General features: G+C 49.2%; 11 protein-coding genes and 5 long non-coding RNA genes across 29 annotated transcripts in view; 5 read left to right on the top strand and 11 right to left on the bottom strand.

The window, feature by feature from the left end:
* Positions 1-15,312: 15,312 nt before the first annotated feature.
* LOC123606605 lies at positions 15,313-37,216 on the bottom strand. Its single transcript, XR_006716374.1, has 3 exons — positions 36,719-37,216; positions 34,786-34,827; positions 15,313-15,588 (listed from the first exon to the last, which is right to left on the bottom strand). It is a non-coding gene; the product is annotated as an uncharacterized LOC123606605 (long non-coding RNA).
* A 5,181-nt stretch (positions 37,217-42,397) lies between these two features.
* HOXA1 (homeobox A1) lies at positions 42,398-45,067 on the bottom strand. 2 transcript variants are annotated; one of them, XM_045495154.1, is made up of 3 exons: positions 44,702-45,067; positions 44,404-44,498; positions 43,820-43,930 (listed from the first exon to the last, which is right to left on the bottom strand). In XM_045495154.1, exons 1-2 carry the CDS (start codon positions 45,059-45,061, stop codon positions 44,439-44,441), a joined length of 420 nt encoding a protein of 139 aa, XP_045351110.1. In that variant the 5' UTR covers positions 45,062-45,067; the 3' UTR covers positions 43,820-43,930; positions 44,404-44,438. The 2 variants fall into 2 exon arrangements, with proteins under 2 accessions (XP_045351109.1, XP_045351110.1); XM_045495153.1 differs by having other exon boundaries at positions 42,398-43,930; positions 44,404-45,067.
* Positions 45,068-45,292: 225 nt separating this feature from the next.
* On the top strand, positions 45,293-49,028 carry LOC123606602. The gene is made up of 2 exons (XR_006716367.1): positions 45,293-45,528; positions 48,891-49,028. It is a non-coding gene; the product is annotated as an uncharacterized LOC123606602 (long non-coding RNA).
* A 332-nt stretch (positions 49,029-49,360) lies between these two features.
* Positions 49,361-51,755, bottom strand: HOXA2 (homeobox A2). Its single transcript, XM_045495148.1, has 2 exons — positions 51,226-51,755; positions 49,361-50,577 (listed from the first exon to the last, which is right to left on the bottom strand). Exons 1-2 carry the CDS (start codon positions 51,617-51,619, stop codon positions 49,838-49,840), a joined length of 1,134 nt encoding a protein of 377 aa, XP_045351104.1. The 5' UTR covers positions 51,620-51,755; the 3' UTR covers positions 49,361-49,837.
* A 4,487-nt stretch (positions 51,756-56,242) lies between these two features.
* HOXA3 (homeobox A3) lies at positions 56,243-71,366 on the bottom strand. 3 transcript variants are annotated; one of them, XM_045495144.1, is made up of 3 exons: positions 71,264-71,366; positions 59,378-60,023; positions 56,243-57,988 (listed from the first exon to the last, which is right to left on the bottom strand). In XM_045495144.1, exons 2-3 carry the CDS (start codon positions 59,901-59,903, stop codon positions 57,189-57,191), a joined length of 1,326 nt encoding a protein of 441 aa, XP_045351100.1. In that variant the 5' UTR covers positions 59,904-60,023; positions 71,264-71,366; the 3' UTR covers positions 56,243-57,188. The 3 variants fall into 3 exon arrangements, with proteins under 3 accessions (XP_045351100.1, XP_045351102.1, XP_045351101.1); XM_045495146.1 differs by lacking the exon at positions 71,264-71,366 and adding an exon at positions 67,243-70,639; XM_045495145.1 differs by lacking the exon at positions 71,264-71,366 and adding an exon at positions 62,865-62,987.
* Positions 63,110-71,586, top strand: LOC123606598. 3 transcript variants are annotated; one of them, XR_006716366.1, is made up of 3 exons: positions 63,110-63,252; positions 63,793-64,743; positions 70,618-71,586. XR_006716366.1 is itself a non-coding variant. In XM_045495157.1 (3 exons), exons 2-3 carry the CDS (start codon positions 63,843-63,845, stop codon positions 71,291-71,293), a joined length of 720 nt encoding a protein of 239 aa, XP_045351113.1. In that variant the 5' UTR covers positions 63,110-63,252; positions 63,793-63,842; the 3' UTR covers positions 71,294-71,586. The 3 variants fall into 3 exon arrangements, 2 of the variants coding, with proteins under 2 accessions (XP_045351113.1, XP_045351114.1); XM_045495157.1 differs by having other exon boundaries at positions 63,793-63,886; XM_045495158.1 differs by having other exon boundaries at positions 63,793-63,886; positions 70,621-71,586.
* On the bottom strand, positions 71,243-79,653 carry HOXA4 (homeobox A4). 2 transcript variants are annotated; one of them, XM_045495156.1, is made up of 3 exons: positions 78,903-79,653; positions 75,667-75,846; positions 71,243-71,346 (listed from the first exon to the last, which is right to left on the bottom strand). In XM_045495156.1, exons 1-2 carry the CDS (start codon positions 79,534-79,536, stop codon positions 75,668-75,670), a joined length of 813 nt encoding a protein of 270 aa, XP_045351112.1. In that variant the 5' UTR covers positions 79,537-79,653; the 3' UTR covers positions 71,243-71,346; position 75,667. The 2 variants fall into 2 exon arrangements, with proteins under 2 accessions (XP_045351112.1, XP_045351111.1); XM_045495155.1 differs by lacking the exons at positions 71,243-71,346; positions 75,667-75,846 and adding an exon at positions 77,308-78,350 and having other exon boundaries at positions 78,903-79,634.
* Positions 79,654-89,101: 9,448 nt separating this feature from the next.
* On the top strand, positions 89,102-103,847 carry LOC123606604. 2 transcript variants are annotated; one of them, XR_006716372.1, is made up of 5 exons: positions 89,102-89,440; positions 100,593-100,699; positions 100,849-101,078; positions 101,294-101,811; positions 102,661-103,847. It is a non-coding gene; the product is annotated as an uncharacterized LOC123606604 (long non-coding RNA). The 2 variants fall into 2 exon arrangements; XR_006716373.1 differs by lacking the exon at positions 100,849-101,078.
* On the bottom strand, positions 89,926-94,820 carry HOXA5 (homeobox A5). The gene is made up of 2 exons (XM_045495147.1): positions 91,972-94,820; positions 89,926-90,987 (listed from the first exon to the last, which is right to left on the bottom strand). Exons 1-2 carry the CDS (start codon positions 92,864-92,866, stop codon positions 90,737-90,739), a joined length of 1,146 nt encoding a protein of 381 aa, XP_045351103.1. The 5' UTR covers positions 92,867-94,820; the 3' UTR covers positions 89,926-90,736.
* On the bottom strand, positions 93,334-99,312 carry HOXA6 (homeobox A6). Its single transcript, XM_045495160.1, has 2 exons — positions 96,243-99,312; positions 93,334-94,820 (listed from the first exon to the last, which is right to left on the bottom strand). The coding sequence occupies exons 1-2, from the start codon at positions 96,682-96,684 to the stop codon at positions 94,561-94,563; spliced, it is 702 nt and encodes a 233-aa protein (XP_045351116.1). The 5' UTR covers positions 96,685-99,312; the 3' UTR covers positions 93,334-94,560.
* On the bottom strand, positions 102,686-105,771 carry HOXA7 (homeobox A7). Its single transcript, XM_045495159.1, has 2 exons — positions 105,198-105,771; positions 102,686-104,226 (listed from the first exon to the last, which is right to left on the bottom strand). The coding sequence occupies exons 1-2, from the start codon at positions 105,574-105,576 to the stop codon at positions 103,895-103,897; spliced, it is 711 nt and encodes a 236-aa protein (XP_045351115.1). The 5' UTR covers positions 105,577-105,771; the 3' UTR covers positions 102,686-103,894.
* A 5,760-nt stretch (positions 105,772-111,531) lies between these two features.
* Positions 111,532-117,602, bottom strand: HOXA9 (homeobox A9). The gene is made up of 2 exons (XM_045495162.1): positions 114,049-117,602; positions 111,532-112,956 (listed from the first exon to the last, which is right to left on the bottom strand). The coding sequence occupies exons 1-2, from the start codon at positions 114,626-114,628 to the stop codon at positions 112,718-112,720; spliced, it is 819 nt and encodes a 272-aa protein (XP_045351118.1). The 5' UTR covers positions 114,629-117,602; the 3' UTR covers positions 111,532-112,717.
* Positions 117,603-118,890: 1,288 nt separating this feature from the next.
* Positions 118,891-120,392, top strand: LOC123606608. 3 transcript variants are annotated; one of them, XR_006716380.1, is made up of 3 exons: positions 118,891-119,076; positions 119,669-119,802; positions 120,165-120,392. It is a non-coding gene; the product is annotated as an uncharacterized LOC123606608 (long non-coding RNA). The 3 variants fall into 3 exon arrangements; XR_006716379.1 differs by lacking the exon at positions 119,669-119,802; XR_006716378.1 differs by lacking the exon at positions 118,891-119,076 and having other exon boundaries at positions 119,130-119,802.
* Positions 119,932-129,572, bottom strand: HOXA10 (homeobox A10). Of its 3 annotated transcripts, XR_006716376.1 has the most exons (4): positions 129,231-129,572; positions 126,692-126,768; positions 124,406-124,665; positions 121,416-121,526 (listed from the first exon to the last, which is right to left on the bottom strand). XR_006716376.1 is itself a non-coding variant. In XM_045495161.1 (2 exons), exons 1-2 carry the CDS (start codon positions 123,690-123,692, stop codon positions 121,252-121,254), a joined length of 1,239 nt encoding a protein of 412 aa, XP_045351117.1. In that variant the 5' UTR covers positions 123,693-123,818; the 3' UTR covers positions 119,932-121,251. The 3 variants fall into 3 exon arrangements, 1 of the variants encoding a protein (XP_045351117.1); XR_006716375.1 differs by lacking the exon at positions 126,692-126,768; XM_045495161.1 differs by lacking the exons at positions 124,406-124,665; positions 126,692-126,768; positions 129,231-129,572 and adding an exon at positions 122,729-123,818 and having other exon boundaries at positions 119,932-121,526.
* A 1,522-nt stretch (positions 129,573-131,094) lies between these two features.
* On the bottom strand, positions 131,095-135,019 carry HOXA11 (homeobox A11). Its single transcript, XM_045495163.1, has 2 exons — positions 134,055-135,019; positions 131,095-132,595 (listed from the first exon to the last, which is right to left on the bottom strand). Exons 1-2 carry the CDS (start codon positions 134,797-134,799, stop codon positions 132,363-132,365), a joined length of 978 nt encoding a protein of 325 aa, XP_045351119.1. The 5' UTR covers positions 134,800-135,019; the 3' UTR covers positions 131,095-132,362.
* Positions 135,020-135,193: 174 nt separating this feature from the next.
* LOC123606610 overlaps positions 135,194-136,270 on the top strand; it is a 3,756-nt gene continuing 2,679 nt past the window's right edge. Inside the window, exons 1-2 of one of the 3 annotated variants that reach the window (XR_006716382.1) lie at positions 135,194-135,914; positions 136,051-136,270. The exon at positions 136,051-136,270 is cut by the window's right edge and continues 246 nt beyond it. This is a non-coding gene — a long non-coding RNA (uncharacterized LOC123606610). The other 2 variants (XR_006716383.1, XR_006716384.1) reach the window with 2 other exon arrangements.

Genomic DNA, 136,270 nt, shown 5'->3' on the forward strand with positions numbered 1-136,270 from the left:
GTGCAAATCAAAACCACAATGAAATATCACCTCGCACTTGTTAGAATGGCTAGTACCGAAAAGAAAAGAAATAACAAGTGTTGGTGAGGATGTGGAGGGAAAAGGGAACCCCTGTGCACTGTTGATGGGGGTGTAAGTTGATGCTGTCAATATAGAAAAAAAGTAGGAAGCTCCCTCAAAAAATTAAAAACGCTCATGATCATTCGTCATCAGGAAAATGCATATCAAAACTACAATGAGATATCACCTCATACCAGTCAGAATGGCTAAAATCAAAAACACAAGAAACAACAAGTATGGGTGAGGATGTGGGAGAAAAGGAACCCCGTGCACTGTTGGTGGGAATGCAGATTACTGCAGCCACTCTGGAAAACAGTATGGAGGTTCCTCAAAAAGTTAAAAATAAAAATTGTAGATCAATTTTTAAAAAAATTTTTTAATGTTTATTTCTGAGACAGAGAGAGACAGAGCATGAGTGGGGGAGGGGCAGAGAGAGAGGGAAACGCAGAATCCGAAGCAGGCTCCAGGTTCTGAGCTGTCAGCACAGAGCCCGACGCGGGGCTCGAACTCACAAACTGCGAGATCATGACCTGAGCGAAAGTCGGACGCCTAACCGACTGAGCCACCCAGGCGCCCCAAAAATCGTAGATCAATTTAAAAAAAAAGAATAGAAGACAAAAGAGGGGAAAGTCAAATTATGGACATCATTTTAATAACCACTAAGTAAAAGGAACTTCAGGTACTTATCTAGGAAGAAAGAGATTATCTCAGGAAAAATTAAAAGCTGTTTTGATCAAGACAAGTCATTGAGAGGTGCCTGGGTGGCTCAGTCGATTGAGTGTCTGACTCTTGATTTTGGCTCAGGCCATCATCTCATGGTGCGTAGGTTCAAGCCCCACATCAGGCTCTGTGGTGACAGTGCAGAGCCTGCTTGGAATTCTCTCTCTCTGCCCCTTCCTGCTCACACACTCACTCTCCCTCTCTAAAAAACAAAACAAAACAAAGCAAACAAAACAAACAAACTTCAAAAGACAAGCCACTGAAAGGGATGCCTGGCTGACTCATTCAGAAGAACATGTGACTCTTGGTCTTGGGGTCAGGAGTTTGAGCCCCACACTGGGTATAGACGACAAGCCATTAAAAATGGCGACTGCAGGGGCGCCTGGGTGGTTCACTTGGTTAAACGTCCGATTTTGGCTCAGGTCATGATCTCACGGTTTGTGGGTTCGAGCCCCACATCGGGCTCTGTGCTGACAGTTCAGAGCCTGGACCCTGCTTTGGATTCTGTGTCTCCCTCTCTCTCTCTGCTCCTCCCCCACTCACACTCTGTCTCTGTCTCTCTCTCTCAAAAATAAATAAACATTATTATTTTTTTTTTTAATGGCAACTGCAGGAGCGCCTGGGTGACTCAGACACTTGAGCATCCAATTCTTGATTTCAGCTCAGGTCATAATCCCAGGGTTATGGTATCGAACCCCATGTCAGGCTCTGTGCTGAGCACAGAGCCTCCTTAAGATTATCTCTCTCTCTCTGCCCCTCTCCCCTGCTCACACAATCTCTCTCTAAAATTAAAAAAATAAAAAATAAAAATAAATGGCAACTGCAGTTTTCAATAGCTGGTAAAATAATTATATTATCTTGCCCAAATACTGTGCATCTTTATGAAAAAAACTGAGTTAATATTTATCCCGAGTATCCCCAAAACTAAGAAATAATTTTCTGACTCCTCATTTGGAGTTGTAAGGAATATTAAAAACATCCAGTGTGTTTCAGCCATAGCCACTCAATCCACACCTGCTGGGTTCCCTGTCCTCTCTCACCCTTCCAGATGGTTCAAACTGACTTCAACCACATTCCACTCTCGTCCTCATCCCTTTCCCCTACTCTCCCACTCCTGTGCTCAATTCTGACCCTTGTCTCTACAATCAATCCTGACCTTAGACAATAATGATTTAATGAGTTTTAACTCAATGCTATAGAACCAAGTTCAATGTGCCCCTTTTGACTGGCCCAACTGGCTCAGTTTTTTGTCGTGTGCCCTTCGGCCTTATTCCATAGGGCCATGTCTATCCAGATCTCACTTCTGGCAAAAGGCCTTCTTGTCAGGCCCTCTCGGGGAAGAGGATCTTGCAGCACATCCTAAATCCTGAGGGAGGAGGTTTTGTTAAACCCACCTGACCATGCCAATTTTCAAATACCACAAGCTCCCGGATTCTCTGTACCTAAGCCTTGCAGTGGCTTGTTGAAGGACAATATCCCCACATGGGAATTTCAAGATACGTATAATTTTACTGTCAGGTCTTGGGCCTCATTTACCAGCCTGGACTTCCTCTCTAGACCCACCCAGAGTGTCACAACAATGACCATTTCAAAAACCTCAGTTTGATTAGTCTTATTCCTTCTCCTCCTGACATTTCTGCCCTAGGTGGCCTATTCGTGCCTGACTCTATTCTGAGTCATCACTGAGAATTTCTGTATTGCTTTTCTCTGTTCACAATTATACCTGAAGAATTAATTACATGATTCCAGCAGGTTATCAGTATGAAGCCAAGAAAGTTTAACAAAATAGTCTGTATTGCAAAATAGTTTCAGTATGCAACAGATTATTAGAATGTCTAGCTTTGTTTGAGTTTATGAATTTTCAATTTATATGGGTCCTTAGGAAATCCCCTAAACCTCAATGTAAAATCAAATTTTGAAAACAGTAAAACTTGTATTTCTATTATTGCAGTTATGTTTTTAAAAAATCATGGGGGCACCTGGGTGGCTCAGTCGGTTAAGCGTCTGACTTCAGCTCAGGTCATGATCTCAGAGTCTGTGAGTTCGAGCCCCGCATCACGCTCTGTGCTGACGGCTCGGAGCCTGGAGCCTGCTTCGGATTCTGTGTCTCCCTCTCTCTCTGTCCCTCCCCTGCTCATGCTCTGTCTCTCTCTGTCTCAAAAATAAATAAAAACATTTAAAAAAATTTTTTAAATCATGATGTGAGGGGCACATGGGTGGCTCAGTTGGTTAAGTGTCCAACTTCAGCTCAGGTCATGATCTCACGGTTCGTGGGTTCGAGCCCCGCATCAGGTTCTGTGCTGACAGCTCAAAGCCTGGAGTCTGCTTCAGATTCTGTCTTTCTATCTTTCTCTACCCCTCCCCTGCTCATTCTCTCTCTCTCTCTCTCTCTCTCTCTCTCTCTCTCTCTCTCTCTCTCTCTCTCCCTGTCTTAAAAATAAGTAAACATTTAAAAAAATTAATTTATGTAAATAAACAAACAAACAAATAAAATCATGGATGTGAGCAAAGCCAGAAAATCCACAAACATCAATGTACTTTGTACATGAGTGAGAGTAATGTAATGTGGTAATGTAATTACGGGGTTGTTTTCTTTTTAAAAATATATCCATTCTTGCATTTTGACACAGAAAAGGAAATTGTAGTATTTATTTATAACACTTTCCAAGTATGCTGAGATAAGTCAATGAAAAATACTGTAGTTATCAATGCTTCCTTTTTAATGAGCTCTTCCTCAATCAAATGTTGATTTAGCTGTGTATTTATTTAGAACACTCCCCCTTTCATACGCACATGTGTGTTTTTCCAGAGGCCCCAAAAGGTTAACAACTGTTATACATCATTATATACCAACAGTTTGGTCTAATGGATAAGGACTGAGTCAGCAATCTTAATATCTCCCTCTTAGCTCTATGACCCTGGAAAGCCACTTAACATCTATCACCTCATTTTCTCTTTCAAAATAAATAATAATAATTGTTGAACTAGGAAAATACCTATAAAATATATTAAGAGACTTTAGTGAAAAAATGAGAAATGAATGTAAACTAATATATTATAAAGACCCAGTTCAGCTAGCCCACTTTTCTAATATAATATGTGAAATTATAATTTGATAGAAATGTGTTCTTGGATTACAACTAAATTATTGGCCAGGGAATGTAGACTATTAGTATATTAAAACACTTTACTAAATATCAGAACATTTTGACATACATTTTCAATGAGGAACATAGCGTGGACATATAAAGACATGTAATTCTTTCTTTAGCCCCAAATTAGGATTTATACTTATAAAGAAAAAAATTGTTAATTGGTAAAACGACTCTGTCAATTTGTAAATGATAATCTCTAATTAAAATTTTTGAAGTTCCTTTAAAATGTACAGTAGTAATTCTATTGGTTCACCAATTGTAATGCTACTCTTAACAAAAATCGTGCTTGTTCAACAGTCATTGAAGAAATATTGCAGCAAAGATTAATTAGCATTCTACTGTCTAAAAAGTGTACCTTCAAGCTGTTAAATGAGTGAACAGAGATCTATTATGACTTTAACAAGAACGTTATTCTCCATGGGGATTACTGCTATTAACAGTAGGAAATGTATCATTTAAAGACATTAAAATTAAACGGAAATGTTTCACCCATTTAAATAAAACTCTTGTTCTTTACTTCACAATAAAACTTGCTTTTGCTAGCTTCCTTATTGTAGGAGTTTATGCAAAATTTCCCTGGTAGTGCCATCTCAGATTTATTTTCTATGGAGATAGTGGTAGAGAGGTATTAGTGTAATTTAACAATGTTTACAATCTGATACACGGGGACTCTCTCTATTCCAGCTACAAACATCATTGCTCCTAATGTAGCACTATTAGTCAGCTACTTACTTCACATTTCAACAAATTATTTACATTCAAGGATCTTAGATCCTAAATTTTTTAGCTTTCTTCCCCTGTGTACTAGATTCTATGTAGGGAATTTGACAAAACATAAAATGTATGTGCCAATATAAAAAGAACAAGTGGGGAGAAGAAAATAACCTCTATATTTTAAAATATTGGAAATGATGAAATACCATCTCCAAAAACAAATAGGAAAGTATTGTAATTTATTTTCATTCCCCATACTGGCCAGAGTGCAATGAAATGGACATTTATGTTCACTTCATTTTGGGAAATAAATTGGCCCTTTCTGGAAATCAATTTGGTTATATGAATCAAAAGCCTTATAAATCATCTCACTCTTTGACCCAGTATTAATACTTCTGGGAGTCCATCCTTATGAAGTAATGCAAAATGTTGACTATCCCCAAAGATGTGCCACAATTGCTTATAATAGCAAAATTCTGGAAACAATCTAAAAGCCGAACAAAAGGAATGCTTCCAACCAATTATGGTAATGGAAATAATGGGATATTTTACAGCTATTAAAAATTATGCATACAAATATTTTTAGATGAAAAGCCAAGTGCTTATGATGCAATGTTAAGTGAAAAGGGCAGGATACAAAATTGTACATGTTCTTTGATCTAAATGGGAATGGAAAGAGCAAAGTGGATTTAAAAAGACCAAAAGGAAATATGCCAAAATAACAATTATGGTAACTTCTAGGTTGGGGAGACCATAGGTAAATTTTTTTCTGGTTCTTACTCCTCCTTTTCAGTATTTTCAAAACATTTTGTAATGAGAATGTAGTATTTTCATAAACATAAATTAATGGCTTAGGAACTGAAAGCAAATAACTTTTACTTTTTAAAATGTTTATTTATTTATTTTTGAGAGAGAGGGGGAGGGAAGGGCAGAGAGAGGAGAGAGAGAATCCCAAGCAGGCTCCGTGCAGTCAGCACACAGCCTGAGGCAGGGCTCAAACTCACAAACCATGAGATCATGACTTGAGCCAAAATCAAGAGTGGGACACTTAACTGCCTAAGCCACCCAGGAACCCCAAATGCTACTTTTTTTTAAAAAATGGGGACATGGTCAAATTTTAAAAAGCAAATTACTTAAAAGTAGATATAGACTGATCCTATTTTTGTTTTGGTTTTTGTTTTTTAAGTGTATGAAGTAGTCAAGTTCATAGAAATAAAAAGTAGAATGGTAACTACAAGAGGCTGAGGGGCAGGAGAAATGAGTTGTTTAATGGGTATACAGAGTTTCTGTTTTGCAAGATGAAAATGTCTGGGGATCCTTCGCATAACAATGTGAATATACTTAATACAACTGAACTGTACACTTAAAAGTAGTTAAAATGGTAAGTTTTATGTTTTTTACAATTTAAAAATATATATAATTATATAAAAATGTGTATGTATGTGGGTGTACAGTAGAATAAAATACCATATTGTCAGCAAGAGTTTTCTTAGAAGTAGGGAAAAGGGATGGTCAGGAGGGGGCTTTTTTTACTTTAAATACTTCCATGTGGGGCACCTGGGTGGCTCAGTCGGTTATGTGTCCAACTTCGGTTCCGATCATGATCTCGCAGCTTGTGAGTCTGAGGCCCCCATCAGGCTCCGAGCTGACAGCTCAGAGCCTGGAGCCTGCTTTGGATTCTGTGTCTCCCTCTCTCTCTGCACCTCCCCACTCACACTCTGTCTCTGTCTCTCAAAAAGAAACATAAAACATTTTTAAATATTTCCATATAATTCAAATATTTTTAGTGAGCCAGTATTACTTTTATACCTTTTTTTTTTTTTTTAACTTTAGGGTAGGACCTAGATCCATTTATGGTTTCTTGATCCTAATTGCTAAAACTTTCAATGAAAGAGTAACAAGCTAAGTCACTTGTATCCAAGTCAGCAGTCAATAGAAGCAGGCAGCCTGCAGATCAAAGCAGGACTGAAAAACATTTAGACACATGTATCATTTCCCTAAGAAGTTACCTGAACTTCCACATCAACTTTTCAATGTCAATGTGTTAGGTAGTTCAAGAAAAGATTATTGTATTTAGAGGAAAGAATGTAATAGATGAAAAATATCAAACTGCTTACAAAGTTATTGATCAGTTCACATTCAAGTATAAGAATAAAAATGGAATTGGACAAATGCTAAGTACTTACCAAAATTACCTACATAATTTCAAAAATTCATAAAGTGAACTAATTAATCAATAGCGGAAATACAACCATTTGTAATCAAAATGTATATTTCCATTGAGTATGGCTGTTTTATTTACAGCACCAAGCAGCACATTAACAGATACAGAGAAGAATCCATGCATCGGGCTTGGTGACCATATCTCACCTGCTCAGAATTATGACAATCACTGTCTGAACTCTCTGGATATACTAACCAAGAATATTCATTCATTCATTCACTTGACAAAACTTTACTGAGCAGCTACCGCTGTGCCAGATACCATGTGAGTCTAAACAAGAGTATCAGTTTTAAAATATTTCACGAGGATGCCTGGCTGGCTTAGTCAGTAGACAGTGTGACTCTACATCTCGGGGTTGTAAGTTTGAGCCCCACGTTGGGTGTAGAGATTGCTTAAAAATAAAATCTTTGGGGCACCTGGGTGGCGCAGTCGATTAAGCGTCCGACTTCAGCCAGGTCACGATCTCGCGGTCCGTGAGTTCGAGCCCCGCGTCAGGCTCTGGGCTGATGGCTCAGAGCCTGGAGCCTGTTTCCGATTCTGTGTCTCCCTCTCTCTCTGCCCCTCCCCCGTTCATGCTCTGTCTCTCTCTGTCCCAAAAAATAAATAAACGTTGAAAAAAAAATTAAAAAAATAAAATAAAATAAAATAAAATCTTTAGGGGCGCCTGGGTGGCGCAGTCAGTTAAGTGTCTGACTTCAGCTCAGGTCATGATCTCGCGGTCTGCGGGTTCGAGCCCCGCGTCGGGCTCTGTGCTGACAGCTCAGAGTCTGGAGCCTGCTTCAGATTCTGTGTCTCTGTCTCTCTCTGCCCCTCCCATGTTCATGCTCTCTCTCTCTCTCTCAAAAATGAATAAACTTTAAAAAAGTAAAATAAAGTCTTTAAAAAAATAAAATATTTCCTGGGGGAAAAATACATTTCCTAGGTACCACCTATGTATTTAGCACTGTGCTAAGTATGTGGTGATTGTTATAAAGGAATGTAGACAGGTAATTATCATCTCTAAACAATCAGCATTTATTTTTTTAAGAGAACTTTCTTTCTTTCTTTCTTTCTTTCTTTATGTATGTATGTATTTATGTATTTATTTATAGAGAGAGAGCACAAGCAGAGAAGAGGGGCAGAGGGATCTCAAGCAGGCTCCATGCTCAGTTGTAGAGCCCTACACAGGACTTGATCCCACAACACCAGGATCATGACCTGAGCCAAAATAAAGAGTCAGACCCTCAACTGACTGAGCCACTCAGGTGCCCCTAAACAATCAGCAGTTAAAATAGAACTTTAGGGGCGCCTGGGTGGCTCAGTCAGTTAAGCGTCCAACTTCAGCTCAGGTCATGATCTCATAGTTCCTGAGTTTGAGTCCCACATCAGGCTCTAGCCTGATGAGCTAACAGCTCAGAGCCTGGAGCCTGCTTCAGATTCTGTGTCTCCCTCTCTCTGTGCCTCTCCCCTGCTTGTTCTCTGTCTCTCTCTCTCTCAAAAATAAACATTAAACAAAAATTTTTAAAAAGAACTTTAGAATTAGAAAGAATATTTTAGCAGTAATTTCTTACTTTTTTGGAGTGAATATTTTTTAATGAACTGATAATTTTATTAGACAGTATTCCAAGTATTCCTTACTTGGCGGGAAAAAAAAAAAAAAAAAAAAAAACATCTGCAACCACATATGAGTTTCCCGACTTTATTTTAAAATGTTAGAAGTTCATGAAATCCAGAAGTCTAGAAATCATTGTCCTAGAGGTCAGCTAGGAAAAAAGCATATTTTTAATCCCAAAAGCAATTGAATGTTCTCTAAGTAATAGAATGGTGAAATTGGGGCAATTTAACGGTGACAGATTAGAGGCTCATCATTTGTTGGCGTCTACTTGATAATTTTAGAAGTAATTTAATAAAATGTATAAAAATACACAAAAAGAAGAAACTATTACACAGAGTAATTTAACATAGAAACTATCAAATACAAATGGTCCAAACTATTTCCAAACACACACACATCCGTGCAACTCAGCAACAATAAGGTTAGTGTGTGTGTGCCAAACTGAGATATCAGGATCAACTTAACAAACATTATGCACATCTGTTTCCCTCTATTTTTCACGAAACTTAAGGAAAAGAGTAAGTTTGGAAGTGTTGCCTCTAATTTTTCCAAGCCATTAAGACGCATTATTATTTATTTAACATTTTTGTAAACGGAGTTAGTAGTACCTCAGTTTTAAATCTGGATCGTGACATTGGCCCAAGTATAATTTGTCACTGCCTTGGCTTTCTCAGAGTATACGATAAGAGAAAAAGTAAAGACTGATAAACCCTGTAATGTGTTCTGTGTATGTGTACCAAGAACAGTTCTACATACAAATCACGGGATGAATCACTGGATTGCAGGAGATGGCGTCTGCCAAGCATTTTTAAAGCCAGCATTTCTATAGCTCCCTTTGTTCCTCCCTTGCTGTAGGGCAGATGTCTCACACAGTTTAGAACATCAAATAGTAGCTAACCATCAGGACTCAATAATTTGACTGTCAAATTGATAGCTTCATTTTTATTTCTCTTCTGAAATATGTTTGTTACCTCTGATTTTCTTCTTGTATCATTTTTCTTCTGTGAAGCTGCTCTTTTAATTTTTTTTTCTTTATACAAGACTCATCAAGCTACCTGCTCTGGGCTTTGTGATTATCTCTTGAACACATTTCTTTGCAATATGAATTTCTGGACATGATATAAGTTATATGATCCCAGCCTTGATCTTCAAGGAAACTTTCCAGTGAGCTGTACTTGTGGTTTCTTGAGGGAACCTGCCTGGAAAGTACTGACATCTGCCCATTAGAATCAAGCCTTTGTCCTCACCAGTAGTTCAGAACCTAGATGACATTGGAATCGTCTTCTTCCTTTTCTTCTTTAATGTTTATTTATTTTGAGAGAGAGAGAACAAGCAGGGGAGGGGAAGAGAGAGGAGAAAGAGAGAATCCCAAGCAGGCTTCGTGTTGTCAGCGCAGAGCCTAATTCAGGGCTGGATCCTACAAGCCACGAGATCATGACCTGAGCAGAAGTTGAACACTTAACTGACTGAACCACCCAGGCACCCTTAGAATCACCTTCTTAATCAGCTTCTTAAACACATGGAAGTCCAATCTCAGCCCAGTTCATTAAAATCAGAAATGTGGGGGATGGCACCCAAGTATTTCCTAACTTTCTCTGCTTTGCAGCCAGGTCTGCAAACCACTTATAGGAGGTGGAAATCAACTATTTCTTGGTGACCTGTCTTTATTTCTTTATATGTCTGTCTCCGCTAATAGACTATGAACTCCTTGAAGATAGCATCTGGCAAACCAGGTTTTCAATAATTTCATTAAAAGTGAAAATCCACATTCCTTTCCATGTTTTTCATGGCCTGGTATAATCTTTTCCCTGCCTGTCCACCTCACATCTCCTCTTGCTCCCAAGTTTCTTGCAAACATGTCAAATTTATTACTACCTACAGGCCTTTGCATTCACTGTGCCCTTGACTAGAAACACTCTTCTCCCAGTCCTTTATTCCTCTGGCTCTTTGTCATCACAGAAATATCTTCTCTGTTCTTAGAAAGTTCTTTCCAGCAGCGCCTGGGGGCTCAATCGGTTAAACGTCCAACTTCAGCTCATATCATAACCTCGCAGTTCGTGAGTTGAAGCCCCGCGTGAGGCTATGTGCTGACCACTCAGAACCTGAAACCTGCTTCGGATTCTGTGTCTCCCTCTCTCTCTACCCTCCTCTGCCCACACACACACAAACATACTCTCTTTCTCTCTCTCTCTCTCTCTCAAATAAACATTTAAAAAATTTTTTTTAAAGAAAGTTATTCTCAGCCTATATAAAATGACTACTCCCTCTGCAGTTTCCATCACCTCCCACTGTCTTACTTCCTTCATGGAACTTACCTCTATCAAAAGTTAACTTTCTAATTTATTATGTACTTATATATCATCTGTTTCCACCCAGCCATTCCCCACACCCTCACACCAGGTTGAAAATTCTAAGGAGTCAGAATGTTAACTTTGCCATTACATTGCTAGGGCTTACTTATTATGCCTTATATTTTGGAATGAACATTGAATAAGCATATGAATGAATGAAAGCATCACCCCAGCAGACTGTTCAAAAGCTCAAGACCTCTTGGCCTATAATTTAGTAACATCTTTTTGATGTGACTTTCTTATCACTAGATCTCCCTTTAAGTAAGTGTCAATAAATGCACCGTCCCATTTTTAAAGTTATTTAATGTTGCTTTTAATTCATTGCACTGGCGGGGCGCCTGGGTGGCGCAGTCGGTTAAGTGTCCGACTTCAGCCAGGTCACGATCTCGCGGTCCGGGAGTTCGAGCCCCGCGTCAGGCTCTGGGCTGATGGCTCGGAGCCTGGAGTCTGTTTCCGACTCTGTGTCTACCTCTCTCTCTGCCCCTCCCCCGTTCATGCTCTGTCTCTCTCTGTCCCAAAAATAAATAAACGTTGAAAAAAAAAATTTTTTTAATTCATTGCACTGGCTTTTTTTTCTATAACTTACAACTTCTTTTGCCCAGACCAACTGGTATTTCCTTATGTCAACAATTTTTAAAAGTACCAAGAAACATGGACACCTGAGTGGCTCAGTTGGTTAAGCATCCGTCTGACTTTGGCCCAGATCATGATCTCACGGTCATGAGTTCAAGCTCCCTGATTCGGATCCTCTCTCTCCTCTCTCTCTGCCCCTCACCCGCATTCTCTCTCTCTCTCTCTCTCTCTCTCTCTCTCTCTCTCTCTTTCTCTCTCTCTCAAAAATGAACATTTAAAAAAAGTACCAAGAGGGGCGTCTGGGTGCCGCAGTCGATTGGGCATCTGACTTCAGCTCAGGTCACGATCTCACGGTTTGTGAGTTCGAGCCCCGGGTCGGGCTCTGTGCTGACAGCTCAGAGCCTGGAGCCTGCTTCAGATTCTGTGTCTCCCTCTCTCTGTGCCCCTCCCCCACTCACACTCTGTCTCTCTCTCTCTCTCTCTCAAAAATAAAGATTAAAAAAAAATTTTTTTTAAAGTACCAAGAAACAGAATATGAAAATCATACACCACCCTGCTATAGCTTATTAAGATTTGGAGGCTGATAAATTATGATTATCCAGTGTTGTATTATATCCAAGCAAGTCATTAGCATCTTTCTAGAATGGCCTTTAGTTCATTGTCTTAAAACTAGAAAATATCCTACCTCTTGTAAATTTATGTATTAAATATATATCATATATAACTATACATTTATAATTTACATAACTTATACATAAATATATGTAACATATTTACTATATAAAATAATATACATTTAAAATACATCAAAATAAATCAGTTTTTATATATTAAAACTTGAATTGGGGCACCTGGTTGGCTTAGTCAGTTAAGTATCCGACTTTGGCTTAGGTCATGTTCTCACAGTTCCTGAGTTTGAGCCTCACATGGGGCTCTGCACTCACAGCTCAGAGCCTGGAGCCTGCCTCAGCTTCTGTGTCTCCCTCTCTCTCTGGCCCTCCCCCACTTGTGCTGTCTCTCTGTCTCTCTCTTTCTCTCTTTCTGTCTCTTTCTCCCCCCTCCCAAAAATAAATAAACATTTTTTTAAATAAGTAAACATTTGTTTTTTACTTGAATTAAGTTCTATTTTCAGGGTGCCTGGGTGTTTCAGTCAGTTGAGCGACCGACTCTTGATGTTGGCTCAGGTCATGATCCCAGGGTCGTGGGATCGAGCTCCAAGTTGAGCCTTGCGTCAACCCCTGCATCAAGCCCTGCATTGTGCTCCATGTGGAGCGTGGAGCCTGGTTGAGATTCTCTCTCTCTCTCTCTCTCTCTCTCTCTCTCTCTCTCTCCCTCTGCCCCTCTCCCCTGCTCAAGTGCATGCTCTCTGTCTCTGTCTCTGTCTAAAATTTTTTTTTAAGAATTTTTAAAAAGTTAATATATTTTCATTTCCTTTTAACATGTGTGAAGGTTTAAAATTTTTTTAATTTAAGGTCAATAGACTTTACAAAAGGATCAATTTCTAATTCTGTAAAGAAATTTAGTGTGGAAAAGAGTTAAAATTCAGAAATTAATTTTATAGAGAAAAGAATCTATTCCATAAAGTCAAGTTCAGCTAAATGGCTCATATAAGAATCAGGATAAGAAAAATACCAGGGGTGCCTAGATGGCTCAGTCAGTTGAGCATCCGACTTCAGCTTAGGTCATGATCTCACGGTCTGTGAGTGAGTTCGAGCCCCACATCAGGCTTGCTGCTGTCAGCAAAAAGATCGTCTTCAGATCCTGTCCCCTTCTCTGCCCCTGCCTCACTGGTGCACTCTCTCTCTCTCTCTCTCTCTCTCTCTCTCTCTCTCTCAAAAATAAATAAACATTAAAAAAAGAAAAAATACAAAGCAAGAGATAATCAAGATTAAATGTATTATATCATGTGATATCTACTACTGTTTACTACCCTGTAATCTAATATTCAACTTTTTTTTTCAAGTTGCTTATATTACATCTAGATACTCTTGGATCATACACATCATCCCTGATCAAATGATCATGGAGAGCCTTGCTTGATATAATGGAATTCAAATTTTACCTTAGGAGCAATGCAGTGCCACTGAAGGGTTCCTAAGCAAGAAGAAATACTATCATTTCTGTGGATTGGGAGCTGTGGAAATTTCATTCAGCAGGATGGAGACCAGAATTGAAAGGAAAAGAGCTAAAGGCAGGGAATCCTAAATGAGAACTATCAACCTGGAATTGGATAGTGAGCATGAGAAAGAAACAGATTCAAGAGACACCTAAGGAGGTAAAACAGAAAGTTATCATTGCTACCTATTATATGTTATCCCCTTTTATTTACACTTTTTGTGCCTTTTACATGTGGGGATTGGGTTCAGAATTTAGGAATTAAAGTTATTTCACATGAAAGGCTGATGGAGGCGATAGCTTGTTCCCTATTCTTCCCCAAATCCTAGAGGAGCTACAGAAGCAAAGCTACAACAGATTCACAGAACACTGGTAAGTATAGCATTAGAATATCTGACGAGTTTTTTCTCTTGTCCCTTCTACAATTCGTAATACATAACTTGTACACAAAAGTAATACATAAAATTGACAAACAGCAATACCGTCTGTTTGTCTGCACGCCTGAAGGACTATAGCAGCAGCCTCCTAAGGCTGTGCTGCAAAGGATACAATGATCTGGAATAGTCCGCGGAGCTGATTTTCTTTCCTAACTATGTCTGCATGTCCAAATTCAAAATATATTCCCCAGCTCCTTTCATCTGCCATCTCTCCATGCAGCTATCTCAGATCCCAGAATCGAAAAGAACAAATCTTTTCCTCTTCAGAACGCCCATATGCATTTTACGACACTTCACGTTCTACTTTGGGTAAAGGTCTTACCTCTACTCCAGTAGACTATAAGCTCCTTGTAACCAAGGTTCTTGTCATTTCTTCTTTAATTTACCCAAGTACTAGCATAGTGCCCAGCACATAACAGAAATTCCATAAATATCTGTCAAATAAATAAATCAATAGCTCTTTCCAGCTGCTCTTCCCACCCCTGCCTTGTTTCACCTGGATCAATAACAATGGCAATGCTGTCAGAGATCAAAGGCTCATGAGACTTTCTGAATTATAGGTTCAGGGAACAAGGTTCCCTGGAAACTTTGCAGAAACTAGACCAGATATTTTACTTAAACCACATATTTAAACTTTGACTTATAATCTCTCTGACAACAACCCCAACTGAATTTTTTCATGTAAAAATCCTAACCCCAAGTTTCTTCTAGAATTTGATTATCCCTGCATATCAAACTGTATACAAGAAAATGTCTCAAGCTAGCCAGATTGGGGTGCCTGTATTGAAACCCAAGACAGTATTAATAACATCAAAATAAATTTTGAGCTTCCTACTCATAAGTAGTTTTCTGGAGGGATCAATTTCCAGAAAAGAAAACAATCAGTTGAAATCTCAAAGGAGGAAATGTTAAGTCCCTTAAAAAAAAAAAAAAGACAACTGTTAAATATGATTCAAATCCACCCACCTGGCAGCCATGGTACCTTTCAAATGTCTGAACTGCTTCAGTAGGAAATCAGCCAAAGTTCTGTCCATGAAGGCATAGAATACACCTATCTTTTTAATTCCTTTCATATTGTTTGGAATGCTGCAATCTTTTCAGTATTGTGAATACTCAGTAGGCTTGGTACTGGGTCAGAGATGTATTTGGCTTCTGTGGTTTTAGGAGAAAGGAGTTGAAGCTCCTGATGCCCCAGAATGTTTGGATTTCTGGCTAAATCATGCCCAGTTGTAGTAAATAACAATGATAAAATAAGGCTACTTTAATTTTTTTTCATAATGAGAAATGTAGGGGTAAAATGGCATGATACCTGGGATATGCTTTAGAATATTTCAGCAAAGGGGGAAAAAGAGATGATGGATGAAGAAAATGACAAAATCAATATAGCAATTTAATTTGGGTAGTGAGTACATGGGGGGTTCGTTATACCATCTCGGTACATTTGGGTATGCTTGAGGGTTTTTTTTTTTTAAGTGTTACATTATTGCAAAAACAACTTCAGATTAAAAACCGCAATCCAGACAAATAGTGCCCAAAGTTCTGAATCGTTCTTGAAAACTGCAGGGTGTATTCCATCTTGGTCCATCCATCTCAGTTTAGCTCTAGACTCATGTCCTTAAAGTTGGCGTCTCAGTTTTTATTTCATCTGTTTAATGAAAACAAAAATGTTTTCAGAGAGTCAAATGGATCTGTGGCCCAGACACTGAAAAACAGCCAGAAATTTCAGGATGTCTCTTCATATCTGTTGAGTTTCTGGGGACACAGTATCTTCTTTGTACAGGTAGTTTGCCTTCTGCTTATGGTGGACTTAACGTTGCTTTTGCTATCTGACATCTACTCTGCTTCCTATGACAACAACTCCTCAATTCCCATTTAGGGATCTACTCCAGCCCCATTCCGAAGAAGCAGATTCTATCTCTGGATTTCAGGATAGAGTTTAAGCCCAAGACTAAATCGATCAGAGCATCCCGTTCCCCCAGCCACCGACTGGTTCCTAAATAGGCCCATGACCTAAATCAGGCCAATTCCGGCTAAGGAGGTTTAGGTCTTAGACTCCGGTTTGTGCTTTGGGAAAGTGAGCTCTCTTTGTCACTGGCTTTGTTACTGGGTTGATGTGTTCTTGCAGTTGCTTGAAGCCATCTTATATAGCTTGGCAATGAACTGAATACAGCAGAACGTAATCCATATATCCACTGGAGGGGAAAGGAAGACACGTTCTAATGATACCACGTGAGCCTGGACCAGCTGTCCTTGAAGACTGTCCCTGGCCTCTCAGGTGAGTCAAGAAGTTACCTGAAGAGCTCTAACACATAGCATAATCACTCTCGTTTGTAATTAAGCCACACTAGTATAGTCAGATGGCTTGACAGCATAGCACTTTGTAAAGTCTGCACTCCAAAGGAAGATGCATAAGCTTAGAGCATAATTCTTACCAAAATACCTGAATGAGTTCTGAGAATGTGGCATCAGGGTCACCGAATTCCATCATTATTCAACCAATATAGCACGCCTACTCTGTGACTGTGCTAGGTGCCAATTCCAGCAAGGTCAGGGCAGCTCAGCGATGGAAAATAAGCAGTCCCTGAATGTTTCTATTTACTCAGTGACATATCTAGCTCTGTTTGAGATTTGAAGTTTATTTATTTATTTTGAGAGAGAGAGAGAGAGAGAGAGAGAGAGAGCAGGGGAGGGGCAGAAAGAGAAAGAGAGAGAGAATCCCAAGCAGGCTCTGTGCTGCCAGCGCAGAGCCCAACACAGGGCTTGAAATCAGGAACTGTGAGATCATCCCCTGAGCGGAAATCAAGAGTGAGACGCTTAACCAACTGAGCCACCCATGCACGACTGTCTGAAATTTTTATAACAAATAAATTTAAGAACATTTCAGTAACATAACGGTTACTGGCCCAACTCCCTCCTGGATGATTGGGGGTCCAAATGACACACCTAGGCTGGGGTTAGAAGAACAGAGGTGAGTATTTGTTTAAGGCTTCCCCTAGCCCCTGAGCCTAGAACAAGGAAGATCCCAACAATAACTTCCAGTAAGAAAACTGAGTCCAAAAAACCCAATCCCACCTAAGCAATAATATGAGGGGAATGGGCACAGTGAGACAAAAGCAAGTGGGAGCCAATGGACAGTTCCGAAGCAACTGGCTGGAACACAAGATGGAAGAAGTTGAAGAATCTCTGAGACCCAGGTTAGTACACCTTCAATCCATACCTGAGAAAGGACTATAAAGTTGCCAATATATTTCAGACAAACAGTAGAAAAATATTGTAGAATCATCATTATTTTTCTTACTTTTCTGGAAGAAATTCATTTGTCTAAATGAAAACCAAAGGGCACCAGGAAGAGAAGGAGAACCCATGGATTTCCTATCCTGTTGCATGTTTTTGCTTATTTAGGCTATGAGATGGAAATGGTAAATTAGCAATCAACATCCCCTACAACTCCCCTTGGGGGTGCCTTCCAGTACTGCAGAGACTAGAAAGCTCACATTCCCTTGCAGCAAGAGTTCTGAAATCGGGATCCACCAAGAAGATGTAATCACATGAGATCTTGAGATCTGGAAGGTGGGAAAGAGGTGGGACCAATCACCCTGCTATTCTTTCTCTTGCTGCTAGCAGGTAGGGCTGGGGAGGAGACATATTGGATTTTTCCACAGCAAAATTCCAGCATCCAGTCACTAGTTTTGTTGAGGCTACTGTGGTGGGCTTTTGGATCCATAGTTCTATGGCAGCCTCCTGATTCCTGGCCTTCCTGATCAAGTAGCAGCTAACACTTCAGGCTAGTTCCGCAGTACTGTTCTGGGAGTCGCTCCTGCAGACTCTGAGAACACTGAGCTCATAACTCCAATTGCATAAAGACAAAATTCTCTGTATTTAAATCTCTTCTTACAAGAGGTAAAATGGAATGGTCTCTCCTTCCTGAAACTGAACCATGAAACATTCTACTTCCTAAAGCATTCAAGATTTGTGATGATACACAAGTCAAGCCAAAGATGAGTCCCACTTACAGGGAGGTATCATTTGGGCAAACAAGATAGTGCCTACAAAATAAAAAGCATTGGGGTGTAGGCAAATGAGCGGAGCAGCTGAACACACAAATTGCAGAAGCAGCTGATAGCAAGACTGTGTCTCACTATCTTTGTCCTCAGGTAGAAGGGTTTCCATGGGGCACACTTCCATAATGTCAACCCATCCGTTTACCAGTATTAGCCAAGTTAATGAAGTCACCAGTACTCACTTGTTGTCATTTCCCCATTGTAGGCACTTAGGCCCAATGTGAAACATTAATAAATTGAATAGGTCACCAAATACTGTGCTCTGGTCAAGATGGAGCTGTTTGTAAAAGGTTATGAATCAGATTAAAATCCTCATTTGTCACAGAGCCAGGGAAGTAATAGTCTTCTCTGAGTCCCAGAACCCTCCACACTTTCCACAAAACTATTATATAAACCCAGATTACAAGATTATTAGAAAGCGTTAACAATTAGAGTATGCACATCACTACCTGTTTCTCTCATTAAAAGGACAGCAAAGAACAATAACCATGAAATGCCATCCTGAGAAAAGCATGGGTTTGGGAGTGAATGTCGCAGTTGAATTTGGCATTCTGCAATGGCCCCGGAGGGGAGGTGATTCAGCTTAAGTGTGGTATTTGTGAAGATCTGATTCAAAACCTCTGCTATTTTTCAGCACTGCAGTTAGAAGGCAGCGGTTCTCCCTGCCCCCTCCCCACCCCCCCACCTCCCCCATGGAGTCAGGGTGGGAGCTCCAGCTCTACTGGGTTTAGCACAGCCTCAGGTCACAGACCCCACAAAGACCCTGCAGAACTTCCAAAGTGACTCTGGCAAATTCCAAATGCAAGATTGACTTGCAAGCTACAGTGTTCTTTGAAAAACTGAAAACCAGAGAAAGTTCAGAGAAAAACTGAAAGAACAGAGAAAGTTCTCTGTTCAGAGAAACAGAGTATTGCTATGATTGTTTATTGTTTGTGAATCATTTTTTTAAATGCATTTTGCACTTGGAGGAAACTGTATAGATACCATCCCAGTTGCATTTTCCCTGATTGATATATGAACATTTTAGTCATTACGCATATGCTAATAACACAAATACTGTAATTTGTATCTTTTGTTAAGGTGACTGTATCTACTTTTCATTCATGAGAATCCTAGGAAAAGAACTGTTACGAAAGAGAAACTCTCCACTTTAATCACTGAAAGCTAATGAGGTAGCCTGCATTCCTATTCCTTAGCTCCTCTGAATGTCTATCCCCTTATTAACATCTCTGCTTTATTACAATAACTGTTTCATATACCATTTCTGTAATAAGGGAGCACGGCAACTGAGCCTAAATGCGTATTCTGCAGCCCTGTATATGTGTTTCCCAAAAACCATAATTACTAACCAAGTTATAAAGATTTAAGCAAGAAATTTAAAATGTAAGCAAGACTTAGGAATAAAGAGCTACCAAAAACAAAACAAAGGGTACATTTTATCATAAAGTGCCATGGACGATTTGGAGCACTTTAGAATATATTGTTCCATTGCTATAAAATTAATTCTTGAGGAGTGTATGTGCAAAATGTGTGCCTGCATACAGTACCAATATTTGCAGATACAGTCAAATTAGAGTGTTTTAAACAATATAAAAACTTGGTGAGTGTACTTTTATGAATCTTAACAAGCTTACAAAGGAGGGAACAGCCTAATAAACACGAAACGTTCACAATTCTGTCTGTTTTGAAATTTAAAAAAAAAATAAAAAAGAGCATGGAGTTGACATCACTGTTTGTCACCTAATCTGTGTCAGACCTTGCAAGTGGTTCTGCAGTTGCCACACAGTGGGGGCCTCCAGGCCTGTTAGATATCCGATTCCTGCGCTCTGCAACATATCTAACTCCTGCACTCAGAGGGGCTCAGGGTCATTCTTAGGTCATGGTGGTTAAAGATGGCTGTCAATTCACTGCTTGGGCTAGGTTTCAAAACTCCTTTATCTCTGTTGTATTGATGATTCCTAGTGATAGCTTAGGAAATTAACCACACCATCCATATGCATCTTAATGGCGTGTTTTGTAGCACCAAAGTGACTGTATTAAAAGCTCAGTGTGCTGTATCTGAAACAGTCTGTCACCCTCTGAAAGCTAAGAACTGGAACAAATATACTTTTATCTGAATAAACAGTTATGGCTCTATGCTGCCTTGCAAATTTTAAAAAGGAGGGTTGTAATAAAACAAGTTTAAACTAGCTGAGCCTGCCTTTTCTCAGTGCAAAAGTAATTATTATTCAGTCAAAAAATATGCAGTGAAAAAGAGTAATTGCATAAGAAGATATTATAATCCTGAGACTATCCACCTGGTGTTTTTATTTTGATGAATACTCTTTTGGATCCCTATGACTGTGCAACTTAATGTTTGTCACAATTCTCTACGGCTAAGGAGAAAGACAAGCCTTAATTGTAAATTTGCACATGCTTTATTGCCAATGCAATGGCATGAACACATTTAACAGGACTGCCATTCCATTTAATTACTCTGATTTTGACATGGACCTACCACATATAAAATTGATGGCATGAATTACAAGCACCATAAAAAATCACTGCTTTCTCTTCAAGGGGTGAATGTTAAGGTATTCCTCCATATTCTCTACAGCTATCTGCATTAGGTGAAGAAAAAATAAAGCATGGTAATAGGATAGCCATCCTCAAATTGCTTCCTTCCAAGCTGAGTTATGCTTGTGACATGACAATGATGCATGGTCTTTTTTTTTTTTTTTTTTTTTTTTTTAGCTTACCTGGGTAAGATCTATGACATCTAAAGAAAAATAAATAAACAAATAGGCAAGCGGACAAAAATAGAGAAGAGCCTTCTGCCAAATTAATCCTGTGTTTCATCTCTATTATAGTTGCCATTTTCTTAGCTTTTTCTCGGCAATATTTGATGGTACTCGTTACACTTTTGCCTGAAACAGGTGAAAAAAAGCTCAGGAACTGGAACTGCTCAAGATCTGTGCGGACGGAAAAAAAAAAAAAAAAAAAAAAGGATCTGTGCAGACGGAGATGGGGTATGGCAGGGCGATGGTAACAGTCATTGCCAGAAATCTAAAACTGACAGTAAGAGGAAGTTGGCAGCTAATTCTATTCAAGGGAGAGAGTGGTGGTGTGGCACCTGGCATTCTGGCGTGTATAGCCAAAGGGAAAGCTGTCAGTTATTGGCTGGAGGGGCATATAAAGTGCTGGCTTTCTCTTCCATAAGTTGAGGGAAGAGCTTTAGTAGCACATCAATGTTTTATGTAGTCACTTTAAACTGTCTGCTACTTGAGTTCATTTTCTACATTCTTGTTTATGACTCACTAAAAAAAGAAGCTAGTGTCTTCTTAAAATGTTTCCATAAGCCTCCCGCCACTGCCCATGGGGGAAAAAAAATCTAAATTTCTAAATACATCTATAAATCGATTATCCACATAGATGATGAATCAAAGCATTTCCTTTTTTTTTTTTTTTTTTTTCATCTTTTAAACTTGAAACTGTCACTGAAAATAAGTTCATATTTATTTGGCTATTGATCAAGTAGAAATCTTCAATAAAAATATTCTGTGGTTTCATCCAAGCTTCCTTTGTCTTTCAATTAAGAAATGGTTTTATGCTACACAAATAGGGTGAGATAGTCCAGAGGATTAAATCAATAGACTATAAATTATGAGTAAAAGAAAACATCAGGTCACTGCCCTGACACAACAGATTTATTATTAAAGTAGGTAACTCCATGGCAATTCACTACATTAGTTTTTATAAAGTAAGAGACAGGGAGAGATCAATGATAACTTTGGCTTACTGTTGCTTTTAATGGTTCATTTATAATAGCTACTTATCTCCTATTATTTTAGCTTGCTATAATAATGTCAAGCCAAGAAAAAAAGATAATAACCATTATGGGAATATATATTTAATTCAAGTCTGACTGACTATTCTTTAATCTGATTCATGTATTTGTAGAGTGGCCAGAAATACTCTAAAATGCACAGTGATTCTTAGGTATACATAAAACTCCATTATACAGTCTACGTTAGGTGTAGAGTACAAAAAATCTCACAGTTTTTAGCTGTACTCTCAGAGGCATATTTTCAAATGAACAACTATATTGCAAGGCCCACCCATAGCCCACCAACTCAAACCTGCTTGGTGCTATTAACATCAAGAATAACAGCTGAGGGGCACCTGGGCGGCTCAGTCGGTTAAGCATCGGACTTTGGCTCAGGTCATGATCTCGTGGTTCATGAGTTCAAGCCCTGCATTGGGCTCTGTGTTGACAGTTCAGTGCCTGGAGCCCATTTCAAATTCTGTGTCTCCCTCTCTCTCTGCCCCTCCCCTGCTCATACTGTCTCTCTCTCCTTCAAAAATACATAAACATTAAAAATAATAAAATAAGAATAACAGCTGAATTCAATGAGGTGCCTGGGTGGCTCAGTTGTTTAAGCGTCCAATTTCAGCTCAGGTCATGATCCCATGGCTCATGGGTTGGAGCCCCACATCGGGCTCTTGTGCTGACAGCTTTGGAGCCTGCTTCAGATTCTGTGTCCTTGTCTTTCTGCCCCTCCCCTGCTCATTCTCTCTCTTTCTCTCTCTCAAAAATAAATAAAACATTAAAAATTAAAAAAAAAAAAAAGAATAACAGCTGAATTCTAAATGGACCCTTCAGCCTAACTATGTTTCCTGGAAACTACTATCTTTGCAAATATGAAGCATATTTTTGCTCCAGACACATACATGGACCCACACCCCATTCATGGATTCTCTGTAACCTCCTTGCCATTCTTGAATATTTATGACTCTGATTTCAGTGGAGGTTTGATACAGGCCTCCAAAGGCCATCTCAAATGAGGAGGAATAAAGTCACCTATTTCTTTTGATAAGGCCAAAATACGGAGGTCCTCACCAACCAATCCCCTAGATATTTCCTTCCAGGGAAACTAGAATTAAATAAATATTAAAGGGGAGGTGGAGTCATTGAATCAGGGAGGGAAGGCTCCGTACCACCACCACCACTATTTCTTAGTGATACAGATATGATAATTTTTTTTTTAATTTTTTTTTAACGTTTATTTATTTTTGAGACAGAGAGAGACAGAGCATGAACGGGGGAGGGGCAGAGAGAGGGAGACACAGAATCGGAAGCAGGCTCCAGGCTCTGAGCCATCAGCCCAGAGCCCAACGCGGGGCTCGAACCCACGGACCGTGAGATCGTGACCTGAGCCGAAGTCGGACGCGTAACCGACTGAGCCACCCAGGCGCCCCTATGATAAATTTTTTAAACTTGGGTCCTTTTGGTAACAAAAGGTGGCTCTACAACTGCTTGCCCCTGTTGGTTGTCTTGTCAGTTACCACTCTTGATTCTCCACACCTCCGAATTGCATTATTGGTACTGCACATGCAATTTCACCCTATTTAAAAGTAGTATTTACTAATATCCAGAATATAAAGAGAACTCCTAACACTCAACAACAAAAAAGCTAAATAGCCCAGTTTAAAAATGGGCAAAGGACTTGAAGAGATATACAAATGGCCGGACTTGAAGAGATATACAAATGGCCAATAAGCACATGGAAAGATGCTCAATAGCATTAATCATCAGGGAAATGCCAATCAAAACTACAATAAGATACCACCTCATACCCAACAAATGTTGATGGGATATGGAGAAATTGAACACTCGTGTGCTGTTGGTGGAATGTAAAATGGTACAGCCATCATGGAAAACAGTAGTGTGGTTCCTCAAAAAGTTAAAAATAGAATTATCATATGATCCAGCAAATCCACTTCTGAGTACATATACCCAAAAGAAATGAAAGTGGGGTCTCAAAGGGACAGTTGTCCACCCATATGCATAGCAGCATTACTGATAAAAACTAAAACATGGAAGGAATCCAAGTGTCTACTACTGAATGAGTGAATAAGCAAAATATGAATGTTATTTAGCCTGAAATAATATACAGTGGTTGCTATTTAGCTTTAAAAAGGAAAGAAATTCTGCAACTTTGCTACAACGTGACAGTTTTTAGAGGAACCCTGAGCACATTGGGCTAAATGAAAGAAGCCAGTCACAAAAAGATAAATACGGTATGATTCCACTTATATGAGGTACTTAGGGTAGTCAAATTCATAGAGACAGAAAGTAGAATGCTGGTTGCCAGGGGCTAGAATAAAGAGGGGAGTGGGGAGTTATTGTTTAATGGGTATAGAGTTTCAGTTTTATAAGAAGAATTCTAGAGATGGATGGTGGTGATGGTTGTACAACATTATGAATGTGTTTAATACCACTGAGCTGCACACTTAAAAATGGTTACAATAGTAAATTCTGTGTATGTATATCTTATCACAATTTTAAAAATGGGGAAAAAATAGTGGTAACTATTTAGAATTGTAGAACTCTCCAGAAAGGCTAAACTATGACTGGCAGTACCAAGCATTAAAAAGGCTGTGGGGTGGGGCGCCTGGGGAGCTCAGTCGGTTAAGCATCCGACTTCGGCTCAGGTCACGATCTCGTGGTCCGTGAGTTCGAGCCCTGCATCGGGCTCTGTGCTGACAGCTCAGAGCCTGGAGCCTGTTTCCGATTCTGTGTCTCCCTCTCTCTCTGCCCCTCCCCCGTTCATGCTGTCTCTCCCTGTCTCAAAAAATAAATATATATATATATATATTTATATAAATAATATATATATTTATATAAATAAATATATATATATATATATTTAAAAAGGCTGTGGGGTAACTGGAACTCTCGTACACTGACAGTGAGGATAAATTGGTATGACCACTTTAGAAAACTATTTGGCAGCGTGTACTAAAGCTAAACATACGCCTCGCCCATAATCCAGCAATTCCACTCTTAGGAATGTAAGAGATGGGAGTGCATGTTCTCAAAAGAATACTGTCAAAAGACATCAGCAAGGATGTTCACAACAGCTTCACTCAAAATAGCCAAATATTAGAAGCAACCCAAATGCTATCAGTAGAATGGATAAATGAAATGTGGTATATTTATACAATGGAATGCCATACAGTGATATTTATTTACTTATTAAAATGTTTATTTTTATTTATTTATTTTCACACAGTGATTTTTGAATAAACTATTATTACTAGCTAGGAGATGAATGAATCTTACAGATACTACATTTTTAAAAAGCCATACAGTGCCTACTGTATGATTCGATTTATCTGAAACACAAAATAGGTAAGACTAATATAATGGTAGAAATCAGAAAAGTGGGAGGAGGTTACTGACTGGAAAAGGACATGAGAGAACATTTCAGGTGCAGAAAAGTACTATATCTTGATCTAGATGGCCATTATATGGGTATGTAATGAATCTCAAAAAGATTATAGGAGCACCTGGGTGGCTCAGTCAGTTGAGCATCCAACTCTTGATTTTGGCTCAGGTCATGATCTCACCATTTGTCAGATTGAGCCCCATGTCAGGCTCAGTGCTGGGCATGAAGTCTGCTTAAGAAGCTCTCTTTCCCTCTCCCTCTGCTCCTCCCCTACTTGTGTGCACAAGAGGAAAAAAAATGATTATAGGGAAAAAGTCAGACATTACAGTCTACATATGGTATGATTTCATTTATGTGACACTTTGGTAAAGGCAAAGTTACAGGGATAGAAGACAGAGCAGTGGTTGCCAGGAGCTTGGGGTAAGAGGGGACTGACTGCACAGGCCACAAGGGACTTTTTTGGGATGATGGAAATCATTTACATCTTGACTTTGGTAGTGTTACATAACAGTATATAATTATCAAAACTCATCAAACCATACATTTAAAAAGGCTGAATCTTGGGGCACCTGAGTGACTCATTCAATTAAACATCCAACTCTTGATTTAGGCTCAGGTCATGATCTCATGGTTCGTGGGTTTGAGCCCTACATCAGCCTCTGCGCTGACAGCGTGGAGCCTGCGTGGGATTCTCTCTCTCTTCCTCTCTCTCTGCCCCTCCCTGACTCATGCTTTCTCTTTCTCTCTCCCTCTCAAAAATAAATAAACTTTAAAAATAATAAAATAAATAAAATGATAAAAAGGCTGAATTATTACAGCTAAATCACAACTCGATACCTCCTTTAAAGATATTCAGAAGGGGCGCCTGGGTGGCGCAGTCGGTTAAGCGTCCGACTTCAGCCAGGTCACGATCTCGCGGTCCGTGAGTTCGAGCCCCGCGTCGGGCTCTGGGCTGATGGCTCAGAGCCTGGAGCCTGTTTCCGATTCTGTGTCTCCCTCTCTCTCTGCCCCTCCCCCGTTCATGCTCTGTCTCTCTCTGTCCCAAAAATAAATAAACGTTGAAAAAAAAAAAAAAAGATATTCAGCAAACTGTACACTTAAGATTAGTCCACAGTGTGTATTTACCACACTTTATGTATGCTACACTTCAACAAAAAAAGCTTAAAAAGTAAAACAAAAGTAGAGGTTAAACGGGTTAAAAGACATGTGTTCCAAAACTCTGCTACTGGTTTGCTAAGTCAAATGCTCACTCTAGTTGTTGCAATGGAGTACTAACATGGAAAGCCTTAGGTCTGGAATGAGCCCTAAGGATTCATGGAGTCTCACCTCCACCAGAGAGAAGTGGTCTGTGATATGTTACATAGCTACTCGGGGTGAAGCCAAAACAAACCTAGGACACTGACTCTCAACTAATACTCTAGCTCAACTGCAGCTCAAGGAGGGGTAAAAAAAAAAAAAAAAAAAAAAAAAAAAAAAAAAAAAAAAAAGTCAAACTGATAATTTGGCATTGAATAAGCAGCAAATTTTAAACCAATTGTGTAGCACTGGGCCTCTGCACACATTTGCTCTCCACTTCCAAAGGTACTGAGAAAACTAACTGGAAGTTTGCAAAGTGCCTTGAGCTATTTAAGCAGCTCTATCTGTAAAACCTGAGGGATCACAGATCCTCTGATAACATAAAACACAGATTATAGCAGTCTCTTGATCCAGAGGCTCCACTCAAAATCAAATCTTGGCATAACTTCTACCCTTTCCTGTCCAGGCACATCTCCAATATCACCTAGTCAGCCATGCAAAGTACCCCAACTGTTCTACTACCACCAGCAGAGATATTTTAGGGTACAATCCAGGTTATAGGACCCTGAATTAACTCTTCTGAAAATGCAGTTCCTCTGCAACAAAGTCAACTATTTTTAGGTGCACACATGCACAACCACCTAAATCAAATCTGTGTGCGGGTAGTTCTCAACCTTGTTCTCACAAAATTGCAAACAGGAGCACAGTGGGCCTTACTTCTCTCCCTAAAACTGAGCTATTAAGGAAGTGCTAAATCAGTGGCCCCTGGTTCCCCTTTCTTCTGCTTCTACCTAGATGACCCTTTGACCTCCCATCCTCTTCCACCCCCACTAAGGCCCAAGCACCAACTTTTCTCTGACCTCCACCCCCTGTCAAGACAGAAAAGACTCTAAGTATCAGTTATTTACACTTTTTGATTGACTGACGGGTTACACTTCAGTTTCATTGAGTTTTAGTTGTATGTTAATTCAAACATTTACATTTAAACCATTTTACACCTCATTGCCTAATGAAAAGCCAATTTTCCATTAAAGAATTTTGAACTTCTGGGGCGCCTGGGTGGCGCAGTCGGTTAAGCGTCCGACTTCAGCCAGGTCACGATCTCGCGGTCCGTGAGTTCGAGCCCCGCGTCGGGCTCTGGGCTGATGGCTCGGAGCCTGGAGCCTGTTTCCGATTCTGTGTCTCCCTCTCTCTCTGCCCCTCCCCCGTTCATACTCTGTCTCTCTCTGTCCCAAAAATAAATAAATGTTGAAAAAAAAAATTTAAAAAAAAAAAGAATTTTGAACTTCAATTTAACTTCAGCAAGCAAGTAAAAAAAATTTTTTTTTGGAAACAAGGAAGAATTTGGAACCACACTTTGGGTTCCTAAGCCTCAGGAATAATGAGCACATTAGAATAGCTGAGAAGCTACAGACAGAACGCAAAGAATTGTTCCCTCATTCACTCATTCTCTCATTCATGCATTCCACAAACATTTATATTTATCAAGTGCCTACCATGTGCCAGGTATTGTACAAGGCAGAGAGAATCAATGACTAATAAGATATGGTGTCTATCCTGGAGAAGTTTACAAAGAAAAGGCACAAATGGAAGAATTTCAGCTCCAAAAGTAATAAGTACTCTGAAAAGTAGAAAATGCTAAGGGAGGACAGCAGACCAGGGATTCACTCTCCTTGGAGCACATTTCACAGAGGACAGACCCATGAGCTCAGCTGCAAGGAGTTTGATAGGGCAAAAGGCAGAGAGAGGGGTTGTTTCCTAACCTTCTGGCCAAATATAAGGTGAGGGTGGGTGGTTGGGGGGGGTTACTTTTTTTGTGCGGAGGGAATTTAAGGAAGGAGAGGCTAATAATGCCAAGCCCAGCGTCTCCTGCAACCGCAGACATGAAGACAACTTGGGCTGTGGCGACAAGTGGGCCACTTCCTTTCATCTCCCCCGATGCGTTGAGGCCAGCTGCTGATAAGCCTTGCCCACATGCCCTTAGCCCCTCAAAGGGGAGGGCAGGTGCAAACATTGTCATACAGCTCCATACTCTGCCTGTGCTCCTTAAAATGTTGGTTTTGCATCAGAATACATCGGTGGAAAATAAATTGTATCCACGCCTTTTAAATGGTTACTATTTGGTTTGGCTCTGTTTTGGAACTTAGAATTTCAAGGCCTTTGTTAGTGTGAAATTTAGGATAATGGAGAGAAAAAGTCAGTAGTCAAGTAATGTCTTTGCCTCAAAATAGCTCCCGTCTGGCAAGGGAAGGATTGGAGAGAAGCTAATCTTATTAGCTAAAGGCTTATTTCTGGAAGCTTGCCGAAGGCAGAGATTTTATATCCAAACTGTAACAAAACCAGGTGTGTAGTCAAAACATCCAGAGTTGCCCTGCACCTGCCTTGCTCAATTTCTTGATTTTTTAATCCTCCCTTGCCCCCCAAATTGCAGGTGAACAGGTTGAAGCACAGCGTATATTTGATGTTATCTTAGTGTCTAATATTTTTTTAAAACGTTTATTTATTTTTGAGACAGAGAGAGACAGAGCATGAACGGGGGAGGGGCAGAGAGAGAGGGAGACACAGAATCGGAAACAGGCTCCAGGCTCCGAGCCGTCAGCACAGAGCCCGACGCGGGGCTCGAACTCACGGACCGCGAGATCATGACCTGAGCCGAAGTTGGACGCTTAACCGACCAAGCCACCCAGGCGCCCAAGTGTCTAATATTTTTGTATCACATCCCTATTTTCTGGAGTTCTAAAACACACTCCTCAAACCCCTATGTTATTCCAACCTCTGATAATATATGAATGAATATTCAGGGGAGCCTGGGTGGCTCAGTCCGTTAAGTGACCAACTCTTGATTTGGGCCCTGGTCATGATCTCAGGGTTTGTGAGCTCAGAGCCCTGAGTTGGCTCTGAGCTGACAGCATGGAGGCTACTTAGGATTCTCTCTCTCTCTCCCACTCTCGACGCCCCTCTCCTGCTCATGCACTCTTTCTCTGTCTCTGTCTCTCTCAAAATAAATAAACTTAAAAAAAAAAAAAAAGAATATTCATTCTTTCAGCAAGCATTTATCCAACAATGGAACAGATGGTTAGTTAATCCCCAATTCTCATTCTCACCTTCTTCCTGTTTACTTTTTTCTCTAAAGTTTATTTACTTCTTTAAGGAATCTCTACAGCCAAGTGGGGCTCAAACTTATGACCACGACCCGAGATCAAGAGTTGCCAGCTCTTCTGACTGAGCCAGCCAGACACCCCTCCCTCTTCCATTTGAGATGGCTCGTGGCTACACCACCCAGAGACAGCATTTCCTAGTATTCTTTGCAGCTAGGTGTGGCCGTATGACTAAGTTTATCACAATAAAATGTGAGTGGAAGGGAGGTGAGCCACTTCCAAGTCACTTACTTTATAGGAAATTGCTTGCCCTCCACTTTCACTCTACCCCTGTTCCTACAAACAGAGTGGGAATGTGGAGGTGGCATGGATATACCATGTGGACAAGACCTAGGGACACTGGAGCAGCACAGTGGCAGAAACTCAGATTGTGAATGACCTCACGGTGCTAAGGCACCCCACCGATCTGGGCTCCTACCTTCCTCTGAAATTTTACACGTGAGAGAATTAAACTCCAGCCATGTTTAAGCCACTATATTTTTAGATTCCTTTGTTACAGCAGCCTAGTCAGACCCTTGTTAATATAAACATTCACCCAATGTCTATTTAGTAGTTACCAACAGGAACCTTACGTGGGGGAAAACACTATGCGTTTCAGGATTTAGGTTGCTTATGGTCAAGAAAGAAAGACAAAAAATATAAAACTACATTTGCGAACCGTGATAAAGTGTGTAAAGGAAACAGAGGGTACTAGGTTAAGGTCTCTCTGAGGAAGCATCATTTAGCTAAAGCCTCAAAGTCTCAGGCGAAAATGGGGGTGGGGGGGATTCATCCCAGGTTGCAAACTCCCTGGGGAAGAAAGAGTGTGGCTCTTTGGAGGGAATTCAAGAAGGCAGGTGAACAATGTGAGCGATGTGGCCTTAGGAGGAAAGGCTCTTCCTAAAGAGACAAATATGCATATACATGCATAATTGCACAGACACATTAAATTATGGGTAAGTTATCTTTGCTTTTACAGTTGTTCCTAACTCTGGTTTTCTTTCTTTCTTCTTTTTAATGTTTATTTTTGAGAGAGAGAGAGAGAAAGACAGAGCATGAGCAGGGGAGAGCAGAGAGAGAGGGAGATACAGAATCTGAAGCAGGCTCCAGGCTCTGAACTGTCAGCACAAAGCCCGATATGGGGCTCAAACTCATGAACCATGAGATCATGACCTGAGCCAAAGTCACATGCCTAACAGACCAAGCTACCCAGGCACCCCTGTTTTTCTTTTTTAAACGAAACCATAGTTGGGTTTGTTTCGTTTTTAATTTCTTCACCTCTCACATATTCCAGCACTGGATCTAGAAAAACAGATCACCTTGAAACCATAAAGGCTTTGTCTGACTTGGTAGTATCCTTAGATTCCATCTACAGAATTTTCCCAAAATGAGGTCTCCTTTATCCTAAACACACAATCTCCCCAGGGTCATTTCCATCTATCTTATCCTCCCTTTTCTTCCTTTCTGACTCACAAGTACTTGAAGAGCCCCAAGTTTCTATAATTCTTACTTTCTTCTCTTTCCATTCCCTTGTCTTTCACAGTCAATCTGGGGCATGTAGTTTATGTTAACATTTACCAGATACCTTGTCTTCTCCAGCAAATGTCATCATAAAACCTTAGCATTCAACCCAAATCACACGCTGATCACTGCCCCAACCAGAATTAGAGGTTTATTCTCAAGTTACACCTTTTGGAGAGAAAGGAGTGTCAACTCCAATTGTTCTGTAGGACTTGTTTTAATTAATTTATTTATTTATTTATTTATTTATTTATTTATTTATTTATTTCAAGTAATCTCTAACACCCTATGTGGGGCTCGAACTCATGACCCTGAGGTCAAGAGTCACGTGCCCTTCCTACTGAGCCAGCAGGTGCCCCCGTTCTATAGGCCTTTTATAATAAAATCCTAAAGCTTAAATGCCTAACTAAATTCTAATAAAAATATTAATAAATAACGTAACATCACATAAACTAGGTAGTAGATTATATGCTTCATAATGATTTATAAACCCCTTGAAAAAGGATGCTACCTTCTCTCTGTAAAATTTCACGTCACCTCTGAATAAGTGTTTTGATTAATGAAGGAGCAAAGTCAGGAGACAGGATTCAAATATAAGACAGCAAGAAAAACCAGAGCGAGGAGATGAGAACAGAAGTTGCAAGTGGGTGGGGAGGGACAGAGATAGTGGAGGTCAGGAAAAGGTGAGGTCAGAAGGAATTCCTAGGGCCAGAAGAGCAAACCGAACGGTGCTTCTCAAGGGCACCTGCAGCTGATAGATACCCAACCAGTCACCTCACACAATTACAGATGCTCAATTAGGGACTGAACTGGATGCTTTCATGTCATTCTCAATTAAGAAAGAAAAAAACAGGGGTGCCTGGGTGGCTCAGTCGGTTAGGCATCCGTCTGACTTCAGCTCAGGTCATGATCTCACAGTTCGTGGGTTCCAGCCCCGCGTCGGGCTCTGTGCTGACAGCTCAGAGCGTGGAGCCTGCTTCGGATTCTGCGTCTCCCTCTCTCTCTGCCCATCCCCTGCTCGTGCTCTGTTCTATCTCTCTCTCTCCAAAATAAAGTAACATTAAAAAAAAAATTAATAAAAAAAGAAAGAAAGAAAAAACTAGAGATAGAAAACGAGAAAGAAGAAGGGTAAGAAAAAAAAAGTTGGATCAGTCAAGCCACTTAGGGGGAAGAGAATATACAATGTTTTGAAGAATAACTGCTCAGGAGCCACAACGCTAAGAGTGAACTTTGCCATTTTCTATGTGGGTGACCTTTCCTCTTAATTTCCTCTTCTTTAAAATAGGGGTAATAACAGTACCTACCTACAGCTCATAGTTGAGAGGATTTAAATGAGCCAATCCATGTGAAGTGTTCCGCATAGTGCCTAGCACAATGTAAGCTATCAACAAGTATCAGCTACTGTTGTACATAAAGGGTCAGCTTCAGAAGAATAATTACTCAACGAGATAGGAAAACCATAAAATAAAATAGAAAATAAGCTATGTTCTACAACTCAATGAGATGCACTTATGCTTTCTTGGTGGGCACAGGTTCATCTTTAGCTTTTTAAGTATATTTATTTAGATTTAACAAGGCCAAATGGGTGTGCATTAGAAGAGTCCAGGGGCAACTGGCTGGCTTAGTCGAAGGAATATGCGACTCTTTCTCTGGGGGTTGTGAGTTCAAGCCCCACATTGGGTGTAGAGATTACTTAAATAAATAAAACTTAAAAAAGGAAAAGAGCCCAAAGGTAGGGAAAAAGAGAAAGTAGAATCTGAAGAAGCTGCCATCTGGCTCATATTATATAGATACTTTCTACATTATAGAGTCCAACTTCCCTCCCACAATTCCTAGCCACAGCCCACCGGTCTTAAAAAATTTCAAAGCACATTGGGGCACCTGGCTGGCTCTGTCAGTAGAGCATGCAACCCTTGATCTCAGGGTTGTGAATTTCACTTAAAAATAAAATCTTAAAAAAAAAAAATTTCAGGGGCGCCTGGGTGGCTCAGTCGGTTAAGCGGCCGACTTTGGCTCAGGTCATGATCTCACAGTCCGTGAGTTCGAGCCCCGCGTCAGGCTCTGTGCTGACAGCTCAGAGCCTGGAACCTGTTTCAGATTCTGTGTCTCCCTCTCGCTGACCCTCCCCTGTTCATGCTCTGTCTCTCTCTGTCTCAAAAATAAATAAAACGTTTTAAAAAAAAAATTTCAAAGCAGCATCATTTGGTATATCACATGGTACATGAATCAGGATTCTTAGTTGTAAGCAACAGAAACTGACTATTGGTGATTTAATCGGAAACGGAAGATACACGTAGCTCAGAAAATTGCCAGGGAGACTGAAAATCAAGTTAGATAAATGGAAAGCTTAGCAGCCGGAGCCAGTCTGATGAGACAACTGCCCCTGCCCCGAACCCTGATGCTAAACCACTAGACCTGGTACTGCCATCCCTAACACCTTCACTATGGCTGTGCAACCTTTTCTGACTCACAGTGACAAATTCCCTAACACCTAAAATACAAACATTTTAAAGCTAAAGTTAAATTTAAGGTTAGTCTTACATTATTCTCACATTCTTAAGAAGTCAGGCTTCGACATGTGAGGATTTAACCGTAACAGGCTGCAAATTTAACTTTACTAACCACTCATTATGTTCTGGTGAGAAACTTCTAAAACTTCAGTAAGCCTCAGTTTCTCCATCTGTCAATGGGGATAATAAAACCCACATCATAAGGCTATGGTGAAGAGTAATGTATATAAGGCTCTTAGCTCAGCATCAGATACAAAGAAAGCCTTCAATAAATGTTAACATAAAAAAAATAAGTTGTCACGGGGTGCCTGGGTGGCTCAGTCAGTTAAACATCCGACTTTGGCTCAGGTCATGATCTTGCAGTTTGCGAGTTTGAGCCCGCGTCAGGCTCTGTGCTAACAGCTCAGAGCCTGGAGCCTGCTTCAGATTGTGTCTCCCTCTCCCTCTGCCCCTCCCCTGCTCACGCTCTGACTCTCTCTGACTTTCAATAATAAATAAACATGAAAAAAAATAAGTTGTCACAACTTGCTAAAGTCTGGATGTCTCTAGTAGAGGGATTCATTTTCATGTAACATAATGAATTGCAAGTTTAGTCCTTGTGGTCCATGGGGAACACACCAGTGTTCCAGAACGCCCTCAAGTTCATGGTGCCTGAATCAAGCAGCAACAAGGAAGCTAACATGCTATCTGAGTGGGTTGGGCAAGACAGTTAAGAAGTTTGGCTTTCTTCTTGATGTTGTTCCCGTCTCATCTGTCAAACCATATAAAGAATTTCTGAAGTGGAAGAAATAAAATGGATCCTTCAGTTTCTCTTTACCCATGGGATAAGAGGGATCTCAACAGCCACCCTTTCTGTAGGATTCACAGAGGTAAGTAGGAAGAAAGAAACCCTTTGGCCATATATCTAGTTATCCAAATCCATCTATTCTTAATAACATTTAGATCTTCAATATTTACTAATTAGTGTAATTACTATAATTACTATATTTAATATAGTAATTAAGTACTGATGTTATTAAGATATCTATCCTGAGATTAATTTTGCCTGCCATTTTTAATGTCCACTTTAGTACATAGTAAAGATATAAGCAAATATTTTTTCTTACCACTATTGCTGCTAGCACCTTTCCGGGCTTCAGTTTCTTCACCTGTTAAATAGAAAGACCAGATTAGATGATCTGTGATTCTATAACGAAATAATATCAGTACTATTATAATGCTTGTAGTTATGCCAAGTCCTCGTTCACTTACAAAAGTTAGAAGAGTAGGAAGAAGCAAAGTATGTTCTTCTACATACAACTCTTAATCTGACTTTGTGTAAATTGAGTACTGGGCTTTTAAAAACTGGCTCTCTTTAGGCCTCATAATATATTTCTCCAAGTTCTTGTTCAGCCAAGTTCTGGTTATTCTTAATCAAGAGGTGCAAAGTTGGGGTTTCTTTTAAGTTTTATTTATTTAAGTTATCTCTACACCCAACATGAGGCTCGAACTCACTACCCTAAGATCAAGAGTCACATGATCCTCTGACTAAGGCAGTCAGGCACTAAGTTGTAAGTGCTAAGTTGTAAACTACGAAGACTAGTGCTTTCCAGTGAAGATAAATTCTTCTCTTCTTTTTCCTCAAATGTGAATTGTGACTGGATTTGCAGTGTATAAAATAACCAAATGAAAACTGGAAGATGGAATATTGTGCAAATGTTTCCAGTCGTACGGATGCTTACTTTCATGGAGACAAGACATCTGTATTTCATATTGAATATTCCCATTTGTGTCCACTTGTTAGGCGTGTGACAGACAGAACTTGTGCATATAAAGGGTATCTTTCTTCTCCCTGCAAATTATTCCCTTAATCAATTAGTGCCAGATTTGAAAAAAAGCCTCTTAGTATTAAATGACTTCTCTCATGGACTTTATTGTTAAATTTGATCTCTCTCTTTAGCTTTGTTTTCATGCAAGTATTTGTCATTTGCTTATTTTCCCAAGAATGTGTAGCTACAGTTTGCATATATGTCTGATATTAAAATCATTTTCTCCCACTAATTCTTTACCAATGAGCAATTACCCACTATAGTCCTTGAATTGAACGGAGATGGCCTGATAACTCTTTGTAGAGGGTTCATGTGATTGGCCCTGTGGAGAAGCACTACCATTCAGGGGATAAGAGTTTGGGCTCTGGATTCAATGGACAAGTTACTTAACATCTTGGACCCTTCCATTTCCTTTGCCGTAAAATCAAAATACACTAAAAATACCTCCTGCTTGAGGCTGAGTAAGGATTAAACGAGTTAATGTATGTGTAGTATTTGACATAGGGGTTGGCTCAGAGTCATCCAGGATACATATCAAAATTTCAGGATACTGAGAAGCCATATACATTTTAGAGAAATACTTAAAAGTCAACAAGAACAATCACCTTATTTTATAACTCAAGCTCCTACTGATGCTATAGAAACCGACCCTTCAGGTTACCAGAAGTCAAGGGCCCTGCCCTCAAGAAGCTTGAGATCCCCTTGGGGGAGCCAAGACTGACACAAATGGATCGTCTAGTTCACAGCCTCACGGTCACAGTTAAGTACTGTAGAACAAAGCTCCCCGTGTAAAAGGTGGCGTTTTGAGGAGGGGCTCAGCTGAAAGAGTGGGAAGTAGTACAGGAAACTTCTCTAGAAACTTTCTAGAAGTGAGACTTGAGGCAAGGCAGGGTTTGACTCTGCAACTGAAATGGGGGCGAGGACATTAGAGAAGCAAGAAGTTCCCCCGACTAGAAAAGCACTGGTCTAGTCTCTCTAGGAACATCCAATGTTCAGAAACTTCTACTCACCACTCCTGCAACCCCCACGTCTACCCTAGTTCACCTTAAGCTGAACTAGGAGGAGAATGAATATGTTACTCAATTAAATGTATTTTGGAAATAGCCGGGAGGCGGTAGCAAGCAGGGGGTAAAATCTCCCTCCCCCCTTCACATCTTAAAAGATGAACCCGGGGGGCTAGGCTTCTGCCCTGGGGTTGTGAGTTGAGGGTTTGGAAGCCCTGAGCCCTCACCAGGAAAAGGCAGGCTCCCTTCTGAGGCATTTGAGGCCGCAAGTCTCCGCTCCGGCCACTTCCTGGAGCACCTGGAAGCTAGGCGAGGCTGGCGGGGAAAGAAGGAGGGAACGCGGGGCCCAGCGGTCCCCGGAGACAAAGCGGGGCTCTTGGCAGCCGCCGGGGACGTGCCCCGACCCACGCTCGGTTCGCTGCCAGCCGGGGCCGGAAGGGCCGCGCCTCCCGCACACCCGCGAAGGGCCCGGAAGCTGCTTCCGCCCCGCTCCGCGCGGGGCCCGCGCGGGACGGGAAGGGAGAGGCGGCGTTTGCCGAAGAATCCGGAGAGAGAAGGCGGGGGGAAGCTAAGCACGAAAAGACGTCTTAATCTCGGTGGCGGGGCTCCCCGCCACCGCTGCGGGGCGCCGAGGACCCGGCGGCCTCTCCCCACCGCAGGAGGCCCCGCGGGCGGCCCCAAGGCCGGCGGCGCTGGCGGAGCGCGAGCTCGCGCGGCCGCCGCTGCCCCGCGAGCCGATGGCCCTAGCCGAGCGCTCCCCGGGCCTCGAGCAGCTGCCTCTGCGCGTCCTAAAGGAAGGACCTCATTTGTTCCTCCGAATGAGACTATTCCCGGAACAGTAGTACTGATGGGGGGAGGAGGGGTCTACTTGTTTAAATCCTTGCTTTCTGCATTCTCGCTATGGTTCTGTGGCGACTTTTCTTTTTAAAAGGAAGCAGGCTGAAATGTCCAGTGTGGCTAAAAAGTATCCCAGTTTAAAAAGGAAAAAAAAAAAAAATTCTGTAATTTTCCCCCTTTATTTTCAGTTGCAAGCCGTGGCGTCTTTTAACCCTAAAAGACCAAGCTTCAAATGAAAACGCAAAACAATCTTGATTTCTATCGATTAGGCTTGTGGCTGGACGCTTTCCACCACGTTTTCAAATAGGAAAACATTTAATGGGCTGTTTAAAAAATGGAGACACATATTTTAGTCGTGTCTGGAAATGTTGAGGAAAGGAAACGTCGGTCTTTTCATTTGTTTTCAATAAACCCAAAATGCAGTCTTTCCAGAATATTTTACAGGAAATAATTGGGGGGTGAGATTGGGCGGGGAGGGGGGCGGGGAGGCGGGGTGGTTCATAGACTAGCTTCCACCAGCAGAGTTGCTTGATTGGTATTTGCTTTTCAGTTCTGCAATCGAAGGTCAACTATATTTGATGGCTGGTGTTAGTAGAAATAAGGCTCCCAAGCGCTGAGGATTTCAGTTCAGATCATCAGACACTGACAGCCGTAGGTTTCCCCTTAGGCAGCGGGTTCTACTGAGACCAGTAGGACCCCACCAAGCAAGGATAACGTGGAAAGTTGTATTGCAAGGAAATTTTATGTTTAAGTTGTATGTGTGTTTGGTACATGAGTGAGTCGTTTAGAAAATTAAGAAATATAGACAGAACAGTGTTCAGGAGGCTATGCTGTGTCACAAACCAAACAGAAACAAACACAAAAAGATTCAGAGTTAAGACACCTCCTGGAATGTTCCTTGCTTTCCAAGCCCTTTCTAGCTGACACCTCTTGACAATTTAATGGCAGTTGAACTTGGGCACAGGCAACTCCTCTTTCATTTATTCTTCCCTAGTCTAGGTTCAAAAACAACAACAAAAATATGTGTGTGTTGAATTTTACCTGTTCTATTTTTATATTTTAAGACATATATCTTAAACATCAAGTAGCCCAACGTTGTATTGTTCAAACAAGATGGCAGAAACATTCAACTGGGAGGTTGTTTCAAAGATTCAAATAATTTTGGTGGCTTCAAAATCAAGGACTTGATTGAGTGGATGGCTAGTAAATCAGAAGTGGAAAAACATGAACTATCTCCAGCCTGAAATAAATCACATAGAATAAATGAGAAGGGGCAAAATCAAATCAGGAATTTAGAATCAAGAAATGCAGTGGCCTCAGATTCTAAGCTATCCTGGATTTTATTTAGGAAGATACTAAGTCAAACTAGTCCACCTCTGGGTGCCTTATCTTTCCAATGCATAAAACAAGAGGTTGGGTAAATGGGTCCCTTTCAGTTCTGGTCATCTACACACCAGAAGTCCTAAGGCAGGACTTTTGTGTGCTTTCAGAAATGCAGGCAAAAAGAGTAGGCTTACCCACAACAGAGAGTCACCAAAGCTAGCCATCTAGGGAGTAGCCTCTCTGATAAGGACATGCTAACTCGTGTCCTTGTATGTATTGACAAAATACATACAAGCATTTCTTTTTTTTTTTTTAAATTTTTTTTTTTTTCCAACGTTTTTTTATTTATTTTTGGGACAGAGAGAGACAGAGCATGAACGGGGGAGGGGCAGAGAGAGAGGGAGACACAGAATCGGAAACAGGCTCCAGGCTCTGAGCCATCAGCCCAGAGCCTGACGCGGGGCTCGAACTCACGGACCGCGAGATCGTGACCTGGCTGAAGTCGGACGCTTAACCGACTGCGCCACCCAGGTGCCCCCATACAAGCATTTCTAATACACTCTTAGCATTTCTAAGAGTGAGAGAGTTATTTTAGGGTCCCATCCAAAATAAAGAAAGTTGTTGTCCATGCATTGATTTCAAAATTTTAAAACAGAGGGGTAGCCTGTCATTCAAAACAGTAAATTAAAGACTCAGACTCCAAGAGCTTCTACTGCTTAGAATGATTATTCTTTGGGAAGAAACAGAAACAGCAGTGACCGTTTTGTTTTGTTTTGTTTTTTTCCCACAGACGTGCTCAGCCATCAGAAAAGCTTAATAAATCCCTATTTAGTATGCATTTATGCGGTGATTACATGAACTTTGACCTCTGAAGAGCTGTAGCAATTAGCTTCAGTGACCAGCACCTTCTCCTTCCATTCCCCACTGGCTTCCTTGCGTCTTCCTTTCTCATCTCAATAGTCTGTGCACTAGGAGAGCATAAAATTTTAAAGTTGACTTTCTACTTGAGATACTTGCTTTCGCACGAGTGAATTACCTCCTCCTCCCCTCACCTCCTGTCTAAAAAGTCATCTCAGATGGATATTGGGGCTCTGATTGTCGATATTACTCAAACGCAAATGGATTTCAATTCAATCTTGCCCTGTACTTTCGCAAAGGAGATAAGCTCTAACGGCCCAAAGAGCCTCATTTCAGAGCTCTTGGCATCTGAAATAAATTGGATCTTTTCTGTCAGGCTAATTTAACATTTTAAAAATATTCAGTGTAATTTATTTTAAGTCAAATGAAACCTAGTGGATTGGCAGAAAGCTGGAGGAGAAGAGAGAAGGGCAACTGGAAACTCCTCTCCCCACCTACCAAAAAAAAAAAAAAAAGCCAGGAAGGGAGAGGAAAGTGTTTTAAGTTTCTAGTAAACACTATTTAGCAAAAGAATAATAGGAAAGTTGCCCCTTTCCCAAAGAGGGATGGCACTATAATTGTTGCCTTTAGCGGAGAGCTCAGATAAACCGCTGGGACTCATTCTAAAGTGACCCATCGCTACATTCATCTCTTCTTGAACTTTCGGTGAACCTGAGATTAAACAGGGGTGAGCAGCTAAGCAGTTTGTTGTTAGCAGCCTTTTCAACAACCCTTTCAGACTGAGTAAATATTGATCGGTTTGAATCTGATTGCCCCAGAGGAAAACACCAAGGCATCTGAATAGCCTCCAAAAGTAAACTTTCAAAGGTGAAGCCGAGAGCAGACTTGAGAGCCAGATCTCAACTCAGCCTAGGTTGGGGACACCCTGAATTTCAGGAGGACTTTGAATGAGTGTGAAGGAAGTGAGGAGAACGCATTTGAAAACTGCAATTTTGTCTCGCAATTATCCCAAGTCCCTAATTGAGACTCTTGTCCTTTTTAAATTTATCAATAAAATGCTATGTTCTGTGTTCCCTCTTTTGTTGTTTCAGTCACCATTGCTGTCATTTTTCAAGGAGCTAACCATGCTCCTCAGAGACCAAGACAGAAAAAGAGAGACCTAGAAATAGGATGTGGTAAGCGCCTTTGATTTAATCGATTGGGACAACTAAAAAGATACAAATGTTTTCCTTGTTGAAAGGTATATTAATGTTTCCTAAATGCATTGCTTGTTAACTGATTTATTCCATGACCTGGAGAAGGCTTGGGATGTTTAGCCATAATTTATCGTTCTCCTCTCTCTCGGCTACATTAAAACCAGCACCTTCAAGATTGGAATCTCCAGGATTCCAGCGGGTCGGGCCCTGCTTTTAGATATTGAAATTACGGCAGTGGCATGCAAATGACACTTTAGCACATTAAAGAATTTGGAAACCAGCCATCTGTTTTGCTGTGTGGCCTTACACTAATAAACAAAAGATACTGTATAAGGCCAGGGTGGGAACTGAAAGAAAGAGTTGGCCGACTTTGAAGTGCTCCTTCATCCACTTGAGTCTTTTAGAGGCAAGCCCAGAGCCCAGGAGCCAAGAAGGGAGGGCAGCGGGTGCCCTTGATATGGCCGCAGCAACCGCGCCTGCAAAGTCCAGGCTTGCCCCTTTGACGGGGAAGTACAGGAAATCTCATGGGTGCTCTAGGAGGCCTGCAAATTCCAAGTTTTGTAGGATTTCTCCTCCCACCCTCAGCCCATCCTCTGTAAAACACCCTTTGGAGAGGAAGGAAGTCAGATGCCTGTATTTGTGATGCTGTAAAATTTCTGCTCTACTCTCGGGGCTAAATGAAAGCTTCTGAAAATGTGTGAAAGTGAAGGAAAAGTGGTAAGAGGTCTAGGAGGAGAGCCTTTGATTTGCTGGCTTCCTCTATTTGAGAGCAGACACCTGCCTCAGTTTGGAAGCAACTTGAATATCGGAAGACTTCATAGAGGCTTCCGCAAGTTCAACTGAAAGAAACTGCTGAGCCCAGAGAAGAAAATAACAACTTTTTTTTTTTCTGAGTTATGGGGTTAGAACTAGGTTATGGATTTAGAATTAGAGCAGACCCATTACAGCCACGATGGCTATGAAATCGAAGCTGAATCTAATGGGGATGAGATGTGTAACCCAGAGGGAGTGGGCAGGGGGACATGTAGAGAGTGGCAGGAAGGGATGGATATTGACAGGAGGGATGGGAGGAGAGACGCAAGGGTTTACTGAAAACAGACCACACTCGATTTAAGGGGCGAAATATATTGGAACACTGTCTAACAAGCCAAAAAAAAAAAAAAGAAAGAGGAGTGAGATGGAGGCCTCACCCTCAAACAGCTTTATACTGGAGCTAATTAAATGTGAATCTCTTAGCTCTTGGTTCACTGATGTGAGGAAAGACTGACTGAAGAGTTTGGGCTTTGGAAGGGGGTTCTGTTTATATATACGTCAACATTCAGTTGGAGGTGAAAAGGTTAGCACTTGACCCAGGAAGTATCCGTGTTTGTTTCAAAAATAGATCTGCTTCATAAATTTCTTCACCATTCATTTTTTCCAGTATGAACTTGGGTTATAATAAAGGAACTATTGTTATTTTAAAGAAAATCAACCTAGTAAGTAGGTATTAGCTAGGTGCAATGACACTCATAGGGGAACTTTCAGCTACATAATGAAAAGCATTTGCTTTTTTTTTTTTTTTTTTTTTTTTTCCCAAGAAAAGGCCCACCTCTGAAAATGCACAGCACCCTTCTCCCCTTCCCCACATGAAATGAGCCAACGCTGTTGGAACCAGTAAATTGTAGCCAAGCCAAATTCAGGGCCGCGGAAGCATATGTGAAACTTGAATATATTTATTACAGACATCTTAAGACCCGTAAACTCTGCTCTAGATCACATCACTCCAGGATCTCAGAGCTGTTCATGATTGTACAGGAAATGGGGAATATCATAGGCTCACAAGGAATAACTGATATAACTCAGTGTGGTACTTCAGGGACATCAAAACATTGTGCGACATGCAAAAGACTATTCACGAATCACACAAAATATACATTCATTGTGCCATCCATCACATTAACAATTGAGCTGAAAATACATCATATCCAGCTAAGATAACTGTGGAAGGAAGAAGCTGGTTCGAATAATACCTTCAGGTTCTGAATAATCCAGCACAAATTTAAAAAAGAGTGTGCCCAGGGAAACACTAAATGGGTGGTGATAGGGGGAGACCCAGCACAGGAAGCAAGGTTTTTGAACCTCATATTCCGCAGGCCTTCTTAACTCACTGAAAGAACACACGCAGGCTACCCTCTGAGGCATCTGATTGAGTTTAAGTGAGCGATTTTATTCTTTAACCCATAACATATAAAACTGTACCAGCTTTGAGAGTTGCCTACCCTGTTTTAGTCACTTAATCTAAACATTTCTAGAAAATCTGTATAAAGATAAATCTCTCAGGACAAAGTATTTACAACCAGCAAACTCACACACATGAAACTGAATTAAATTAAGGGATGAATTAATTGTGTAAACAAGCTCATAGTGCCTCTCTTCCTCATGAGCTCCTGGACTCTCCTCTCTCTCTATCCTACTTTAAGGGCAAAGTAGGGGAGAACTGTAAATATACAGATAGGTAAAAGATAGGCCTCCCTCTAACATGTTTCTGCTGGCAAAGGAGACTATATTCCAAAGGACATCTGAAAGGAACAGACTGTGGAAATCTCCAAAGTAGGGAGGAGTGTTGGGGGCCATCAGAAAATTGATTATGGCACCCAATCTGCATCAAGGAGTTAGCACACACACACACACACACACACACACCCCAATCAAGCCTCTACTCCATGACTCTCTGGAAACACATTGCCCTGGCCAGGAGCTCCCCAGATAGGATCAGAAAGGAAGAGAGAGACTGTAAATGGAAAGGAAGATAAGCTAAGAATGTGCTTTGCGTAAGGAGTCCCCAGCCTGCGGAATAGCCTGGGCTGCGGAGTCTGGGGCTTGGTCGGCCTCAGTGAGAGGTAGTCAGAGTGTCTGAGGTAGAGGACCCCGGGGAAGGAATGCAGGGCGAGGAGCTGGACTTCTCTGAAGATTCTTCGGCCTTCTCCTCACTTCCTGGCGGGGTGGCAGGAGAGATGGGCAAGAGACCCTCCTTCTCTCGTTTCTTCTGCTTCATCCGGCGGTTCTGGAACCAGATCTTCACCTGGGTCTCATTGAGCTGTAGGGACGCGGCAATCTCCACCCTGCGGGCACGCGTCAGGTACTTATTGAAGTGGAACTCCTTTTCCAGCTCAGTGAGCTGCTTCGTGGTGAAGTTGGTGCGCACTGCATTGGGTTGACCCACGTAGCCATACTCTCCAACTTTCCCTGGGGGCATGGTGGGGAGCGATGAGAGAACAAGGTAAAAATTTTTATAATCGATATGAGATCCCCTACAAGCTTCAGAGCAACTTTCAGATAAAGGGGAGATCAAGAATTTCTCAACAGAAACTCAGCTGGGAAAGGTGACTGATGAGGTGTAAAGTGTTAATCTGAAGTCAACCATTAGCAAGGTCAGACCAGTGATGAATGGAGCCTGGAGATATTAACAGAACCACCCCCACCCCCACACATCCCTACCCACGTCCTATTCCAGAACCTCTAAAACTCAGCCCCTGTGGAAACACGACAGCCCCAGATGTGCCTTTGCCCCAACACACCTGGGCAATCTGTCCACACCGGACACCAGTGGGAAGCAAGAACTTTTAAAAAAAAAAAAAAGTATTAATTTTCCTTGGCAACTAAACATACTAGCTCCTTCCAGAACCATCAAGGAGCATCCAAGGAATGGCAAGACTGACCTGTTTTGGGAGGGTTTCTTTTGACTTTCATCCAGTCAAAGGTCTGCGCTGGAGAAGATGTCTCTGATGTAGGGGAGCGACAGGCTTCTTGGTGGCTGGCGTGGAGAGGGGACAAGGAGTTATTATACGTGGCCAGGGCCAGGCTCTGGTGCTCTTGTCCATATGAGTGGTGAATGTACTGAGGCGAGCCCACCGCGCCCCCGGCATAACCCTGGTGGTGGTGGTGATGCTGGACCATGGGAGATGAGAGATTTCCAGAGTAAACAGCGGGAGCGCACGAGGGGTACCCACCACTTACTTCTGCTTCCTGATTTAACGCGTAGGGGCTGTAAGGCGCGCCGAAGTTCTGCGCGCCATAGCTTGGACCACAACTCGAATGGGAGTAGGACACCCCCAGGTTCCCGGGAGTCTGGTAGGTGGCCGGTTGGGGGTGATGGTGGTGGTGGTGGTGGTGGTGGTGGTGGTGGGGCGGGCTGATCTGCACCCCCCTGCCCACTAGGAAGCGGTCGTCGCCGCCACAGCTGTTAGCACTGACCGCGCACGACTGGAAAGTTGTAATTCCATGGTCGGAAGGGTAGGCTCGCGCTGAGCAGGTCCCCGTGTCGCCACCGCTGAGGATGGGGTATTCCAGGAAGGAGCTCATTCTTGCATTGTCCATCTGTCACTGAGGGACCGGGTCCTGCGAAGCCCTGGGTGACCGTGCCAACTTTCTCACTTCCTCCATGGGGCCAGAGAAGAAAAATGATATGAATGTACAGTGCGCAAGAGGGGGGGCGCGAGGGCGGAGGGCGCAGGGGGAGGGGCACGTGACTATGTCAGCCAATGGCTGAGCCTCCTGCGAAAGTTTGCTGGCTCCCGCGGTGATGGATCACCGTTTCAGTGGCATTTAAATCCCCGGCGCTCCTCCAGTCTAGGTGACGCGCAGTCGCCCCCCCAGGCGGCCCAGGCGGCGGCAGCTGCTGCGGCGGCTGCAAGGGCAGATTCGGAGCGCTGGGCCGAAGGGGAACAGAAGCCACCTTCTGCGCGCGCCGACTCCGCTCTCCCCCCCTCCGGGAGGTGGGGGCTGGGAGGCATCCCCGTCTCCGCCCCCTCCCCACCGTGCACAGAAAGATGAACTGGCAAGAGGTGAGAAGGGAAGGGGGCTCCGTCTCTCTTGGGTCGGGAATCAGTGGGCCGGAGCTCGCTGGCCTCCCACTAGCTCAGGGGCCGAGCCCGCAGAGCGCGGAGCAGAAAGGGTAGCTCCGCGGGCGCTTTCACTACACAGTCCCTGCTGTGGTGCCGGGGCAGTGAGGAGCGCAGAGGACCGTGGCGTAGGACGAGGCTAGGCCACCAGCTCCCCGAGCTTCGAAAGTGCGCAGAGGGTTGGCTGGGAGGAACCCGGCTGGGCGTGGAGGGGACGTGAGCAAGAAAAAAACAAAAAAAACACAAAAACCAAAAAAGCCTTCCCTTCCCCAAGGAGGGTCTCTGAACCCTATTCCCCCACCGCAACTGATTATTAACGAGGCAATGAGGAGCTTTTGTAATTCGACGCCCGGGAGCGGGTGATTGGTAGTAGTTAAGGTTGCCGGAAAAGGCCGAGGGTGGCCGGCTCTTCGCCCTCCCTCTTTCCTCGCTCTCCGCCCCTTTCTCCTCCCCACTCAGCTTTGCTCCGGGAGCCCTATGGGATCCGGAGCAGCTCGGCCGCTGGATTTTGAAGGGTAGGAGGCGGGGGAGAAAGATGACGCTAGCGGACGTGGCCAGCGTGGGGGCCGGGCGGTGCGCTGCAGGCCATCTGCCGGCTCCCCGGGACCCAGGAGTCTGCGCGCTTCAGCGGGGGCCTCAAAGGGCGAGACCACAGCTCCAACTAAATACGCTGAACTCCCCCCACCACGCCCCAACAGTGGTGCTTGTTTTCTGGAGGGGGGATGTTAGGAGTTGTAGGGCTTCCTTTATCCACTAACCGCCCCCCCCCCCCATTCTACTGCATGTCTGAAGTGGGGGGTTAGGGGCTGGCAGGTGGGAGGGGCGGTGGACAGATGGCTGATGGTGGACGGGACATTTTCTTCTTCCCCCAACAACACCTCCTCCCCTTTGTATCTATGTAGTTCCTTGTGTGAACGTTCAAGTCTTTCTCTAGAGAGACACGTGCAAATCTGAGCGTCATCCCAGGCCAGGGGTCCTGTTCTCCATCACCCTCATCCTACCCTGATGCTGACGGGGTCGTTAATTGCTGTTTACTATTAGGTTTCGTGTCAACCCTTGGCTTGTAGAGAGAAAATGCCAAACTGAGACCGAGAATTGATGCATTCTTAGGTAAAAGAAATCCAGAGATCATCCAAGAAGCTTTGCAGCTAATGCAGTATAGATTTTTCTCTGACCCTGCTTATCACATCGGAATGGGACAGATAAAATTTATCTGAGGACGGGGTTCCCACTCCCCTCTAGTTTTCCCTCCCCAGTTAGAAGAAGGAAGTTTTGTTTGAAGGAGGCACATCATAAATGTGTTAGCCAAACTTTCAGGTTTCTGCATTCTGTTCTTCACATACAGAAGTTCCCCCACCAAACCTGCCCCCACAAGAGGGGGAACTCTTGCAGACATTTGACTATGGATTCCCCCAGTAGCAAAGACAATTTTTCCCTAAACATTTACTTTTGAAATAGTATTTTTCTGTGACCTTTGACCCATCCCCAACCACGGTTAAGAGCGAGCCCAGCCAGGAAAGGTCACTCCTACCCCAATTTCAGCACCTGGGGACACTCATTTTCGAGAAGGGAAAAGGAAAGGAGGCCCTCCTGGAGGCGGCTTCCTTGGGAGTGCCAGGCCTCCTGAGATGGGGAGGGACGCGGCTCCTGTCGGGGAGGCGGTAGGACGTGAGAGTGTCGGTGCTGGCACTGCGGACGATCTGCTTTCCGAACCAAAGTACGTTCTTTCTCCTTGCCTCATTCCTGTCCCTTTGTTGGCTTCTTCGGCCCGGGTTTGCGCAACCCCCTCGGCTGCAGGGCTTAGCGCCACAAAGCCGCCCGGGACCGCAACCGTTCTCCCGCCTCTGCTAGTTCTCGGCCTCTGTGCTGCTCTCCTTCCACTTCTCTTCCTCCCTCCGGGCCTCTTTCAGAGCCAGCATGGGTGGGGGTGTTTTTCTTGGGACCGCTTTCATGCACTTGCGTAGAGGCCCGCAATCTCTCCGGCAGGCGACAGACCTGCCTCCGCGCGCTGCTCCCGGCTCCCGGAAGGCCGGACTCCCGCAGCAGAGCCTGCTCCGCCCCGGCTGGCCGCCCAGAGCGCTGCTCTCCCGGTGTTACTTACAAAGGCGGTCTCCTCTGGCCTCGAGCCCGCAAGGCTTCCGTAGCTCGGTTCTTCCCCCACCCCCCCCCACCCCCCCACGAAATCCTGGGGCTCATCCCGCCTTGTAGGAGACTCTTGGTTCTCCTGGCTTGTAGGCCAGCGCCCCACGACTGGAGCTAAAGTCTCTTTAAATGCTCTGGGAGAGTGGGTAAAAGGAGACCTTGGTCACTATTTAAATGATGGCCTGAAAGCGGCTTGCTGGGCTCAAAGCACCTCTTTCAGGGCTCTTCTACTAGAAAGGGAAGGAGCGAGGAGGAGACAAACGCCGCCGAGGCCCCGAGCTGCTCATGGCATCCGCGGCTCAGCCAAGCTGTTGTTTTAAAAGAGCAATAAAAATGAATTATGACTAAACGCCTTCTAACTTAATGCTTTCGGACGGGGATCCCCGGCAAATACGTAAGAGGATTTTTATTTGTGCATGTGTTCCTGCAATTGATCTCTTTGATGACATTCTCATTCATAGAAAGCGTTTGATTTATGAGCGTAGGACGAATCGCAAACAGCAGCGGCTCAGCCCTGGCTGCGGCCGGGCTGCCCTGCTCAGCTCCGCGCCTGGGGCTGGAGACCCGCCGGGGTCCTCACACGCCTCCGCCGCTGCCAGGATGTAGGGGGCAAAAGGGTGAAGGATATCTTGGGTGCAAACCCATGGAGAAAGATCGCGATTTCATTGTAACTTCCAAGCCTTAACTATTAAGAGCCGGGTTCCTAAATCAACCCGCCCCCCACACATGTTGCTTACACACTGCGTTTTCTCACGGTAAGTAGCCATCACAACAGAGCTCAGTAAGGAAAAAATCAGCATGGGGAGATATAAGAAGGGGGGGGGGGAGCAAGACAGCCCAGGAACGTGCCCTAGATTACATTTTATTGATATTTCATTTAAAGTGCTTTTTCTCTTTCTCTCTCTAGAAACTGGGTTAATTTATAACCTAGGGCGCAGAAACTCTCCATTTTAAATCTCAACTTGGTAACCTGGCTTCAAAGCTTTAATGATCCATTATTTGCCATGTAAACAGATTTAAGAATGAAATATTGATTTTTCTGACCCTGAAAAAAAAAGAATCCTAGAATGACTGGACCAGAGGATTGGAAAGAACGCTTTCTGAAGTGCATTTTCCAGCTAGTAACCATGTTTTGTTTTATTTTTGTTTTCTCTACCTTTTAGGTCTGTTCGCCTGGACCCATCAACATCTGGGAGACTAATCAACCACACTGAAAATGTTTCCGGGGATTGTGGGGGAGGGGGTTGGAATGTAGATGTTTGAAACAAATGTGTATAAATAAATGAATTGTTGATAACTTAGTTATTGACCTGGAGGCTGGTAGCTTGTTAAAGAAACTCCGTGTTCCTTCTTCCTGGAGTTGGGGGGTTTCTGTAGGCACTTTTATTTCTCCACTTTCAAAAGCTTGGGCTTGGCCCAACTGTGAGGCTGCCCAATCCCGTTTCTATTACCAATTTAAATCTATGGCTTGAACCTCTACACTGAAAAACCAAATCCATTCCCTTTAAAAAGAGAGGAAAAAAAAAAAAACATTTCTCAGAAGTCCTATGTTCTGGCTTTCTTTTTTTGTTATTGACTACTGAAGACTTTGAACATGCCCCCTTAATAAATATATTAAAATTGAAAAAGAAGATGAATTGTGACCAGAATTTTATTTACCAAGTTAGGCTAAAAGAAGAAAAAGAAACCGTTATGAGCCTTGAGAAAGAGGGGGGGAGAAAAAATAAGAAAGCTACTTATAGCAAAGGAGAATTTATTCTACCAAAAATACTCATGACAATGCATCCTAATGTAATACAAAAATAAAAAGAAAGTGAAGATACAATTATATGATCACTTTCTTGCAGGCCTCATATATTGCTTTCAGGAAATCACAGAGAGGGGTGTTGGATTAGATTTAGAACAACTAAAACTCCAAAATAATCTGTAAAAGATGGCTCTGAAACTGGACCAGGAGAATCACTAAACAGAAAATCTTCCACATTTAGAGGAGAGAGAGGGTAGGTCAGGAAGAAAAGAAAATAAAAATCAACTCTCAGAATAAAAGAAGGCAAAAGCACCTGGTCAAAGGGGTTTTTGTTTTGTGATGCTTTGTTTTGCTTTAATGTTTTTAGTAATTCAGATGCTGCAAGTCAATTGTGGTGAGTGTGTCTGTAAAAAAGTCAAAGCTGTCAGCTGAAATATCTACGGGACTGTCGAGGGAACCTGGCAAACTGGGCGAGACTGCATCTGAAAGCTGCAGGCAGGAATCTGTGGAAAAAACGTTAAAGTCCTGCAAAGAGGGGACCTCGAGGGCCTCGGGACTGTCATTGTTTAGGCCTGAGCCACAGTTCTGGCCCATTGTTGACAAGCAGTTAGAAACAGTGGGTGACTGGTGCTGAAAATGTTTCAGATTTTTCTCATTGCTGGTTAAAGGCGAAACTGGGAAACTTTGGGAGTCGCCATTGTGTCCATTGGGAGCCTGCTGCTGAGAGAGGGCATTTTGCTGAAAAGTGTAACCTTCCCTCTCCAGAAGGGCCCCGGAGACGCTCAGGGCTTGCTCAAAGAGCGACTTCTCTTCCTCGTCCTCCTCCACTTTCTCAGAGTCTTCGAGGCTTTTAAATTTCCCCTCGCTGTTGTGGTTCTCCTTGCACTGGGTCTGCCTCTTGTGCTTCATCCTCCGGTTCTGAAACCACACTTTCACTTGTCTCTCAGTCAGATCCAGCAGCGCTGCGATTTCCACCCTTCGGGGTCTGCAAAGGTACTTGTTGAAATGAAATTCTTTCTCCAGCTCTAAAAGCTGCGTGTTGGTGTAAGCAGTTCTCAGGCGTCGGGAGCCCCCGCCGCTGCCATCGGCGATTTCCAGGGATTCTGCGGAAAGGGAAACCAACAAGAGACACGCGCACAGTTGGAGGTGGAGGGGTCCGAGCGGGGTTATTCCACTGGAGAATAAATATAGCAGAAAAGATCAACTGCAACAAAATGGCCGCCCCTGGATGCAGTGGAGCTATTGTGCTGCCTTTCCTGGGAGCCCAGCCCCGGGGAGACCCCATCTCTTTCCACCTCCACCAGATTCCTGCCTGTGGCTCCCCCCAACCTCTCCATCCGGGAGCAAACTTTATATTAGCCACACCACAATTTATAATTAATGCATCAGCTGCTTAGCTGAGCAAGAGCGATCTATCACTCTTCATTACTGTCAAAAAGCCAAACTCTAGGACAACTAGACAAGAGGAGGTCAGTTCCAACTCAAATAAATCATCCCACATTACACAAGTTAGGGAAAGTTTCACCCCCCCCCTTCTTAAAAATATATATATGTCTCATTGTGCAGCGCAGGATCCCTTTTCTCTCCATCACACCCACTCCTGAGCCCACAGGGGAAGGGAAGGCAGCCAAGCATCTCTCCCTCTCTCCCCCTTCTCTCCCAGCCCACGCTCCCCTCCCCCATAACCGCTCCCCGGGCAGCCCCGAAGGAGCAGAGGGTCCCGGGACCTGGGGCCAAGTCTTTGGACTGACCTTTGTGGCTGAGGCAGGCAGGGCCGGTGGCGGCGGCGGCGGCGGCGGCGGCGGCCGAGGCGGGCGGCAGCGCGGTTTTCTTGGCCGCCTTCTTCTCCTTCATCCAGGGGTATTCGGGCGGCTGCAGGGCGCCGGCGGGCACTGGGCTGCCGCGGCTGCCCGCGGGGCTCGGCTTGGGGCGGCCGCCAGCGCCGTGGCGAGGGTGACTGCCCGGGTTCAGGCTGGGAATGGTCTGCTCAAAAGGAGGAGGAATCAGTGTCGAGTGTGAAAGCGTCGAGGTCTTGATTGATGAACTTTGAAATGTATCAGCGACAGGGGGAAAAGATGTCAGGCACTCAGCGAGCGACGGCTGGCTATTGATAAAACCAATCTCTCGCTCAAATTCGTAATTCATGGCCTTCTCCTTGGAGCCCCCTCGGAGAAAAAGTTCCCTCTTCTGGAGGGGCTTTGGGGGGGCAAGGCCCGGGAAAAAGGCGAGAGCAGAGGAAAAAAAAATCTATCATAGAAGATCGCTGCTGGGGTGTTTTTTTTCTAATTCACTGATTACAGCCGTATGGGGACCGCGCTACTATTAAACTATTGAATTCATGGAGACAAGGTTGAAATTGGACCGAATTGGCTGTCACATGATTGCTTCTGCCCAATGACAATTTGGGCTTTAATCAAAAGAAGCCACTGTCTGTTTGATTGATCCAAAAAAGTCGGGAAGGAACGCCTCATTGGGGGCCAGCGAGGCTTTATTTACACTTTTTTCAGGGCAAAAATACATATATGTGGGTGTGGGTGGGGATGCCCGGGAGTGCGTGGGGGCGAGGGTGCCTGCCTGCCTCCTGATCAGCACAGAACCTGGTGTGTGCGCTTGGGAGTGTGTGTGAGTATGTGAGTGTGTGCGAGTGTGAGCCCTGCTGCCGGGCCCGCCGGCGGCTGCCCTCTAACTCCCCCGCACACTCCGCGCATTGTTTGGGACTGTCGGGAAGACGCCTCGCACCTCACAAATCATCTAAGCACCTCAGTCTGACGCCTGCAGTCATTAACAAAGTAATCCATTAATCTTCAAAGTTTTGACACCCGAGAGCCCCGCATCCCAGCCACATAAGTTCTGCTAAGGCAGGAGGAAGGAGCAGAGGGAGAGGGGAGATGAGACTGGGAGAAGAAAGAGAGAGGGAAGGAGGGAGGGAGGGAGAGAGACAGACAGAGACAGACAGACAGAGAGAGAAGACACAGAAAAGAGAGGATTCATTTTGGGGTCTCCCCTCTTTTATTTCCATTTTCCTCTGCCTTTTCTAAAACCAGTTACTGGATCTCAGAAGTGATTCCTGTTTTCCTTCCTCTCTTTCCTTCCCTCTTTTCCTCTTCCCCCCTGTCCCCTTCCCTCTCTCCTCTGTCCACCTCTCCTTCCCCAAACCCCTCCCGCATGCCCTCGCCCCCCTCCCAAAGCCCAGCTCGGAGTCTGCGCCCCCCCCCCCATCGCCGGACCCGGACCCCGGCCCATTGTTAGCCGGCTTTTCCAAGGCAGCTATGCATCTGGCTCCAGAGGGAAGCGGAAGACGGGGAGGCGGCTCTCGAAGCTTCCCAACCTTCCGGTGCCATCAACTTTTCAGGAGTGGCTCAAGAAAGATAGATGCATGTGCCAAGCAAGACAACAACCCCAGGTTCATGTGTCCAAATCTCTGTAGCCAGGGCGGCGACCAACCAAAGCAATGCCACCCGGAGCAGGCTCCTGCGGCTCCTGGCATTCTGGGTTTCATACCCGTAGGGCTCGGGTGCGGTGAGTATTTCTTATTTCCAGGAAGTCTGTTGGAAGTTAGCAGCAGGGAAGGAGAAGGCGCTTATTCCTCTCTCTCTCTCTCTCTTTCTTTTTCTTTCCCTCTCCTTCTTCTCCTGGTCCTTGTCACTCTGATTGGGGGCTTGTTGGTTCAGATGCAATTCGTGTTCCCTGGCAGCCCAAATTGTCTCCCGCACCTTTCCGCTCCTTGGCCACCAGGGATGTTTGCACTCAGGTTCTCTTGTGGGCAACAGCATCGCAGGTGAGAGAGGGCAACCTCAGGAGGAATTATAAACGTTCTCTTTTCTCTGCTCACTCTCTCTTTTTTCCAATTCGGAGACTGGAGACTGAGGGCATCGTGGACTGTGCTGGAGGGTTCAAAAGATAACACCTTTAGGTACCAAACAATAACTTTTTAAAAATCCACCAAGCCAGAAAGAGGGGAGGAGGCTGAGAGAGAAATCTGAAGGTATCTCTTTTCCCTCAAACCCTGAGGAGGATGATTCGCTTTTGCTTCCTTTGAAATGGACCAAGTGATCAGGCTCCCCCAGGCCGGCAGGCATCCGTGGCAGGAAAATAAATCATTCTGATGGCCAGGGAGAGAGAGGTTGGTGGGGGAGAAAAATCTACGTAGAAAACAAGAAAGGCCGACCGCAGCACAAGGCTAGGACTCCTTCTCTAAGGCCGGCATCAAAGGGGGCTTGGGTTGGAAATTACATATAAAGTGGCCTCCGTCATTGACTGGCCCACAGCATTGCCTTACAGATAGAGATGCTATTTTGGAAAATGTGAGGTTTTTCAGTTTTCTTGCTTTTATTCCAAACAAAGCTCTGAAGGAAGTCTGGGCGCGATCAATCTTGCTCACCAAAAGCCTTGACAGCTTCTGGCCCTTAAGAACACATTTCAGCTTCGAGCTCTTTCCAAGATCAAATGTGGCCGAGCAAAGAGGAGAGCAGGAAACGCAAGTAAACAAGGAAAACTAGTCTTTTAAAATATATCTTTCTGGCAGCAGAAAGAGTTATAAGGCTGCTTTTAGGAAAGGTGCTTTGCAGATTCTGGGATAGCGGCTTTTGCCATTTGCTTTTACCAGAAATAATATTGAGGGGTTAAGGGGAGGGGGAGCTACGGAGAGAGAGCAGCGCTGCCCCCATATCGCTGAGGCTTTGTCAGGGGCTGCGTGGGTGAGAGCTTTCTGCTCGCCTCAGCGGCCTTAATTCAAACACCATCTGGAAGCAAACCCTTTTCTTTGACCATTCAACACTGAAATCTTCCCCAAATCTATTGCTTTAACCCAGGAATCTTTTAATAAGGACTTATTTTTAATATCTTGGAAGCTGGAGGTGAGATCAATATTTTTTCTTTGAAACCCAAAACGAATGTTTTGATTGCCAAGATATGGGAAATCATATTGGAATTTCATTTAAAAATCTGTGTCCTGAGGGAGGAAGGATGCCTCCAAACCAGTTGCCTCTCAGCTAAATAGCAGATTTTGGAAACGGGTTCAAATAGTGATATCCCTGAAAGATTTCCCTTTCTGAATGGATAGAGCTCCCTGGCTCTCTCTCTCTCTCTCTCTCTCTCTCTTTCTGTCTCTCTCTCTTTCTCCACTGTTCCTTATTTTACTAGGTGATTTTATACACTTCTCTAAAATTATTACTCATAAGACTTCCGTGTTGCTTAGCCTGCTCAGTTCAGATCTGAACAACTAAAAGCGCAGACGCTCCAGTCCTCACAAAGACTGGTTTTCCAGACTCTGCATTTCTGAGGTGCGCCATATTTCGGCAGGGAGGTTGGGGTGGGGTGGGGAGTAGATCTACTCCTTCTGTAACCCAAACTCTTTCAAAAATGAAAAAAAAATATATGTGTATCAGGAGCCCCTGAACAGATATGGGAGAAGCATCTCTGGCTGTGAGAGAAAAACTCAGATCTCTACAGCTACCTGGCTTTATACCTTCAGAACCTTTTTCTTTTTCTTAAAATGTGAAAAGGTTCCCTAAAAGCAGCTCCTGTGGACCCAGGAGATCCCCAAAAATGGCTCCAGTGCCTGTTTCTAAAGATCAGCTGAGGGAGCTTCTCAGGGGAAAGATAGTGGCCATGATGATGGATATTTTGGATTGCAAACAAAATGGCGACATTTTTCACCTCCGTCTCTGAAAGATACAATCCAGGGAGAAGGAGGATTTATTTCTCACATCAGATGCTTCTGATCCCCAGACGCAGGTGGTTCCTTGCTTCCAATTTAGAAAGGGGATGTTGATGGGGATACAGTTCTGAGGCTTACACTTTCTGAATTTGGTTCCTTCTCCAAGCAGTTCTGTAATCTGAAGATGAAAATATTTCCCTTTCCTGTGCCTGCTTTTGCCTCTGCCAGCCAGTCAGTAGGTAGCCCTATCTTAAATCCAGGAGTAGAAATGTAACATTTAGCTCCTGTAGCATCATGAGAAAGAAATACTTATAAAATTGCATTTTTATTAGAAAGATGCCAATCTCCCTTATCTCCCCTCCTCCCCCTGGGGCCACAGAAGGAGAACGAGGAGGGATGAAGGAGAGGAAATAAATCCAGAGAATGCCAGATCCCAAATTCCAGGATGAAGCCAAAGCTGGGACTCAAACAGTCCAGGGAAGGGCTCGGGGAGGCTCCTGGGAGTTCAGCCTTTCTTTTCTTCTGCCGGAGACCTGGGTGAGGCTGTCCGGTTCGAGCCTCCTAGCTCCCCGTGGCGATTTTAGGAGTGATTCTTTCCTCCTAGTGCGATAAAGGACCGAAAAGCATCTACAGAGAGTCCGGTTGCTCGAGAAAATGCTCGCCATCCTCCGCCCGGCTGGCGATTCCCAGGGTTAAGGCATTGACTGGTCCTCTTCGACCTAGAGGAAGATCTTGGAGAAGACCGCACTGCCTTACTCCCCAGCGGGGCCTCTCGGGCACCTGTGCGTCCCCGCCGCGCTTCGGCCCCGCGGCCTTTTGTTTCTCCCGCACTCTGCACTCACGCAGCTTCTGCGCCTGCGGCTGGCCCCTCCGTGGCAGCTGGGAATCAGGCTGCCCAGCGGGCTGGCGTTCGGCGGTTTGCAAAGCTGCCCGCCTCCGGGAGCTCCTACAGCCTTCCGAGAATTCGCTGCGCTCCCGGGCGAGCCGCCCGGCCAGGCCCCACTCCGGAGCTAGAGGGCTTGCCGCGGCCTGCTCAAGCCAGTTCGCCTCTGCCTGAATTCCACGCAGACCCCGGTCTTCGGCCAAAGAACCCCTTCTGAACACGGATATTATTCAGAATAAAAACTTTATTTATTTTTTTTTTGTTTAGTTTCTCAGAATGTGAGCAGCAAGGAATGTAGAACTCTCGAAACAAATCTAGCATTTTTCACGTTTACAGATTGTTTTTTTTTTTTTTTTTCAGTTTGGCCGGATGTTACAAACGTAAATCAGTCTTTTCAAAAGCTGGATCCTCTCTGGTATTATTGCATCATTACCGTTTTTATAAAGGAATTATATTTCCCTTTCAAATAAAAAATTTTTCTATGTACGCCAATACACTATTGAACAAAAGGCCCAAGAAACCTTCTGAACAATCAGGGTACAGAATTTCTTTAATATAAATACGAACGGATGGGGATAAATAATATTTAAAACTTAGATTATTCAATGCTTGCAAAAAAAATATAAATAAATCTGACTGTTCACCAGCATACACACACGGAAAGACGTACACTTAGTCGTCCTTGCACAGGGAGCCCCTGTTTCAAAGCGCCTTTGATTTTTTTCTCGCTCTTTACAAGAAGTGCAATTTAAAAAAAAAATCTAAAAGTTAAAAAAAAAAAAAGTAATTGCTTCCCCTCGGGAGCCATAATGTACGAACAAATTCACATTGAAGAACTCGGCTAGAAAATTTGTTCATATACCCTGTTTCTGATCAAAGAGTAGAGAAAGTAAAGGGTGCAGGGCCAGCGGCCGAGCGAGGGGGTAGGAGGAGATAAACATCGCTACTGATACTGACAGCCATTCCAGCAACCAAGATTGCTACGTCACATAAACTATAAAAACGCGTTACCAAAGAAAACAAAACGAGGGGGAGGGGAAGGTAGAAGGGGCGGAGAACAGAAAAGAGAGGACAGGAAGAATCTTAAAACAAAACAAAACAGGGAAACGACGAAGAAAGGTGGGGGCGGGGGGGGGGGGGGACTCTCCTGGCGCGCAGCCCCGAGCCCACCATCACAGGTGGGTGAGCTTGGGGGCTTCCTGAATTCTTCCCTGAGAAGGATGGTGGGCGGTAAGGTCCGTGTAGGTGGGGTGCGGCTCCCCTGGCCCGGGCCCGTGATGGTGGCCGCTGCCCAGTGGCCCAGCACCCCCGTAGTCCATGGCTGCCGAGGCGGCGTGGGGGAGGTGAGTTAGGCCAAAGAGGGCAGGCCCAGAGTTGCTCATGGGCTCCACATAGCTGCCCCCCACGAAGACGGGGCTTCCCTGTAAGTGTGGGGTCCCATAGCTGCCGTTGCCCTGCAGGCCATGAGCGTGCGGGTCATAGTCGGGTGTGCCCCCTGCCCCCGCCGCGGTGTAGCGCTTCTGTGGGGGCGGTGGGGGCGCGCAGCTTGGCAGGGGTGCGGGGTAGGAGGCGGGGGGCAGCCCATAGGCACCCTGGGGAGGCTTGGAGAAAGGCGGGGGCGACTGGGGCTCGTATGGGACGCTGTTGACCAGCGAATGCATAGAGTTCAGATAGCCGCCCGCGCCGGGGGGCACCGGGCTACGACTTGGGGACTGGCCCCCTGATGACGTCAGCATGCCCTTGCCCTTCTGATCCTTCTTGTACTTCATGCGGCGATTCTGGAACCAGATCTTGATCTGGCGCTCTGTGAGGTTCAGCAGGTTGGCCATCTCTACCCGGCGCGGCCGGCACAGGTAGCGGTTGAAGTGGAATTCCTTCTCCAGCTCCACCAGCTGCGCGCTCGTGTAGGCGGTGCGCGCCCGTTTGGACGACGCCTGCCCGGGCGGACTCTTGTCGCCAGCGCAGCTCTCCCCTGCGAGGACAGAGGAGAGAGGAAGAGTGGCGTCAGGGGCTGCCCGAGGCCCCGCCTAGCCCCTGAACCCGCCAGGCCCCTCCTCACTCCAGGGCCCAAGATCCCTCGGTCTGTCAGGGCCCAGAAAGGGGGAGGAGGAACTAGGTGCTGTCCTCTGTCCTGGAGGGGAAATAGTGCCAGCAGCTGGGTAGCTAGCCCCTCATTCAGTTAAGGTGCAAATCACAGGCTTCCCGAAGGGCAAGAGATAGGAAAGCAGAACCCCCAGTTTGCCTTCCTGATCTGTATTTCCTTCCTGGAGCTATTCACTTTCTGAATCATGTAGTCATTCAGGCCTATCAGACTACAAGCTCCCTATGGGCAGGTCTCCCATCTTCATTCCCTTCACAGTAACTGGGATGTGGGGCACCTATTATACACTCAATAAACCTTTCTCTCTTTCACTGTCTGATGGAAGGATTGCACAGTTGCCTCAACTGGCCACTTATTTGGTCTACCCAGTGGAGACAGGTGGAGTGGAAGCCCCAATCTGGAAGGTCTTCTGTGCCCAAAGGAAGAGATCACATTGAAAGTACCAATTTCTGGTGGGGAGGCCCAGGCCCCTGGCGGGGTCCCTTTAAAGCGTTCTTCATGTTATCAAGCTGCCTCCCCAATTTAATCCACTAATCTTGTACCCTCTTATCCTCCCCTTCGCCCTACCCCCACCTTGGTTCTGCAGGGTCCCAGATGCTCAGGCTCAGAGCAGAGTACTGAGAACTGGAGAAGGCAGGGGGAAAGGTAACCAAGATGCTGGGAAGCCTAAGACCTAGGCCCTGTCCTCTAGTCTAGTTTCTGGTAGGCCCAAGTGGTTCCTATTAGCATAACAAGTCCAAATCCCCACCCCCAGGAGATCCCTGGCTGCCTTCATTGTACTAAATCTGAGTAGGGCCTTCCCAGAGGTAAGGCAGCCACTCCATCTACTGGAGCAAAAATTAAAAATAGGCTCTGTTTATAGGCAAAGCATTGATTCTGACTTGGATGGTGACTAGGCCTGCTTTTATTCTACCACATTTCAGTGTGGGATGGATGTCACTGTTCACTAGAAAGGAGTTATGCTAAAAAGAGAGTGTGGAGCTCAGGTCTGCTATGCCCAAAGGTCCTAACTCCTAGAGTGTAACAAGAAGGGGTTCCAAACTCACTAGGCCCCACTTGCTATTGAGGAAGTCAAGAGAGACTCTCATCAGGTCTGTCTGGGGGTTTCCTGGACACAGAGTCCTGTCACCCCCCTAGTTGAAGGAGAAGGAGCTGTTAGTTCTTAAAAATGTTCCAGCGCTCCCAGACTGTGACTGGAGGTAGCCTGGGGGGGCCGGGAGCCAGGCCAGGGGACCCCTCCTCTAGAAGGTACGGCTTTACCTGAGCTGGAGCCACTGGTTTTCTGCTTTGTGTTTTGCCGAGACTCTTTCATCCAGGGGAAGATTTGTTTGGCCACGGTGGGTGAGTTGAGTAGGGGGCTCTTGGCTGCGCTGGCAGGCGTGGGGTTGCTGCTGGCATTCTGAGGTGGGGAAACTGAAGAGGGGGGCGGGGGCGCGGCAGGAGCGGGTGCTGGGGGCTGTGGCGGGGGTTGAGGCTGCTGTGGAGCGGGGGGCGCGGCCTGGGGGGGCGGCGGGGCCAGGGGGGGCTCGCCGAGGACTGGGGGTTGGCTGGGCGGGCCACTCAGGGTGCGCAGACACGCCTCGCTCAGCTCGTGCGCCTTGGGGTGGCCCCCGGCACTGGCGGGCGACTGGAGTGAACAGGCAGGTCGGTGGTACTCGCCATCAGTGCCCAGTGCCGAGGACGCCGGATACGGCTGCTGATTGGCATTATAAGCGAACCCGTTGGCTGCCTGGTAGGGGTAGCCACCGTAGATCGCCGAACTGTCGTAGTAGGTCGCTTTTTGCATCGCGTTGTCTCACAATCTTGATCGCACACTCTGACAGGGGCTTGACACCCTTGAGGGCGCACATTGGCACGCCCCCGCGGTCACGTGATACTCCGCCGCCAATGACTGCCCCGCGCAGACCTGGGGGGCGAGAATCGCAGCGCGGTGAGGGCTCCGCGCAAATCCATCTTACTCTCAATAGCTAAGTGACATGAAAGCCATAAAAGAAAAAGTGGTCAGCAATATTTAGCAGCACGACTTGGCCCCGGGCGCAGAGAGCCGCGCTATAAAAAGCCGCTGGAATTTACTGGCAGCTACAAATATTTGCTTAACTTGCGTCTGGAGTTAGGGGGTTTTCCGGGGAGAGAGGAGGAGAGTGAGGGCTGGAAGCCGGGGCTACCAGAACCGGAGTCCTAAAGAAGAAAGGTTGATGGGCTAGAAAGGAACAGGGCTGGGATCCTTCTTTTCCAGGAGAGAAGAAACTTGGGGTATCCCTTCGTCTCTGCTCTTTGGCCTTGTCCAGCGAGCCCTGCGACTCCCTCCCTCTCAGGATCATGGGGAAGGGGGCAAGGAGGCAAAGGAGAGCTTAGGTTGCCAATTTGTTCTCCAATCCTCGCTTTAGGACTAATATTTGGCAAAAGAGCCCTGATGCGGGGTGACTTCCCATCGAGCCCCTTCTTGGATCTTTCAGCACCCAAGACAGGTATGCACAAAACATTTTCAGGCAATTGCCCTACTACCCCGCTGGATTTCAGAAGCTGAGCTTGTTGGGCAGTTAATCTACCCTTGGGTAGGGGATATGACCTACCTCCTCCAAATAAGCCCCTTGTAGCCAAGAAGGGAAGAGAAAAAACTCTGGAGGGAACATCCTGCGTGGGAAAGGACCAACAACAACACTTGCTCCAGCAAGTCAAACTCAAATCCTGGACAGTTCTTTTCCTTTCCTCTCCCTATTTCTCAGGCTTGACCCAGCAAGCCACTCCCACCTCTTCTCCCCTGTTACAGAAGGTCCCCAGACCCTCCTGCCTTGGACTTTCTGAGGTGCTGTTATTCAGGATAACTATCAAATTCTACCTGTTAAAACATGATGGATTAGAGAAAAAAACAACCCACCAGGAACCTGAAAAACCAGCGTTCATCTCCATGACCACGGCTTGAACTCTCCCTCCAACTTAACGATAATAGGTTCTGTCTTAGAAACTGCTATGTAATTTGATGTATGGGGGTCATTTGGCTCCGGACGAGGGATGGAAGCACAAGCCATAAAATCCTGCCAGAGTGCCCTGATCTTTGTGTGCTCTTGTTGTTGATGTTTGTTACTTGGCCTATTTACCTGCTTCAGAAACACCAAGTAAAGGTCAAGACTGGAAATCTTAAAAGCAACTGAAAGCCTTCTCAACCCCTTATTAAAAAAATATTATTTAGAAAGCAGTTTGCAGAAGTGAAATCTGTTTTATTTTTATTTTCAACCTGTGCATGGTCAATCTCTCGTTCTCAGCTGAGAAAAGTTCTACGTGAGTTAATATGCATACACACACACACACACACACACACACACACTCAGAATGTTAGTGTGACCATTTAAGAAAAAATACAATGACAAATTCAAGAAGAAAATGGTTTAGTTCATGCCCCAACTATGTATATTTGAGTCCTGGAGTCATTCAAGTTCTCTAGGAATAGCAGACACTTTGTTAACTAGAAAAAGCCATCCACAAGCAGATGACTACAATTTTGTTTTTAATAATGGGCTCCTTTGGATTTCATTATTAAACCAACAATCTGACCAACATATGGAAAACAAGCACAATTAATTTTCCAGAACCTCAATTAAAAATTACAGCTTCCCTTATTCGAAGTTAGTGTGCGTGATCCTGAGCCCTGGAGTATTGTTTCTATTTTGGAAGCTACAGATACTATGATCAAAAATTTAAAAAGGATAAAATAAATTTTAAAACTGAATAGTAATTGAATGTCTCAGTTTCATGTTCTTTCATTGAAAATAGTTCTATTACATTTGGCAGTGTTACTGTCTGCCATTATAAATTTTTAAGATACCAGGCTTGTGTAAAATAAAATGTCAGGTTAAGAAAATTACTCCAGACACCTGAACAGCAAGATATTAGATAAAACAAAATAAAGGTGATTTTGAATGTGCAACATTTCAAGTGACTTTTCAATCCATTATCACAAGCTACACTGGCCTGCTGCTTACTTAAGTCTTTTCATCAAGTTGATCATTGTCTTGTAAATAACAAAAATACCATTAAAAACCAAAGAGCACACAACAACCCCCATAAACTAAAAATATGAATTCACCTTGGAGATCCCACCAGAGTCCTTCCTATTGTTTGAGGTCAGCAGACAACCACCTTGGGACCCACACAGTTCTCCCCTCCCACCCCACCCCAGCCCCCAAAGTTTGCAATCCAGTAAAGAAGTTGGAGATCTGCCAGTCAGGAAACTTGCTTTGCACCCCCTCAAGCAAGGGCTGGGGGTGGGAGGAGATTCCTCCTAAAAGATCTGTTTCTGGACAATAACCCCCAGGTGCAAGAGCTGAAAGAGAGTTGAAGAGGCTAAATTGAGTGCAGAAAGCAAGCCCTATTGTCTTTCTGGAAGATCTGCCCAAATTCAACCTCCTTCCTTCAGACACCGCTCCCTCTTTCCACTCCCGCCCCTTCCTCAGCCTGCCCTCACCCCGAGTTTAAGCGGGAATATCGGGTAAGAGCCCCCTCGTCCCCTTGCCCACCCCTCCCTCCCCAACCCAGAAAAGTTGGGGCTGGGCTAGGGGAGAGGGAAGAGGTGGGGGCGGGGATGGGAAAGCGGCCTGAACTCGAAGTGTAAGGGTATCAGTCACTGCCGGGAAGGAAGCTCCGGCTTGTGAACTCTTCTTGAACCGAGATTTAAGTCTGCAGCCATAAATCACCGAGACGTAAACTCCGCCATTCAGCGCGGAGAGCGGCCGGTTGTGGCCCTGCTTACCTTAACTTCTGATGAGCGCCGCAAGCTCAGGCTCGGGCTCGGGCTTGGGCTCGGGCTCGGGCTCCGGCCCCCGGCCCGGCTTAGCGGCCCGGCCGGGTCCCCTAGGCGCGGGATGGGCACCGACCCTCAGCATCAGCCGAGACGGCTGGCGGGAGGGAGACCCCGAGGCCCGGACGCCGCGGCGCAGAGCGTGGCCGCCTCGCTGCTCCGGCACGGCTCGCCCAGGGCGGACTGGGGCGGCTTGGACCCCCCCCCCTCCCACCCACCCCACCCACCCACCCCTCCCCCACACCCCCGCCCCCTGCCCTTCCCGAGGGCAGCAGCCGTGGCCCGGAGATAAGCGCTAGCGCGGCGCAGGGCTCTGCCTGGGCTAGTGGCACCGACTTGGGTATGTTTCTTATGAATATTACACGCGGAGCAGCGTCTGGCTGGGGGGTGCGGTGGGGGGTACTGGGGGCGGGCGGGAGGGGAGGCCGAGGCGGCTGGGGAAGCGCGGGGCGGCGTGGGGGATGGGGCTGAGGCGAGGGGAGGGACAGGAGCGAGAGGGGGAGCTCCGCGGCGGCGGGAGGAGGGCAGCCTCCCCCCAACCCCCAACGCCCTCCCTCTCCTCGCTTCTAGGCGTCACTAAAGTCCAGGAAAATTATGCTAATGAGGACAAACGGCTCTCACAAAGGGGCTCTCTTGCCGGGCTCTATTTCTTGGGAATCCATTTGAGAAACCACGTAACCCTCTGCCCTGAACACTTCCAGTTGGGGTGCAAGGGGAAAGAGAACCATAAGGAGAGTCCCCCAGACTTTGAGCACTTTACCAAATCTTCCACCCCCAACCTGAGAACCTCAAAGGCAATCCTTGGGGGACAGGGATAGGGCCTCCCTTCTCAAGAGACCTCCCCAAGAGCCAACTGGGCTGTCTTTCATTATATTTTTAGGCAGAAACTCTTAAAATCCTGGCAGCCAAGAGAGAAGTAACCTGGGGGAAATGGACACAAGTCCAGGCAGTGAAGTGGGATGCGCTGGGCTCAGGTACGTACTAGGATGCCTAGAAACCCGGGTCTCCAGCTTTTCTATGCCTACTTCATAGTACAGACGGGGCAGCTCACTCACAGGAAAAGACAGATAAAACTCTGACCCCAACACAAACCGACATCTATAATGTTTTCTTCTCTAATTAGTGGTATGCAGGGACACTGAGCAAAGGAAAGGCCTGGGTGTGCCCCGCAATACTGCCACAACTTTAAGGAGGATGGTCTTTCTCTCTTCTAATGCCTCCCTCCACTCTCCAGCGAACTCTGCAAGGGTATGTGTGTGGCAAAAAGAGAAATGGAGCTTTCATGCAATTCCAAGGTGTCAACGGCCAGTCCTTCTCAAAGGAAGGTGTTAAAAATATAAGTAGTATGTTTAAACTGTCAGGGAGCCAAAGTGTCACCTTAAAGCAAAAACAAAGCCAAGGGAAAAGGGAGAAATCAAAAAGCACTCCTGGCCAGGGTGGCCTCATGCATACCAATGGTTTTTGTCATTTATGGCTGGGCAAGATTTATGACTCGGCGCCCCAAAGCTGTAAACAGAGCACAAAACAGCAAACACTTGCTCCTTATGGCATATTGCGGCAGCGCAACTTAAAAGGGGGAGCCGGGCGGCGTAGGAGGTGAGAGCCGCCGCAAAAATCGCTCGGCTGCATTTTCTCTTCAAACTGGCCTGGTCGGATGTGGCATTTGAAGAAAGAAGGCGTGGGTCAATAATCAACCCGCACTTTCTCCTCCAAACTGCTGACACGACTCTCACCGCCTTCTCAGCTAAGCCAGCTGCAGGGAAGGCCAGCTTTCCGTGAGAACCTGCCAGGGGAGGGGACCGCCTGGGCCAAGAGGGCCGAGGGTTCCGAGGTGAGGGCTGGGGCATCTGGGGCGCATACCTTTTCACCCGCACCAAGACTGTGCCGGGCAAAATGCTGGGACTGGACTTGAAGAGCCATGGGAGTTGAGGGAGAGCTGGGGTGGGAGCTTGGGACAGGGTCTCTGCTGGATGGTCCCAGACTAGATGGCTTCCGGGCAGCTGGCTGCAGTGGGCACAAATCTGGCTCTGACCTCAAGACTGGTCTCACACCCTGGCATGCAGACCTCCGGGTTTGGGCCTCTCTGCTGAAATCCACAGGACTGGCTTTCAGAGCAAGGCAGGCGATGTGATTAAAGGTAATAATTTATGATTGCTGAAGGTTCTGTGTTACTGTTTTTTAAGAGAAAAATACCGCCTGCCGATTTTCACTGCCAGAAATTGCCCACTGCTGCGGCTGCGGTGTCTTTTCTAGGCAAATCCCGCAGCCATTCACCCTGCTCAGCCAAAACCACTGAGGTTATCTTTGTGGAAAGGACCCCTTCGCTCCCCCAAACCCCCCTCCTCAGTCCCTGTGCTCCCTTATGTCTTGCCCACGGGGACTAGAAGAAAACATTTTCCCAGCGCTAGAAAAATATCTGAAATAGCGAAGGTGTGCTTGTGCCTCTCTACCCTTTGCAGGGGCCTCCTTGAGAACAGGTCTGCGGGTTGGGGTGGGGGGGCGCTGGGGTCCCTGCAAGGCTGTCTATAAGCCAGGGAGGAAGGTAAGGCACAAGAGGCACTGAAATCTGGGAATGGAGAGGAAAATTAGTGAGGAAATACACTTGCCTGTGAGGGTGAGGCTGGCATTTTGAGGGTAAAAGGGGACTAGCCTGTTTTTTATAGCTGTAGTTTAGCTACTATGGAGTGGCTTTAGCTCCTTGCATGAAGGAAAAACCAACTGGTGCTCTATAAACGGGACTACTGGTTTCTTTTCACTGTGCACACTTTTATACAGAACCAGTTTGAGAGTCCATCCCTAGATATTTATTCCGCTGGCTGGCACTGAAGTGACAATAAAAAGATGCCTTTAACAAACCTCTATTCCCTCTCTCATTCTTTCTAGCGAAACTATATTATTTATGAGTCTTTAACTGGGTCAAAAATGCGCCAGAACTGGGTCATAAATCATATGAAATGCTGACAAGTAATTGAACAGCAATTAAAGCTTACATTTTATTTCCAAGGGGTGTTTTAGGGCACTTGAAACCGCCTCAGTTAAACACGGTTAGCGCCCGAGGACGGCAGCGGGGGAGGGTAGAAGCAGCCTTTCCCTTCTGGGGATGTAAATCCCTCTCAAGTAGGGGAAACCTGATTTGATTTTTTTTTTTCAAGTACAGAAAGAAATAAGATTTTTTTGTTTGTTTGTTTAAGTCACGGAGAAAATCTGATTCCCGACTCCTTGTAGACACCCCTTTCCTCCACCCCAAGATCTCCAAGAACAGAGAAAAGTGAAGTTTCCTTCACCGTTTCTGGGAGTTTTCATCCTTCCCAGGAGTGCTGGGTCTCCAAAGTGCAATTAGCACAGGCTTTCCCAGTAAATTGCAAGCATGGTTTATCTCTCATCTGCTTCTATCCTGGCTACAGCACTGTTTCTGGGGTCTGAAGCCGGAGAAATGTCTGCCTCTGCTTCCTGCGGACTCTGCCTCGAATTCTCTCTAGCCCAGGGTGCACCAGCCAGTCCTTAAAACTCTGCAAGCCAGCTGGGTGCATTACAATGGGGCATACAGGCCATGCACAATATGAAGCCCAAACCCAGTTCTGGCTCCCGAAATTTAGACTAACAGAGCTTCTGGGCGTCGGGCACGCTTACCCCTATCGTAAGCCTCTCCTAGATCTGAGCTGTCTTCACCCCTACCCGGGTAGAGTACTGGGGAAACAATGGCGCGTCCTCCGTCCTCCGGGTCTTGCACCTTCGGTCCCGCGCGTGGGAAAGTGCGTCCTCCAACCAACCCAGCACTGAACAAAGTGGCCTGAAGCATCATCAATAAAATGGCAGCGCGTCTGCACACTCATTGATTTCCCTCTCCCAGCTGCTCTGGCTGCCTAGGTCAGCCCTACCTCTCCATCCCTGGCGGCCAGCAAACGCGGCCAAGCCGGGAGAGATTCCCCTTCCCATCCACCCAGCCCCCACCCCCTCCAGGCCGTCTCGCCGAGCAAGCGCCACGAGGGCCACCTCGGCCAGAGCCGCTGCTTCGGGACCCTCCCTCCGCCTGCGGCTCAGCTCCTGGGACTCAAGCCCGGCTGCAGTGGACAAAGCCGCCAGAGCGCTGGAGGCCACCGGGCTCACCTCGCAGCCCCCAAGCGCCCTTTCCTTTACATCCCCCTACACTTTCCAGAGAATTAAACTCAGTCTGAGGTGCTACTGGAGATCTTTCAGATGGTTTCGGTTCTATGAGAGAAACAAAGGAAGAGAGGGCTGAGGGTCCTGTCGGTGAACCAGGGTCTCCTCGCCTGACCTTTGTCTCTCACAGCCGTAACTCACTCTAAATATGAACAATCGGCGGAAATACCTTAAAATAAATTCCATCCTCCTGGTGTGGCCTCGAGTCCCATCGGCTAGCTCGCCCAGAACCGCTCCATGAGCGCTGAAAACTGCAACCCGCTAGGAGAGCGCTCTCCGGAGAAGGGGAAGGAGAAGGAGGAGGTGGGTGCGTGGGGGTGGGGGGAAAAAGCTCTCGCTCTGTAGAGAATCTAGAAAACGTAATCACAGGCGAAGCCCGCCCGGGTCTCCGCTCCAAATGCCACAATAATGCGCTGTATTATGTGCTCACGTGGTCATACGTCAACTTAAATCCTTTTATTTGAAATAGGAAATCACTGAAGGGACTAGGTTTCCAAGCAGAACATTCAGCTTTGGGGGAGGGGAAGTGGGGAACCTTGCCCAGCAGTGGGGAAGAGTTTCATCTAGGGCAGTAGGACGCTGGCCCCCCCCCCCACATGTGCCACACTGGGCCACTTATCTCCACTTATATTTCTTTACAAATGATCCAAACAGCAATGCTGTCCCCATTCTCAGAGTCCATGTAACTTTCTGTACAGTCTTCCACACGCAGACAAGCTGAAGCCTGCACACCCAAGCACGCCAGTCTCCTCTGGCCTGCTAGCCAGTACGTCAAAAGGCAAGGCCCGGGCCCTGTTTCCAGAAGAAAACCCAGTAATGACTGGCTTAGTCAGTGGACTCCCTCATGGCCTGCCATTGTATGGAGTTTGCTACCACCCACGCCAAAAGGCCCCAAATTACCTGACAAAAGGCTAAGTTGATTTTGTTCAATGAGAGCCCTCTAGGGAAGAGGTGCTTGCCTCTAGAGTGGTGGGCCAGGGTTTTGCAAAATCTGGAGGGACTCAGTGCCCTGGCTAAACCTACACTTGCGTACTTCCTCAGTGCACAGCTGAGCGATACATGAAATTATAGGCTTCTAACAATGGAAAATGTAAGGGGAAATGATCTAATTGACTCTGTAAGAGAAAAACTATATATACAACCAATCTTTGCTGGCATCCCTTGAATTAACCTACAAGGTAACCTGGGACCCTTTTGCAGATGGGTCTGTCCACCCTCCCCTAAGACAAGTCTGTCCACCAGCAGAAAATGAACAGGACCAACTCTGCTCTGGAGCAACCGAGCTGAACCAACCCCCCACCCCCACCCCCCGGCCCTGCCCTGCTTCTACTCCTGACTTCTGCTTGGTGATACTGTCTACTGATTGTAACACTTCACCCTCTCAGGACCTGCCTTAAAAGTTTCTCTTTTCAGGTCTTAGTTTCTGAACTTCTTAGTTTCTGAAGTGGTGGGCTCCTGGTGCCTTATTCTTTTCTTTCTTTAGAGTGGATCTTCAGCTGGCTAGGCCTCTCTAAGAGTGAGGACTCACTTATAGCAGCTACAGGATTCCTCCTCCTCCTCTCCTGCCCTGCAGGGGCCTAGTGAGAATGTAAGGCCCTCAGTAAGGGGGCCTGGTCACGGGGGTGTCCAAATCAGAAGGGCAATAAAAGAGGAGGAGACCTAATCCTTTGGAAGTGAGCCCTGGCCTACGCTGGTGGCAGTATTCCAACAAAGTTCTGTCTGTGGTGGAGCTGGGAGAGAACCTCTCTGTGAACTGACCCAACTCTGACCTAAGCCACAAGCTGGAAAGTGAGAACCCAAAGTGCAAACCTACTTCTCTCAGGTATGGGGTGTGGGGGATAGAACCAAAGGCTGGTTTCCCAAAAAGCACTCTGCAGTCCCCCAAGGACTCACACAACTAACACATTGTCCTCTGCTCCCCTTATGCAGTCCCCCCACCCTGCCTGTGCCAAATATTTCACACCGAACTCTCCAGGTAGCCTAGAAAGGACCTGGAAGTATTGCCAAATTGCTGGCAAACTCCCATCTCCCCCAACCAAAGTTTCTGCAGAGACTTCAACTCAAAGATGAGAAGGGGCCCCCTTCAGAACTCTCAGAACAGTCTGGAGCAAATCGTAACTCCGAGGCCATAAATCAATGAGAGAAGTATTTGGTACTGCTTCAGAGAAATGCCTTAACGCCAGGAAGGCCCAGCGGCATCTCGGCTCTAGCCAGGAGCCTCCACTGCCGCTATTAACAGCCCAGTTAATGCTCCAACTGCTGTTTAACAATTAACATTAACGACTTGGGTTGGAATGGGGTGATTTGGTGGGATGTGGAGGAAAAAATCTGAGGAAGTCAAGAGAAATTTAACTTTTGAGGTGAAAATGGCTTTCCTAAGAGAGACCTTGGTCTGGGCAGGCCACCAGGGAACCAGCAGCTGAGAGTCCTCCCTCACCACTCTGAAATCCACTCTCCTTGAACAAGGCTATGGACCTTTTAAAGTTCATTTCCAGAGAACAAGAATAGAGATACTCAAGTATCGAAGCCCAGCCGGGAAAATCTAGCTGCCGGTCCCCCCTTCCACTCCAGCCCCCAACCTGGCCAGGGCTGGGGACACATGCCCTGAATCCATTTCACCAGAGCCAAAAGTTGTCTTGGAAGGAGCAGGTGAGCATGGATACAGGGCTTTAGTCAATATTTGCAAGGCTGTTGGCAGATTAGATATATCTGTATCCAAACACTGCAATCTGATTTCTCTGTCAAAAATACACTTAACATTTTTCTCCCTTTAGTTAGCTCTAATGGTTTTTCTTAGTGTCTGGTAAGGCCTGCTTAGCCCACTTTTGTCTGTGTGTGTGTGCGTGTGCGTGTGTGTGTGTGTGTGTGTGTGTGTGTGTGTAGGTTATATATCATTATTTAACATGAGATATTTCCTGTGGGTGCAACTGCAGTACAAATGGGCTCCAAGTTCTCTGGACACATATGGATGTGTATATCATTTTATACACATGGTCTCCAACTCCTGTGACTATGTACACATGCAGTGATTCTGTTGTGTGCAGAGATTCAAATCATATGTACACAGTGAGTTGCAAATTCCTAAAATACTCAACCTATACTTGATATAAATAGACATACAGAAGCTGAGAAAGTAACCCAGGTTTACTGTTCCCCTGTTTACGTTCTATCTGATAAGATAATAATTGTATCCAGAACAACATATCAGCCTTACAGCATCACTGAATAGCATGTTGCACTTAATTAACAACCTGACATCTATTTGGGGAGCAAATTTTAGGGAAGACTGAGGCCCGCGGAATAGAAAACAAAAACTCAGAAAACTTTTTAAAATAAATAACTCCTGAAAGAACAAAGCAAACCCATTCCTTCATACCAAGCTTCTGAAAGCTATTCCAACAGCCCCTCCCCCAAACAGGCACAAAATTTATGGATCTTTTACAAGGTAATAAACCACAGTAATTACCTCCCTGCATCCCAAACTAAGAGAACAAATTAAGCCAGAACTTGGAAAGAATTTTAAAGAGTCTTCCCTTGTTTCCAGTAGGAAAAGAAAACGCAGAGACCTGGGAAACGCGTGCTTTTCCCGTAGGAAAAAGAGCAGTTCCGCCCACCTAAAGGAACGGAGAAGACCCGCTGCCTGCGACGGTCTACACATTCGAAAGGCAGCAACCTCCCTCTTGCCGCGGAAAGGCAAAAGGATAGGAGAAACTGCAAGGCGGCGAGACAAGTTTCCTCAAGGCAGATCTGTGACTGACGACCATTCCCGAACTCACAGTCTCCGCGGGCGCCGCAAACAGTCGACAGGGAGCGCGGCCCACGCAGCGGCCGCCGCACCCGTGGCCTCTACTTGCTTCTGCCCTGCTGCTCGGTGTAGGGGTTTGTTTGGAGCTCGCTCGAAGAAACAAACACGCTCCTCTGACACCCCCGGCCGCCCCCGCACGCACATCTTTGGTCTCTGCAACCGCCCCGCCTGCACAGTGCCTGCCGTTTTTCGGGGCAGACTCTTTGTCTGCCTGAAACCCCGCATTCCCGGGGCGTGCAGCTCAAGAGAACCCAGCTCCAAAACGTCTCCGAGGTTAAATATTGACCAGAACCTCCTTCAAGGGGCTGCAGCTGCCTGGACGAGGAAACTCCTTCCAAAGGCCCGTGCAAAGCCCGGAGGAGTGAAGAGCTGGCGCAGCGCTTACCTCGAAAGATGTTTAAGACTGAACCAGTGATTGTCTCCAACTCCGGGCACTCAGGGAATCGCCTTTTCCGGTGTCCTGGCGCTCTGCGGACAAATAAACAGCAGAGAGTAAACGGTGGCTGCGAAGGAAGGGAGCTGGAGAACCGGAGTTGGAAGTACGGCCCTGCGCGGGCGCCAGGGTGGCCCCCGGGGTGACGCGGACACGGAGGAGTCGCCAGGGCACTCGTCCATGAGGCGCACTCGTTGCTCGAAAGGGTCCAGTCTAAGAATGGCCTGCAGATGATGATTTATTTTTGTAAAATAAATACATACTCCATCTCCGCACCCACATTCTCCTCTTTCTTTCTTTTTACGGGGGCTGGGATGGGGGAAGGGGGTAGGGAGAAGAAAATGGATAGGCGGAGGAAGATGGGAAGGTGGAAGAAGCTTTGCCGTTGGTGCCAGCTCTGCTCCAAGAGTTCCTCACGCACCTCAACTTGGGGAATGTGAATGCACGCTTTATTTTCTTTTGCTAACAAAGGGAAGCCCTGTCTGGGAGCATTCAATCACAGACTCTCTTGAAACCTCACTAATAGTGCTCATTTCTGTTTGACTCGAAATCAGACCCCGGCGCAGTCTTTGGGCTGGGGGGCAGTCTTGAGAGGTTTTGTCTTCTGGGTTATTCAAGCCCTGGGTGCCTCACTTCTCGGTCCCAGTGGGCTGGCGGGACCACCGCAGCGCCCAGTCCCTGAGAGTAGGCCAACTGCGGCTGGTTGGAAATAGGGGAAGACTAGGAAGGATGCAGACATCTGACAATACCCGATCTGGGGGCCCTAACCAGCCTTGCCTTGCACAGCAGTCCCAAGCCAACCGATGCCCTAATTCTGCTGCCAACTTGTCTCTCAAGGTATCTGCAACCCTCTCTTGCTCTCTAAGTAGCAAATGGTCAGCCAACTTTCCGGAGATGGAGAGAAGACGCTGGGGAAGGTGGAGAAGAATCATCCCCAATGCTGAACCCCGGCTAGTTTCTCCACTGCCTGGGACTCTGCTGGGCCGGTTGCTTCCACAAACCTACTCCCCACTACCCCTTCACCCCCGGCCCGGTAGCCTCCCCACATGCCAGCCTGCCCCCAACCAGCCCTGGATGCCTGATCCCAGTCCATGCAGTCCTGTTGATGGCCTGAGAGACCACCAAATAGCTGACAAGCCCCCTGACCCTCAGGCTTCAGGGCCCCCTAGCACACTGAACAAATGGCGGAAAACCAGCAACTAGTTGCCCTCTGCCACCCTCTCGACCTGTAGCCCTCACCCTCCATCAGGCCCTTGGGACTCCGAATCCACGCTGGGCCCCTTTCTCTTATTCAAATTCGCCCTCTATGTCCCCACAGGGAGTGTCTCCGGCCTTGGGGCTCCTGGAGGGACCCTGAGCTTGGTGGGGCTTAGCTACCCTGCACAATGCCACTCAACTTCGCCCCAGAAAGAACCGCTATGCCGCCATCCACCACCCCTCCCCACCAACGACGCTTAGGAGTATTGTAATTATTATGGTTATTATTGTTGTTGCTATTTCCTTATCCCCAAGTCAAATATTCATGGCTGCCGTTCCCCATAAATCGTTCCGACTAATGAGTCACAAAGAGATGTTGCCCAGGTCTCTTTCCCTCTGCAATGGCCGCCGCCGCCGCCACCGCCGCCGTGGCCTCTCTCTCGGCGTTTTTGGCGCTCGCTTGCTCCCTCGCTCGCCCGGCGCGGGTGATTTATGAACACCGGGAAAATTGAACAAAGCCGCGCGCCGGTCCTGTGGTATCTCTGCAGCCTTCCCCCGTGTGAATCAGAACATTATCAACTGTCTGCGCATCCGTCCCACTTCATCACTAAAGCCGGGATGTGACCGCAGAAAACCCAGCCCAAACTCACGTTTCCCCGGACGCGGCGCGCTCCCCGGACTTGCAGAAACCCTGAAGAAAAAGCCCCCAAACCCGGCGTGGGCCCGCCAGCTCCGGTCCTCCCCGCCGAAGGGCTCTCTCTTCAAACCTCCTGAAGGAGTTAAAAGCCTTTGGAGATAAATCTGAGGGTGTGTGTTTTTAAAAATCAAATAGGAAGTTGGGGTCTCACTTCTGAGAGATTCATTCCTAGTGCGGCCCTGACGACTCCGATCCATTCCTGACGATCCGCATTAATTATTTAATGAGTCACGTGACCTCAAAAGATTACAATTTCAATATCTCCCTCGAACTGGCGCTACACCTTTATCTGCTGCAACGACGGTCCTTGTTTGGCTTTTTTAGCTCCCAGGCCTCCAGAACGCAGACACTCCTTGCTCCTTGCTCAACTCCAGGGCAAGCGACTGCCATGGAAATCCCAGGGCCAGCATAGAATTAGTCATTCTGGAACTATGAGCATTGTGGACAGTGGGGTGCCCACCGCATCCCCAGGCACCCAGGCATCTGTCCCCTCCTGGGACCAAAGGTCAGCCCACCTGTGTCAGTGCCCTGGCTAAGGCGCTTTGGTGACCTAATCTCCTGGGGCCGCTTTGATGGCGCTTCAGGCGAGAACCCACCCTCCCTCCCTGGACACCTCAGCACACCTGTGGCCATCCTTGTCAAGTGTAAGCCCAGAGGCAGGTCCATTCCAGGCAGAATAGACTTGCCCAGAGGAAAGATGCCTGTGCACTTACCCCTCTCCAAGGTGAGACCAAAGGCTCTATTCAACCTGCACATTCATTCATTAACAGGAACATGGGGGAACATTCAACTGCCTTAGTTTCCTCTACCGTAAACTGAGAAGATTGAACCAAAATGACCTCCAAATCTCTTTCACCTCGGACATTCTTTGAAACAAGGATCTCTTGTAGCCCCAGAAATCAAGCCCAGAGACAGGGGAGCTGGCCTGAGTGGGTGGCGGGAGTTACTCCATGAGTGTGGGGCCTTGAGAAGTGATACCAGAATTCCAAGAGAGAAGTTTCAGACTAGAATGTTTCATCAACAGCTCCAGCAGCCTCCCTGATTCCAACAAGAAGTGAGAACCCATATTCTTTCCTCCTCCTATTTTTCCTAGCCCTTAGCCTTTGATAGAGGAAGCAGAGTTCTTCTTGGACCCCTGGGGTATAATATAGAAGAGGGGCAATAGGAACAGCCCTTGGGAAGGCTGAGCCTATGTTCTTCAATACAGGGCTGCGGCTAGGCTAGGGATGCAAGCCAAAGGAGTGCAAAGAACAGCCTACTCCCTGCACAGAACCCACCCATTCAGACAGGAAGCCCCCCCCCCCACTCTCTGTTTGCTACCCTGATTCTTTGGGTGTCTTTTTTCCCTTTCATTCTAAAGAGTCCTAGATCAGTTTCTATGTTGCAACTGCTGGAGAGAAGGCAGTGGTGAGAAGAGCAGCCCAGTTTGGAAGCTTAGAAGATCAGGGGGACAGAGTAGAGATGGAGATACCCACCCCTCGGGGGAAGAAGCTGAGAGGTGGGGGGGGGGTGGAATGTGGGCACCCTCGAAGAGCTGGGTATAAAGTCAGAGATTCTGTGCAGAGGGCCCACTCCCCATATATCTAGGTAATCTTCCCAGGAGCCCCATCCTGGGTATTAAGTACTCTACTATGCCTGTCACAGTTGAATTCCCACTGTAATAAAACACCGGGTATATCGTAGATTTCAGCAAAACTAGGAAAGAGAGCCTGCAAAGTGCCATTTTTCTTCAGGGGGGAGAGTGTTAAGTACTTAATTCAAACTGTGACCATTAAAGTGTCTCCCATCCGATTTAAGTTGATTTCAGATGTTGACAAAACTTTTATCTCCAGAGTCATGCACAGCTTGGCTCTGTGACTAAAGCAAAAGAGTGTGTGTTAGAGGGAAGGAGGGGGAAAGAGAAAAAGAAGAGGGCAGCATGTGTAAGGGTCATTTTGGTAGGAGAATTATAGAGCTTACACAAAATACTGTCTTTAAAGGTCAAGGGTTTGAGGGGCCACTAGGGTTCGCGTAAAAAAAAAAAAAACAATTAATGAGATAGAAAATTTGTCCTCTGGGTGAACTCTTATGGTTGCCCTAGCAAAGGGAAGACAATGCATGATTTTAAAGCACAAAGTGGGATTTTTCTAAGCTGTTATAACAAGCTCCCTTAAAGACCAAATCTAAAACAGGAAAAACACTAAAGAAATGACACAATCCTTTGGGTCATTTTGGATCATTTTGGCTTTGTAACACTTACCAATACCTTAATAATTAAGACAGCTTAGACAAAAATGCCATTTTGTCCTGGTATATTAGAAAAACAATCTGTCCGTCCTTTCTCTTCCTTTCCTGGACAGACTATAAGGGTAAGTGAAAGAAAGTTATCCCCTTTATCCCCACACAACTGCCTCCTGTATGAAGCTGGAATGAATGCCTCTATACCCCTCCTTCCCTACAAAGGAGAAATATAAGAATTTACCTTAAATGATGACAATCTGCCATTTGAGGTTTTGCAGCTTGACACTCAGTTTCCACCAAGAGTCTAGGCATTTTTTGAGCAGACAGCCGAGATGCTGCGTCTTTGCCCGAGACCATATTATTTGCAAGAAGATCCCTTGCTTCTCCACAGACTTTTCCCAGAGAATGCCTTTCAGAATTGCTGTTGAATTACAAAGAAGTATTTATTGTATGAGGTGATTAATGATTCCTGGGAAAATTGCTATTTTCAGCGTGATTTAATTTCGTTTTACAAGTGCATGTAGTAGGGGGAGGGTTAATAAGTTTCAGCAGCAGTTGCAGTGTCCCCAGAAATCCCTGGCACCCGTTCACACCATATAAAACGTACTTCACGCCAGGTTTGGCCTGACTTGGGGGAAGGCATGCATTTGTTTGCTCCTGAATTTTCTTGGGGAGAGGTGGAGGCCCTTCAGAGACTGGTGTCCATCACTCTCCTCTCAGATATGGTTTGTTCATAGGTAAAGAACTGATCACCCTTGCCTGTATCACACACAGGGCAGCAGCGGCATGAGGAGGAACAGCACTGCCCGCTGGCTAAGGGTTTGCCATTGACGGAAAAATGTGCTTAAGATTCCTCTGATAGTCCAAAGGTAGGTGAGCGCCCCCTCCCATCTCTGCTAAAATTATAACGCGAACCTAACATTGCACTCATATAAGGCCAGGTGACAGTTATATTCTAGGGGTGGCATGTGTTGGTTTTCTGCATCTTGTTGTAGAATACTCCTTCAGTGACAACCAAGTCTAAATCCTCTTTACTGATTTGTAAATCAGCACATAAACACTATGGTTATAGAGACAGCCCTGGGTTTTGATTTTCAGCCTTTGAATCTAGATCTTTAGGTTGGGCAGAAAGATCCAGGAGCATTTAAGAAAAGTGACCCTCGCTCAGAGTTGAGCTTCCTTCCAGCACTGAATACTCCCAGGTCTGCCTTGCTTGGGGTATATTTTGAGGGTGGCATTATGCTTTTTCTTTCCTCAGAAGAAACTTTGGAGGGTTTATTAGGAAAATTCAGTTTATTTTGAAAGCTCTGGCTTCAGAAGGAAAGAGGTAAAGAAAGAAAGACAAAAACCCCGAAGCTGTAGTGAAGTGAACCTTAAAGACAGCCAAGAAACAAAAAAGCAATCTCAATTCTTTGCATAAACTATTTTTTTTTTATCTCCAGGGAAACAGGCAGATTAAGTGTGAAGGTGCAATAAATACCAAAGGGACCACTTCTTTCCAAGTGTGCTCAGAGTTCAGCCTGTAGAACAGCTGCAGAAACTCCTGGGCCCGAAGCACTGCGTGGTTTCACCTTTCATTGCAGGGAAGGACACGTTTCTATGCCTTACAGAGACTTGAAGCCTGAAAGCCTGGCCAAGTTTGGGAAGAAGAGGAGCCCTCTCAGAGCTCAAGAGCCTTCCTGCTCTTTGGAACTTTTCCCACCGTGGGTCAAACTTGACAAGAGTTCAGCTCAAGTTGAATACACTCACACAAATTATGTGAGCAGTCAGAATCCAAGTGAACATAACTTGAGCCATCTACAAGATTTTTACACACAAGGGCAGACATCTCCACCCAGAGAACCTTTTTTTTTTTTTTAATTAAAAGTAGGAAACATACAAATGTGTCTTAGAACTTTTAATGGTTTTTAAAACAGAGTTTATTCTTAGCACATGGCTTTTTATATAGCCACACCACAATTTGTACAGTTGCACATGGGTCGAAATGCACTCCCCTCTCCCCCGAGATTGTGCCTCAGAATAAGACAACAATATCTCTACAACAATATTTTAAATAAATGCAAGGAAAGGAAACTAACATGTGTCACATCTACCATCAAGGTCTATACATTTTGAGAATTAAATAATCTTGTGAGGTCCACAATGTCTACTCGTTTATTCAGTTCAATACAAGCTGGTATGAGCTGCCTTAATGTGGAAGGGGGAGGTAGGGAAGGTGGGGGAAAGGATCTGTTTCCTTCTGCTTGCAACAAACATACATGTATATGTCCCCAGCCAGCGTGGGCTATCCAGCTGACTTTAGCCATCTCAAAAGTATTGGTTGCCAAGTGGTCCTCCTCAGGTACCCAATCCTGGCGGCCTTATTCAGGCCAGCCAGCATCCTGGCTATTGTCTGCTCTTAGTTGGCAACCAGCACACTCTCTTTGGGGGAGAATGTCTTCTTTTTCATTATCCTTTTCGCCAAGCTGGGTTTTGTTTTGGGGTCTGTTATAGTCCAGACAGGTAGGAGTATGGGGAAAGGGGCAGAAGAGAGGAGAAAAACAGGTGGGGGTATGAAACTGGTCTGGATCTCTGAAGGTTATATGGAGGAGGGAATGGGTGTTGAGGCGCCCTGGTGGGGGTGAGGATGCAGGTGCGGGCTCTGAGTTTGTGCTTTCCCTGGCGGGCCTGCTGAGGCCGAGGCCGAGTTGGAGGATCGCATCTTAGTGTTGGGCAATTTGTGATCTTTCTTCCACTTCATCCTCCGGTTCTGAAACCAGATCTTGACCTGGCGCTCGGACAAGCAGAGCGTGTGGGCGATCTCGATGCGGCGCCGCCGGGTCAGGTAGCGGTTAAAGTGGAACTCCTTCTCCAGCTCCAAGACCTGCTGTCGGGTGTATGCGGTTCGAGAGCGCTTGGGCTCCCCTCCGTTATAACTGGGGTTGACTGAAAGCCCATAACCCCGAAGGAGAATGCCAAGGAGGAGGGAGTGGAAGAGAGGGAAAGGAGGAGGAGAGAGAAGGTGGGGTGGGGAAGAGCAATTGGACATCATCATTATATAATAACCTGACACCAAGTTCACGCAAGATACATAAAACGGCAAAGAAAATGTTTCACAGGCTATTGACAACGGGAAACACCCGAGAGCCATAAAGAATGGTGCTGGGCATTGGGGCTGAAGAAAAGCTTCAAAGACACATGGCCTGAAGCCTCTGCCAGGGCAATTAAATTTATGGGGGCTATAATTACTGCCCTAACAGTTTGGCGTCTCGTAAATCTCTCGATAAAGGGACCCCGGGTACAAAAGGGTTCTCACGTTAGGATCAGGCGGCTGGCTGGCGCGCACACACCCACATCCCACTGTAGCTTGGGCCAGATGGGGGCTCCCCTCCAGAGGCCCCCTTTCCCTCGGCCTCTCCCCCTGACCCTCACCGCGACCCCCGAACCCCGACCCGGCCCCAGCCCACCCTCCCGCGCCTCCCCGGCGGCGCCACATACCGGCGCTGACATGGATCTTCTTCATCCAGGGGTACACCACGGGCTCCTTGCCTTTCAGGCCCGGCGGGCTCTTGTCGGCCAGGAGCAGCGGGCACGCGGGGGCGCTGCCCCCTGCCGGGACGCCCGGGGTGGCGGGAGCCGCTTCGCAACGCCGCGGGGGTGCGGGGGGCGCCGCGCGGTGCTGCGGGGGAGGTGGCGGCGGCGGCGGGGGCTGCCGCCCGGGCGGCAGGACGTGGCTCGCGTGCAGGCCGTGCGCAGGACCCTTGGCTCGCGCCGGGGGCTGCTCGGGCTGCGGCTGCCGCCCGGGGCTGGCGCCACCGCGGTAGCCATAGGGGTAGGCGGCTTCGGCGGCACCGTGCGCGGGGTAGAGCGCGGCAGCGGGGTAGGAGGGTTCGCGGGCGGCCCGTGGTGCGTAGTAGGTGGCGGGGGGCTCGCGGCTGTTGCCCGCGTGGGGGAGCTGGGGCTGCTGCGCCGGCAGGTGCTGGGCCGCGGGCGCTGGGGGCTGCTGGTAGCTGGGGCCCCCGCCTGGGCCGCCGTCTCCGCCGCCCGGGCCGCTGTGCTGCGCGTACTCCTCAAAGGGAGGGAACTTGGGCTCGATGTAGTTGGAGTTTATCAAAAACGAGCTCATGGTCATTAATTTGTGAAGTGCAAAAATACTAATTTTTCTCGCGTTGTCGTTTTTCTGGGCTCGCCGAGGCCCCTCCCCCTCCTGCCTCGCTTCCCATCCCCCCTTTCCTCAGCTCCCTTCCCCTCCCCCGCTGTCAAGCGCCCACCCCTCCCCTCCCCTCCCCCTCCCGCCGCCGCCAACGCCACCAAAGTTCGCGCCGCTCCTCCCCCCCCCCTCACGCGCGCACGCGCGCGCGCGCTCGCCTCGGCCCCACGCGCGCCCCGCCTAGTACCCCCACGTGACCCGCCCCCGCCAATGGGCGCGCCGCGCGCGCGGACCCGGATCAGGAAGCGCGCGGGCGAGTGATGGATGCTGCTGTCCGGCCCCGGGCGGAGGGAGGGAGCTGGAGCTTTGGTCCCCCCCAGCCCCCCAACTTTGGGTCCTGCTGGCAATTCGGGCCCTGCCAGGGCTTCTGGTCCTCTCGGACGCCCGAGTCGGGCCCTTTTCATACCCTACTCCTGGTCTAGGCCTCGGGGCAGCCGAGTGGCCGCGGCCCATCGCTGACCTCGGGCCCAGCCTAGCCTGTCCTGGCGTCTTCTAGGGTTCGAGGCCGGCGGAGGGAAGGAATGGCGTGAGGACCAAGGAGATATCCTGATTTTAACCGTGGCCCCGGATTAAAACGAATAAGGCCAACAGATCCATATTTTCACCAGCTGATCCCCTTCCCCACAACGTGCTTGCCGAGTCCGCCCGAGATCCCCTGCTTTGAGAAGCCCGGCAGGAGCCGCAAAGGGTGGGTGGGTGAACAGCTGGGAGAAATCGGCCAGAGGAGCAAGGCCATTGCAATGTAACCGGGTGGGCATTTTTCATTTTTCCTTCCTTTTAGAGACAGAATCTGCTTGAATTTTTAGCTAAGAAAAATCAAAACCTTTCTGATAGCATCTCATTTTGATGGAGGTGTCGGTATGAGACTTAAACATGCTTGCATTTAGTAGGTGCGGCCGTGAGAGAGAAGATAGCCAAAGGGTGGGAATAGATAGCGACGCCTACACAAAATCGAGTCGAAACCAGCAACTTCCTATTTCAGAACAATCCCCAAACAAAAACAAGCTAGGGACAGAATAGGTACCGTGCCCAGTCTGATCGCTGACGGGTCTTTTCCCCCGCTAAGAATTTTAGATTTTGTCTTTTGGACGCTGCTTTCTAAGGCTGTATCTGAGGCTAAAGTTACACCTACAGGACAGTCTATAATTTCTGAATTGCTGAAAATTAGCATATTAACGATATCAGTAGCTCTGGAAAGTGGTGGGGGGGGGGGGGAGAGGACTGTTGCTTGCCATTTGGTAATTGAAATCTGATGGGTAAACTAATTACGCCATTATTAAGAAATAAATTACTTATTAATTCCACCTAATGTTGATCTTTGAAGTAAATACTGATGCCTTAACTCATAGTGTGTACTTTCCCTTTCTTTTCCTGAGTGACAGACACACCTGGCTCCTCTACTTTTCAGCCCAGATTAAAGCAGTGCAAAGTAGCACAGTCACCATTCTAAAAATACTTTCATATTGGCATGCAAAGCAAGGATTTTTCAGCTGGCGCACCTTAGTTGGTTTTTCAGAGAGCAGGATAAACAGCCTTCTCACAACTGAGTCTCAACCGCAGACAAGGAAAGTTATAGCCTAAGCCTGGAGATACTTCAAAAGGAATGTCAATTCTATCTTCATTTATATCGGTTACTCATATGAGTTACTAAATGCTGGAATATATCCATTTGATGGATAGTCATTTAATGCTTAGCCACATAAAGCCTATTATATGGGACTAATCTTTAAACTAATTTAGGAAAAGAGGTTAAAAAAGGGATCATGTTAGCTTTCCAACTGGAATCACCCTGAAGCGGTACAAAGAGGTTTCCCACGTTGGATGTGTGTCTCTGAAGAGTGCTGTCCATCGACATGGGGCACCCTGAAATTTTTTGAAATGAAATCTGAGCCACAGACAGAAATCAATCTTTAGACATCCTCTCTAGAGTTGGGGGGAGATCTAGCCTGTGATACAGCTGCCTAAATCTGTATTTCTCAAAAGCAAGAAAAAATAATATAGACATATATACTATTTTATATGCACAGTGTATACATATATAATATAATTTGCAGAACATGGCTTTCTAAGCTTCAGGGGGAAAAAATGACAAGGAAAATTTGCCTTCCTCCTTATGTCGTCAGCCTTGAGTACTAGGGTCTTAACTATGTCTGTTTAGTATTATTTACAGACACTGAAACACAAAATTCATGTTGTTTAGCCTCAGAACCTTCTACCGAGTTTCTATTTTAAAGTATTAATGAGGCACAGGCACTGTTTTGTATATGGTTAACCTAAACGGGTTAACTGTGCCTGTGTTTTATGTGGTTCTATTACTTGAGGAAGATGGGCTTACACAGAATCCCCCAAGGCCTGTAACTTGTCTTTGTGGTTCCTATCATAAACACAAACGGAGCCAGGACCACCAAGTGTTATCTCACACACCGACATTTTGACATTTTACTGCAAGATTTATGGCTGTAATAAACAATCTCAGTACCTTTTCTGATCCTTCCACAATCTCTCTTTGCAAGCCATAGCATCGTTCCATTGAATCAAATAATCTTTTGAAAAACACTTTAAAAAGCACACACACAAAAACGTCTTGCCTTTACACAAGATCCAACACACCAGAGTAAAGCCAGGAAGAGTCTAACTCAATTAATAAATAAACTGAAGTTTACCAGCAGCATCTCGCCAGAGAAAAGATGGGGTGCCCTGAAATCGAGCAGAGAGAGAGCATGCTAATCTTCTCACACCAACTGGCTCCAGTCCCTAGCAGGGTGAAAGCGTTATCCTTTTCTTGGGAAACTGGTGAGCACATTTGCTCATTTCCACGTGCAGAGATAACATATATTCCCAACAAAAGCTTTCTTAAAATCCCATTAAATGAAATAACTTTTCATCATGTCCTCGAATCCCAGATGGAAGAGGAGAGCGAAGGGAGTCTAAGGGAGAGGGAGGGCGAAAGGGAGGCAGTGTTTGCAGCCTAGTTTGAATCTGATTTGAATCATTTTGAATATATTTGGAACAGCCTTCCCTCTTGAATGCAACCCTGTCCCAAGTTTCAAAGTGACCGAACAGTGACACCGTGTGCATTTTGTTTCTTATTAATCTTACACATTGACAGTCTTTGTTAAATCACAAGGCGCGCCCTTCACCAGCCGACATTTTCATATTTGTTAGACGCGCTGACCTGAAGTTCACCTCGGCCTTGGACTTTGCGCTTCTAAAAGGTCTATACAGTGCCTTTTAGAGAGCAGGGTGCTTTGCCCAGGTCACTCCTTCTCAGGGAAAACCAAGGGGGAAAAGCAAAGGAAATGTAAACGTTATGGAATGTATTGACTGTATTTGTCCTTTGTTCTTTAGAGCGAGAGTTCTCCAGACTGTTCTGTGTCTGGAGCGCATACGGGAATAGCTGAATTTCAAAATGCCTGACGGTGGTATTTGAGGGCTTCCCCAATACCTACACTAGGCATACGATTTTAGAGAAGCAATACTTAATCAGCCATTTGACCAAGTAATTGTTTAAGGGCAGTTTCCTTGTAGTAGTTTATAATAGTGGCCACAACCCACACATCAGGATTGAAATTGATATCAGGATTAAACATGAATTTTAACCTGGATTGTGCAAGAGGCCTAAAGATAAAAATCCTCCAAATAAAAAAAGTAGGTACTCTAAAAGCAGTAACTTCTGCAGGTACCAGGTACTTTTTTTTTTTTTTTTTTTTTTAGCTACAAAAACTGGCTAAGAGGTGTCTATGCTTCTTGAAACTGACATGTTTCTAAGGTGTGGCATGCTTTTAACCAATAACACAATAGCAAGGTTTTCTTGAAGAGACACATAATTGTCTTGGTGAGTAATAGAGGGGGTTTCAGTTTTCTTCATTTCGCTAGCCCAGATGTGGTGAAGTGTTCATTGTTGTAACAGCAATCACCACAGTTGTTTCCTTCTATTTTCATCTGGCACACCCCCATTTGGCTTCAAGCTCTTGGCCAGAGTAAAAACTTTACACATTGCACAGTGGAAGCAATCTGATGACTTCCATGAAGTCAGTGCTTGGGAAATATTTACTTTGCCACTAAACGTACCTGGCACCAGGAAATCCAATCAACCAGAGTATATTGGGATGATCTCAAAAATCCCTGCAAGAGTCCACATTCTGAGTAGTTGAATTAACTTCTCTCTAAAGTTAAAAAGAACAACGTAGAAAAAAATTGCATTTTTCTCCTGTTTTCCTACACTGATTACTTGAAGTTCAGTAGATAGAAAAGGAAACTATGTCCCCACCCCCCAAAACAGATTCTAATGGCACCAATGGCTAATGTCCGGTGCATGAAAAATAAAATATTGTTTAGTTTTCCACTTGCAACTCACACATGAGGCATTGGTTCCAGTTGGCTTCCTTAATACACTATTCCCTTTCTTTTCGACCCTCTCGCCCTTCCTCCTGAGCTTGCTTCCCCTCTCCTTAGCTTTTATTCCAAATGTATTTTTAAAGAGTCTTTTCTGGAGAATAGAAGTCCCTCACGGTGGTCTTAACGAAGTGGTCTGGCATTTATGGATTCCATTTTCCTGTCCAAATGGAATCTTCTTTACAGTTCAGTTATTCACCTACAGACGGTGGCATTTCTCTTACATTTCGTTCAGGGTTAACAACAAACGTAATGAAAAATTTCCAACAACAAGAACATGTTCACGGTACCCATAAGCATTTCCTCACTGGTGGAAGGTGGAAGAATCCTGCCCTTTGAGGAGCATTTCCACTTCTTTCCTCCCCTTCCCAGCTCTGAGAACTCTTTGCGACTAGTGGGTGGCGGTTTCACAAAAACCATTCTGTGTTTGAAAACTGCAAAGAATACATTTTGCAAGGAGTGCCTATGCTTGCCCTTGTCCTCACACACTTTCGGGACCATTGTATGTATGAAAAAGAAAAAGAAGCTGGCCAATCAAAATAACAATTTTCAAATAAAGGAAGTTTCCTGCGCCGTTCTCTTGCCTTTGAAGGTATGGTGAAACATTGGAGACTTGCTACATTATTTCTTAAAGATCCACTGATGAGTTCTGAGCTTTTTAGTTTTGTGACAAACCCACAAACAGCCTCCTGGTTCCCCAACATCTGAGGTGTCGGTGCGTCAGTCATCTATGCCTATTTACCTGCTGCTATTCCCTCAGAATGGGAGCGATAATTCAAGATGAAATACAGCACGTATTACTCTTGAAAAGAGGAATTTTCTATCCTTTCCTCCGTAATTGAGGTCATTCAACCACTAGGGTTCACCTGGAGTCCATACCATGATACACGCGTCACTCCGAGCCATTTTATCTTTTGTGCTGATAGTCAAGATCGCGGCTCTAACATTGACATCAAACTCTGTCTGGGCAGATGACTAAGAGTGCTGCACAACATAAACTTTTGACCCTCAACTTTTTGACCCGCAGTTGCAACGCACTAACCACAAAGATACACAAAGCTGTGCCTCTTCTTTCAGGGGGCAGGGTTCCCCCCTCCCAGGACACCCTGCTTCTGCCGCTACCTTTTGGATTAAGAGGGTGGATTGGATATTTTTGTGTTTGTGACTGTATTCCCTGTCAAATCAGCCTCCTACCTCTTCTTGTCAGCACTTAAATAGGAGTGAGATTGTTTTTAAAATCACTCATCATCACATTTACAGGGAAAATTTGGAATAGGACGGTGGAACCTTGAAAAAAGTGAAAGAAAATAGAGGATGGGGAGAAAGCAGGCAGTGGGAGCCGGAGGCATTTTTCCCCCCTTTATTTAAAAATAAAGACGCAGCCCTAATTGTTGGGAGAGCTGGCCCAGGCAGGCGAGTTGACTGTGAACTTGTACTAAAGCGTGCTCTGCTGGCGATTCCTAGGGTGTGCAGATTTATCTTCTCTGCATTTACTTAACCCGGCAGTGAACTGCACGAGCGTCATTTGTTAGGCGATGACAGACTTCACCTCCAGCAAGGGCTGCTTCACAAAATCGCAATAATTACCCAATAACCTTCATAACAAATATTATTATTGAAAAGACTGGTTTGTGGGGAGGGGACCTGGTGGAAGGACAGCTTCCTTTGTGAAAAAACACCAAACAAAACAGACCTAGGCATATCTTCACTTCTGGGGGTTAGAATGGCCAGCACTGTGGGTCCCCTCTCCTATGTGGGTGGGAACCTAGGCCGACCCCCTCAGCCCCGTCTGGAAGCCCCGTTTATAGTTCTGTCATTGACTAGAAAGAAATTCTGCCTTAGAAGCCAAAGGGATGGAACCCACAACATTCTGCACTCTCCATGGTAGAAGAACCTCGGGACAGACTCTGGAGCTAAGGCAGGGGAGAGGCTTCGAAGGGCAACTTTTAAGCTAAAAGGATTGTTTTCCTCTTTAATAGCCCATCTTTCAGGATGTAATTTGCTCCCCCCCTCACTAATTGTTTGGCTATAATACTCTTCACATCTCAACAAATGAACATGACTCTGTTTCTGGTAGAAAATTCTGTCTTGCTCTCCCAGAGCCGCCAACAACGAAGCAGGGGAAAGAGCTGGAGAGAAGGAACCTCGGCATAATGTTGTGAAATCAGACCATGGAAACCCTTACAAACCCCTAAGTAAGTGTGACCAGAAGCTTCCTATTATATTTATAGTTCAGGAAATATTGTCTCTTCAGCTTGTAGAAACAAACGAGGCCCTACACATACTGAACACCTTCTCCTCTTACAAGATGAGGAGCACAGACAGACATTTCTGCCACCGACTAAGGCTGGATGTCTTCATAAAGACCTTAATGACAGAGATTTTTTTTTTCTTCTAAGTAAGTTCCTCTGCAAAAACAACTCCAAAGAATGTACAAGAAGAAATACCTTCCCTACAAAATGAGCAGGTAACAAGCCATCCTCTTTACTATGCTTCCTATGAAAATAGGAAGAAAAAAATTCTCCAATAACACTCACATAGGTCTGATTGGATGCTGTATGTTTTTAAAGGCATTTAACTCCATGTGAGTTAAGCTGCTCTCTTAGAAACTCTGAAGTTTTATAAAGATTACAACAGACAGAAATAAGCAAGCTGACCATATTTATAGGCTGTATTTTTTTTTTTTAAACTCAGGGGAAAGATTGTCTATATTGGGTAATGCTGGATATCGGTCCAATAGCCTTTCTGCCCATCCCCACACCCCAGGGTGAGATATAGCCACGGAGGTGGTGTGGACGCTTCCTCCAGGCAAGCTACTCAAATGAACCTGCCAGAAGCCCTATCACTCTTTTCTGCTACTAATTTTAGTCACCAAGAAATCACTCAACCAAGATCACCAAATGAGCAACTAAAATAAAACCTGAACCCAATATTTTCCAAGAAAGAACCCAAAACTCAGAGCAGCAAAACAAAAACTCCAGAATTCTCAGAGACACACAAAATAACAAAAGAGAACGCAAATAGAGTTCACATTCTAGTTCCCACTAAGATGCGGACACTGAGCGCTGCAATGCCAGTCTTTTCACAGGTCATGCAAGATGACTTCAGGGATTTGCCTTGCCACTGGTTCAGAGAAGTGGGACTTGTGGGAGGGTTTTGATTTTTCAAAAAGCTTCCCAGGTTTGTTTTTGGGCCTCTGACTTTGGGGACAACTGTTGGACTTATGTTGAGTGTCTGCACAATAAAGTTTGTTGAAATTCCAAAACCGCACTTGAAATCTTTTCACTTTAAGCTCTTAGCAAATATCTTTAGCAATTAGCACTTGAGAAAACTATCCAGCTCCTAAAGAGACAGAAGGTCCTAATTTTTTGTTTGTTTGTTTCATTTCTGAGTTGGAGAATTTGGCTTAATTCTTCCAGGGAATGGGGGAAATCTGCAAGGTCCCTTGTGGGTATCCATCCAGAGAAAGACCCCAGGACAGGCCACAGCATCCCCAGTCACTTTGTCACTGAAGAATGTGAGGGTTTGGGGCCAGAGGGGGTGGTGGCTGAGGCCAGGTTGGAATTGTACCCAGGAAAAATTTACTTCACCTTACTTCGTGGTGGTGCAATATTGGGAACTGTTTTGGAAATCATAGATTATGTAAATTTCCTGGGATCAAACAGAAAGAGCAGCTAACAAAAGAAAGGCGGAAATCTCCTACTGACAAACGACCAATTTCTTCCCTAAACTACCCTTTATGATGTGTCAGGAAAAACAACCTAATGGCTCTGGGGACTTTTAAGTTGGGCATTGAAGACACCTCGACTTCCCCTCAAACTTTAGGGCACAGTTTGGAAGAGAGAGTTTGTCTGTATGTTGAGGGGGAGTAAATTTCTCTAATCTTTAGTGTTATCTAGGGGGATCCCTAAGTTGCCTTTTGAGCGTCCTGTGCCTGCATGTTTTAAATCTACAAAGGAGGAGAGGAAAAGGAAAGGAGAGAGCGAGAAGAAAGGGAAGGCGGAAGAAAAGAAAGCGCTTTAACTCCTTTCATTTAGCCTGGGGATTCAAAGACTAAAGTTAAATCCGGCCATAAAGTTTATTGCTTCAGACTCACAGGCGGGTGAGAACAGTCCCACCGAAATAAAAAGAACGTGCAGGCAAACAAGGTTCAGGGCCTGGTCCCGGGTGCGGGGGAGGGGGTGGTGAGCCCTTCCCCCCCCCCCACCCCACCCCCACCCCCAGGTGGGGACCCGCGGTCCCCGGCGTCCTGGGCTCGGCCTGGCAACCCAGGGGCCCAGCCTGGAGGTGCGGCCGGCGCCTCGCCGGCCTCTGCCACCCTCCGGCTCTCCCGAGCCAGCCTGAAACTCGGCCCCGAAGGCAGCCGCCTCAATTCAGTGCTGCCAAATGACCCCGGCCCGCGAAGACATATTGCCACAGCCCCGTAAGGAATCCCGCCAGAGTCCGCCTCGGCCCAGCCCGGGCCTTTCTTTCAAACTCCAAGCACTCCCCAGCGCAGCGCGGCCCTTGGCGCCCGCGGCCGGCGCCCCACTGTCTCCCAGCCCCCACCCTAGGGCTCCGCTACCCCCCGAAGAGGGAGCCCCGCCAGCCCCGGAACGGGGGGCGGCCACGCCAAGTCCCCACACACAGGCCCATTCGCACACAAAAATCATCTTTTGCGCCGGCGAGAGCAGCGGAAGTCATTAACATTCGCGGTGGTGCAGCAATTAAAGTTAGGCCTGGGGACGCGGCGGCCACAGGCGCTTTTCACCGGGGTGCCTCCGCAGAGCTGGCTCCTGGCGCTGCTCTTGTGGGCAGAGGAAGAGTTGGCTCTGCCCTTTTGAATTCAGAGGCAACCTCCGAGTTACTGAACCACAGAGAGAGAGAGAGAGAGAGAGAGAGAGAGAGAGGAAGGGAGGGAGGGAGGGAAGGAGATCGAGGAAGAAAGTTTTCAGAGTACAAATAAACTTGAAAGCGCTCAGGAGGCAAGCTTACCTTAACTCGGAGGGAGCCATTTTTCAGAGAGTTTTGAGAACTTGTGGTTTGGACACTTCTGGACCTAAAATTGACAATTTGAATGACCAGGCGGCACACGTAGCCTGCAAAAGAGTCAAATGGAGTCCAGCGTCAGTGAGATTATATGTTATGTGGTATATAATGTTGGATGTCAACTCCCCAAAACCATAAAACTTACTTTAATGGCCCCACGTGACGTTTTATAGCCAGTGAGCCGATCTGTCTGTGCTATGGATGATTTTACGATCTAATTCATAGACAAAACCCTATTCATTTGGCACCCAAATGTCATATAGCCGGAACTGGGGCTTATAAAGTTTACTGTTTTATAACTTTTAAAAGGAAAGACGGCATCAGTGTAAGCAGTCGGTAAATGTGCAAATCTCTAGTTGCGCTTTAGCTGCCCTGAGGAGTTTCCCAATCGAGCTAGGATGGGGTAAGTACCTTCCATTTGTAGCAAATTAATTGTAGCAAAAGAAGCCAACCGGGCTCAGGGTGAGGAATGGGAAGGGGTGCCTGGGTGGGTCAGAGGCAGAGGGTTTGGGGGCCACAATGTGGCACAGCAGCCTCTTCAGCAAGTGGAGGCCTAGGATGTGACCTCAGGAAAGAGGCAGCATCAGTGTGGGCCCTGAGGGCTGTTAACAAAGCCCTGTGCTTTGCTCCTTTCTCTCTCTTCCTCTTTTTTGTACCCAGCAAGTTAACTTGGTTTCCTCAGAGATGGGCAGGTCGGACTCAGGCTTGAGAACCACCTACAGCGTTTCCACCTTCTGCCCTGAACTCTGATGGGTCAGAGTTAGGGAGGTCGCGGGTCAGGGTGTTGGTCTGAGGTCTCCTTCACAGGCAGGCTGCTCAGGTAGCCTCAGACTCCCTGCCTTCCAGCACTGGACAGACAGACGGAAGAACAGAAAGAGCCGCTTGCTATTTGGCACAAACCAGACCAAGAGAACTTACAATAGAAAGTTTATTTTTTTGTTTCCAGTCAGTATTTTTTCCTTAAAAACAAATACAAAAAAAAAAAAAAAAAAAAAGCTGATCACAGTTTGCTTAAACAGCCAGACTCGGACAATATTTGTAACTTTGTTCACAAAAACATACATCACTGAAGCTGCGCTTATAAGAGCCACTTCCAGAGTTCGTGCAAAGGGTCCTACAAAGGCACGCAGGGACACACCGCTTGGAGTCACAGTTTTCGTCACAGAGTCACTAGTCACTACACGTCAAACAAGTTAAGTTGTGTCTCATCAAGTCACCTCTACAACAGCATTAATTACACAAGGAATATAGGTAGTTTGAATAAAAATATCTTTAACAGCTTGGAGCTATTGAGACAGGAACACTTCCACTCACATGCACAGTTAAACAACTGGAGTGCAACACAACATTGGCACTAAACGAGGTTGAAGGGGGACTTTTTTGTGTGTTTTTTTTTCCTCTTTTTTTTTTTGTTATAGTTACTTCAAGTAACACAGCTTGCTTCATATAAATAAGTTAAAACATCTATTTTTTTTTTTTCAAGACAAAGCCATTCAGGACAAAGAGATGAACAGAAAGCAGATCTACTTATACAGGCGCTATAATGGCAATAAACAGGCTCATGATTAAAAGATGAATTAGGGCAACAAGAACAGGGCTTCTTCACAGAAGGAACACAAGGGAGTTTCAGAAAGTCACCTTAGTACTGACACTACGCGGGATCCGCTAATACTGCTCAGTACTTTAAACGCTCAAATACTCAGGGGCGGAAGGCCCCTCCCGCCGCCGCCATGCTCATGCTTTTCAGCTTATTATCTTTTTTCCACTTCATTCTCCGGTTTTGGAACCAGATTTTAATTTGTCTCTCGGAGAGGCAAAGAGCATGTGCTATTTCAATCCTTCTTCGGCGGGTCAGGTAGCGGTTGAAGTGGAACTCCTTCTCCAGCTCCAGGGTCTGGTAGCGCGTGTAGGCCGTCCGGGCCCTTTTGCCTTCCGGGCCGCCTATGTTGTCTGCAACAGAAAAGTCAGCGATTTAGCCACCAACTCCTCAGCCCCTGGTTACCCAAGTCAGCTGGACGAGCCAGGGTTCCTGAGCAAGGAACAGGGGAGAAAAAGCTCAACAAGTCCTCTCTCCTCACCCGCCCACCCCTCCCGAATTTCCTTCCCTCTTCCTTTCTAGAGAGAAAACAATACAATTTGGACTCTGGGAACAATCGGCCCATCTGAGGCTGGAGCCGCGTCCCGAAGGATCGCCCGGCTTTCCTTCACCCCTCTCCTGCCCTCTGGCCCTGCCCCTGGCACCCCGAGGCGGGGAACAGCCCTCCCAGGCAGCCCACCTCTCAGAAACCCACGGAAGCCAGGCCCTTTCCTGAGCGTCCAAGTGGCCTCCAGGTCACCCTCCCTTAAAGTTCCAGCCCCGCGAGCCGCCTTCTGTTCCAGCCTGCACGCTTGGGGCGCCTGCTTTCTTTTTCTTCCCTTTCCTGCTGTCCCTTCTGCTCCCAAACTTCAGAATCCCGCCGGCTCTCGCCTCGATTATTCCCCCCCAAGCCCCTTTTCGGGGACTCTAATTAGTAACGCTGTTTCCCCAGCGTAGCCCTCCTCATAAATTATCCGTCCTGACAAGCCCGATTCACGGCCCCTACTGCCATCCTCTACCTCTCTGCGCCCTGCTCGGCTGGCTTGACCCGGGAGCGCGTTCCGAGGCGCTGGGGTTCGATATGGCATTTTTCCTTTTCCCCCCGTTGCACCGTCTAAACTTGCTTGGCCAGCGGCCCTTCTCCACCACCCCCCTCCCCATTTGCGAGCGCTGGGCGCTGCAGAGAAGAGAAGGTGAAAGGAGGGAAGCAGGGGAAGGAGAACGGCGGGGAGAGACTCCACAGGGCTGGGAGAGGCGAGACCAGGAGAGAGATGGGGAGAGAGGGCGGTAAAGGAGAGAGGGGGGACCGAAAGCCGCGCCCCCGCGGCCGCGTGGATTTAGAAAAAGGCTGGCTTTACCATGACTTATGTGCAGCTTGCGCATCCAGGGGTAGATCTGGGGTTGGGCGGGCGGCGCCGGGCTCGGCTCGCTCTGCGCGCTCGCCTGCTCGCTGCTGGCGGGGGCGTCCTCCTCGGCTCCGGACGCCGTGCCAACCCCCTCTCTGCTGCTGATGTGGGTGCTGCCGGCGTTGGCCGAGGCGCCGCTGGAGTTGCCCAGGGAGTTTTTCCCGCCGTGGTGGCTGTCGCTGCCGGGCGAGGGGGCCACGGCGGAGCAGGGCAGCGGGTCGGGCGGAGGCGAGTGCGTGGACGTGGCCGGCTGGCTGTACCTGGGCTCGGCAGGCGCCGCGCTGGCGCCGGCCGCGTAGCTGCGGGCGCGCTCCCCGGAGCCAAAGTGGCCGGAGCCGGAGCGGCCGACGCTGAGATCCATGCCATTGTAGCCGTAGCCGTACCTGCCGGAGTGCATGCTCGCCGAGTCCCTGAATTGCTCGCTCACGGAACTATGATCTCCATAATTATGCAACTGGTAGTCCGGGCCATTTGGATAGCGACCGCAAAATGAGTTTACAAAATAAGAGCTCATTTGTTTTTTGATATGTGTGCTTGATTTGTGGCTCGCGGTCGTTTGTGCGTCTATAGCACCCTTGCACAATTTATGATGAATTATGGAAATGACTGGGACATGTACTTGGTTCCCTCCTACGTAGGCACCCAAATATGGGGTACGACTTCGAATCACGTGCTTTTGTTGTCCAGTCGTAAATCCTGCCTGATGACCTCTAGAGGTAAACTCGTGCACTAATGGGGGAGTTGGGTGGAGGCAAGAGGGGTGGCGCGCGCGCCCCAGGCGCGTGCCCGCCACCCGCCGCCGCCGTTCAGTCGGACTCGAGCGCCACCCGCTGGAGGCAGGGCGCATCGCTCCGCTTCCGACCGAGGGCTGCAAGGGCCGGGGTCGAATTGAGGTTACAGCCCATTATGGCAAAATTATTGCATTTCCCTCGCAGTTCCATTAGGATGTACCAATTGTGAGGCCGTCAGCTGCCGATCGCGCGCCCGGCGAGGATGCAGAGGATTGGGGGGAGACGGTGACTTGGATTTTATTTACAACAACTTTATTTCCCCGCTGTGCAGCCCCTCTTATTTTTGTGTTGAGGTTGGGGTCGGTTTTGCCCGTCGTGCCGGCAGCTCTGAAATTTGAAAATACAGATATCACCTTCGGGGAAGGGGGGAGGCCATTTAGCCAATTGGAGAAATAAATCCTGCCCGCAGCAGCAGCTACAATTACGGCTCTGTTTTTTTTGTGAGTGCATGAGGGACAGTGTCCCTGCCGCTCTTAAATGACAGGCGTCTATTAAAGATAGCTTTTGTGTAGTGTTTCTCCGAGGCGAGGTCAAATTCCATACACTTTTATAACCGGAGTCGATTTTTCTTTCGTGCAAATATGGTTTTCGTGTCATTAGTTCGCTATTTGATTTGCTTTAAGTATCCAGCCTGGAGAATCTTCACCACCAGGTCCCTTTCCTCGAGCCAGCCGGGCCCCAATTCGGAGGGTTCTCGGTGAACCCAGCGAGTGGGCCCAGGCTCCCCGCAGCCACAGAAGCTGTTTGGGGGCTGGGAATCCGTGGGCCGAGTTATTAGGGTCTTGCTTAGATCTCCAGGATTGAAATGAGGGTGCTAATGGAAGCATTTCGTGTTAGTGCCTAGGATCTTCGTAGTTATTTTCCTGGGTCCTGAAAGACGAAAGTGAATCACGAATGTAGCCGAAAGGCATGGAGGGTACTTCCCGCTGGAGGCTGAGAGTCGAAGGCACCCCTGGCACATTTGGAAACCAGGACTCTTGCCGTTCCCATGGCCCTGGGCCCCCTCCTTAGGTCCTGAAAGCTACTCTCTGGTGGCTGCGCAGGCACTGTCGGAGGCGGGGATCCGGGATCCGGAGCTGGAGACTTCGGGAGCCCAGTCTCTCCCGGGGCTGTAAAGTTCCACCCGCGCTCAGGTTGGGTCGGCTCAGCTGAGGCTGCTTCTCTTCCACGGACGGTCGCGCGCGGGGCCGAGAGACAAGGCTGTCTCAGGGCCCCCTTTGTTCCTCACGCTTCTTCCTGTCTAGGGGCGGCCTGGGATGCCACCAAAGTGCTGGGGCCCCAGCCTTTATGCCCCCTCTTTCCAGTGGCCGGAGTCGATTTGGTGGTGCCCTCCGGGACTTGGTGGCGAGGGACCGAGGCGAAAACGCCCAGGCACCAAAAGGGGCTCGGCCCAGGTTCTTTCCTCTCCAGCAACCCCGCGTCCCGAGCTCAGGGGCGCGCAAAGGCGCTAGCACAAGAGCCGGGGACGAATTCGGGGCGCGCCCTGGGATCCGAAGCCGGCTAGGGCAGCCTTGGAGAGCGGGACCGTGTGTGCAGTGCGCCCCGCTCCACCGCTGAGATTGGCTGTGGGTGGGATTTTGTGTGTGTGTGAGAAATAAATGCTCAGGCGTTTGCAAAGCTCCCGGCTCCCCTGAAGCTGCAGAAGCCCCCCGGATGGGGGCAGGCGGGGGAGAAAAGTTGGGGAGCAGGCGAAGGCAAGGGGGCAAAGCCGAGGGAGGTTGCGGTGCTGGCCTGGTCCCTGCCCAGGCGTCTACTCGCCCGCCTTTGCCTCAGCGTCCTCCCCGCTGGGCTGTGTGGAATTGATGAGTTTATTTTCCTTTTTCCACTTCATGCGGCGGTTCTGGAACCAGATCTTGATCTGGCGCTCGGTGAGGCAGAGCGCGTTGGCGATCTCAATGCGGCGGCGCCGCGTCAGGTAGCGGTTGAAGTGGAACTCCTTCTCCAGCTCCAGCGTCTGGTAGCGCGTGTAGGTCTGGCGGCCTCGGCGCCCGTGACTTCCATACACGGCACCTGCGGGCAGAAATGGCCGGGCGCCAGTGAGCCAGGAGGATCCCGGCCACCGAACCAGTCAGACCCGCGCCCCGCGCCCCTGGCCTCTAAGCTGGAAACCACCCCTCTCCACTCCAGCCTCTTTCGCTGTGTCTAAGGCCGAAAGCGGGGAGGATGGGAGAAGATTATTTCATACCAAGCGAGATGTTTTCCACCTAAGACAACCTGAAGTGAGAACTTATTGTTTTTGAAAAATCTGCCCTGCAAGAAAACCATTACAGGCAAAAGGAATAGAATGAGCATTCTTAATTCAGGGTACCTGGGTCGTGTTTTTGTGGGAGTGCAGAGCTTGTGTCTGGAAGTGATGGGTGTGGAGCCCTGTGAGTAGGGTAGACACTCGGAACTCACACACGAATCTCTGTGAAGGTGTTACTGTGGCCAGACACGTCAGGACTCAACATGTTTTTTGGAAAATGAAAACTGGTCAGCCCTCTCAAATCTTTGCAAGCGCCCCCAAATTGAATGGCCCTTCTGCAAAATGCAGAGCTCCCTTGGAAAAAAAAAAAACAACAACAAAACAAAACAACACAAGGCTTTTAAAGCAAAACACTAGAAGCTTAAAAATCTGCACTGGGTTCTGTCCTAGGATTCTCTGTTGAGTTTTTGGAAACCAGAGGCAAAGGGATGGAGCTATGGGCCATCTGGGGTTTCTGGAAATGTAGGACTGTGATGGGCTATCTGTTCTGGTGCCAAAGGAACCCAAGGTTGGGGGGCTCCCCCCAGGCTGGGTGTGTGAGACTCAGGCAGGGCCTCAAAAGGAGGCAGAAGTTGGCTAAGAGTGAGCAGTTGAGTGGAAGGGGGAGGAGGGAAGGGAGGAGAAAGAGGAAAAAAAAATCCTGAGGCTGGGGATGTGGCCCTCCAAGGCTTTGGGGAGACACTAGAAGAGGCCAAGTGAGAGCCTCTAACTACATGGGGTTTTGAAGGGCAGAAAGGAGAGGGATTGGGGGTGAAGGGGAATGATCAGTGATGGGTGCAGAAGGCCATCTTCTACTTGGGGATCTGTGCAGGGTGTTTCCAGGAGGAAGTGTGGGCAGGCACTCCCTCCCCTCCAGCCTCACTCTCTGTTCAGGTTGCCCCTGTCACAGGGTCTCACGTAGGGTGGCAGTGACCCCTCTCGATCCCCTAGGGTGTCACCTTACATGGACACCAGTGCCGTGCCTTCACTCTGCCACAGCTTGATTGCCTCAGTGGGAATGGGTTAGTTTTCTTTTTTCTTTCTTTTTCTTTAATCTCTTAAAAAAGCCAAAGAAACTTTGTTCATTCTTTCCTCCTTTCTTTCCATTTCCTCTTTCTAATTTCCGTCTCCTCCTTCCTTCCTTCTTTCCCTGCCCCCTTCCCCCTCTCCCTCCACTCTCTTGGGGGGGCTGCGGGGAAATGCCTTACCCGCGCAGGAGTTCATCCGCTGCATCCAGGGGTAAACAGGGCTCGTGTACTTCCGGTCGGTGCCTTCGTCATGGAGGGCTTTGCCCGGCACGCTGCTGCTGTCGGGTTTGTACTGCTGCTCGGGAGAAAAGTGCAGGTAGTCCCCGGGGCCCCTCTGCTTGCCACTGCCTGAGGGCGAGGCGCCACTGAGGTCCTTATCAGAATAGAAACACGAGGCCCCGTACTCGTAGGACGCCCGGTTGCAGGCCAGGACCGAGTTGGACTGTTGGTAGAAACAAGGTGAGGTGTACGTCTTGTCCGGGAGGCTCGACGCCCCGTACGAGGCCGGGAAGGGCCTCAGCGCGTCATAGCCAGCCGGGTAGAGGGGCAGCTGGCCCAAGAAGGAGTCCTGGCCGCTGGGCAGGCTCCCGGGGAAAGTGGGATTCACAAAATAGGAACTCATTTGCGCGCCCCTCTGCAGGACTGTGATTTGTTGTGTATTAGTACATCTGGCTATAACTATTAGTAGTCATCGAACTGGTTTGTTTCTGGATGGCCGAACGCCAAAAGCGACAGCAGCAAATCGCACCAGCTGACGCGGCGGCGGCCAATGGGAGCGAGCGCTGGAGCCCGCTCCCCGGGGACCGCGGCGACCGAGGCAGCAAAGTTACAAACAGCCCCCAGCCCGCCCGCCCGCCGCCCGCCCGGCAGATTAATGGGCGCGCACAGCCAGCCGGCCCGGCTCTCTTTCCGAACGCCAGCGGCGGGCACGGCCCGGGCAGGGGCGTGCGAATCAGGCCGGGGTAGGGGCACTAGAGTCCGGGCCGCCGCAAAGGCCCCGCCAGGCCCGCTCCCTCCTCCTCCCCTTCTTGCCTTTTCGGATTTTGCTGGTTTTTCTTTCCAAACAGGAAACCTGACAGCCCCGCGCCGGGAGGGGCGGTGACCACGACGGCTTAGCTCCCGGCCGGGCTTGCCCGCCCCTCAGGGCCCTGAGCGTGCCCCTCCCTCTGCACTCCCCCGCCCGTGGGTGCGGGTTCCGGGACTGAAGAAGGGGGCCTGAGAAACCAGGCCTTCACGCCCAGCTCCTCACTCCTGCGTCTTAGGAATCCGTGCATCCCTTCCCTCTTTCCTTCCCACTCCCACCAAGGGCCTGGGCCTCGCTACCGCCTGGAGCCGAAGGCTCACCTCGAGCTGACCAGATCGCGGCTAAACGTCTTCCCCTGGCAGCCCCATCCGCCCACATACAACACGTCTCCTTTGAGTCCAGACGGGCTCCCCTCCAATGGCCAACGACCGCCTGGCCTCAAAGCACCCCACAAACTGTGGGTCCCCGTACCACCTTTGAACCCAGGAATCCAGAGGCCAGAAACCACTGTTTTCAACAAGAAAGGGACCTACAGGGGAGTGGCCCAGAGACTGAGCTTCGAAGCAAAACGGGGGAACCTGCTCCCCTCACCCAGCCCTTGGGACTCGTCCTCTCAACACCCGAAGTGCTCAGAGCTGAGACAGATCCAGATGTGGAATATCTGTCCTCTTTCTGGAGGCACGGCATCCCAAGGTCCCCGCCGAGCCAGGCATAGAGGGCAGCTGGGATGTCCCAAAGGCTGTGGGGTAACTGATGTGCTTGGTTTCTGGGGTGCCCGACAGCCCGCACTTTCCTGGGGTGTACCCTCTCCCCTGCCTTTCCTGGGACTGCTGGGGGCCTGCCGGTTGCAGTTGCCCCAGTGCCGGGAACAGTTGCCTCACGGGCTCCAGGAATCGTCTGCATTGCTTTTGCCGTTGTCACAGGCCTGGCCTTTCCCAGACAGGAGGTGAAAAGCGTGTCCCTGGCTGCCCTTGCTTGATAGGTGTGCCTTGGAGATAGTTGACTTTTACAGCACATGGATCAATCTCATTTTGTAAAACGTGATCTCTTTCCAATGGCATTTTTACAACTGTATTTGTTGGGCTTGTAAAACCCTTGAATTAGCTTTAAAATCCTCAATTCTGTGGAGGCTGAAGAAAGACTATTTATACAGTTTGGTTGAATTTCCGGAGGACGTTTCTAAGATCTGTAAAACTCTGATGAATGCAGGCTGATGGGGTTCAGGACTTGGGGGTGGCAATGCCCTCCTGGAATCTGACAACGACTTCCTTAATCTCCTCCTTGCTTTTTGATTTTTTTTTTTGCCCCTGCCCTCACTTCCCTCAAAGGGAGAAAACTAGGAAAGGACTGGGCTAAGGGTGGCCTCCACAGAACCTAGCAAGCACCCTAGAAAGTGGCTGTTGCCCACGCGATGGGGTCTACACCCAGAAGCCTTCTCCCTGTGCCCCAATCAATCCACGCTGGGAAAGTTTCTCCTTTGCATATGTAAAAAGGGCCCGGCAGGAGAAGAGAGAATGTAACATTTCCCTGGAATTTCTTCAGGGAATGGACCCGATAGGTGAAAATGAAAACTCAAGTAAAAAATTTTAAAGGGAACTATTTTTTTTAAGGCTATGTCCAAAGAAAATCATGTTTGAGTTATTGTTTCCTAAACAAGACCATCAGATGACAGTGACGTCAAGCAAATTATTATTATATAAGACAAAAATAACTGTTGGGAGATGTTGAGAAATGTTTACGTTTATAATTTCTGCTTCATACCTCCAGGTCTCACACAGCATTGGGAGTGATGGCAGTTGACTACATATACTACTATTGTTATTATTTGTTATGGGTTGACTTAGATTCTTGATCTAATAATTACCACCCCCCCCCAGACAATGACAGAATTTGATTTCTCAGCTAAGAGCCAAAAACCATTGTGTTTCTAGCTTCTATAGGCAGTGAGACAGAAAAAAAATAAATTAAATTGAAATCTCCAGGTGTTAGCCAAGGCTGGTACATATCAGGTTGGCAACGGCCCAATTTATTTCTCCAACCAGCTTTAGGTGCATATATATATATATATATATATATAGAGAGAGAGAGAGAGAGAGAGAGAGAGAGAGGCACACACACACACTCAGGCAAGAATAGGAGCCCCAGACGCTGGAGGGAGCCTCTCCTGGGATAGTGAGAATGGCTATCAAGACTCTCTCTTCTAGGTCAAAGCCACAGAGAAGGTCTACTTACCTTTCAGCTGCCCTTCAAGGGGGACTGGATGGTGAGCAGGGCCCCACAGTCCGCCCTTTCTCTGGGCTGCCCACTCGACCTCCGCCAGCTTGGAGGGCGGCCCGCCGGTGTGTGGGGGGGACCTTGAGGGCCACCCGGGCCGCCTGGATCTGTAGCCCAGGCCAGAGCCCATAGCATACAGGTGCGGCCTCTGCCTGTCACAGGCCCTCGCCTGACGCCAAAGCCCGCCTTCCTTGCCATAGCCAATCCTCCTCAGGGCCAGCCAGGCCTGCAGGCCTCGGGGCCAGGAATGGTCTCTCCGATTTGAAAATCCCAAAGCGGGCGCCTTCCCCGAACCAGCGTGCGCCCCGGGGACGCCTTGGGACGCGCAGTTTGGACAGAAGCAGCCATAACGTGCCAGGCCGCCTGTGCAACCAGTCTCCATGGCGCTGGGGGTAGGGGGAGGACCCGAGTCTAGTCGGGCTTCCAGCTCCTATCAGGGGTGGCCAAGGCGGGGGAGGTTCCCGACAGGCCCTGGGAGGCCGCCCCTCAGGTCCTCCCTTGCCCCCCTCTGCTCGGCCTGCTTGGGAATCTCTGAGGGGCCCGCGCAGCAGTCGCGCCAGGCTGCACGACGCGGGGCTGCGGCTGGCGTCGGTCCCGGCGACGGCCACAGCGTGGCAGCAGCGAGCGCCCAGCGCGGTCGCAATAAATAATCTGCCCGCGGCAGCCGCAGTCAGGCAGCCCGCGGCCCTGCGACGCAAACGCGCAGCTTTATCCGCCCTGAGTGCACCCACAGCGCCGGTGGACGTCCCAAACATCTACAGCCCCTTCTTAATTTTCTAATGCACACCAAGGTATTATCTTAAGGTGGAAAAACAACAACAACGACCAGAACCACAGAACAAACAAAAAGAACTCGAGCCCAGAACCTCAGGATCGTTTCTGGTCGCAGTCCCAGGAAGCTCCCGGGGCAAATCTGGCCGACGCGCACCCAGGCCAAGCAACGGTCTGTGCCACCGCTCCACATAAAGTCAATGCCCACGGTACCCTCCGTGCCTCCCGGGCGGCTTCACAGTCCCCTCCCGGCTCGCGGAAAGTGGGGCGCGCGGTCGGCGGCCCGCTGCGCCGATGTGGGGGTGGTGGGGTCCCCCTATCGCCCAGACGCGGTTTGCGTCCTTCTTTCAACCTTAGCTGCGGGCCCCTGCCACTCTCAATAACACCACTACATTCTCTGCACCGAAACTTCCCGCCAAGCAACACCCAGCCAATTAACCCCATCCTCTCCTCCAACACAGAGTTCCACCCACGCACCTAGTCCCTCTCCCCGCGCTTCAGACACATCTGTCATCGGAAAACCGCGTGAAAGGAAGCAGGCAATCAGCAGAAGAACCTGGCTGAATTAGTAAGTTTTTGTTTGTTTGTTTGTTTTCCCCCTCATTCTACCTTTCTCTCCAGAAACCGATTCCCTCAGAATAGAAGGTGCTGTGTTGACACTAATAAAAAAGCAGGCCGATTAATTCACTTTGCCCTCACCTCTTCCCACCTCCCCAGGTCGGGAACTGTCTTCAATTGTTGGGAAATTCAACCGAGCCAACTGGGTCATGAATGAAAAAAAAAAAAAAAAAAAATCCAAACCCCGGAGACTGGCAAGGAACGCGGAGGGCAGGGCCACTTCTTTTTGGGCTCGGCAAGGTCGCTGGGGAAGAGGGGAGAGACCTCAGTGCTCCTGCCCCATGCCAGGGCGCTGTGCCACTGAAAGGAAGCTGGCATTCACTGCCATGGTGAGCAAGAGAGAGGAGAGAGGGAGTGTGTGTGTGTGTGTGTGTGTGCGCGCGCGCGCGCGCACGTGTGAAGGGGGGCAAGTGTGAACGGTGAGTGTGGGCGAGGGTGAGTATGCCCCTCTTCAAAGCCGCCCTAGTGCCCTCTCCCACCGCCGCCGGCGCCGGCTGCCATCTCACCACCTTTGCTCCTGTCTCCCCACATGTCTCACCTTCAGATGGCGGCTCCCAGAAGCTCCTGCCCCTCTGACAGCTGTCGCTTGGGCAGCCGGGGAGACGAATTGTCCTCCTTCCTGGTGCCAGAGGACGCAGGAAATTAGCCAGGTTGCGAGTTGCGAAGCGGCCGCCGCGGCGCCGGGAACTGGACGCGCCCCACCTCCAGCGGGAGCGGCCGGGCCGGGCCGGGCCGGGGCCTCGTCTCGCTCGCCATCGCCGGACAAAGCGCAGCCAAGCCCGGCTGGAAGGCAGAGCTCCGAAGCAGGCAGGACGGAGCGGAGCAAAAGAATGCGGCTCTATTCTCGCAAGGGAAATTATAAAAAAGTTCATGTTCACGGTTCCCATCCACATGACCGACAGCGGCCAATGGAAGGGCCGAACAACTCATAAAGTTGTATTGCAAAGTTGTAAATTTTCATAAACAACAACGGATTTATGACCCTTTCCCCATCACTAAGAGGAGGCAGCTCTTACACCGGCGCCATCTTACCACCGAGGCTGCCCCGACTTGGGGACGCAGGTTTTACAAACCCAGTTGGGCCGGGTTTTATTAAAAGAGCAGTAAGAAGCGGGCCCAACCTAGGCAGGAGGCTGGAGTCGAGGTCTTCGCCCGCCGAGCTCAGGCTATTCTGCGCTGTCCCCATCGCCCTTCGCCCCTTAGGCAGACCCTCATCCTTCCCCGCACCCGGACGCCCCCGCCAAGGCTCCGCAGCCAGGGGGTCTGCGGTCCCTGCCCCTTCCTCTACCCCTCAGTTGCAGTGCTGTGCCCAGGCGCCCTTGCTTTGCCTGAATGCAGGGTGGGAGGGGGGCTGCGTCAAAGGGCCTGAATCCCACCTCCTAGCATGGGGCTGGGTTCATGGAAAATTCAGGATCATTGGCAGGGTAATACCCCTTCCCAAGCCCACCCCACAGCAGTAGGGGAAAGGGTGGATTTTGGATTTGCTCACGGAATTTATGGGTTTTTAGAGAGATTCATAGAATATAATGTATCTACCGAAGATTCCGTTTTCTAGAGATCCGCGAGATGTTTGTGCACACACATAAAACCAAGACAAAAATCTCCAGAGAAATGCACATGTACAATTATAGACACACAGAAACACACACACTCAATTATGGACACAAAAATACATAAAATTATGGATTCCTGTAGTAATACACACATACATAAAAATGCACATACAAAAGAGGTACACACGCACCTATACAAATCCACACAAAAAGGGACCTGCCACACATAAACACCAAACCATGGACACTCAACACCTGGACGTTATTCATCCTTCCATGTTTGCTTCCCCAAGACCCCTTTGGGCATGCAGACATACTCAGGGCTTGCTCTCCAGCCATGGTCACCTCTCTTTCCCAGGCCCCCCTAGATAAAGCAGTCCATGTTTCTTTGTCACCAAGCATCTTTATTTTTCTGTTACATAAAACACGGTTAGCTGGGCAAGACAGGAAGCATGCCTTCCCATTCCTGGAACCCCAAGCTAAAGCCTAAAGGGACAAGGGGGGACGCAGGACAACACAAGAGATGAAGGGCATTGAGAAGGGCATTAGCCCTCCGCACCAGCTATAAAGTTAGCTCAAGACAACACACCATGCTACAAAGTCACCCCATTAATACATCCTTCCCAAGTCAAGACATTGCCTTACAAATGACCTCCAAGACTATATAAATGACAAAAAAAAAAAATCTTGTTCAAATATACAATATTTGCTATTGTAGGAAAAGTCAGGGTGTACATATTCAACATGGCTGGACAGTAGGACATGGGGCCAGGGGAGGTGCAGGAGGCTGGGAGCATCTCTGCAGTCCTACTAAGCAAAGCTAACCCAGAGGTCTGCAGCTAGCTTGGGAGTGCTCCCCTCCAGAAGTGGGAGTAAAGGGCCTGAACTTGGGGTGCCCAGACCAGAGATGGAGGGATTCTAGGTTGCAGCACTTAGAATGCTTTGGAATAAATATATTATTTTTCAATTTAAATAGAAGCCAATACCCTGGTCCCCGGACCCCAGCGTCTTCTCAGTGCAGCCTCAGGGACCCCAAAGGCTGCTGGGCAGAAGCAAGAGGGGCCTGGCCGGGGAAGGGGCCGGCACTAGGTAGCAGGCGAGCCAGTGAGCACAAAATAGGTAGTTTGGGGCGAGTAGGTAGTACTGAGAAAATCAGGTCCTTGTCGGTATGGGGGAGGTGCTGGGTGTCTGCCAGTGTTGGGACGCGTCTGGGCTTCCTGGGAGTGGAGGCCTACTGGGGACTGGGCCCATAGGTAGTTTGGGGTTGCCTCTGGCCGAGGCCTGTGCTAGGTAGTATTTTAGCCGTGCCAGTGCAGAACTGGGCGGCCGGGGTAGGGAGAGTGTCTGCTGGGAGTCCTTGGGGCAGAGGGATCCCCAAGGGGACCCAGTCTAGGCGGCTGCTTAGTCCAGAAAAGGTGGGAGCTGGGATAGGTAATGGGGTAGATGGGTGCAGGTTGGGGATTGTTGTTTTTGTTTTTGTTTTTGTTTTTCACGTTTTCTTTTTATTTTTTCCACTTTTGTAAATAAATTCAGTGAGTCTCTAAAGACGCTTTCCCGACTGTCTGGTGCAGCCAGGGCCCCTACTCGGCCCCTCATTCCTCTTCCTCGTCGTCTTCCTCTTCGTCGTCTTCGTCCTCATCGTCGGCCTTGTCCGTGGCGGCGGCGGTGGCGGCGGCGGCGGCGGCGGCGGCGGGCACTGCGCCCTCGGGGGCGGCGGCGGCCGGACCCTCATCTTTATGCTCTTTCTTCCACTTCATGCGGCGGTTCTGGAACCAGATCTTGATCTGGCGCTCGGTGAGGCAGAGCGCATGGGCGATCTCGATGCGGCGGCGCCGCGTCAGGTAGCGGTTGAAGTGGAACTCCTTCTCCAGCTCCAGCGTCTGGTAGCGCGTGTAGGTCTGGCGGCCCCGCTTCCTGTCGGGCCCTGGAAGCAGACATGTGGACACACGGACACACGGACAGTTTAGCCAACACAGACACAAGACAGTGCATTAGCCAGACCGCTATCCCAGAGCCTGCACCTTTCTCCCAGCGCTAGCCCGGGCGCGCGTCCCCCTCCGCCCGCGCCCCGGAACGGAGCTGGGGGAGGAGCGGGAGTGTTAGCGGAAGACCCCAACTGCGGTGCCAGACGCGCAGGCAGCTCTGTGAGGAGGCAAGGCGCAGAATCCCAACTTTACAACCGCCCTTTCCAGCCGGCTAGGCTTCCACAATGTCCTGCTTCCCCCTGACAAAGGGAAATTGTAAATATAGAGTGTGGGCAAGTGGGAGACGCTGCGCTTTTGCCATTCAAAGGAGAGCTGGACCGCTTCCCCCCGCCTCTTGCTAGGCAAGTGGGTGACCATCGGGCGGTCCGCTCTCCAGGGGCGCCTTTCCTCCCTAGAAGACCGCGCCCCCCATCCCCGGAACTTCCTAGGGCACTCCGACCCCCTGTCTCCGCTCTGGTTCCCCACCCCGCCTTTAAATGGCCCCTGGCACTGGGGCGTTAGAGGGGCCCAGATGAAGGGTTTGGCTCTTCCTGCTTTTGAGAAAGAAAAGCCAGGCTGAAAGGAAAAGGAGGAGGGAGGGAGAGAAGAAAGGGAGAGAGAAAGAGAGAAAGAGAGAATAGCGAGCAAAATGTTAAAATTCCAAGGCAAATGGAGTTAAATAAATTTACGAGGATCGAACCCATTAATTGGGTCATAAAAAGTTTTATGAGCCTCATTTACATACAATGCTACGGGCTCTCCACGCTATGGCGCCTCGACTCTAATTAAAACCAGAAAGGCAGCGCCGCCAGGAGTCACGGGGCCGCCGGCTCCCAGTCGCCTCTCTCGGCTCTCCGCGCTCTCCAGCCCCGCGCTCCCTTCTGCCTGTCCGTCCGCCCGCCCACCCGGCCCGCCTAGCTGCTGCGCCTACCTGAAGACCGCATCCAGGGGTAGATGCGGAAATTGGCCTCGGCCGGGCCGTGCAGCGCGCCTTCGTCCGCCTTGTCGCAAGCGCCTTTGGCGAGGTCACTGCAGAGCCCGGGGATGTTTTGGTCGTAGGAGGCGCAGGGCAGGTTGCCGTAGGCGTCGGCGCCCAGGCCGTAGCCGGACGCGAAGGGGCTCTGATAGAGGGGGCTGTTGACATTGTACAAGCCCGGTACGGTCGAAGCGAAGGCGCCGGCGCCGGCCCCGTAGCCGCTTCTCTGCGAGTTGGGCGCAAAGGAGCAAGAAGTCGGCTCGGCATTTTGGAACAGAGAAGCCCCCGCCGTATATTTGCTAAAAAGCGCGTTCACATAATACGAAGAACTCATAATTTTGACCTGTGATTTGTTGTCCGGCAGCTTTCAGTGTCGGTTTTACGAGGTAGCGTGATATATGATAACATTACACCCCCAGATTTACACCAAACCCCATTTTCTTTTGGACCGAGCTCGCCGCAGCACGTGACCGCCCACATGACCGCCTCCGCCAATCTCAGCAGCCCTCACAGGTGGTCTCGCTCCGCGGGGCCAGCGGCAGCCTAGAATGGAAGGGGAAGAGGCTCAAATATGTGGTCAACGAATCTGCCCGCGCCTGGCCCGCCTGGCGCGTCCCGCGGGAAAAGGACCCCGAGGCACCGTGCGAGCGCTCAGTCCACCACAACCTGGACGCCTAGTCTGCAGAGGCCGCGCGGGGTCGGCCCAGCACAGCCTCCTTTTTGCCTATCACTGAACTCTGGACCAAGCCTTCGGGCCCTCTCTACCCCCGTCCTGTCCGCTGACCCAGCCTAGGGAGGGTCTCTGCGCAGTGCGCACCCGCCCGCCCTACAGCAGCCCACGGGCAAGTCTCAGCTCTGGGCAGATGGGTTCTTTGCCCGCGTCCCCCCACCCGCCCCCACGCCCAGGTCCACCGGGCGATAGGCCGGCTTAGACTCTGATCCAGATGGGGCCGGCGCAGTGTCGCTTCCAGCTGCAGTGAGAACGCCACCGCAAGCTGGAACCATGTGGTTCGAATAAAGTCAACGTCTCCCAGCTTCCTTTCCTTAATCGGCAGCACACTGTTTATCCGCCTTAAAGGAAGCAGTGAAATATTTATCTATTGATGAGCCTCATTTGCCAACAGATTTATTAACATGGGGTTCCCCTCCCTCCTTCTGGACACCGCTGTCCTGGCAGGGTACGTGCATTCGCTCCGGGGCACCTGGCTGGTCTCTGGCAGCTTAAGAAACAGCTGGTTGCTCTTTTGTCCTCCCTGCAACCTCTGGTTCCCCCTGGTTCAAGGGGAACCAAGTCTCTTTCCCCAAGGTTGGAGGAACCTTGGGCCCCACACCTTTCCAGGTACTCCTAGAGATGGGACTGTTCTGGAAGACGTCACGGGGGCCACCCATGGGCCTCTGCCAGCTCCTCAAGGGCTTGAGTGCCTGGGAACAAGCAATACATACTGTAGAGCCAGTTTGGAAAGGAGAGAGGGGGTCCAGGTGCCTGGGGACTTCAGCCCACTCTGGATTTCCATTTCTTTTGGAGACCACCAAAACAAATAAGAGGACCCCTCTCGAATGGCCACCCAGACTCTGGTGTCTTCACATTTGCAAGACTGGCTCACAGAGAGCGGAGCACACAATAGTCTCCCTCCCTCCCATCAGGTCCCCAACGCATGGAGCTTACCTTTCCAAGCCTCCAGCCCCTGCTCAGGGTTGGACCAGCCGAAGTCCCTGCTGCCCACCGCTCGGTGGAGTGTGGTGGGGCAAACCTTCCCCTAAACGCCTCATAAACTGCTCAGGCCTCGCTGGAAGCCCAGCCGGCAGGTCAGTATGCCTTTTACTGCTCAGCTCGATTGCACACCATAAACCCGACCTCACAATGGAATTGCCCCGGAAATTCTCCTCTAAATTATAGAGTTTGGTTCCTTGTGTACAAAGCACTTCCCATCACTTTCAGAGAGTCCAGGCCGCCCCCCGTTCACTGCACCCTCTCAGGGGGTCCCAGGAGCACAAAAGGCAACCAGAGGGTCCAGACCCGGATGCAACGGAGTCCCAGCTCCTGCCTAATGGACTGCCCAGGGGAGTGGGTGGGGAGGCAGGGGCTGTCCGGGCAGGTGGGCTCCTGCTGGTTTCCCCTGGGGGTACAAGGGCTGTGGTGGGGGGGCAATATCCGGGGATGCCCTTTTTGAAGCATCAGGATGATAGCGTGTCTGGATTGGAGAACGGAGGATGTAACATGGGAAGGGAAGAAACATCAAATATTCCAAATAGCATCGCTTTCTGGCAGGAAATAAAAACATAAGAAAGTTAAAGGAAGACGAAGCAAGCAAGAAAGCTAGGAGATCAAAGAGGCGGAATTAGACAGCTTTAGACCAATAAATTGTTCCTCGGGTGACACAGAGCAAGATGCAAAGAGAAAGACCGGGCCCCGCCGCCGCCGCCGCCGTCTGTCTAGACTCGGGCGGCTGGAGCGGCAGACAGCGATGGCGTTTAGAGTAAAACCTGCCCTGAAGTGAGATGACCCAGACCGAGTGGGGAGAGATTTCAGGGAGCGCGGGAAGGAACGCAAGAGGGCTGAGAGCCCACGCCACAAGCTCATCCCTGCTCAGCGCAGGTCCGGCGCAGGTCCAAACGGTCCTGGCAGGACGCGCTGCCCCTCGGCTGGGGCCAAGGAGAATCCAGATACCGCCGGCAAGGCCTTGGCCTTTCTGGGCCCAAGTCAGCCAACTGGGCCGAGTCCCGCGGGTGCAGAATTTTTTCTTTCGTTTCCGGGCTCCTCTCTCTCCTCCTGCCTTCTGGGGCAGGGTTTTAAAACGGAAAGGCCAAAGTCAGGCTTTCAGTAAGGGCCCCTTAATCGCGTGTTCTCCAGCCATTGGTTTCCTACTTATTTGGCTGAAAAGACACAAATGCACTGGGTTATATGTGATGATATTCACAGAAATACTCGTTGACGCTCGGCCTGGAGCAGGCACGTGTAGGCGGGTTTCTCATCAGCCGAGCTGTCTTTACAAAAAAGCATTTTTTCCCCCCTCACCGCTCTCATGGAGCTGGGTTCCTCCCTACCAGACAGAATGTATTTCCCTTGCTTCTTGTTCCCAAATAGTCCTCAATATTTAAATCCAGCTAAGAATGTTAAGGCCAGCCCTGGGGTTGCGAAGGGAGCTTGTCTCAGGTCTGGTGGCTGGCGATTTGCGTGTCTGAACGTTTCCACCCGCGCCCCTCGGGCGAGCTGCGCATCGGTTCTTCATCCACTGAGCAATCCCCGGTCGCGGCGCGGGGACAAATCCATCCCCGACGAGTGCAAACGAGCTGGGGCTGACGCGGGGGGTTTTGTTTGCGCGGCTAACAGGGAAGCGCTTCCCAGGCAGCCGAGCGGGAGAGCCGCCTCCCAGCCACCAGCCGGCCAAGGGCAAGAAAGGCCCCGCGTGGCTGTCCGTGAGGCCTCTGAGATCTCGACCGGCCGGCACCTACCTGGGGCCTCCATACTCGGTGGAGAGAAGCGGTGGCCACCGATCTGCTCCTTCGCCATTTATTTGTAGTTACATAAATCGAGCTTTGTATCTGCAGCTTGGCTACATGGCCACGGGCGGCTCTCGGGGAAGCTATAAAACCCTTCTTACAATCGGATGCTGTGAAATACTGTGTATTATAGGAGGAAAGATAATGAGGGCGTGTGTCTTCAATACCAACGTGTGTATATAAATGGAGAAAAAGAGAGGAGAGGGACGGCCGGGAGGGAGGAAGGGAGGAAGAGAGAGAAGGAGAGAGAAACGCTCAGGAGATCTGTCAGCCAAAATCCAGTCGCCAGTTTTACAGCGTGTACCGCGCGGAGATGCAGGTTGTAAACATTTTGTGGGCTTGGCAGAGACTATTACAACCCAAATAAATACACCGCGTGGCGTGTTCACAAGGCTCCGGCGTGCTTCGAAGTGTTTGTTCTCTGTTTGCTTTGCGTGTTCCCTCTGAAAGCATTCTGCACCAGGGGCTGATCCTCGCACCCGCAACTCGTGGCCGCCTCCTGGAAGGTTCCGGGGCGTGTTCCCCGCCCAGGGTCCGGGATAGGCTGGGCCTAGATTGGGGTCCCCTCCCTCCTCCTCGCCTCCTGAGCAGGGGAAACCGGAGTAGCCTAAGCAGCTTCACTGCCAAAAAAAAAAAAAAAAAAAAAAAAAAAAAAAAATCCGGTGGCGAGAGAAACCAAGGGCAGCTTTCACGACGTGAGCTCCCATTCTGGAGCTAGGATATGTTGTTATAATTATTTTAAATATTGCATTTATTTTAGAACAATCAGAACAGTTCCCGGTGTGCCTGCTCCCAGGGATTCCCCATCCCGCGCAACTTAACCGCTAAACCCACATTGGAAAGTCACCAGAATGCCTCCCCCCGCCTCCCCATATTCAGCCGCCAAATTTTATTGTCACTTATGCAGCCCGGGTCCTGGGGTCCTGGCTCTCCTGCGGGTGCTGGCTCACAGGGCTTTGTACCAGGGCGCAGCGTTAGGGAGCCTCCCCGGCCGCCGCCGGGCCCTTGGCCAAGGTATGCGCCCTGTGCACACCCTCTGGGGGGGTCACCGAGTCCCGGGGCTGTAGGCCTTAGTACTTGTGTCTGTCCGCTGGTCAGCCGGGCTTTCCGAGCGTTGCGCTGCCCCGAGGCTTGTCCGGGGCTGGGGACGATGACCCTAGAACCACCCCCGCGCCTGGAGCGATAGCCCCGCAGCCGCGGGACGGCTGCAGCCACGCAGCGACAGGCCTCCGGAATCCGGGAAAGGAATGGGGGAGGGAACGGTGCAGGTCCGGCGAGCCCCACCGCTTGCTTGTTTCCCAGCGAGGTTTCCGGCCCGGCGTGAGCAGCACAGAAAATATACGACCGCAGTTCATTCAAATCTGGGGCTCCCATTCGAGAAGGGCTAGCGTCAAGTCGACATCTTAGGAACTTCCCAGGGTTGCGGCGGCGGGAGATGGCGGCGCGGGCTCCTCTTGCGTGGAGCCATACTGCCATCTGCTGGCCGAATCTGGGCACTGCAGCCCCAGCAGCGCGGCCTGAACTTCGTCCGCTGGCGCCGCGGGCCGGGCACCCTAACCCAAAGCTGGGCGAGGGCCCTGTCCCTGGGGAGTGTGCAGGGAGCCCGGAATCTACGCTGCCGAGAGGGCAGTGCCCATAAAAGAGCTGTTTCCGCAGCCGCTTTATCGGCTGCAGACAGAGCAAACAAATGAAAGGGCTTTGGTGGAAAATCTTAATTGGGGCTGGACAGTTGTAAACTAATTAAGGGCCGAATTCCAGACAGTTCGCAGACCCGGCCTTTATGGCACACCCTTAACTGCCCATTCTTTGAAGTTCCTTCTGTCTGCAACAACAGAGGGCGTCCCAACCTGGCGGCGGGGTGGGGGTGGGGGCGTGAGGGGAAGCCCCATCCTCCGGCGCCCTGGTTCCCCCTTTACGCATCAGAACACAGATAACTTTCCAGAAGTCTCGGGGTGGTGGGGGGAGGGCGGGGAGAGCGAGAAAAGAATGGGGGGAGACTAGGCTGAACCCTCTGGCCACATCTATAAGGCGCTTGGGCCTCCGAAGTTGGAGCCGTTCCCCCCGCAGCCTTTTACACCCCATAAACGGTAACAGCCCTCATTTTCTTTTATGGCGCTTCAGGCTCGTCGGCTGCCTAGGCCCTGCCTCTGTTAGGACTTGTGCTTGGGAGGGGAGCGTAGGGCAGGTCCCAGAATCCCCTGGGCCAGCTTGACAGGACGCGGAGGTGCGGGGGCGCAAGGCTTGGGTCCCCTGAGAGCCCCCAAATGTCTGTCCTGGCGGCCGCGTCGGGGCAGTCGGGCTCCTGTTTCCCTCCTCGGAGACTCCTCAGGAGGCAGGCCCTTCAGCTCTCGGTCCTGCCCTCCCGTTCCTTGCCCCCCCCCCCCCCACCAATGCCAGGGGAAGGCTCCGGGAGTCTCAGTGGACCACGGCTGCGGAAATTTCTCGGGGCGCCCGGAGCAAAGAGTGGCCTTTCACTGCTACTGGACAAAGATACTGGGATTGCAGCCCAGCCCCTCAGAGGCCTCTGGGCCTCCCGGCAAAAGGGACAGGTCAAAACCAGGAGCCGGGCCTCGCCTCCCCTTGTTTCCTAGCCTTCCTCGGTTGCTTGCGCCGCCCGGCAGCTGGCCCCAGTGGGAGCGAAGCCCAGCAGGTTCCCGCTCTAAAAGCCGGCCAGAGGTAAAACTGGGGTTCTGTCCTCCGCCACCCCAGTCCGGCCCGGCCCCCACCCAGAGACTCTCCCCCACGCTCCCCTGTCCCAGAGAAGAAGGTGCAACGAGCTGACCCGCAATAAATAGAAAAGAATCAATATATTTTATTTGGCAAAAAGTTAAATATCTCAACACAACAATTTGGTCAGTAGGCCTTGAGGTAACTATTGCAAAATATACAGTGTATGTTGAGCCCGACGGAGACCCCAGATTCATCAAGGATACAAATCTACAGTAGCCCAATGGCGGTTTCATAGTGTATAATTTATTATCAATAAAATTAACTCCATTACAATAAGCATTCATTTTCCCCCCGACTAAAATTAAATGTAAACCATAGGTAGTAACCTTCTGCACATATGTATAGCTCCGAATTTCCTCCATGTTCATCCGGTGCAAGAACAATATGCAAGCTTGTCTGATTAATTTTTCTTTAATATGTGGATCATATATACAATGGATAAGACAGGTCTATAGAGTACGTAGAGACTAAAATGCCCGCATTTCAAAAGAGGAGAAAACCCATGAATCTGTGCATCCTGGAGAACACTTTTTCTTTCTTTTAAAATTTTATTTCACTGGGAAATCCTTACAGCTAGCTTACAATCAAAGGTTAACAGCCTAGTTATACAGAAGACATATTTCACTACCGAGAGCTATACTCTATGCAACTGTTTTTCTCCCTCATCAACAACCTGAGTTGAAATTGAATTTTCTAGCTTTCACAATCACAACGGGTGCGTCACCCAGCACAGAAGTTTGAGTCACAAAACATAATCACCACAATAAAACACAGTGTTCAAGTATCTGGGCAGATCACTCTGCCGCACAAAGAGCAAATTAAATTAACTACACAGACTAAAAACTATACAGCTCGCCATCAACAGTTGTGCATTACAAAAAGGTAGTTTTTTTTTTTGTTGTTTGTTTGTTTGTTTGAAGTCAGGAACAGGTAGATTTTTAAAAATATATATACAAGCTAGCACACACAGCCATCGGCACTAATGCTCTCCCCCCCCACACACACACCTTTTTTTTCCTCTTATAGAAAATGGAAAGCTTACAATACCTCCTCCTTGAAAGCGGCAGGCTGAGGAACCAGCCTGAGCCGGGTCTGCCAGGGGGAGATGAGGCCTGGAGTTTAGAGCCGCTTTGTGCGGGGTGGTGGAGGCTGGGGTGGGATGGGGGTGGGAGAAGGGGACGACGGGCAGTCCTTTCTCTTTCTCTCTAGCTCGCGCTCTCTTTTCTAAATGGACTCCAGTCGAATCACTCGTCTTTTGCTCGGTCCTTGTTGATTTTCTTCATTTTCATCCTGCGGTTCTGGAACCAGATCTTGACCTGCCTCTCGGTGAGGTTGAGCAGTCGGGCCACCTCGTACCTGCGGTCCCTGGTGAGGTACATGTTGAACAGAAACTCTTTCTCCAGTTCCAGCGTTTGGTGTTTCGTGTAGGGACAGCGCTTCTTGCGCGTGGAGCGCGCGTGGAGCCAGTTGGCAGCCGGGTTGCCTGCGAGGGAGACGGACGGGATTTAGGAGGAGGAGAAGCACTACCCACCCCCCTCCGCTGGGGGCCAGGGAACCTCCTAGGGTCTCCCGCCAAAGTGCCGGGCGCTGCTGAATTGGTTAGGGGAGGCTGCCGGACCTCCGACACAATGGAACGGTGGCAGACAGACAGAGGAACGGTCACTTACAATTGCACGCAGTAAAACCTCAGCTTCCCCCTCCCTTCAGAGGCCCTCTTTTCTCTTCCTCTGTCCTCCTGTCCTTTTCCTCTCCTTCCCACCCTCTGCACTTAGGGCAAAGAGTGAAATTTGGAAATAGATCTTCCTCTTGCCAGGCAGGGCGAAACCACCCTGCCCTGTGTTCGTGCAGCATTAATATTCTCTTCTCCCTCTCACTAACACACGCGCGCGCGCTCTCTCTCGCCTTCCCCACCTTTCCTTCTACTTCCCCCACTCCTTTGACCTCTCTGGAAGGCCGTGAGAGCTGGGCAGCCGGCCTGGCGCCCCTAGGCGCCCCGAGGGCGTTGATCACTTCTCCACTTTATTTGAATAATCTTGCACGGGGACCCTCGTGGCCCGGTCTCCTACAGCCTCATCTTGGGCAGGATTTACGCCGCCACTGGCTGAAGGCAAGAAGTGGAAGGAATCGGCCGTCTTCTCCAGCGTCTAGGCTGCAGTTGCTGCCGCCGCTCCAGGACATCTAGCCGCACAAAAGATTCTCTCTGCTGAGCTGCTTTCGAAGAACGGCCCAAAGTATTGCTGTCCTGGTACCGGGCAGCCAGGAAGAGGGGCTGCTGGTCTTGGCTCGGCCAGCAGCGCCTGCCCCGCCCTCTCTCTCTCTCTCTCTCTCTCTCTCTCTCTCTCTCTCTCGGCGGCAGCCGCCTCCCCTCCCCCCGAAACCTGGCGACCAGCTTGTCATTGCTCCCTGGACTTGGGGCCTCATCCGAGGCATCCTAAACAGCAACTTCTGGTTCCCGGCCCCTGCTCAAGAGGCTCCCAGCGCAGGCGAAGACAGGCTCAAGAGAAAGCTGAAGGGCTGGCAGATCCTGGTGGCCGGCGTGGAGGCGGCGGCCGGCCTGAAAGGAGGAGACACTTACTGGGATCGATGGGGGGCTTGTCTCCGCCGCTCTCATTCTCAGCATTGTTTTCGGAGAAGGCGCCTTCACTGGGCTGTTTTTCTCTATCAACTGGAGGAGAACCACAAGCATAGTCAGTCAGGGACAAAGTGTGAGTGTCAAGCGTGGGACAGTCACCCCTTCTGGCGGACAGTGGTTCAGGTTTAATGCCATAAGGCCGGCTGGAGGGCAAGCCCGCGAAGGAGAGCGCGCCGGGCGTGGGCTCCAGCCAGGAGCGCATGTACCTGCCGTCCGGCGCCGCCGCCGCCACGGGCGCCTGGGGGTGCACGTAGGGGTGGTGGTGGTGGTGGTGATACACTGCAGCGGGCACCGCGTTGGCGCCCGCCGCGTGCACCGGGTTCCACGAGGCGCCGAACACCGCCGCCTTGGACTGGAAGCTGCACGGACTGAAGTCGGGGTGCTCCGCCAGAGCGGTGGCCTGCCGGGGAGGCTGACCCAGGGCCCCGGGCGCGTAGCGGCCCGCGCCCAGCTCGTCCGCAGCGTCGGCGCCCAGCAGGAACGAGTCCACGTAGTAGTTGCCCAGGGCCCCGGTGGTGGCCATCGCTGTGCCCCGCGCCTGGCCGGTCGGCCCGACCCGCGGAAATTATGAAACTGCAGATTTCATGTAACAACTTGGTGGCACCAGCGGGGGGGGGGGAAGTACAGTCACCTAATAAGTTGCCGGCGCCCGCGCCCCCATTGGCCGCGCGCGTCACGTGTCCGCCCGGCAGAACAATAACGCGTAAATCACTCCGCACGCTATTAATGGCCCGGTGTTTTGCAGTCATAATTTTTATAGCAAAAGCCATATGTTTTTATGCAAAGGGATCGCGGCGCTCCACGATCGGGTTTGTTTTAATTGTGGCCAACGAAGATTAAAAGATCAAATCTGGCCTTGCCTCTGTACTCTCGTCCCCTCCCACCGCCACCACCAGACACACACTTCTTAAGCGGACTATTTTATATCACAATTAATCACGCCATCAGCAAGGCGCGGGTCCCGCGTGCGAGTGCGGCCAGTGGAGCCCCTCACATAAAATTAGACAATAATTGAAGCCATAAAAAAGCAGCCAAATCGCATTCTCGCTCTACTGTATTTAAATCTATATTTATGATATTTCATAAGGAGTTATTGTTTCAGAAGCCACACAGGCTGGTGGGAAGTTGGGAACGACCAACAGATTCGTTTGCTTCGCCGTGGCTCCCAGCTGTAAAAATTTACGAGGACTTGGAAAGGTTAAATTAGACTGTTGTGTTTGGTTGGCGAGCTCCCTGTAAATAATTCCTGCAGTCCCCGGAGATGCGAGTTTACCCCGGGCCGGCCGCGAAAAGTCAAATTCAACGCAGTATCCGTCCCAATCGAGCCACCGCCGCCCCTGGCCGAGCGCGCTGTGCAGGGACAGGCCTCTGAGTGGGGCACCGCCTATTGTGGGGCCCTGAAATCTGCCCGATTGGATCTCAGGGCGCTCGGGCAGCTCCCAAATTTGCCGCTGCGCCTCCAGCGAGCGCCCCACCGAGGAGCGGCCAGCTGTCCCCGAGGCCAAGGGTTGCAGGGCCTGGTTGTGCCGCGGGGTTCGCTCCCAACCCCGCGCCCCCGCTCCCTGCTTGTTGCCAGCCGGGAATCAGGATCCCCAGACAGACGCAGCAGGCGACCCAACACTGTGTCCCGACCTCGAAGGCCCTCACGCTGAGCTCTTCAGGCTTTGTCGCACTCCCCAAACCCGAGCTGCGAAAAAAACACGAGGCAGCCTCAGTGGAAAGAGAGATCGGCTTTGGAGAAGGTAGTGCCTCCAATGAGACCGCGCGGCTCCAGTAGCTGGGAGGCCCGCACCAGAGCGGCTGGCCTCGGGGGCCCAGTATGAATTCTTCAGGGTTCGCTCCTTCCTTCCTTCCTTCCTTCCTTCCTTCCTTCCTTCCTTCCTTCCTTCCTTCCTTGCCACTGTCCGGGTTCCCCCCTCGGTTTCCACCAGGCCAGACGACTCTGCAGAGTCACAAGGCCCAAAGCTAGGCAGGCCACGGCAGCTCAAGTCCAGGGCTAGAAATTAAAACGGGGAGGGGCACGGGGCATTGACTTTAATCCCATCCTTTAGCTTGGCCAAATTGAGGAAGGTATTTCTCACCCCTTAGAGTCTTTAAGGGGTAAATTAAAAGGCCTCTGCCTCTGTTAGTTGGAAGAAAATACCCACCCCCAAATCCGAACGGAAAGCAGCGACTCCTAAAAACGGGGTAATTAAATTCACGTGTGAACACTGTGCCTGCAAGAGTGTGTTTCTCATTAACCCACTTCCCTGGCGGCGAGGGCACTTCCATCCCCTTTTCTGCCTTCATTCTCCCCAACAGTTCCAGTAATCCTCCCCCAAACCCTGTACATCCCTGTCCCTAACGGGGACCCTCAAATGCCAGGCTCTGCCTCGGGGCGAGGCTGAGACGCCAGGCGGAGACCAACTGGGTGCCCCTTTATCCGCCCGCGCCGCGCCGGAAGAGGGAAGTGGCCGACACAGTGAACTCCGACGACGTGGCTGGTCCTGGTCGCCTCAGCCTCCTCCCCCCTAATATTTTCCTTTCCCTGTAAATTCCTCCGCGTTATCCCCACCCCCACCGCGGCCCGGTGTGTCCCAAATATCGGGCAGTTCGCGGTGCCTCTGAGATTTTCATGAAGATTTTCATTAAGAAATATTAACCCTAGAGGAAACCTCGCTCCTAATTGTAATTGTCTGCGAAAAGGCTGGACTCGCCTTGTTGTTTTTTCGACTTTTTGTGCCCAGAGAAGACACAAATTATTACTAGTATATTTTTTAAAACAAAAAGGCTCTTCCTTTAAATGGCTTTAGCCCCCAGAATAGGACAGTTACTACATAATCAGCAGGCGCTGAGTGTTCATCAGTACTTACTTGTGCCTAGACGGTGAGAAAAATTACAAAAACAAAAAAAAACAAAACAAAACAAAAAAACAAACAAACCCCTAACGTTATCCCCTTTCAGCCCAGAGATTTGGGGAGAAAATATTCAGGCTTTTGAGTCAGCTTTTATTTTGGAAATGAAAGGGACTGCATGTGTATAAACAAATAATAAATGGGTATAATTACAAACCATCTCTTTTCGCCTGAGAGTTCTAAAACCTTGGCCTCCAAAACAAATCCAATACTCTGGTCCAGAAAATAGCACAGAGGAGTTGAGGGGAAAGCAGTGTGCCGGCCTTTCAGATAACAGGACCGCAGGCAGAGCAATGGAAACAGCTCCCACAGCTGGAGCAGGGTGGGGAATCAAAGCTTGGTGGGCATGAGTGTGATGGCGTGTGTGTGTGTGTGTGTGTGTGTGTGTGTGTGTGTGTGTGTGTGTTTGGGGGCCAGGGAGGGATGAAAGTTGTTTTCAGTTCCGTAAGGATTCAACTGGCTTCCAATGGTGGACTACAACTTGGAACAAGGGCTCAAGTTTGTATTACAACGGTTCTGGAATTTAGGATTTCTTTCTGCTATTATTTGAAACAGACTAGAGCTGGAAGGGTCCCTGCCTCCAGCACCTTTCTGCACAAGGATGCCATATCTAACAGACTCTGAACCTGACAGAAGCTACTGGCAAACAAGCAACCAATCTTTGCCCTACCAGGGTTCCCTTACCGCGACTAAAGCCTGAGCTGGGACCTGCAGGCCCAGGAGACTCGAGGAAGCTTCCAGGCGGAATTCCCTGCGTAGCCAGGCTCCACATGGCTTGGCTGGGCCTCAGCACAGGTCCCAGCCTCAGGTGCCCAGTTAGGGTAGGGAGAGCCTCCTTGCCCTTGGTGTGGGCACACAAAAACGCCGCCAATGCCCTCTAATCGGATCTCTTAGGCTGCGGTTGCCAATCCGCAGAGTAAGAACGCAAGGCCGCCGCCATCCGGTCGTGATCATAACCGAGGCCTTGTCTGTGCAGCAGCACACCAGGCCCAGATCCACAGCCCTGGACAGCTGTCCCACGCAAGCCCCTCCTTGGCAGATTCCGACCACAACTTGAGCGCGCAGAGAAAAATAAGACCCCAGCCCCAGACTCTCCCCAAACCAGCCCTGGGTCCCTCCCGGAGTTAGAGCTAGGGAGGCGAGGTGGTAGAGATAGAAAAGTAGGCGCAGAGAGACTGAAGATGAAAGAAAAATAAAGGGAAGGGAAGACAGAAGGAAGAAGTAAAGGAAGGGAAAAAAACAAAAAGGCAAAAAGAGGAAGGAAGCGAGGAAGAAAAGGAAGAGTCAAAAGCGACTCCTGGGAGCTGAGGGCAGCTTACAGAAAGAAGGGTAAGTGACAAGGCCAGGATCCCAGCCCCTTTCCGCCCTGTCCCTCCTAGTTTGGCCCGAGTCTCTCTCAAAGGGATCTTTCCTGATCTCTACCCTGGATTGGGACTGGTAGTATCCCAGCCTTGCAGGAGAATGGCAGGATCCCTGGCCAGGCACAGGCCTGGAGTGGGGGGAGGCCCAGGATGGAAGCGTGCGCCCCTGACCTTGAATGGCTCAGGGCCCAGAATTCCTACCACGCCCCCGGCGTCCGCCAAGAAGCAGCTAACCTGACCATACCTGCTCGGGGCCAGGTGGGCACGGGGTGGGAGGTGAAGCCAGCAGCCTGACAAAGCGCTGAGAAGGAGGCAGGGACGCGGCTCCTGCACGGGGAAAAGCCGAGGTTGCCACCGCAGGCCTGGCACGACCAGGGCCTGGATGCCCCGCCCGGCCCGGCCCCCGCGCGCACAGGTACCTGGAGACGATTTCAACTGAAGTAATGAAGGCAGTGTCGTGCTGTCGAGAGAAAGGTGGATCCCAACAACAGGAAACTACCTAAATCACCGACCAGTTCTGGTGCTGCCCGCGCGGGGCTGCCTCGCCCGCCGCTGCCGCCGCCACTGCCGCCGCCACTGCCGCCGCCAAAGGGAGAACCCTGCGATCGCGCCCGGCCGACCCCCCCCCCCCCCGCCTTGCCAACCTGCGCCTGCGCTGCCACTGTGTGAGCGGCGCTACCGCTAAGGCATCACGGAGGGAGAAGCCACCGGCCCCGGTAAGGTAAACCTGGAAGAGGGAAGGAAGGAAGGTAAAGGAGAGAGAGGAAAATGGAAGGAGAGGAGAAAGCGAGAAGAGAGGAGAGCGAGCACTGTGCGTGCTCGTTTCCCAAATCTTGCTTCTCAGCGAGCACGCGCCGAGCTGCGGCAGCCCCGAGCAACTCGAAAGCGCCAGGGTCGGCAAGCAGCCCGGCTCCCAGTCTGGTCTCGGCCTCCGGCGGCGGCTCGCTCCCCGCCACTCGCTCTCCCCCTCTCTCCCTCCCAGCCAGCCAGCCAGCCGGGGCGCGCGCTCCCGCGCCCCCTCCCCCTGCCGTCGCGCCCCCCCCCCCACCTCCCGCGAGCAGGAAACGCGTGGCCCCGAGGAGGGCGACCAGGTGGGGGAGGCCATGCTGGGGGAGGGGGCCATGCAGCCAGCAGCAGTCTACCTAACTGCTGCCGCGGACGCTAGTGACGCGCTCTTGGCCCAGCCTGCTCCCCGGATTCTTAGGCTGGGGGTCATCTGGGACCAGGGGACCCACAAAACAACCGGCGTCTGCGAGCCTCCCTGGGGCTCCCGAAAGAAATCCTGTTTGGCTTCCTCTGTCTATGCAGCTCCCCTCTCAACTGAAACCACTGGTCCAAGACAGCCACAATCCAGATATACTAGCAAGTCATAAAACTGAACAAAAGCCGACAAACCTTACGGCACCAGGGCTATAGGGCCCAGACAAATTACGACCGTCTAGGTAATATTTAAATAGATGCCTAAAGTAATTGCAGGGGGCGCGGGCTAGTCCTCCTGTTGTAAAAGTGGTGGCCGGGATAAAGTGGAAGGTGAAGATAAGAAGTCAAAAAAAGAGGTAAAATTAAAAAGCTTCATTCCACAGCTTTTATTCTTCTATAAGAACATAAACATCGTCTTTTTTCCACGCACAGCAGCATTACAATATTAATTTATTCTGATTTAAGATTAGAAGTAAATAGAGCTAGAACTAACATTTATAATAACGATAGAATGCATTTGCATAAAACAAGATTGGCAATTTTTCATAATAATAGACATTTATACAGATTTGTATTTATAATTTTTCTTTTTCTGCACCTACAGGTTTGACCCTTTTATGCATGTAACTTCACAGTATAAAGGAAACCCAAACAAAGTCTCCCTTCTCTAGTCTATTCCGCTTGCCCCAGCCCTCCTTGGGTTCTATGAATTTTAGAAAGGAAAAAGAAAGAGGAAGAAGAAAAAAGAAAATGAGAAAGAAAACTCTCCACAAGACAGGGAGAATTGCGGTGTGCTTGTCGTGTGTTACCAGTGGTAACAATTACTTAATGACAAAAAACCCCCACTAAATCCACACGCATAAACAAAACTACCTTAGGTTATTTATCTACAGACAGAAGGATATGGAAATTCAGAGGTAAGTGAAATAATTTAGTCCCACAATGCAAAACTAACACAAACTGGAAGAGGAGTTTCCTTCTCCTGGTCGTTCTTTTTTTTTTTTTTTTTCTTTTTCTTTTTTTCCTTTTAAAGCTGGGATATCTTGCAGAGGAAGGAAAGATTAATCTTTCTTACTCTCAATTTTTTAATCAGCCAAAGTCAAGCCCTTTTGCCAGCCTGCATGTCCATGCCTGTAAGCCCTTCTCTTTGCCAAGGAAGAAAGAAAGAAAGAAAAAAGAAACCCAGGGGCCTGTGTCCCCTGATTAAACACAGCCCAGCACTCCAGGCAGGCGAGCCCGGTGGCGGCTCCTTGCACCATTGACCTCAGGCCAGACACCTCAGCGCCTACAATGGGACCTCGGCCTTCCGGCTAGGTTTGCCCGCCCCCGCAGGAAACCAGCTCCACCGGGAGGACCGGAGCCATTTCCAGCAGAGGAACCCCGAGACAGCAAACCAGCCCAGTCACCACTCGACACTTCAGGACAATAGTTCTCTCTCTAGAAATTTAGCACGATATGGCTTTTTCCCCCAGAAAACAAGTAAACCAGCACCAAGCAAACAGACAAAGAAACAAAAAGTCAGAACAAACCAGCCCTGCACAGATGTAACGGCCAGCGAGATGGCGAGTGTGGGAGGGAGGAATGGGGCTCCGGCACAGGTGCGAGTTCCTGGGCAGAGGCCGAAGACAGAGGGAGGAGAACGGCTCTCTGGCAGCGGGGAAAAAAAAAAAACGGCGTTGCCTGGAGCTTCATCAGGAAAAATTAAAATTGGCTGTGAGCTCCCGGATCCGGTTTTCTCGGTTCATTTTCTTCAGTTTCATCCTGCGGTTCTGAAACCAGATTTTAACTTGTCTGTCCGTGAGGTGGACGCTGCGGCTGATCTCTAGGCGCCGCTCTCGAGTAAGGTACATGTTGAACAGAAACTCCTTCTCCAGCTCCAGCGTCTGGTGCTTGGTGTAAGGGCAGCGCTTCTTCCTGCCGCTCTTTGCTGTGAGCCAGTTGGCTGCGTTTTCGCCTTTGGAATTGCCTGGCATTCAAGAGAATAAAGAGGGGAAGGTTAAATCGGGGCCAGGCTAGGCTGTGCGCAGGGGTGAATTTGGGACTTCTCTGCCATAAGAGGGATGCCCTAAGTCACACGGAGTTTTGCGGCCGTCCCCCCCCCCCCTTTAGCTTGCTCAAGAAGATCATTCCTCCAACAGGCATGTGCAAAATGGACAGGGCCTTCAATCTACACCTACCCTCCCAGCTCACATGTCCCTCCACTTTCCCCCAAACACCTGTTTTAACACAGAGCTGCCAGGCGCTCCCAGAACGAAAGAACGAAAGCCTGCTGCTGTACGGCAAGCTGTACTGCTTGAACTTAACGCCTTTCTCTGCTTCTCGCCCCAAGGCCGACAAGCACTTCCTGCAGCCCCCAGGCAGGGAGCATGGGTGCCTACTTGGAAGGGAGGGGGGCCGTTTGTGTCTCACTCCAGTCCCCTGATTGCCTAAGGCCCAATGAGGAGAGGGACAAGGACACAGTTGGGACCTGGAGAAGGCACAAAAAAACTGATTCGGGGTCAAGGGCCGTCCCTCACGTCCTTCCAGGAGCCGGGGACATGCAGTCTGGGCGATTCCGAGTTTCAGGGGAAGTGAAATGGTCCCTTTCGGACTCTCAGCTCAGGGCCCCGGCGTCCGGGCGGGATTTGCCTTTTCTTCTCCCCGCAAGGAGGATTCCCGCCCCTCCAGCAACTTTGAAAAAAGCATGGGGGATCGTAAACTCGAACTTCGCCGGTTAATGGGCTTATTTATTGGTGCTGGCGGCTGCTTATTTTGGATGCCTTACAAACATCCGCGCTATCTGCGGGCGAGCCACTTTCCTCCCTCCCCCTCCCCCCGCGTGGGCCGCGCCTCGCAGACTGGGCCCAGACCACGGCTTAGGGTGCTCCGGGCCACGGAGAAGGGCATGCACGAGAGGGGGGCTGCTTGTCCCTGTCCTCGGCCCCAATTGGGGTGAGCTGAGGCCAGAGCGGAGGACGTCTTGGTGTGGGGCTCTAAGTCGGACATGAATTTTTACTGCGTCCCCACGCCCAAATATTAAAAAGCAAGTTCACAAGGTCAGCCTGCCTGCAGTTTGGGCCAAGGCCGGCCGGCTGCTGCGCGGACTCCTGGCTCTCTGCTCTTTCCCTTCTCTGGGTCGGCTTGCCTGTCTGCCCGCCTGACTGCGCCCCTTCAGCGCGCCCTGCTTACCCAGGGAGTCCTTCTCGGGCGAGGCTTTGCTGCTTTCGGAAGGGGCTGGGGAGAGCTCCTCCGCGGCCGAGGACGACGCGTGCGCCTCCTCGTCGCCCTGCGAGCCCCCGCCGCCGCCACCGCAAGTCAGCGTGGGGGGCGGCGGTGAATCGAGGGCTCGCTCTTTCCGGGCTGCATCCGCTGAGCCGGAGGCGAGTGCGGGTGGCGGGTCGAAGCCGCGCCCGGGGGGCTGAGCGGGGAACGGGCCGGCGCCGAGCTGCTGTGCGCCGCCGCTGCTGCCGTAACCCTTGGCCGTGCCATAGGCCTGGGAGAGGCGGAAGTAGCCGGGCACTGGCACCCCGCTGGAAGTGCTCAGGGAGCAGCCGTCGGGCGGCGGGCCTCGCGGGAAGGGAGCCAGCTCGGCTGCGGCGGTGGAGCCTTTGGGGCATTTGTCCGCCGAGTCGTAGAGGCAGTAGGAGCTCTCCTCTTTGATGTTCTGCGCGAAAGAGCACGAGGTGGCCTGCGGCGGGGGTTGGGGTGGTTGCGGCGGGGGCGGTGGCTGTTGCTGGGGCGGTGGCGGCGGCGGCGGCCCCTCGGGCTGCTCCATCCGGCACGACCGGGGCGCGTCTAGCCACAGGTCTATAGGCGCGGGCGCGTAGCTGTGCGCCCCAGGACCCAGGCCCCCGCTGCCGCCGCCGCCGCCCGGCGACGCCGCCTCATTGCGCTTGCCTCCCAGAGCCGGGAAGAGCCCGCAGCTCTGCAGCCCGTAGGGCAGGTCGGCCGCCGGTGGCAGGTAGACCCCGCCGTGGGCGTAGTAGCCGCCGCCACCGCCGCCCCCGGCGCCGCTGCCACCGCCGCCAGCCTCGCCTCTGCCGGAGCTGATGAGCGAGTCGACCAAAAAAGAGTTCGCGGCGGGGCTCTCCGAGCATGACATTGTTGTGGGATAATTTGGCGAAGGGAGCAGATAGCCCTTTCTGGCTGACATTTCTTGTGCAAAACATGCTGAATACGATTAGCAATCCCCCCGCACCGCGGCGGGCGCCCGCAGCCAATCCTGAGCCAGAGTTTCCGCGCGACCACTCCCAGTTTGGTTTCGTAGGCGCGGGGCCGCTCTCCGAGGGCGCCCTCTGAGCCCACGATTGATATAAATATGTAATCTGTATTGATGGGCCAGGAGACGCACACCCAATTCCTCAGCCCAAAGGCCAGGAGCTGTGGGGGCTGCCCCAACGTGGCTAGTGGGGGGCCTGGTTCCTGGGCTAGCCCCGCCCACGCTCGGACGTGAGCCCTCCTGCGGGGTCTGTTTGAAGGGCCCTTGGGCCCCCGCGCAGTTAACAAGTGGGGTGTTTATGGTGCGCACCCCGGCCCGCCTTGGGTGCTCCCCACTCTTATTTCGGAATTAGCCACTAGCCTTCCATATACTCTAAACACTAAGCGGGCCTATTGTAGGGCCTCAGACTCTTCCCATTCGGCTCCGGACCTGGAACTGTCTCCTACAAGTGGCCGACCTGGCCGTAAGGCCACCAAGAACCTCAGAGTGTCCGAGATCCAGAGCGCACTGGAAGCCGGCTATTGCCACTTCTTTCTTGATTCCCATACGTAATTTCCCCCCAAATGTATTGCCCTGGCTTCTCAACCCCCACACTCTCCCCAGCCAGTCGTTGATCCACTTAGGATCTTTGTCTCTGGTATGCTCACCTGGCTTGCTTTCTCTGAAGCTGCTGTCGGTGGACCCTGGTGACCTGGAACGAGAAGGGGGATGGGGATGGCAGAAGCGACTGGCAACCTTGGCTGAAAGACTCCCCTACCCCTATTCCGAGGTCAGAGCCAGGTCCAGGCACCCCATAGCCCCATTTCCCCGGTAGCTTCCAAGCTCAAACGCCGTTTCAGGGAAGTGAAAGAAACATTGCTCTTCTGGGTCTTGGGTTTGACTGGAGGCGACGACCTGGAGGGGTAAACTTGGAGAAGGGGCGGCGGATGAGCACCTCTGCCGTACAATTCTCAAGCTCTCCCTTTAGCCTTGGCATTCGCACGCTCTCGGAGGTTATGACTAGAACCAGTGTCACCACACTCCTGCCTCTTCGTCCCCTCCCCTCTTCCCCCCTCCCCTCCAAACCCGCGGCTGGGGCAGCCCTCACTCCCGCGGTGTGCGCATTTTAACGAGGCCCGCGGTGAGGAAATCCGTTCCCGGCAAGCCCGGGCTGGGCTCGTGGCCCAGTTATAGCAGCATTTGGAGGCCAGGCCCTTTGCTCAGCAGACACCGGGGCCTCCTTTTTCCCTGGCCATAGGAACGCTCTCTCAGTCAATGGAAACTGCTGTCCCAGGGCGCTAGCCCCTGTGTGGGCCTCTTACATATCTCAGGAAATGCGACCTTTTCCGGCCCGGATCCAGTAGAGTCCAGGAGGTCTCTGCCTTGCCCCTTGCCGGTGGGCTACAGCTCTCCAGGATGCCCCAGGCCTGCCCGCCGCACCAGCTCCAGCCCCTGCAGAGGCCTAGACTGGGGCTGCTAAACGCCGGGATCCCAGGAAGCAGACCGCTCAGGCCTCTGCCTGCAGCGGGGAAAGACCCTTGCATCCCGGGTGATTTGCCAGGCACTTGGCCTTGTTCCTCCCGGTGTGAACCCAGACCGAGAAGGAAGCCGAGCCTGAGAAGACCCAGAGAGGGTGCACGGGAGAGCTGGCGGAAGAGCCCTGACGCTGGCTTCTGAGATGCAAGCAGTTGCGGAATCTGCCTGTTGTGGCTGCTCTCCGCCCGCCCGCAGAGCCGGCGGCCGCGCCACAGTTTGCGCTGCGCTCTAGCCGCTTCCACCCAACTGGCCTGCGCCTGGCGGTGACCGGATCCGCAGACTGGGCATCGAGGGTACAGAGGAAGGGGATAGGGAAAGACAGAGAGACACAGAAGGAGAGAAGGCCAGAGGGAGAGAAAAGAGAGGGGGAGAGAAGGGGAGAGTGTCTGAGAACTAATTCTTTCCAGTCCACAAGCTCCTGAGGCCGAAGTAGCAGCTGCAGCCGAATCAAGTATGTGTGAAGAGATCAGGAGCTGTCCTTCACTGCCCACCTCCTTCCCACGAACAAGGCCAAGGCAATTTCTAATCTGGCTAGGCCCACGAGATCGACAAACTTCCGTATGGAAAGCTTCAGAGCTCGGAAACCTAGGACCCTTCTCTGGATGGGCTTGGTCCTTATCCCACTCACCAGGAGGGTGTAACACATTGGGACTGTGGCGCTCAGCAGTGCTACTGGGAAATGCCACAAAACTGAGGACTGCTTGAGAAGGGGCTTTGCCTCTTAGCACTGTTCATGCCAATCAAGAAAGCTCTGCAGAGTGTGAAGTAGGTCCCAAGAACAGGAGAGGGTTCCTTGAAAAGAACGCGTCCCAGCAGGCCAATGGGCCAGGACTTGGTTACTCTCCCCACTAAATGCACAAAGCAACTTCCCAAGGCTGTAGATTGGAAAGGGTCAGTGGCCATGGGAGAGGATGCTTGAGATGGCAGAGGCTAAGAAAATAAAGTGAAAAGTCAATGATCTAAACCTATCTTTCTCTTTGAAAGTTAAGGCCCCTTTGGAAAAGCTAAGGCCAAGCTCTGATTCTTATCCTGTGAAAAATGCACATCTGGGCATTCCCACAATTTGACCCATCATTCTCAAGGAGTTCACAGACTCCTCACAGTCTTCTCCTTGGGCCCTCCAGAATGTTCCAGGACCCTCTGGAATTCAGCAGCGCTGCCAGTTTGACTGGTAAGACAAGCCGGTTGCCCCGGCCCTAGGCAGTTCAGGCTTAGTCTGGTCAGGGCTCCGTAGGGTGACCAAATGGGCTTCTAGGCTGGATAAGATCCAAGAGCATGCAGGTGCCAACCAAGGTTACAAAAGTCAGCTTGGTGCTGCATCTGCTATATGAAGGTCCCCTTGGCTGCCGACTCAGAGGAGGTGGAAGGCTTGCTGCAGCCTCTCAGACCATGGCATTGGCACTTGGGTCTTCACTGACCTTTGGGAGAGCTGGATGTTTTTCTCCAGTGTCTTTTCTCCCCTTGCAATAAACCAAACGGGATGTTGAGTTTCTTGCTTAAAAAAAAAAAAGATGATGATGATGAAGAGTGTGTAAGCCCATGTGAGAGTTCTTCTCTGGCCCAGGACCGCCACCCCACCCCCACTGGGGCTTGCCGAGCCTGAAGCCGAGCGGATGGACAGCCTTGCCGACGCGCCGGGGCGCCGACTGGCCTGCTGCCGCTGGTTCGGAGGAGAAGATATCCACGCAGCAGAAACTCAAGTTAGAGGCTACTGCCCTTTCAGCTGGTCTTGGAGCTCCCAGCATCCCCGACTGCCCCCAAGCCTCTGCACTCCCCAGACCGTAACACTGAGGTGTTAACTTTCTCAATAGAATATTCTGTTTATCGATTGCCTGGGCTTTCCCAAGGTTCTCCATTCCCGAGAGAGATTAAGAAAAGCGATTTAGTTGCAGCATGTGTAGGCTTCTGGACACTCTCTTCCCTCTAACCCATTTGCCTTCTTTTCTTCTCTCCTCTTCTCCCTCCCTCCCAGCTGCTGAATTTCTCTCTCTCTCGCCCTCAGGATGCTTTTGACCTAAAACTCTCGGTGCCTGCTTCCTTCAGCCAGGCCTGTGTAGTGGTTATATGGCAGCCCCTAAAGCCCACGTTTTATTTAGGAGTAAATATTGTCTGTTTCTACCTGGGTAATAACGCTTCCCCTCCCCGTGGCCATGGAGCCGAAGTAATCGCCAGGCCGGTGGAAAAAGCCCTTTGGCGAAGATTACGATGCATTTCACCAGAGAGCGGATTCCTACTCCTCCTGAGTAGGCCCTCGCAAATGACCAGAAATAACAAACTGTTATTACCAAAAAACACCTCTTTTTAAAAATACTGGGTACTGAGATTGAGATAGCCAGTAAACAATCTGTATCTGTAAATTGTTCTCAGGGCTTTCCAGGGTCAGAATTATCTGACCCGTTGTGGAGTTGGGCTGTAGCATCACAGAGGAAAAACAAACGCTACTTTCACATATCTGTTTTAACAAAAATTATGGACTTCTCTGATTCTCTCCTTTACTGTATAGTTAAAATATTTTTTATTGTAAGCGATGACATTCTTTTCTCGTTCATGTTTAAGAATGTCAGCATTTCCAGGGATATTTGCTGTGTCTGCTTTGAATTAATCAGGTGCAATCTATCCCTCAACAACGCACTTTAAACTTTTCTCTAAATCCAGCCATTAAACTGGCCCTTCTCTCGTGATGGGGGAGTGTTGGGGCCTTTTCTCATGCTCCCTAAGTTACAGTATCCTTAATTTTGTCCGTAATAAACTGCTTCTGGCCTTGAAACTAGAAGTGGTTCTGGGATTTTAGGGAAGGCTCAGGCTGCAGAGAGCATGGTGCGGGTGCCCACTCGGTGTGGTTCCTGTGGCTGCCTTATTCTGACAGAATTTGGAATCCCGAGCTCAACAAAGACTAGTGACTTTTGATAGGCAAATTTACGAACACACACACAGGCACACAGGCAGCGCCTATTTTCTGAGATTCCTGCCCCCACTCACCCATGCACTGTATATTTGTAAAAATAAAAAAAAAACCATTTCAAGAAACTAATGAAAACATCGGAATAAAAACTTAAATATAAGAAAAGAGGACATTTGAATCTAGCCTCTGAAATCTTAAGTCAAATGATTATTTTAAAACGTGTTTTATGACAACGCTGATGGACAGATTGTGATCAGAGTTGATTCTCAGTGCGAGCTTTTGAAAACGTATAGGTATTTACCAATACCGTTTTTGCAGATTTTGCAAAATATGCAAAAGATATCATTTTTACATCTAAGAAATCACCACAAAACCCCAGCCCGGTTTATAATGGTACATTCCGAATAAGCAAATACAGACTTCTCTGGAAGCTTCAAAAATCATATGTGACTTTTTTATATTGGCCTTCTTCAGAACAAAGGTTTTCCCCAGGCTGCTAGGGCACCTAGTAAGAAACCAGCGGCCTCCCGGATGTCTGCCCCAGGGAATAAGCCAGCCCCAGCGGCCACGGTTGCTGATCACTTCATTGTTTGGAGTAGAAACTTTATTTTTCCCAGCCCCGCCATCTCTCTCTCTCTCTCTCTCTCTCTCTCTCTCCCTTTCTCTCTCTCTTTTCCTCTCTCTCTTTTCCCCCTCTCTCTGCCCCCCCTCTCTTTTTGTTGCCACCACAATCCCGATCCCAGTAGAAGCAGAACCCTTTAGCTTGGATGCCCCCCATCCTTGGCTCGTCCCATTCTGAACATTTCTAGAAAACTGAAAGATCGCCTTGGGTGAATTGATGGCGCAGGGAGCTTAAATCGTCAACTTTTCCACTTAGGCCTCCCCCTGCTTTCCAACCTTAGTGAGCGATGGGAGAAAGGGGGGGTGGGCTCAGCGCCTATAGCGTCACCCAGAGCGCACAAACCCAGCCACTTTTCCCAGTCCTGCTCTGACATCGGCCACTTCCCCACTCCCGCCTCAGCCAGATTGAAATTGCTAAACTTGTGGCCTCTTACCTTGACACATTTCCGAAATCACTGCCAAGGGACAGCAGGCTTCTCCGTGCCGCGACGCCTGCGAGGCCTAAAGAAGGCGCGTTGCTTTAAATTACACCAATTACTTCTCGAAGGTGACCCCCCCTTTTTTTGATACTAAGGGGAGCGGGACAAGTGAAATAATGTAACGTGCTGCTCTTAGTATCAGAAGCGAACAAAGGCCGAGAATCGCGCTGGGGTTCCCGGCTCCCCGGCGGCTTTGACATTGATCGGACGTGCGCCATCTCGTGGCGGCTGAGCGACTAGGCCTAGCCCGAACTTCAGCCCGGAGCCCGGGAGAGGGAAGCAGGCTCTAAGGCATAGACTGAGGGAAAGAATGTGCCCAGCCCGCTGCTAAAGAGATCTCATTTTTACATCTAAGAAATTGCTGCAAAACCCCAGCCGGGTTTATAGCGGCGCATTCCAAATATGCAAATTGGCCGGCCCCGGACGGGTTTACGACCACATTGTCACAGCCATCGGAGGACGGGCTTTTATAGGGCTCAGAAATCAAACCCGCGCCCGCTCGCCGCCCGCCCGCGAACAGTCCTCCTGGCTAGACTCTCTCTAGCAACTTGCAAGACTTTGGTTAATCTTTAACCGTCCCAAAGGAAGTCTTTCCTTAAACCCTGGGTTTCCCTGCCCACCCCTCACTGCCCCCCAAGAGAGTCGTTGTTCACCTCCGTGTGTCTGTTCATCAACCTAGACATTCATCTAGGGGGTCTGTCCCATTCCCTTTTGAGCTCGATTTCCCCAGTCGCGCCAGTTAGACAAACACACAAACAAATAAACAAAGCGTGGTCTGGGGTCTGAGGCCTCTCTTCAAATTCCACCTTCTCTGCAGTTCTGGCCCTGCCTGGGTGGCTAGGGAGAGGGTGGGGGTAGAGGTGGGGGGTGGGCAACAAAAGGCTCTGGCCTTTCCGCTCTGCCCCTCAAGGTTATGGGTGATGTCCAAATTTAAGGCAGAAGTTCAAAGGCAGGAAACAAAGAGGAAACCGGCATCTTTCTTTCCCCAAAGGGAAAAGGCAGCCTCAGCTGGGAGCTTGGGACAAAGTGCCCACAGAGGCTCCTGAGAGTCTACTCTTTGTACCCAGACCAGTCTCTGTCTTCCTAAGGAGATCCCCAGGGCACCCTACAGTGCTTCTACTTCAGGCCTCCTAGTCCTGAGGTGAGCAAACCCAGCTTGGGATCAAACTAATCAGCCACTTCAAAGCCCAGGGCTTTCTCCCAAGTCTCTCTCCAGTCTGAAAGGATGAAACCCCCAATTCCAGGTCCTGAGATACTCCATTCCTGGGACCCCGCCCCCCACCCTTCCCAAAAGGACCTGGCCAGCCACCTTGGCTTCCCAAGCCTGGCTTCCAGTGGAGTTAAATCCCAACTAAGTCACCTCCCCACCCCTGCAGGGGCCTGATAACTTGCCTCTTTTTGGGGAGGGGGGGTTGGGGGGGCAAACATTTGGCAGTAAAAGGCAAACAGGAAGAGGACTGTCACACCAGGACCCAATACTCAAGTTTCCACAGTCTTTATTTTCCTTGTGCCCTGTCGCCTGTGTACATGCTGCGACATACGTGGTGGGTGAGAACGGAGGACAGGCCAACACTCCCATTACAAACAGAGCCACCAGACACTTCTTAAAACAGGGAGGCAGAGGAGATTCAATGGGAGGGTACCTGGCTTTCTCAGCTGAGGTCCCCAGAGCCTGTAGGGCCAGACTACCTTAGAGCTTACCCCTATGCTTTCCGAACATTCCAAGAAATCAAAAAGATCATTCCCAATACCCTTCCCGCCCCTCCAATCCCCCAAGGAAGTCAACGAATGGCAAAATTTGAAAAGTATTCAAACAAAATAGGTTATGGTTCTTTTATTTACAAGTCTTTTGAACACCATCCCTGTATGAAGCGTACATTCAAATATTTTTAGCAGTGAGTGAGTTTAATCATGGAACACTGTAAACAGATAGAGCCTTTAAATATTCTCTTCATCATCTTTTTCCCCCTCTACGTTGCATCTTTTAAAATTCGCTTTGGTTCCTGCAGGGAAATATATATATATATATAATATAATATTTATTTTTTAAAATAATTCCAAACTCCCTTGAGCTCTTGGAAGGTCGCCGGAAGCCTCCAAGCTCAGTTCTGGGGCGGCGAAGGGCAGAGTGCGGTGCCAGAACTGGGTATTTTGGGGACTCAAGCCCCTCATAGCTGGGGACCGCTGGCCCGGCCCACTGTGTCGCTGAGCAAATCCAAGCCTCAATTAAGTGTGGTGGAAACTTTGCCAGGCTGCCGCACTCCACAGGCATTTCCTGCAGAGATCTTGGGGCCAGCGGCCTGGATGCAGCCTCTTAGCTTTTTGATGTTTTCCACCTCGGGAAAGGTCTGCTCTGTGACCAGGCTTTAGGCCTGAGTGGCAGGCCAGGAAGAAAACCCTCACCGGTAGGAAAAACTAGGTGGGCTGCAGGAGACAACTGCTAGAAGCCCAGGCCTCAGACAGTGCATTGAGTGGCTAGGAGGGGTGGGGAGCTGCTAATGCCACCTGGAATAGATTTTTTTTTTCCCCTCCAGGATCAGCAGCCCTCTCCCACCTCACAGTCACCTTTTAGTCCAGCCGCCGTCTTTCACATTGGCTTTGGAAAGCAGCCCCACTCGGAACATCTAGGAATCCTCCCCCCTTCCTCCTGTTCCTGTCCCCAAGCTGAACTGTGTTTAAAGACAGAATAGCTTCTTGACGCAGGGGTCCTGGGGGTGGGCAGGCTCCATGTGGAGGGTCCTGGGCCCAGGTCGTTCTCCAGGGCGCTTGGCAGGGGGCCCAGTCCTGATGGAGACCACACCCAGTCCAAAGCTCCACAGTCTCTAAGAATGAACCACCAGGGGTCCCAAACCATTTATTCTCGTTGATGCACAACTCTCCAAATCCAATTTTTGTTAGGAATCTTAACCACAGATGCCCAAGAGAGTCCCGGGCCGCCTCCTTAGAGGCTGTCTCCGTGTAGCCTCCTCTCTTTTGCACATCTCTTTTCTTCGAAAGTCATCACGTGCCTTGACCTTGTCAAGGGCAAAATCTGCATATAATCTCACGTGTATGAAACCCCCCACCCAATTCCAGCAGGCTGGAGCCTTAGAGGAGCGGGTTGGCCGAGTAGTACTGTAAACGGTCTCTGTTAATTTTTTTTTCCTTCATTCTCCTGTTCTGAAACCAGATTTTGACTTGACGGTCAGTGAGGTTGAGCATGCGAGACAGCTGCAGGCGCTTCTCTTTGTTGATGTACACACTGAAGAAGAATTCCCGCTCCAGCTCCCGGATCTGGTACTTGGTATAGGGGCAGCGCTTTTTTCTGGTGCGTTGGCCACCTGTGGAGGGAGAAAGAAGCAGGGAGTGAGTCAGGTATGGGGGCTGCAGTCCGTCCTTGAGCCCCGAGTGGAGGAAAAGGGCTGGCCCAAGGGACTGGCCCTGTGCAAACCCCATCAAGGTCTCCTCAGTCCCCTGCCTTCAGACTCCTACTGCCAGCTGGGGACAGGCTGCAGGCGGAGACTCAGCCCCAGATAAAAGCCAGCTTCCTAGATAGGCCCCCAGGGAAGCTGCTCACGCTGCCCCCAGAGCAGAAAGGAGGGTTCCTTACAGCAACAGGCTAGTTTGTGCCGCAGAGGCGGCTTTCAAAGCTGCCGAGTGGGGGTTGCCGGCTGCCTCCAGCCCCGCCAGACTAAACAAACAGCCGCCCGCGGACATTTCACCTTCAAGCACCTGGGTTGCTGGTTCCTGAGGCAGTAAAGTCGGCCCCAGACCCAGTCTTTCCCGGCTGCGGCCCTGACTCGGCCCTTGTTAGCATCTGAGTCAGCTGCCCGGTCTTTGTCAGCCTGCGTTCTGGCCACCAACTCCTGCCTCCTGGACCAGCCTCCTGGCTTCCACGAGGTGAGGGGGTGGCAGCGGAAGCCCCCTACCCTGGGCCTTCCCTGAGCACCAAGGCCACAGAGCCACCCAGGTCCCCAGCAGGGCAGGGGTGCTGATTTAGATAGGGTGGAGGGAACAGGGGCTTCCCAAAAGCTGCCGGCAGGCTTCACTTGCTCCCCTTTTCAATAAAACTTCACAGGACGGAAAGGAAAAACCCGCTTTTGACAGATTGAATAACAATTGTTAGTAACATGCAGTTGGACAGAAGGCAGCACGTAATTGCCACCGCGCCAGAGGAAAATGGCTTCCTTTTGGATAAAAAGGCCAACTTTGGCTTAATTTGTTCCTTTTAATGTGTTGCTCGAGCTACAGCGGGCTATTTTATCTGTAAAACACGCTCCTAGCGCCGTCGTTAAACAGGGATGCCTTTGAATCCCGGCTGGGACTGGAGTCCCGGCGCAACACATGGCTTTTATAAAAATCTCCGGATTACCTCGCTATCAAAGGCTCCCGGAGCCTTTGCAGGGGGAATTTACAGGCGCCCACCTCCGGCTCCCCAGCCCGATCTGGCCCTGAGCGGGGTCGAGCTGCTGGGCTTGGGACTGAGAAGGGAAAAAAGGGGAAAAGGGAGTTGTGTGTGTGTGTGTGTGCGTGTGTGTGTGTGTGTTGTGTGTGTGTGTGTTTTTTTTTTTTTTTTTTTTTTTTTTGCAGGCATGCCTTGGCCGGTGGGTATTTCACGGCCAATTTCAGCACTCGCCACGTGATCCCGCCTTTTATAACAAAGTTTTGTTGGGGGAAACCTAAAGGCCCTTCATAAACCTTATATGCTTATAAAACAGCATATAAAAATTTAACAGCGGTGCTGCGCTAGATTTCCAACTCCCCTTTCATAAAGCGCAGGGCGCTTGCCTTTATACGTACTGGAGCCGCTGGCCTTGTCCTCAGTGTGGCCGGAAGACGACTCGGGGCTGCTGCTGCTGTCAGGGCGCCGTCGCCGCTCCTTCTCCTCCGCCGCTGCCGCCGCCGCCTCCCGGCAGCCGCCGCCGCCGCCGCCGCCGCCGTCCGAACTTGAAGTTGCCGGCGTGCCCGTGCCCGTGGCCGCTGCCGCTGCCGCCGCCGCCGCCGCCGCCGCCGCGGAGGTCGCTGCGGCCGCCGGGGGCACTTTCTCGGCGCTCTTGTCCCCGGGGTAGTCGGAGGAGGCGAGGTTTTCCGGGGTGCCGTAGGCCGTCTCGAAAAACTGGTCGAAAGCCTGTGGCAGAACGCCGTTCCTGCCCACGGTGCTATAGAAATTGGACGAGACGGCGGGGGTGGGGTGGTGGTAGACGTTGGCCGAGCTCTTGGCCAGCACGTCGCCAGGCACGCCGGCCGCGCTGGGCGCCTGCAGGCAGTCTCTGTGCACGAGCTCCTCCGCGGAGTAGCAGTGAGCCAGATTGCCGCGGGGGTGCCATTTAGTGGCGGGCTCAATGGCGTACTCTCTGAAGGTCACTTCGCGTACGGGTTGGACCTGGGGCAGGTTGGAAGAGTAGGAGTATGTCATTGGGCGCGAAGACGGGGTCTGGGGCAGAAAAGAAGGGAGGCTGGAGAAATCTGGACCCGAGACGTAGTAAGTACAACTTGGCAAATACATGTTAGAGGAGCAGGGACCACGCTCATCAAAATCCATCATTGGGCTACCTTGGGCTCTCCGCAGTAGCCGAGCTTAACATGATTCTCCACTGCAGCTGCCTCTTTGAAGCGGATCCGTGAAGTAGAAATTTGGAGACGTAAGCTGACGTGGAAATCTATCCCCATCCTTAGCAGGGAGGTGCTGGTCATGTGACCCGATGTTGAAATTGACAAGCTGCGAGCTGGTCCGGGCCTTTTTTTTTTTTTTTTTTTTTTCCCCTTTCCTTTCCCCCCCTCCCCTCCCTCCCCGGCTTCCTTTCTTTGTAGCCACCTCAGGGGAAGCAACAGATCGTCACTCGGTGTTCTCACCGAAAGCACGTAATCGCCGGTGTAACTCATGTTGGCTGGGGGGCCTCCCGGCGCGCGGCGAGGCTGGGGTGCGTCCCATGCCACTCGCTTGTGCTCAGCTGCACGGTCCTGGCCCTCAAGTGCGCCGAGGGCGGTGAGAGAGCTCAACTCCTGCCACCCATCACTCCCCGGGTGAGGGATGACCCAGGCTGGGGGTGGCCGGGTGGGAGCTCGTCGCTGCGTGGTCCGTGCGCGGTCCTGGAATCTATTCTCCTGGAGGCTCGCGTTCGCACCTCCTTCTTCGCTATCCCCCTCCCACAGGCTTGCTCTGGAAACCACCTCTGCCTCCGACTCTGGCCGGACCCCCTTCGGGGCCAGGGTTCGCAGCCGTGGATGTGCCTGCCTCGTGGCTTGCCCGATTTGCACGGTGACTTGATTACACGCTCGCATTCATGGTCACTTCCGAAGCGCTTTAGTGCCTTCCGTCCCTAAACCGCCAACAACCAGGGCGGCTTCCCCCGCGGTTTGTCAGGCATCTGCAGGTCCCGGAAGGGCCTTCGTCTTACCCGGGATCCACCTCCACTTCATTCTCCCCGCCGGCCTCCTCACTCCACCCCCTGCCCTTGAAGAACCCCCCACCCCCTCCTCCCCGCTGCCTGCCGGGGTTCGGAGTCGCCCGGCAGAGCCGGGGGCTGTGGGGGCTGCGCCACGGTGCACGGGTCCGCCCGCCTGCCTGGTCTCATGGAGCTGAGGACCCGGGAAGCCGTGCGGTTGAGGCGAGCCTTGGGCTGCTTTAGGGGCGCTGACAGCCGAGGAGCGTTTTCCTGGGTATGCTGCACCTTCCGCGGGCTCAGCAGGCTGCCAGCGGAGCCTCAGAGCTGAGTGGGGGCAGTGAGGAGACGGCTAGGGACAGGGAGCCGTGGCTGAGAAAAGGGTAACATGCTTCCTCTCCTTCCTGGCGAAGCGTGAGAGCCAGTGACGTGCGGGGAGAAACTCAGAAGGCTCGGCGCCTTTTCTGCTACTCGTCCCACAGAAGAAACACAATGCCAGAGGAAAGAGCGCTGCTTCCCAAACTCGCGGGACCGGGGGTGACAAGAACGCCTCGGAAAGGCTAGATTTGAGCCCAAGGTAGAGACAGGGGCCATAGCTGCTAGTAGGAGTCTTAGCTTTCTTGGGAAAAAGAA

Source organism: Leopardus geoffroyi, chromosome A2 (genome assembly GCF_018350155.1).
Source record: "Leopardus geoffroyi isolate Oge1 chromosome A2, O.geoffroyi_Oge1_pat1.0, whole genome shotgun sequence".
In the NCBI taxonomy this organism is placed as follows: domain Eukaryota; kingdom Metazoa; phylum Chordata; class Mammalia; order Carnivora; family Felidae; genus Leopardus; species Leopardus geoffroyi.

Excerpts from the sequence above, each read along its gene's own strand:
- HOXA1 (XM_045495153.1), bottom strand. The coding sequence starts at position 45,061 with ATGGACAATGCAAGAATGAGCTCCTTCCTGGAATACCCCATCCTCAGC. Across the intron at positions 43,931-44,403 it reads AAGAAACCCTCCCAAAACAG|GGAAAGTTGGAGAGTATGGC; the intron begins GTCAGTCTTGCC and ends CCATGCCCCCAG.
- HOXA2 (XM_045495148.1), bottom strand. The coding sequence starts at position 51,619 with ATGAATTACGAATTTGAGCGAGAGATTGGTTTTATCAATAGCCAGCCG. Across the intron at positions 50,578-51,225 it reads TGCCTGCCTCAGCCACAAAG|AATCCCTGGAAATCGCCGAT; the intron begins GTCAGTCCAAAG and ends CCCTTTCCGCAG.
- HOXA3 (XM_045495144.1), bottom strand. The coding sequence starts at position 59,903 with ATGCAAAAAGCGACCTACTACGACAGTTCGGCGATCTACGGTGGCTAC. Across the intron at positions 57,989-59,377 it reads AACCAGTGGCTCCAGCTCAG|GGGAGAGCTGCGCTGGCGAC; the intron begins GTAAAGCCGTAC and ends CTGTCCTCGCAG.
- LOC123606598 (XM_045495157.1), top strand. The coding sequence starts at position 63,843 with ATGGACACAAGTCCAGGCAGTGAAGTGGGATGCGCTGGGCTCAG. Across the intron at positions 63,887-70,617 it reads GTGGGATGCGCTGGGCTCAG|TAGGAAAAGAAAACGCAGAG; the intron begins GTACGTACTAGG and ends CCTTGTTTCCAG.
- HOXA4 (XM_045495155.1), bottom strand. The coding sequence starts at position 79,536 with ATGACCATGAGCTCGTTTTTGATAAACTCCAACTACATCGAGCCCAAG. Across the intron at positions 78,351-78,902 it reads GAAGATCCATGTCAGCGCCG|TCAACCCCAGTTATAACGGA; the intron begins GTATGTGGCGCC and ends ATGGGCTTTCAG.
- HOXA5 (XM_045495147.1), bottom strand. The coding sequence starts at position 92,866 with ATGCGCCCTGCCTCCAGCGGGTGGCGCTCGAGTCCGACTGAACGGCGG. Across the intron at positions 90,988-91,971 it reads CAAGCTGCACATAAGTCATG|ACAACATAGGCGGCCCGGAA; the intron begins GTAAAGCCAGCC and ends TTTCTGTTGCAG.
- HOXA6 (XM_045495160.1), bottom strand. The coding sequence starts at position 96,684 with ATGAGTTCCTATTTTGTGAATCCCACTTTCCCCGGGAGCCTGCCCAGC. Across the intron at positions 94,821-96,242 it reads GCGGATGAACTCCTGCGCGG|GTGCCGTGTATGGAAGTCAC; the intron begins GTAAGGCATTTC and ends TTCTGCCCGCAG.
- HOXA7 (XM_045495159.1), bottom strand. The coding sequence starts at position 105,576 with ATGAGTTCTTCGTATTATGTGAACGCGCTTTTTAGCAAATATACGGCG. Across the intron at positions 104,227-105,197 it reads CCCCTGGATGCGGTCTTCAG|GGCCCGACAGGAAGCGGGGC; the intron begins GTAGGCGCAGCA and ends GTCTGCTTCCAG.
- HOXA9 (XM_045495162.1), bottom strand. The coding sequence starts at position 114,628 with ATGGCCACCACCGGGGCCCTGGGCAACTACTACGTGGACTCGTTCCTG. Across the intron at positions 112,957-114,048 it reads CAAGCCCCCCATCGATCCCA|GCAACCCGGCTGCCAACTGG; the intron begins GTAAGTGTCTCC and ends TCTCCCTCGCAG.
- HOXA10 (XM_045495161.1), bottom strand. The coding sequence starts at position 123,692 with ATGTCAGCCAGAAAGGGCTATCTGCTCCCTTCGCCAAATTATCCCACA. Across the intron at positions 121,527-122,728 it reads GCCCGAGAAGGACTCCCTGG|GCAATTCCAAAGGCGAAAAC; the intron begins GTAAGCAGGGCG and ends CTTGAATGCCAG.
- HOXA11 (XM_045495163.1), bottom strand. The coding sequence starts at position 134,799 with ATGATGGATTTTGATGAGCGTGGTCCCTGCTCCTCTAACATGTATTTG. Across the intron at positions 132,596-134,054 it reads GGACAAGGCCAGCGGCTCCA|GTGGCCAACGCACCAGAAAA; the intron begins GTACGTATAAAG and ends CTCCCTCCACAG.